Source organism: Anser anser (genome assembly GCF_964211835.1).
Source record: "Anser anser genome assembly, chromosome: 3".
NCBI classification, from domain to species: Eukaryota; Metazoa; Chordata; class Aves; order Anseriformes; family Anatidae; genus Anser; species Anser anser.
This window is the reverse complement of record NC_139722.1, coordinates 17,637,335-17,781,513: the sequence shown is the minus strand read 5'-3', so window position 1 is coordinate 17,781,513 and position 144,179 is coordinate 17,637,335. Positions and strand designations below refer to the sequence as shown.

Below are 144,179 nucleotides of genomic sequence, written 5' to 3'. Positions count from 1 at the left end.
CTTTTATGCTTTTCATAAGAATCAATGATTTAAAAACTAATATTGTTCAGTTTTGATTGCTTTGAAGCTTAAAAGATTCTCCCTACATTCATCTTGATGTATGGAAGTAGTAAGCTGTACCACTGCAAGCAAAGATGAAATGTCAACAGTAAGAATTAAACCTGGGACCTCTGGATCCAAACACATATTTCTACTGACAGAGCAGAGGGGCCCTGCTCCACAGAAAGGGGCTGTGGCAAGGTCATCAGCTTCTCTCTGCACAAAAGACGGATACAATACTGCCTTCAAAGGGTGAAAAAAGGTTCACTGTTTTCTGCTGAAATGCACTTATTTTGATCTCATTTCATAGAAATGAACAAAATATGTGACTATTTTAAGAGTATTACAACAAATGTTTTATATAAGCGATCAGTGAAGTTGTACTGAGTTCAGGAATTTTCTTTGTAACTATATTGATTTAAATTACAGTGGGATGCATAGTAAACTAATTAGGAAGCAACACTTGGCTTCCCAGAAAAAATACTTAGGCAAACCCTTCAAAGATAATGGGCAAAATTATTAACCTCAAGGACATGTCTTCTAATAATATGTATGTTTAATTTTCCAAGCTCAGAACTTGAAAATGTAAAGGCTAATGAGTAGTTAAAAGTCTCCTGAGAAGAAGGGATTGTATGCTTCTCAGAATATGGCTAGGGAAACAGACTGAAGGGCTAAGGTGAGGGAGGGACAGAAAGAAATAGATTCTGTAGAAAGTCTAAAATATTGGTGCCTATCCAGAGCAAGGGTGTAACAAGCTGTATGGGAAAGCTTTGTTTGAATATATGTTGGTTTAAAGCATGAATTTGAATATATGTTGGTTTAAAGCATGTTCTCTTTAATTCTTTCCTTCTAAATAATACATACCTTGAGAAGTCTATCAGTCATTTATTACCTTGGCATGGCTATGGGGAAGTGGGAATTGCAAAGTCTGGCCCTATCTGAGGCCCAGACTTCAAGTGGAAGAAATGCAAGCTGCAGGACAAAGACCCAAAAGGGACAGCATTCATTCAGACTACAGAAGCCACAGGACAGAATCATAGAATCATTAAGGTTGGAAAAGATCATCTGGTCCAACCATCCCTCTACTACCAATATCCACTAAACTATGTCCCTAAGCACCACGTCCAACCTTTTCTTAAACACCCCCAGGAACGGTGACACCATCACCTTCATGTGCAACCTGTTCCAATGCCTGACCACTCTCTGAGAAGAAATTTCTCCTAATTTCCAACCTAAACATCCCCATGAGCAACCTGAGACCATTCCCTTTGTCCTGTCACTAGTTACCTGTGAGAAGAGCCTGACCCCCAGCTCCCCACAGCTTCCTTTCAGGTAGCTGTAGAGAGCAATAAGGTCTCCCCTGAGCCTCCTCTTCTCCAGACTGAACAATCCCAGCTCCCTCAGCTGCTCCTCACAGGACTTGTGTTCCAGGCCCTTCACCAGCTTCGTAGCCCCTCTCTGGACATGTTCCAGGGCCTCGATGTCCTTCTTGTAGTGAGGGGCCCAAAACTGAACACAGTACTTGAGGTGTGGCCTCACCAAAGCAGAATACAAGGGCCCTGCTGGCTACATTATTCCTGATACAAGCCAGGATACCATTGGCCTTCTTGGGCACCTGGGCACACTGCTGGCTCACGTTCAGGCGAACATCAATCATCACCCCCAGATCCTTTTCCTCTGCACAGCTTTGGAGCCACTCTCCCCCAAGCCTGCAGCGCTGCATGAGGTTGTTGTGGCCAAAGTGCAGGACCCGGCACTTAGTCGTGTTGAACCTCATCCCATTGGCCTCTGCCTATTGTCCAGCCTGTCCCGGTGGCCTTCCTACCAAATTGACCCTTCCCCTCAACTTAGTGTCATCTGCAAATTTACTGAGGGTGCACTCAGTTCCCTCATCCAAATCATCAATAAAGATATTAAAGAGAATGGGCCCCAACACCGACCCCTGAGGAACAACACTTGTGACTGGTCACCAGCTGGATTTCACTCCATTCACCACTAATCTCTGGGCCTGTCCATACAGCCAGTTTTTAAGACAGCTAAACGTGTGCCTGTCCAAGCTATGGGCTGCCATTTTCTCCAGGAGAATGCTGTGGGAGACCATGTCAAAGACTTTGCTGAAGTCTGGGTAGACTACTTCAACAGCCTTTCCCTCATTCACCAAGCAGGTCACCCAGTCATAGAAGGAGATGGAGTTGGACAGGCAGGACTTGCCTTTCATGAACCCAGGCTGACTGGGCCTCATTCCCCGGTTATCCCACATATGCTCTGTGATTACATTCACAATGACCTGTTCCATCACCTTTCCTGGCACCAAGGTCAGGTTGACAGGCCTGTAGTTCCCTGAGTCCCCCTTATGACCCTTCTTATAGATGGACATCACATTAGCAAGTCTCCAGTCATTCTGGACCTCTCTGGATGACCATGACTGCTGATAGATTATGGAAAGCAGCCCAGCAATCACATCTGCCAACTCCCTCAGCATCCTCGGGTAGATCCCATCTGGTCCCATGGAATTGTGACAGTCCAGGTGGAGCAGCAGGTCTCTGACTCTTTCCACCTGAACTGTGGGAGGTTTCTTCTGCTCCCCATCCCAGACTTCCAGGTCGGGAGGCTGAGTATGCTGAGGATAAGTGGTCTGACTAGTAAGGACAGATGTAAAGAAGGCTTTAAGAACCCCAGCCTTTTCCTTATCCTCAGTAGTCCTGTTCCCCCCTGCATCCAGTAAAGAATGGAGATTTTCCTTGGCCCTTCTCGTACAATTAATATACTTGTAATATATTTTTTATCCTTAACCATAGTGGCCAGGTTGAGCTCGTGCTGGGCTTTAAACTTCCTGATTGTTTCTCTGCATATATTGGCAACTTCCTTGTACTCTTCCTGAGTTGTCTGTCCCTTCTTCCACCAGATATAGACTTTATCAAAATAAAGGGGGGGAAAGCAGAGCATTCCATTTCATCACATCTCACACCTTTGTTTTAACTCCTCTCTCTCACTCATGCTTAGTTATCTAGAGAGGATAATTTTCCCCTCAGTGAGAAGACTTCCTTTTCTGTGTACTATCTGGCTCTTCCTCTTGTGGATCACCTTAAACCTGCATTTTGACCTATGTTGGTCTGAGCAGAAATTGTGTTACTGTTATAAGATGCTATGTTTGGTGAGTCAGGATGTGACAGCTTTATAACATGGGTAATAGTCCAGTGAACAGGCACATTACGAAAAGGGCAATTACTGCAGATTTTGTGATGTTATTTACAGTACTTACTTTACTAACATGAAAAGCATTGTAAAAATACTAGTTGTTAACACTGCTAAAACGTAATGCCAGAGTTTTCTGCAGCAGAAGTGGCCGGTATGCTGACAATGACACTGCATGAAATGGTGGCCATGAAAAGCAAATTCACAGTGAATCATCCTCAGCACCAGATTGGAGTAAGAGCATCGCAAAGCTGATTTGTAGGCTGATGTTGCCATTTAATGTGGTTTCCGTCAAACTGTTCATAAAATTCATAGCTGCAGCTAACCTCCATTACTGTGTCCTTGTACATTCTTCTTGAAAATAACTTGCTTATGAAGCTTCAGCAGTATAGAAGGATACTGTATGATCTGAAGGAAATGGAGCAGTTTCATGTAAACATGAGTCCAAAGTAGTGGCCAAAAGGCACATTCCCTGTGTAGTCTTCAACTTCTTGCACATCGTGACTATGTACAACAATCTTTGTGATTATCTCTGCCATATATATGGAGACCTGCCTACAGGCAGATGAAGGTCCATAGTTCATAGATACCTAATTTATGAATCTTAGAGTTGAACTCTCCCCATTGTCACTCTGGTACATCTCCAGTATCCTTGCACACTGATGGCATGATCTTCAAGAAATATGAACGTTATTCAGGATCCATGGAGGGGCCTGGTACATTATCACCTTCAGCTCCTTGGAGAACCCCTGATTTAAACACCAGTACCAATTCACTTCTAAATTGACATCAAAACCATTTTCATGAAACAGTATTTATTTGCAAAGTGGTGATTTCATCTCATGTTTTCCCTTGTGTTAATACATCTCTCCAGTCTAATGGCCAATACTGTATAATTAAATGTTCCTCATCTCTAGTCATTTTACATGACTTTAATAAATGATGAGAAAACATCAATGTCATGTCTATAGAAGGCATGACAATAAAATAGAAAAGTATACTGTCTGTTCTGAGAAGGGAAATTTCATATTGCTTGTTTACAGTAATCACTTCCTTTTTTTCATAAAATCTTTCTTCCTCTTCCTCATCTTCTTCTCCTTCTCTCTCTCTTACTTTTTCTTTTTTTACTCTCTCTTTAAACTTTTGAATATACATAATTTATATATAAAATAATGTTCTTTTTCTTATACTAGGGCAAAAAAGATTCAAATTTATTTTTAAAATCTCACTGTAACAAAGTGAAGATATATATTTTTAGATGTCAGAATCAGGAAAATGTTTGTAAAACAGCCAAATACTGCTGAGGTGTGCACTTCACATGGTTTTTAAATCATGTTTCAAGTACAGATTTACACCATTAATATAGTCTGTGAAGGAAGAGTTTTTAATGGTCCCGTAGTAGCTTAACTCTTCCTCTGATTTTTCACAGAAAAAAGGCATCAAATCCTTTTCAGATCAGATTGTATGTCTTGTCTAAAGGAGAATCAACTGAAAAATAATAACTACCTTTCAGGTTAGTATGACTTTAATGAAGCAAGAAGCCCTTAAAAAACTGTGTCCACCGTGATATCTTGGACTATATATTATGGAGTTGGTAGAGTCTTCATAGAAGCTTACATTAGAGGATGAAGCAAGTATCTCTTTGAGCTCCATAAAACGTGAACTCTGAAAATCTCAGTGTTTTTTCCACACTGGGCAAAAGCAAAAATCAAATATTATTATTTGGAAATGTATAATTCAGTACTTAGAATTTATTATAATGTTGGAATTACCAGATATATTTATAAATATTCTAGGTTCAATTGCAAAGGAAAGTAATTGAAATGTATATATGAGATCCAAGCTTGCATTTCCCTGGATAAGCTGCTCAACCAAAAGGGAAAATACAAAGGGCAAGATTTTCACAACTGATTATGGAACTGAGAGACTCACTTTGTATTTCCTTGAAAGGGGAGTGATTTTCATAAAACACAGGGAAGCCTTGAACTGTATCAAGCTGAGCACCCCAAGCTAAAGCAGGTAAATTTACAATTAATTTTTATTCCAGTCTCTGTGGTACATTCAAATTCAGTTCCATTAATAAATAAATAAATAAATAAATAAATAAATAATGAAAATAATCAAAAAGACATTTGATCATGAGAATCAAGTCCTACTAACTTTAATTATTGATAAAATAGGTCAAACCCAGGAAGGATGCAACTGCTGCTGACATCTTTTGCTTTCATTCCTTGTTTGGGCTACCAAGGAAACTAGCTTGCAACATCATGTTGCATTCTGCAATTGAAAACAAACAGCCTCTGCACTGCAAAGTCCTCAGCCAGAGTAAGAACAACAATAGATAATTGGATTAAGAAATGGATTATGACACCCAGCATAGTCTGAATCAGTTAATTGGATTAAAATAGATTGCACTGGCCATTTGGATTAAGGCATAATCAAAATTCTCTGCAGACAAAAGATCTGAGTAGGACATTAAGAAATAAAATAAATTTAAAAATAAAAATAAAATTAAAGAGAGAGAAAGAGAAAAGAAAAAAAAAAGAAAAAAAAAGATAAGGGACAACAAATGTTTGCTGGGGGTGGGAGAGAGGTAGGGAGGGGATGGAGGGGGAGAACAACACTATGCTACCCTCCTCTTCCTAGCTATTTTTAATGAAGGGGACATTATCTCTTTGCTTAGCAGCTGAAATAACATTCTGTAATGGAAATGAGCTCAGCAAAAGGGCTGTAGTCATTATAAAAGATAAAAATCCCTAGAAATCTGTTTAAATTTTAATAAATAAAAAAGATAAAAGGAGAAACCAAACATTGTAATGCAATGCTACCCACTATGCAAAACTCCCCAGTCTGCATTCCCTCCCCTCCACATTATTGATTTTTAAATTACATTGTCTTTTTATTACTTTTCCCTAAATCTGTCACTGTAAGAACTGACGCAAAATCTAATCAAACCATAAGGAAACCATCAATTTTATCTAGTTATTCAGATGGTTGTTGAATAACATCACAGCCCCTGGTCCTGTTCACAGTAATGAAATCAAGCCCTGGCCTGTGCTTTCTGATTTTAAAGGTTTTGCTTTGGAAGAACTCCACATCTAAAGATAGCACCTGTTTTGAGATATCGGGGAGCAGTTAAGGATACAGACCATCACAAGCTATTGACTGAAACATTTCTATATTTCTAAATGAAAGATCTACATAGAGAACTGCTTTTGAATACTTTTTCATGTATTTGCCTTTTCCCCCATCAAACAAGCCCTACAAACATACTTATTTTCAGAGGTTTACAGAGAAATAGATACCATTTCTTTCAGTGTTATTTCACTGAACATCACAGGGGTGTGCACAAAATATTTAGTCTGTTCAAAGTGCCTTGGGCCCTTGTCATTTATATGGGCATCAAGCCAAGTCCTGCCACCCATTCCCATTCAGGGACTGCAGAAAGCCCACGGTTCAGGGACCTTCTGCTGAAGTTCTGGGCTCTCCAGAAGAGCCAAGGGCTTGCAGCAGCTCCAGCAGTGGTTGGAGATCTGCTTTATCATCCAGCTTCCTATTGTGGAACCGCTGCTAGCCTGGGCTGGTGGGATGAAGAGCTAGGGAAAGATGCAAGGGAGATGGACAAGGAAGATCACTAGGTTGACCACAGTGATGGTTGGACTCCTAATGTTCAGTCTCCCCTTGTAGTTCCCACGTACCATGCAAGCAGTAGGGAAGTGAGTTACTGCGATTGAAGCTTGTGCTTAGCTGCCAGGTTAGAGAGGAGAGATGTCTCCTTGCCCAGACCTCAATCACTCTGGCTTTTCTCAGGTGCATTGAGTGCACCCTTCAATAAACAAAAGTGGTGACAGGGTCTTGAAAACAGATTACACTTGAGGTCAGAGTAGGATTGAGTGTTATAGAAGTTCGGAACTATTTGAGCAATTTTCCTTGTTGCACAATTTACCAAAAAAGAAAAAAAAAAAAAAAAGTCTGTGTTCAGCAGCAATGGGGTGTGTGCTTGCTTAGTGTGAAAATCCTAACTTCAACCACAACATTTGCAGAAGCCCTATCATAACCCAAGCAACACTGCTGCATCATACATGACGTAAATGAATGTGTTAATGAAGGCAAGAAAAAACCTAATACTCTAGTCATAAGTCAGTGCATACTGTACTTTCTAATCACGATCTCTAAATCAGCTTTGTTCTGTCTAAATTTTGTTTTCCATCTTCTTTATCAAGAAATGAATATATGGGACTATTCAACAGGAAATAATAAAACCCTAGTTATTTATTAACATATGAACAAAAGTTGATACACTCATGGACAGACTCTCATTTCCTTCAATGGTTCATAAATTACATTTCTTGTGCTTGGTTTCCTTTGGTTTGGTTTCAATCAGAGACTGTATTACGGATATCTGCAAAATTAAGACAAGAACCTCACTTCATTTTCATATAGAAGACACCTGTACTAGCCTTTAAAGAATGAGGAAAGATCTTTTTTTTCTAGTGTTACAGAAGTATAAACAAAGAAATGTTGTATTCTGTACTCTGGATTTCAGAGCTTCCCTTTGAAAGCTATTTTTGCATACAAGCATCTTTCTCATATTTGTTTGAGCAGCCAGGCTGGCTCTTCCCACACAACTCAAGCAACATGTAAAGGAAGGCAGGCCCTTTTCAGAGAGTGGTGGAAGCTCTCTGCTTCATCATAAACCAGAACCAAGAGGTTTGGGGGCTTTAGGATCATTAAACTCATCTGTTGCTTACCATCACCTACGGAATTCTTTGTTTCCAGATAGAAGTCCCACTAACTATACATCCATACTAAAGCTTTCAGTTTGCTTAAGTGCTCAGTTGTTTTACTGGAATTCTGGGACTGGCTAAAGAGAAATGGCCTCTAAACCTCTGCCCCAGCTGTGCTCAACTCTGTTGGTCTGACTGGGTACACACAGGTACGCCACTGCAGATGAACTAAGTAGAGGATTAGCATTAGGCTGATTACCAGGCCAGCACCATAAGAAGTAATTCATAAAGCAGTATTGGCTTTGACCCACCCTCTCCTCCCTCTTCTCCCCTTCAGTGAACCCGCCTGTCAATCTGCAGCTTCAAGGTGTCAGAAATGAGCTTCTTCATGCTGAAGTAACCAATTAAGTTTTATTGCTTTATTGATGCCACAGATATAAAATGACTATGTAGAGCATCTGTCATAAAATGCTTGCTTAAGAATCTGTTGTTGGAGACATCAGTACTCCAGTATAAAGATGAAAGGAAGATTTAAAACGTATGATGTGGATATGTGTTAGAAGCTAATTACATGCAGTGGGAACAGATACAAGGATGGCTTGCCATCAGCTGTGGATTGCATCTAAGATGTGGTTATCAGTGCTAAAATGTTTTCATAAAACAATCTTATGTGCTGTCGAGCTAGTCATTTTTCTACCATGAATTGTTCCTTCTAGTGATTTTTTTTTTCAAGAATAAGAAAACTCTGTATTGGTTTGAGCACTTACATTGTATAAAGTAGAGATATTTTATAGGGAATTCACCAGAACACACAAAATATTAAATGCTGATCCTGAACAGGGAAGCCTATTGTCAGGAGCCATCTCTAATAGTAATGGCATTAATTTATAGAAATATAAAGAATAAATTCAGCATGAAGAATCTGTGACCATATAAATCTATCATGGATCAGTTCAAATGAACAGTGTTGAAAAGAACTGGACTGCTAGTATATTCATGTAACTGCCTGTGACAGAGAAAGTTTACAAAGGAAAAAAGAAATGCTAGCAATAAAAATGGAAAGGTGCTTTTTTCCAACCATAACCTTTCATCTTGATATATGCCCTGCTTCTGCATTTTTCATATGAAAGCTTAAGAGAGTATTGAAATTCTTTAAAAAAGAAAGCTAAAGGAGAGACAGAGTGTGTTGCCTATCAGATACAGTCATGGAGGCAGTAGGCTCAGATACACAGATTAGGAAATCTTTTATGCTTGGACAGCATTGGCCCTTGCATTGTTCTGCATAGCCCAGAGCAGTATTACCTTCTTAATTTGTTATTGTATAAATACTTTGAGCACTGAAACCCTTAAAAGGACCAGAATAAAATGAAGAGCCCAAACAGCACCACTATTGTGAGTTTTAAAATAACAAACTCAGATTCCTAGCAGGTTCCTTTGAAAAGGGAAATTGTGTATGAGGATCATGTGCATAGGGACACATTATCAATTCTGAACGATTTTCAAGATGCAGTCTCGCTGGCTGCTAACACATTATACAGTGCTGCAAATCGGATGTACCCTTAAGAAAGGTCAGAAGAAAGATATTTTAAATACCATGGGATTCTTCTTCTTTTTATATAAAAGGCCATGCTTTATTGAATAGGTTAGGAAATCTGGTATTGTAAAATCCACAGTGCAGAACAATTTTATGGCACTGAAATGGGAGGTAGATTATTTACTACATATGTAAATATTAAAGAACTGAAAACCTGTTCTAACTTAACATAAAAACACATTTTTCAGAGACCCAGGCATGTATCTAATAAATTCACCCTTTTATTCAGGAAAACAAGGAGCTAGAACTAAGTATTAAAATGCTCTATCAGACCAGCCTAGAGAAATTTTCACTGATGTTTTCCATTTCTTATTCCTTTTTCTTCCCTCATTTCCTTTCTTCCTCCTCTTCCTTTTTCTAGCTCTATAAATACTTATTTTTCAGGGTCAGGAAGGATGTTTTGTGGCAAGAGGAGGAAAGAATCCTCTTTTTTTATTATTGTTATTTTACCATTTGTTTCATTCATATACCAAGACAGAAATAATTAGTTTAAAATACTCCCTAAGTGTTGAAATTAAAAAGCATTAGATACTTTCAGTCTTTTTGCCTTGATATGTTATGACATGATCAGCTTTCATTGCAGTCCTTCCAATGCATTCAGCACTTCACTCAGTAAGCTTATGGCTAGAAGATTGATGAGAAAATATTTGTTTTGCTGTCTTATGTTATTATTTTAATAATAAAATATTCTATCTTTATTGTTATATTTGATTGTGCCCTATAACTCATTGTGAGATTAAAAACTGCATTGCATTCATTTATTGGTCTTGACACAAAAGCCCTCTTTTATTGATGCAACAATCTCTGTAACCATTCCTCATCTTCTAAAGTGAGAAGGAGGAAACAAGAGGAACTGCTTCTTTATAAAATTTATTTCTTGTCTTGACATTTCAAAAGGGGTAACTGCAGATGCCAAATACTGCAGGTAATATGGTTTTCCCCTATCACGTCAAATAAGATCAGGTAAATCGCGATGCTCCAGGACCAGTCTTTGCAGTCATAATGGGGAAAAAACAGCTCAGAAACAAAAACCAAACAAAACCAAAACAAAACAAAAAACAATACCACCACCACCAAAAACAAACAAACAAATGAAAAACGGTTAATTGGTTAATGAAAGTAAACAGGAAGGCTACAATGGACTTATCTTTGCAACTCTGTCCACCAAGACAGTATCAGTCACCATTATCAGACAAGTATCTGTGTGCACTTTTTCTCTACTTCCATTTATTTGGAGAGTTACATATACTTAGTTACATATGAACTTCCTGAAAACTCCTCTGTGTTGAAATATCCAATTGTCTTGAAAGTTACTAAACAAACTGCAAATTTGGATATTATTTAAATTGACTCATACAAATACACAGTCTTCTTTCATTAGTGCTTTTCACTACATAAATCACAAAATTAAAGTCACAGCAGAGCAATAGAGTGCATAGTATACACACTACAGCTACAGAATCCCTGGTCCTGATATAGATTTTATCCAGACAGGATAAAACATGGACTTACCTTGCCATTAAAACACTTTAGGCAGTTAGCATACAGGTAGGATGAATTCCTGGATCAATCAGAGCAGGCACTAGAAACATGAATTAAAAATAAAATAAAATAAAATAAAATAAAATACAACATGAAAACATGTTAAAAACATGAAAAAATGATTGCCTGTCCCAAAAGTGTACAGGAAGTACAAATCTATATATCTATATTATTGATGGCTGTGCAAACTTGGATATTACAGTGATGAGGAAGATAGTAAGAGTAAGAGCTCTTTCTATCATTACATTTTCTTGACTTCCTTCCTTCCTTCCTTTTTTTTTTTTTCTCCTTTTTCTCAATATTCCTTAGTCCCAGCACCCTCTTGGAATTCCTACAAATAAAATACTCCTGAAATACTCCTGCACCTCATCTTGCCTCTTTGCTTGCATGAATACTCTGGTTCACTACGACTTACTGGGCAGGGCTGGAATCAGCCACGGCATGGGCTGGGGTCGGGCTGTAAAACTATGAAACTGGGAGCATTATCACATGGTTTTAATGGGGATCAACCACCTCCTGAACCCTTCCTGTAACGGCAGTCTATCTTAAGATATGCATTAGTGAGGAAAATCAATTAAATTACCACCACTTAATGAGCTATTGCTTGTCAACTGAGTCAGGGTACCTGACTGCGTTTATCATGATTCAAATATGTGGCATAAAGGGGATTAAGTAGATGTGTTTCATTTGTTTCATTTCTGAATGAGGCAGGCTGGGATTCCACGCATATTCAAATAGCAGTGAAGAGTATTGATTGGTTTTGCTTGAATTCAGTCTTCCCCTCTGTACAAACTGGAGATCACAAACTACAACCAAACTGGTAGTCACAAATTACAACCAAACCCCTTTGATATCTCCCTGTGGTAGACTAGACCTAACTTTCTACTTGTGTTCTTTCTCTCCCTAAACTATATATCTTACTTTGGACTACACCTGAGTAGGAAATTATTGACAAAATGTTTAAGAAAAGGAAGGAAATCACTGCAGCATGGTTATGCATGCAGGTACAGTCAAATGTTCATTTAGCTCCAGTTAAGCTACGTAGCATCTTTCTTAAATCATTAAGGATTAGAGAGTGTTTTTACACTGGTGCAAACCTTTTAGTGTGAAAACTTCTGAACTTTTAACTTTACAATGCCTAGTAGGTCTAAGGCCTCGAGCACTAAGAATTTTGTGATCATGCAGTTGCCAGTAGCTCACATTACAAAGTCAGCAATAAGTGTCTTGCACGGCTCTGCACGGGAAATGGCCATAAATGATCTGGACTAAATTTCCCCTTTTCCCTCGAGAGGTCAGAGTTGAGGTCATTAACAGGACAGTGTGAGGAAACTCACACTGTAGCTATCTCTGGTGTTTGCAGCTCATGGATAAACAACGGACTTCACTCTAAAATGTTTCAGTCCATTAATCTTCATAAACACAAATATTTATAATGCAGAAAGAATGTATTAGCCTGTACACAGCGCCTGCTTGGTTTGCTTCTCTTTGTGCAGTTCATTAACTGTTTTAATACAGGCTCCAGTTGCAAGGTGAGCTGTGTCCACTCTTCATCCATCTCCTCATGTAAATCATACACAGAGTATCTGAGAACATAGGGGCCATCTTCCTGATCTTCTTGTTTGTGGATTTTGTCATGACATTAAGGAGAACTTAATGGTTCCACCTGTATCCTTTCCCTCTGAGGCTGATAAGGCCATGAGAAAGAAGGCACTTTCTCCAGTTGCTTTGAAAATCTTGGGAACACCTTCACAGAGTACCAAAAAAAAAAAAAAAAAAAAAAGCAACACATGAAAGCTTTTTCTGCACTATCTTCCTGAATTGTGCCAAGCACTTAAAAAAAAAAAAAAAAAGTGCAGGTCCAGAAGAATAGTATTTTCAGAACAGGCTTTTATTTATTTATTTATTCCTTTATTTTTCTTTCTCCTCCAATTATTTTAATATGAACTTAAAAAAAAAAAAAAGAAAGAAAAAAAAAAAAGCCTTATTCCATTCATTCCATTCCACCAATACAAATATGTGTCAATAGAACACTGAACTTACCACCCTCTAACTGAGATCCATATTTTGTCCACTGTGCTTACCTTTCAAACATAGATTCAGCAGGCACAGCCGCAAGGAAAGATTTTTCATAACACAGAGCAGTAATAACGATGCTGTTTCCCTTGTAGAGCTACTATAACCAACATAATATCATATCTAATGGGCCACTGTCAACAATGAACCGTCCATGAAAGAGCACATTCAGTGCTGTCACTTTCTAGGTAATTAGTTTCACCATTTAAATTATTACATTTCCAGTAACATTACGGCAGTGACATATGCACATCAAGGAAAAACTCTATTCTGGCAATTCTTCACCCATGTTAATTGCTTGCAGAGCCATGGCAAAGAAGATAGAAGGGAAAAAAAAAAAAAAAGAGGGGGCAGGGAGGAGGGGTGCAAAACAACCCTGTCAAGTTATGAGTCCCTGATGGAAATGACTCAACATTAGTAGTGTGTTAAATGTTTATCAAATTGTAGATACATAGATGTTCCTTGAATCTCTTTTACAAATATTTGCATAGTTAGATTGCTGATTTCATAACATTAGCCAACGGATCAAAATAATTTTGTATACCTTTTTTTTTTTTTTTGGAAGATTTCAAACACAGAGAGGTATTTCTACTTCCTTGTTCAGCTTGCTAACAGAAACCAGCCTTTCCTCTATGTGTAATTAGGATTTTGCCTTTCGCTGTGTACAGTCACCAGTGCAGATCAGCAGCACTATACAGCTTACAATTTAGTGCAGGATTTTCTAATAAAAAGAAAGATTTCTGCTCCAGCCACTTCTGTCAACTGGGGGAAACACAAGTGTACTCTGGCACCATCTAGCAAAAACACAAGGCAACTCTCATTCCACTCATTTCTGAGTACAGAATAAAACAAGGACTTGCAATAACGAAGCTGGGAGAGAATTCAAAATATTGGCATACTTTCGAACACCCTGGGCCTCTTTTTTGACACAGGTGAAAAAGTACTTTAAGGTTCATTGGGAAACACGTACCCACTGCTCAAATTTGTTTTTGTACTGTAATGGCAGAAACTAGCTGCTTCTATTTCAACACCAGTGGAAGAGAATATGTAATATACAACAATGATTTATGCCTTTGCAAAAGGGGATTAAAAAGCAAACTCAAATTTCTTAAGCGTAGGCTTCTGCTTTCATCTTCCTGAAACCACCAACCAAGGCAAACATGGATTGTCTCCTGCGGAAAGGAGTGACTGACAGTGATTTGTTCTCTGGCCATGGACTCAGGTTTGCAGTGTTTCCATATGCACAGTGAGAAAATGAAATATACTTTACAGGACTACAATGACAATAAGTTCTTGTACATTTGCTAGTTATGGTGAAAGCATAAATTCCATTACCAATCTCAAGCAACTATTTCCCTTGCTATTCATACTCTAATTAGGCAACTTTCACTCAGAAGCTTAAACTTTTAAAAGGGAAATGTGCAATCAAACCATTCAGATGAGAAAGAAAACCATGTCACGGTATTGGAAAGAGTAACAGTGCTGTTTGTGCTTTACCTCAGACATGGAGGGTGAGCTCCTCAGCTGGTATAAATTGCACTCCTTCCAGCTGGCTTCAAATGATACCAGTTTACATTGACTGAAGGTCTGGCCTATGTTTTCTAGCAACTCTGACCTTAGAAATCCCTTTGTTTGAAGACATTTTATGGAAACCTTGCCTTAAAAACATTTATTTTTGAAAGACAGAGACAGTCAGAGAAGTTTTTTTTTTCATCAAATAACAAATAATTGCTAGCTTCTCTAAATAGGGCTTTGGAAAAGTTAAACACAATTAGTCTGACTTTATAAATCCTATTGTTTGGGCTCATGTTTTAATTTTCTTCTCATCAAATGACTTGTTCCATAAATACTTGCTTTTCTTTCATCTCAGCACTGCCATTTTGCTTGCAATTTCGGATAGCTGTTCGGGACGGTTTATACAGAGCTGGGGTTCCTTAGTGCTGAAAACTTATCCAGACATTTCAAAGTATCTGCAAACTTTGGGAAAATCAGGAGGAAAAGCTGTTTAGCAAGAGGTATATATTTGAAAATAGTAAGCTGTGTAAGTCATGTAAGTCATTTGGGACATAAATCAATGACTGAAATGTTCAGGTATTTGTAAGCATGAAGTTTGTTTTACATGTTTATCTATGGATTTTTTTCTTGTCTTCCTCTATTTACCTCAATGAAGAGATATATTTAAAACATTGTTTAAGCCTCACCTGTCTTTTTTTTTTCTTTTCATTGTATTAATGCCATCATATCCGATTAAAAAAGAAAAAAAAAAAGCTAACAGAAAATCTGCTCTGGAACTTGAATGCACTCAAATTCTTGTTGATAATTCATTAATTAATTCATACACCATTATATAATATCTACAAAATATGTTCAGGAAAGAGGACATTTCTGATTTTCCTGTTTTTCTACAGGGGTGAAGGCAGTTTCCAATTTGAGGGATTTTCTCTTCCTGGCTTCTCTTAGTCCCTGTGGTGCATATTCAGGCTACAAAGAGCTAACTGCTTCCATCTGTGGGGTGTAACCTCAAGATATGTTATATACCTCTCAGCTGTTTTCTGGGCCAACACATAGCTTGATAGAGACATATGTGAGCATGCAGGATTATCAGAAAGGAATGTGCATCCGTACATTAGCTCCTATGGACTACATAGATGTATCAGTCCCTGGCAAAGAGACTTTTAGCAGGGCTCCTTTCAATGTGAGGCTCATCTCATGGGTGGGATATCCCCACAGTTCCTGCCTCTCCCAGGGGTCCTGAGTCCTAGTTCCAGGTCATGTTGCAGCACCGAAGGTACCACATGGAGACTGTGGCCAAAAACCACGCTAACAAATTGCAGCAGAAAGGGGAAAAAGTAACACATAGGACTGGCCTGTGCTCCTGCCACCATTTTATGGACTGGTGCGAGGACTCAGCCTAGGATCTCACAGAGCTGCCTAGTTCACCATATCAGCTGATTATAGGTGCAAAACCTTTACACAAATACATTTTTAAGAACAACAATAGGAAATATTTTTAAATCTGATCACGTATGTTATTTATTCACCTGCATTGGCTATTCCATATTAAAAGGCAAATTTTTCTTGGCTTTTTGAAATGAGTTTAAAATATTGTTGTGAATGTAGCTATGTGGGAAATGATTTGAAACTGGACCTTCCTCCATTCTGCTGGAACAATCCCTATGGCTTCAGGGTAAACCAAATGGAAGGCATTTTATTTAAGGTTTGGCATGTCTCCACACTCCAATTTTTCACAAAGTCATGATATACATATGCTGAAAAAGTTGACGTATCTGAAGTCTTTACGCAGCACAAATGTCATAGCAATAAAAAAATAAATGGGCTATGGTTTAGGCCTGGGCTTTTTGTACCATGCCAAATTCCCCTGTAGGATGAACACCAGAGAAATTATCTCTGGAAAAACAGGCTGATTTACTTAGCTGCATCAATAAGCTCTTGGTGTATCCCTCTAAAACATCCACATATGCAAATACTGGCCTTCATATATTTAGATTTTCCTCTATCACCCCAAGACTGTCCTAGCTCACTGCAGCTGTGTCCTCTCCAAGCTGTCAGACTTGCATATTAACTGATATTTCATCAATTTGGCCTGAGCTGCATTTGTAACCGAGCCTCAAGGGGAAAAGCTAATGCATTAAACACAGAACATTAGCCTCCTGGAAGTCGTATTTCCTTCAGAACGAACGAAACCTTCCTCAGTCGAGCCATACAATCCAGAAGCACCAAGATGGCGTGGAGAAACTCATATCATTCCTCGTGAATATTTCATGACTGTTTCTGTCTATGCATCTCTAGCATCCAGCCATGCTTTACTGACCTTTACTTATCCTTATCCCTGCAGTAGGGATGGGAAAGATAAAAAGGATCAGGTCCTCTATATTTTGGGGGATATTTGATATACAAGGAAAACAGAGATGCTTGTTTTCTGTTTAAAATGAGACGAGGATATCGCAAGGAGTATTTGGAGCTGGGGGTGGAAATCAGGATGGATGGATGTTAGTTTGCTAGTCTATAGCCCAATGTCTACAGAATCATGCAGTGCCGGAGGTAGTTAGTTTGTAGCTGCACAGATGGTCATGGATGATAAGATTTGCCTCAGGCAGGAGAGCTGTTCTTGCTTATTCTACTGAAATGCAGCCTTAGATATCTGTAGCTAAATTGCTTTGATTTTTTTTTTTATTGTAAACTCCTCAAGTTAAAAGGGTAAAGCTCAATTTACGAACAAGATGTCAGAAGGCGAAGTATAAAATGCAAGCATCCCTTAACCTAGCTTAAATACAAATTTCAGAAACAATTTCATTTGAAATACATTTAACTTGCAAGCTTACCAATCGCATCATTTCCCATACAGTTCAAATCAAGACTCGGCAGAACTTTCTCATTAATGCATCAAATAATGCAGATGTCCTTTTTTTGCCCCCTTTGAAGTGACATATGCTTCAATTTATTTTTAATCTTCTAAGTGATGTTGTAAGTAAAGCCGCCCTGTGTGACATATGAAGTTACTATTTTCTTCATTGCTATGAATCTGGAGAACCCAGGCAGTAGTGGCTAAACCCAGATTGAATCAGGCTGTTTAACCTAAACGCCAAGGAATGAAAGCCAGCATTTAATTGTGAGGACATACACAAAGGCAAATGCAATGAATTTGCCCCTTGCACTAAGACACAAAATACACTAAACACTTAAAACCCCACATCTGCACTTTTCTTTTACAAGGCACATTTTCACTGCCAGATGAAGCCTTTCAGCTGTAGCTGTGTGGAACAACAGTGTCATCCAGTGGTTAGTTGGCTAACCACATACTTCTATTCCCTCTAGATTTTCCAAAGTGCATCACAAGCTTGCTGCATTGCTTGAGAGATGACAGCCTGAAAATGAGCTGGCATGAACAACTTGCCCTCTTCATCACATCTTTAAGCAATATTTCACATAGGAGAGTTGTGTTCTGCAGATTCAGTGATGAGGGACTGAGAATGGGCTCCATAGGGAGCTTGCTGGTTCTTTGCCTTTTGGGGACGAGGTACACAAGCAACTATTCTGCTTCTGGCTAATGCAAACAAGGAGAATATGCAGTTCTTAAAAAGTTGTTTCTCAAAGAGCTCAAGGCCATTTCAGTGGGTAGTTTTCAGATTTGACTCTGGAAAGCACTTTAAGAAGACTGCCCAGAGAGACCCCGAGTGTGTCCCACAAAACCATCAGGTTCTGCTGCCCTCACAGCAGGTTGGGGGTCCTGTGTCTTCCCCTGGGGGGAGAAAGAGTGCAGGAGAGCTGGGCTGGAGAGTCAGTGAGGGCATAGGATACTCTAGTCTTCACTGTGCAGGTGATGAGGACAACCCAGGACTGAGCAGATACCACCCAGACACAGCTCCCAGCTCTGCTTGGGCTGCTGATGTGCTGCTGAACCAGGAGCTATAAAGGATTCCCAGAAAACCTTGTGCCTGGTAACATAAGAATATACAGCAGCTGTGCTGGGCCATAGCAGAAGTCTGGCTAGCACAAGGAAGGTACAGAGAAGGAGGCTGTCATACTGCTACACTTTGCTAACCCCCCACCAGCCTCCAGCATTTACACCTCATGAGCTTCCTGACCCAGAGCACAGCACATCTGTGTTCAGCAGCCCAGCCGTTGATCTTCATTCACCCCGTAGTTTGTCCAGTTACTCAGAAAGTCAAGATAAAAGGAGCAGTGGTTTTAAACTGAAAGAAGGTTGATTTAGATAAGATATAAGGAAGAAATCTTTCACAATGTGGGTGGCGAGACACTGGGACAGCTGCCCAAAGTTGCAGATGCCCCACCATTGGAAGTGTTCAAGGCCAGGTTGGATGGGGATTTGGGCAACCTGGTCTAGTGGGTGGCATCCCTGCCCATGGCAGGGGACTTGGACTACATGCTCTTTAAGGTCCCTTCCAACCCAAATCATTCCATGATTCTACAATAAAGTTTTGATTCACATGCCTTCTGCTGCAAGGAGCCTCATGGCTTGTATGTGCCTATGTACATAACCAGCCTCTCTCATCTGTTTTGACTCCATCACTGGTCCTTACTCTGAACAAGGAAATGAATCATCTGTTCAATGCACTTTCTAGCCCATCATGGTGCCAGATCTGCCCTCATCCACCTCTTCCCAGCTGCCAGACTTGCGTTTGATCCCAGGAACCACACCAAAACTTTGAGCTTTATTGACCTTCTCTGTGCCATGACCAGTTGTACAATATCCTTTTGGAGACAGACAGACATGACTGCAGATAGTATTCAAAATTAAAGATGGCATTTTTGGCAAAGCTGGAACTTTCAATAAAAGCACATCAAAATTAATAACACAGCTTTGTTTGTTTAAACAACATAAAGATCTTTACTAGTATTAAAATAAATTGATTTGGTTTTATTGTTTTCATGCATTTTCCTCTGACCTAAGGATTAAATATTAATGTTACTCTCTGTATAACATATCTAGAGTATTTAATATTTAATACTGTGATTTGCCATGGCCTGAATGATTTTTTTTAATATTGCTGAACTGAAACCTTCTGACATTCTCAAAACAAAATGGAAAAAATGTTCTGACATTTCCAAATTTAGTGACATAATAAAAACAAACAAACAAACAGACAACAACAAAAAAGAATCTCGTCTTTCATAAAATTCAAAATTTCCATTTTAGCTTGGCATAAGATGTTTTAAAAAAATCATGGGAAAACAGTTCTATCTTCTCAAGGCTAGTTACAAGAGTTTTCCAGATGGGAAATGATGCAGCTTCTCATGGGAATATAATGCTTTCCATATATTTTCTTAAAGGAGTGCATATGATCACTTTAGAAAAGATATGTTAATCTAAAGACTTATGCTTTGTTTGCAAGGAAAAAAAAAAAAAAAAAAAGATACTGCCAGGGAAAAATAAAACCTAAAGGACAACCTACAAGAACCCACCCTTATGACTATAGATTTTTTCTTTTTTTTTTTTTTTTTTTGTGAGAGATACCATCCTTTTTCAAGGCTTAATTTCTCTTTCAGTTGAATGGAGTCTTTAAAAGAAATTCAACAATCTCAGGGTCTAAGACCCCTCTCTCTCCTTTTGTGTTTTACTACAGGAGGGCACTGGAGATAAGGAATTTTATAAAAGAACATAAGCGATTTAGGCACAATTAGATATGTGCTCTTAAATCTGCTAGGTGCATTTAGAAGTCTCCCAGACAGGTTATGACCATTTATATCCTCATTTATATGGCCTGCCAGGACTACTTCTTTAAATTAGCTTGAAGCAGGCCAGATAAACCTAGAAGGAAGTCAGTTGTCTTTTCTTTTGGCTTATGGATAGCCATTGCTTTTGCTTTCAAGGCTAACAACAAACAAGATGAGGGGAGAGATAAAGAGGACAAAGACTAAACTATCTTTTTCCTTAAGAGCTCACCATGCAAGCAGCAAAATGTCAAGACGAATTGGATGAAATAGTAGAGTAAACTCCAATACGAACAATACATCTTTTGAAAAGAAAGGCTGCCAGATAGCCTGAAAATGTTCCTTGGCTAGATTACCTCTTCCCCAGAAAAACTCATGAAATCATCACACTAAGCAATCACAGATAAAAATGATAGGGTAATTATGAAGGTTTGAGCCATAATACTTGAACTTGGCAAAAAAGCAAGATAAAAGCTCCCCGTTCATTAGTGTTATTAGGTTTCAGTTTGTGCTGAAAATCTATGATATTTTAAGTAGGCTGGAAGCATAACTCAGCTTATAGAGCAATTTCTGCAGGAGCATACAATGGCAAAAGAGAAGAGTGTGTGATAGCTTCTCTGCCAGTCTAACTGGAGCTGGGTGCTGGGGGTGGGAGTGGGCTAGAAGAGGTATTATAACCTCAGCGTTGCTAAGAATGTTTTGGGGAATGTGTCCTGAGAATCTGGAGAAAGAAAGCAAGTTTTATATGAAGGTGACCTTCAGAAATATGTAAACAGAATATTATCACTGACCTCTGCCTACAGAAGCCAGAGAGAGCTGTGCTCCTGGGGGAAGGGAGAAGGGTCACAGCTACAGACCCAGGTGCTGCCCATATGTCTTTGTATTCTGATTTTAGTGAAACTGTATAACATTGATGCCTTTTTTTAACCCCCTGTGTTTTGCTTGGTTGTTTTGTTCTTGTTACCATTTTTTTAATGTCATTTTGGTTTGGTCGATTGGTTTGGTTATATTTTTGCAAGGGTTTTCCCAGGTGTGTATAGCTGTAGCTGTCACCCAGCAGAGCATATGGACACACACATGTATTCTGGTTGCAAATGAAATAAGTTTTCCAGCCTCCCAGGTGGAAGATTCAGGAGCAGGGGAACTTCATACAGTAGTCTTTTGTCATCTGAACAGTAGTGCACCAAAAGCTTAATGTTACAAGATGGGGAGAGGAAAAGTTCATTCACAAAAGAGGCTGAAACATGCAAAATGCAACCTCAGCTGCAAGATACCTTTAAAAACTATTGGCAGTATACAGATAATATCAATGTGGGCACATGCAGGGTTAAACCCAACACCCAGAGCTATATAATGAATTTAACATCCTGTTCCTAAAACAAAGGGTCTCTAGGCATCACTCCTTCTGTAGCTGGAAACCAGTCCTTTGTAGGAGAGCAACCTGCAGGTTGGTGGGGTGGGGGTCCCCTAACTTGCCTGGGTTTACAAAACCCTAGAAGACACCTCCACTGTGCCAAGGGGTTACAGACACATCTTCTCCCTAATCTCTCCACCCTACTCAGGACAATTCAATAATGCCATGCCTCAGAGGGCAGCAGAGAGGCGGCAGGATGATAATACTCCTGCCCTGTACTGCAGCAAGTGAAATTCTCCAGACCCTCACAATTGAGGCTGTAATTCCATTGAGGGTTTCTGGTGACATTAGCCAACCCCTCAAGTCTTTCCCTTGATGGAATTAGAGACCTGCTACGATCTGTGGGATAGACATCGATGCTGATGTCATTAGCATCAGCTCTGGTTCTGCCTGAAAAGGCTGAAGCACTGAAAAGCAGCTTCTAAAACTAAGAGCTATTTGAAATAATGTTTTAATGGGAAGCCAAAGAGCTTGTGTAACATAGCTGAGCCATAGCTTTCAAAACAGCAGTAGCTGAAAGATATAACAATATGCCGAGAAATCTGTTCTGTTGTTTACTTTGTATGTTACAACCTGCAACCCTCCCGCTTTTCACCTTGCTTGCACCAATAACTAAAGGAACCTCACCGAAGGCAGTGGAATGACACTAAATAAACCCAGCTGATGTGAAGTCAAGATAGACCTTTAAATATATTATTTAAATTACTTAATATATAGCTTAAAGATATTACTATTCATAGGGCAGCTACCAGACAAGGGTGGAAGTCACTGTTACCCAAGGGGAGGCTCTGTGCTTGGAGCTGTGTTTGCACACAGCTTTGCCTTCCACAGAAGGCTGCCTAACTGGTTTCTGCACTTTGTCATCTTAAGTGGCCTAAAAATATGCTGACAATAAAAGCTTTTTTTGACAGTTGTGTAGAGGCCTCTAGTGGGGAGATAAACAGAGGGTGGAGGTTGTCCAACCCCTCCTCCTCTACCCAGCGCAATACTCCACCCAAGCCAGCAGAGCCAAAAATGTGTCCACTGCAGAACCTTTCCCTTATTTTTGAAAGTTAATCTCCTCCAGAACTGGATTACCACTAGCTAATCCTTTTAACCACAGGCACATAATGTTGGAAATGGATAACTTGCTTAGAAACCTGCTCTGAGCACACACATTTAAGGTACATACACGGCCTTTAGGCTGCTCGGCATCACGCCTGTCAGAGCAAACACTGCCTGCTACTATTTGCTGGCTCCTGCCTTGCTTAAGAGGCCTGTCATACCCTTCCTATACTTATTATAGAGGTCTTTTTACGGAGCTGTTGTGTGTTACCCTCCACATTACACTGGAGCTGTGCTATTCCACCTCCTGCCTGCTTGGAATGTGCTGTATGTTTTAGTTGGAGGGCTGTAGCAAAGGTTTTACACGAGCGGTTTCTGCTCATTACACAGGCCTGCCGCCCTATTAAACAGATAGACGCTGCATTTTGCACTGCGCTGGGGTCTTCTGCAGCAGTCTGTCTGCTGTGTCCCACATGACGCTGCCTTTTATTTACACTTCAAAACACCTGTCTAGTGTCATGCATGCTGCACAAAAAATAAAATTACAGCCTAGCACCAGAAATATGCTAAATATTTCTGCCTTGCTGGTACTGCACAGAAATGAGTATGAGGGAGAAGGGAGAAAAAGCATTATTATTTCATTTAGGAAGTATACAGAGAATCAGAGCTTTTTGATTAGTACAGTGAAGCATAAAGGTGAGTTATGGGACAGGAGTAATAATGTATCTTGGCTGTTGAGTCAGCACTGAGCAGGGGGGCATCTACACTGCTTTTTATTCTGAGCATCACCAGTGTTTGTTCCACAGTCAGACAGTATCTGGGATATTGATGAAGTATAGGTAGCAATACTAGTTATAGTCTAATCATGGAGCTGGAAGGCAGCTTCTGAACAGATAATTACTTTTACAGAAAATCATCCATGCTCTCTGTTAAATTATCATATAAAAAGGAATATTATTAATATTCTGTAATAGCATGGAGAGCAGGGTGATGATGAAATAGTATATCCCGGTCCTCACATTAAAGACTAATCTCAGGCTGCATTGTGATTCAGGAGGTGAAGTCAGAGGCAGTTAAAGGCAATCCTACCCACCTCAAAACCATGGAAGTTGAAACTTGCTTGATGTAGGATGGAAGGGGCCTTTTAATTCTTCAGCAGAAGTAAACCTCAAATTCACAGATTCTTCTTGTGGAATGGCTATTGCATTTGCCTGCAGAGTCCCCACAGTACCAAATTCTAATCAAATAACTATTTTTAGTATCTATGATGCCTAGAAAATCATTCTGAGTTATCTATAATGACTGTAATGTTTGGAGCTGGTACACAAAGATTTCTTGTCATAATAGGGAATCAGCCCCTGTCTAAAAATCACTAATAATGTAGAGCAAACACGTATTTCTTTTTGTTATTTTAATATTGACCAGAGCTGGCTTAATCAATTAGGAAGTGTTGTTAGATTCACAGCTTTCTATGACGTTAGAAATACAGAAGTGACAGTATGCCAGTATGCCATATGTGCATCACTTCTGTCTCCAAGGCATAACAAGGAAACAATTTATCACTATAGTGCACCCAACATGTCCCCATCTATCAGCCAGCCCCTTTATCATATGTTTGTTCCTCCATTTCAACAGCAGGTATGAAATGACATATTTGTATTTACTACTGCATGGTTCTGCTGAAGCAGCTTCTCGAAACCCTTTGTACCATGAAACCCAATCTTTCATGAGAAACGACTTAAAAAATGCAAAAAGGCTGTGCCAAAGTAGAGGTCAGCCTCAGATTGGCTGCTGTCAGCAGAAAACCAAGGCCTAGGTAAACTGTTTTGGAAACAGTTCAGATGCTCGGCAACGTCTAGCCTACAACCAGTGTGTGAGCCTCGCCTGCTGCCATGAGATTTCCAAGGAGACAGCTGGTGAGTGAGGAAGTCCAACAGCCTGCAGAGGCTTGGAGATGTTGATGCTGCCCTTCTGTGCACATCAGCCAGAGCACCCTGAGTCTGGTCCCTGTCTTGGGATGGCTAACTACATGTAGCAGTGACGTTGTTTTAGTCCTGTCAAACTGAGAAGTATTCTCCATGCTGAAGATTTGTTGTTTTACTTATGATGCTGTAATGCCTTACTGTCATGAAATGGCACGATATGGGCTGTAGACTCATTGGAGCAGAGAACAGAAGTTATCTTCACTTATTAAGATAAAGGCTTAAAGTATTGCTAATTCCTTAAAATAGTTCTTAACGAGGGTAACTGAATCTCTCCAAGACATTCTCTTCCAGTCTTTGAAACGGGGCTAAATCTCAGTGCTGTAAAGACTAGAAAATAGTCAGATCTCTCTGATGACAGAAAGTGCATAGATGTTTCAAATTAATCATGTAGAGAATCTTCTACATGTTTTAAATCTGCCCCCTCTCCATTTCCTATGAAATTCAAGTGTGTTTTCAGTAACTGAAAGACTTGACAGTGATGTCAGATTTATAAATCCAGATTTTAAATTAGACAAATTAGCTTGCCTGGGATAATACAAAGCACATTCTTAGTCTGCCTGGCACAGGATGTGTGGACACCCACCCTTTGTGTCCCAAAGTGCTGAATTCAGATCTCTTTCATAGGCCTCTTGGGATTAAACCTTGGGGCAGAGAGTACTACCAAAGAATATAATTCAGGTCTCGACTATACCTGCATGTTCAGCTGACACCAGACAACCTATGCAGTGTCCTGGCAATGTTGAAAGAACTAATACTGATGTCTCCGAGTCTAGGTGTGTACTCAATTTCCACAATGAGAATGGATGACTCAAGAAGCTGTGAGTCCCAGTGTACCTCTCCAGAAACCAGTATCTGTCATTTGCAACCAGCAACTCACAGGCTTTGCAAAGGTTCCTACACCATAGCTGTTTGCTTGAGATACCAAAAGACATAGACAGCTCTTATTTAAACGACAGCAGCGCCTGGATGAAGTCACTGCCTCAGCTCCTTCAGCAGCTGTGTGTGCTCACTGCAAGCTGGGCTGAACATGCATGGAGGGCCAAAATCTCTTGTACGAAGTTTCTCCTGGAGAAGCGCTGCTTACCTATGCACAAACAATTTTCCTTTCTCAACTACAAATGATAGCACTATATTACCCTTTTGAGGAGCTATTGAACCCAAACGTGATGTCGTCTTGCATTTAGCTTCATAATACATGAAAAATGAAGTGAAAGATTCATCACAAGCTTTTTTAGTACAAGTGTGGTGGTTTTACCCAGCTGGGCAGCTGAGCTCCACCACAACCGCTCTCTCACTCCCCCTCCTCAAAGGGAAAGGGGCAGAAAATATGATGAAAAGAGCTCAAGGGTTGAGATAAGGATAGGGAGATCACTCAACAATTATCATCACAGGCAAAACAGACTCAGCAGAGGGAGATTAGAGAAATTTATTACCTATTACTAACAAGCTAGAGAAGTGAGAAGCAAAGAAAACAAAATAAAAACATCCACCCTTTTTCACCTCCTCCCCCCAAGCAGCGCAGGGGAATGAGGAATGGGGGCTGCGGTCAGTCCCTGATGCTTTATCTCTGCCGCGCCTTCACGGTCACTCTCTGCCCCTGCTCCACATGAGGTCCCTCCCACGGGATGCCGTCCTTCCCGAACTGAGCCTGCGGGGGCTGCCCACAGGCAGCAGCTCTTCAAGGACTGCTCCCACACGGCTCCGTACCACGGGGTCCATCCCCCAGGAGCAAACTGCTCCAGCACGGGTCCCCCACGGGCGGCAGCTCCCCCCAGACCCCCTGCTCCTGCGTGGGCTCCTCTCCACGGGCTGCAGCTCCGGCCCGGGGCCTGCTCCTGCGGGGGCTCTCCATGGGCCGCAGCCTCCTCCAGGCCACATCCACCTGCTCCACCGGGGGCTCCTCCACGGGCTGCAGCGTGGAGATCTGCTCCGTGTGGGACCCGTGGGCTGCAGGGGGACAGCCTGCTCCACCAGGGGCCTCTCCACAGGCCGCAGGGGAACTTGTGCTGTGTGCCTGGAGCACCTCCTGCCCTCCTGCTGCACTGACCTGGGGGTCTGCAGGGCTGGTTCTCACTCCTCTCTCTCCCAGCTGCAGCTGCACAGCAGTTTTTTTTCCTTTTCTTCACTCTGCTGCCCTAGAGGCCCACCCAGCTTTGTTCTCTGGTTCAGCTCTGGGCAGTGGCCTGGATCTGTTTTGGAGCCGGCTGAAACTGGCCCTTATCGAACATCGGGCAGCTTCTGGGCTCCTCACAGAGGCCATCCTTTGCCCCCCTGCTACCAAAACCTTGCTACATAAACCCACTACAACAAGGAGTTCATGGTTTTAAATTCATGAATTGCAAATAAGCAGACCTGGAATTCCTGCTGAGTTTGTATGACCATTATATTCTCACCGTAACAGATCAAAATTATTTAAAATTACCATGGTGGCACAAGGAACAGCTGATTGTGGAAAGTAGGACACCACTGCCTAAGAGAAGTATATACCTTGCAAAAGTCTTAGGCTTTTGACACGGTCCCACACAACATCCTAATCTCTAAATTGGAAAGATATGGATTTTAAAGGTGTGCTGCATCCAAGTATGGGACCCCAGAACAAGAAAGATGTGGACCTTTTAGAGCAAGTCCAGAGGAGGGCCACAAAAATGATCAGAGGGCTGGAGCACCTCTCCCATGAAGAAAGGCTGAGAGCTGGGGATGTTCACCCTGGAGAAGGGAAGGCTCCAGGGAGACCTCATTGCAGCTTTTCAGTACTTAAAGGGGTCTTATAAAAAGGATGGAGAAGAGCTCTTTACTTGGATAGATGATAGGGCAAGGGGAAATGATCTTAAACTAAATGAATATGTTTAAATTAGACATTAGGAAGAAATTCTTCACTGTAAGGGTAGAGAGGCACTGGGACAGGTTGCCCAGAGAAGCTGCAGATTCCCCATCCTTGGAGGTGTTCAAGGCCAGGCTGGATGGGGCCCTGGGCAACCTGATCTAGTGGATGGCATCCCTGCCTATGGCAGGGGGGAGTGGAAACATGATCTCTAAGGTCCCTCTCAACCCAAGCCATTCTATGATTCCATGATTCTATGAATTCTTGTCTCATTCACTTATTTTGGCCGTCAGTTGTTTCTGTGATGGAGCAGAAGACTGCCCAATTGAGAAAATGGCTTTTTAAAAACAAACAAAAAAATGTAAACGTTTTATTTAGAATATTTGATCATGCAGTCAGAGAGTGCATTGAAGGGAGCACACCGTTGAGCATTTAAATGAAGTCAACCTGGCCAATCCAACCTTTTTTATTTTATTTTTTATTTTTTGCTTTTCAGTGAGACAAGTGAAAGAATATACAAGCACAAGAGCAGCAGGATGAGAACGTGCACTTTTTCTCTCTCAGGGCTTCCAGAATACACTCACACCAGAGAGTACTGGGGCTTTGTGATTAATTGCGCATTGACACATCAAACTGCTTGTTTCAGTAAGTTTGTAACAAAGGGACATTTCAGTTCTCAGGCCACTCCAGCCTGAACATTTCTCAAATGTGAATTTCCTTGGGGCCAAATTGTGGTGCAACTTCCATAGCCACATAAGGGAACAACGGGAGTCAGACACCCCATAAAATTATACTGTGAGTAGCTGCTAGAGCAGGGCATTTGGTGACTCAGCTTGCCTTGCAGTCTGCTGCTGGGGCAATGTAACATTATCCAGCCCTTTGCATGGGTCTCACAGCAAAGCCACAGTTTAGCCTTCAAAGAATAAATCTCCATCGTTATATTATGCCTGAACTGTCAGCATTAACATGCTGATGGTTAGTTTTAGAAGTTACGTGGTGTTGCTGGTTAATATAATGGCCAAGCATGGGTAAGGTGGGAATTCAGCATACTGCAGCAGGATATTTATAACTTAACATAGTCTTTCAAGGCTTCTCAGCCATATGGGCAAAACTCAGTGTTGCTGGTGGTGGCAGAGTGGTGGCAGAGCCTGGGGTGGGGTGGGGGAGAGGAGAAATGGAAAAGGGGCCAAGAAGTTTGAAGGGAGAGAAGTTCCCATGAAGCTTAGCTAAGACGGTGTTGAAGAAAAAAGGGTACAAGAAAAGGGGAGATATAAAAGAGCTAGAGATGGAAATGCTTTCTTTTTCTGCTACCGCTGAGATGGGAATGGGGGCAGTAATTCTCTCTGGGTGGGAGCAGCACATGCCTTGAAGTAGTAACCATCCCATATCCTTCTGCATGAAGTCTGGGCTTGAGGCAATTTTAATATGCTCTGCTTCATATTTCTAGCTGTCCCAAACAGCTTGAGCTTGGAGTGCCACCTCTTCCCTTTCCTCTGCCAGCCCCAGCAGCAAGAAGGGCAAAGGCACATTCCGTATGCAACACAGTGCCAATGGGAATGGCCACTTAGGTTTCAATCCATGTGTTGGTTGCAAAATCTCCATCTTGCTTAATGGCTGTGCTCACCACCGCACAGCATTTGCTCTGTGTGTGAGCCTGCAAAGCTGTGCAGCATTCCAGCAGGAACAAGGAAGGGTTAACAGTCTGACTGGGGTGTATGCGCAGTTGCAGGTTCAAACGAACCCTTGCAGACATTGTATTCCACTGTTTGCACAGGGCTCATTTTCCACTGCACTCATACCCCTGCTCACACATGCACAAGCATACATCTACACACACAAGGACTCCTCTAAGAAGATTACAGTAACCAGCAGTTATAATTTTACTTAAGCTTTTATGACATTTTTAATTAAAAAGGCTTTAGTGCTTTTCTAGCATGACATTTGATTGCACTTGAGATAATGCACCCTTGCCGGTTCTGGCAGCAAACAAGCTTTTAGAAAATATATGAAATATTTTTATAAGGAATTTTGCCTGATCTGTCTTCAATGAAAGATATAATGATTTCAAACCATATGTATTATTTGGAGTAAAACAACAACATATGCCAGAGCAAGATATCTGAAGAAAATCGCCCTGTCCAAACTACTGTCCATTCGAAACTGTGTTTTCATTCACATTGTCTAAGTTCAGGCTTAGGTTTCCTATGGGAATTTACTCAAATATATTGCACCATTTTAAGATACTGATTCAAATAAAACCTGCTCCAAGCTGCTTCTTGCCTGAGGAAAAACCCGTGTCTGATGCGTTTGTTGTCTGTACCATTTTAATTTCTTTGAATTAATCCTGATTTTCAACTCAAGCAGAATCACAGATCAGCACTCCAAAGAAGCTGTCAGGTTATGCTTTATTATTACTTGTATCAGTATTAATATTTGTATTCCTTTGATTTATTTGCATGTAGTCCGCTATCCAATTTGGTCAGCAATAATCACACTTTGCTTAAACGTGGTACCTTGGTAATCTGTTACACTGAGCTCTCTTGCTACGCTCATCTCAAGACTTATGCAAATCTGAAAGCAGAACTGCTGTTACTAAGGACCATACACACTTTGATAAGGCAGATGCATTTTCAAGATCAAAGAACAAAATTCTAGCCCCATTGAAGTCATTTGGAGGTAGCCATGGACAACAGCTCCCAGATCTTCCTCAAACTAAGAGATCTCTTAGACAATTAATTGATTTTTTTCCCAATCAGTCAAAGTTTGTAGCATTTCAAACTGTTACTACTCCAACTGAAACTGATTTCTACTTTTCAGAATTGAATCTGAAGGAGAAAAACAAACAACAAAAAAACACCTTATTAGATCAAGCCAAGATGCCCATTTTGATTAAATTAAAGCCATTTTTTCAGTTTTAAAAAAATAAAAAATAAAAAATAAATCTGTATATATTGTGCTGAAAGACATTGACAGAGTTTTTCTTTTATTGTCTTTTTCAAAGTAAAGTTTCAGCAGAACATTCCTGCAGAAATCTTCAGTCTTGGGAAACAATCCCATCAATTTAAGAACAAATTTGTCAGTGGCTCCATCAGGATAGCATGCAAGTTCTTCCCAAATGGATTTTTCCTGATAACATCCTTACGAAATAAATAGCTCTCACTGTTCTCCTTCTATGGATGATGGCACAAATATTCACATCAAAACTTTCTACTCATTTGTCAAACCCCAATTTGAAATGCCAAGCCCCATTTTTTTTTGTTTTGTTAGACAATGTTGTTTAACAACACTTTATTTTTCATAGGGCACTTTATTTTTTCTGAACATAATTCTCAGTGACTCCAGTTGTCACCATGAAAGCCCAGTGCTGCTGCAGACCAGACACCAGGTGCCTCCTGGTAGGCACTACAGTGAGGAGCATGCACACTTAGTTTCCACCTGGGGGAGAAAAAAAAAAAAAAAGTGATTTATGCTTACTTACTGAAGGATTTAGGGTGACCTGACCCTGAAGGAGCCCTGCGGCTTGGCTGGACCTGTCCCTGCCTTGGCCCATCTGCCTGTGTAAAGGAAATGATGGAGAAGATGCGTAAAAATTTGTTCTTTAGTGGATGCAGAAGGAGTCTGAAGTAACAAAAAAGAGGTGCCAGAGGACAAGCGTTGTGTCACAGCACAGAGGTGGCTCCTCAGGGGACATCTCTGACATCTAAGCTTTATCCAGGCAGATTGCTCTGAATTTGGTATCTACTTGGAAAAAAAATAGGTCCCATGTCACATCTGCTGTTTCTTTGCAAGGGCTGGGGAGAGAATGTTTATCCTCCATCCAGGATTTGCAGTCAGAGGGCAAGATTGGGCATAATTTCCTCCTTTAACAACCCGACCAACCTTCCCATGGCTGCAAGCCCTGCTTTCATTTTTTTTATTTTTTTTTATATTGAGGCAAGGGTCCTTTTCAATGAGGTTTGCTAAAACCCCATCTAGATACATTTTAAGAATACCATTATCTTGTGTTGTGTGTGAGGCAGGTATGCAGAGAAGTGTTTCCTTGGACTGAACGTGGTGAGTCCTGTCTCATTCACCAATAGCTTGGGCCTCCAGCAACAAAGAGCTCTTTCCCTTCGCTCCATACAGAGCCTGGCAACAGCCAAAAGTGGTCCTCCATTGTGCGCATTTGAGTACATAGCTCCTTGATTTTGATCCTTACACCGGTATCATGGAGCTTTTCTTTTCACCACACAGTGACCCTGTTGGTGAGCTCTGCTCAGCTTCATCAGACCATGCTTACCATAGAATCATAGAAAGATTTAGGTTGGAAAAGAGTTCTAGGATCATCAAGTCCAACCGTTAACCTAACACTGCCAATTCTACCACTAAACTATGTCCCTAAACACCACGTCACCACTTTTTAAAATACCCCCAGGGATGGTGACTCACCTATTTCCCCAGGCAGCCTGTTCCAGTACTGCACAGTCCTTTCAGTGGAGAAATTTCTTCCCAATATCCAACCTAAACCTCCCCTGGTGAAACTTGAGGCCATTTTCTCTTGTCCTATCATTTGTTGCTTGGAAGAGACCAGCCCCCACCTCTCTACCTCTACTACCTCTAAAGGAGGCTTTGAGGTAACTGTAGAGAGCGATAAGGTCTCCCCAAGCCTCCTTTCCTGTAGGCTAAACAATTCCAGCTCCCTCAGAAGCTTCTCATAAGGCTTGTTCTCTAGACCTTTAAGCAGCTTTGTTGTCCTTCTTTGTAAAAGCATCGGGGACTTTTAGCACACCTCCCCTGATCTGCAGTGAATCGAAAGGCTCCACTAACTTAGAAAGAAGGAGAAAGGCTTATGATCTATCCAGATGTTGATAGCTTTTGATTAGTGAAAGATAAGGCATGTTTCTGACATCTGGCCAAGCATGGCCAATGGCTCAGGTTTCCATTGTGTTGCAAATCATGGAGATGCTGCAGTCCTTTAAAAAAATGGTGGCTGAAAATTTATAAGAAGGGGGAAGCAGCCTGCCTTTTCCTGCATGCCATGATAGGGTATCAGCACACTATTTTCTCAGTGGAGCAGTGGTTTACCTGGATGCTTTGTTAACACATTTCCGGAACCATTCACCCTGACGCAAGCACTCTGCAGAGGATACTCAAGTCAGGAACATTGTCGAGGTTATGAGAAACTAAAAATGGAGTCTTGGCAGAATTCAGGCAGTTTTTCTATAACTATTGCTACTTATGCTGTTTAGAAGAGGCATGGACCTACACAGTAGGTGCATTTTTTGAGGCATCACAACCAATTTTTCAACAGTAAATTTTTCCCCTCAAATCAAAATTCAGTATAACAGCGCGTGGCACTAACACATTACCTCCACAATGCATTTTTCTGTAATTTCTTTAGCACTATTAATTCATATGACTCCTTCCATTACTTGTGGCCTGAAATATATCAGGAGAAGAAGGGGGAGGAATTCCTACTGACTTGAAAGAGATTTTTAGAACCAGCATATTATGGAGTGCAGTCCCCTTTTTCTTAATGGCCCAATTTGGTTCAAAGAATGCTTCAAGGCATTTAAAAATGCTTTAAAAGCAGCAGGTTCTCAACTACATACGTCAAGTTGCAGCCAAGAGTGAAATTTTATAGCCCATTGAAAAATAAGATTGTATTATGGAAAAATCTGGCACACCCTTAATTATTGCAGCCTGAACAGACCCATTACAATAAAGCAAACTGATAAAATTCGGGAGGCACTGAAGATACTTCTGTAATAGGAAGCTGGATCAATGTGGTGTCTGCATTGCTGCAGAGCTCTGGGAATCTTGACTTTTTAATCAGAATCCCTGGCTTATAACCTTGGTGGCACCCTTTCTGTAGAGCTGCATGGGAAACCAGCCCAGGATATATTTGATCAAAAAATAGCACCGTTAAAAATAATAATAATAATAAATCAACAGTTATTTTATTCGAGTTATAACAAAGACAGTGAACTCCAGGTACTTTCAGCACAGAAGCTTCTTACCCTCTTTAGTAGATTGAACATCTTCAGTTTCTCTTTGAGAGAAATAAGTTGCAATGCATCTATTTCAGATGTATAGAGCGATTGGGGCATAAGGGAAATAGGACGATGGTATTATTTAGATATTTCATTCTGCAGTTTTCATCAGTATTGGTTACATAATTATCTCTGAGGATCTGGTTTTAGTGCCCACAGCTGCCCAAGAGAATAGCGATAGAAAAGGCAAACTTTGCTTCAGCAGTGCTGTTGTAAGGATGTATTGTGTTTCTATCCCGTACAACTGACGGTCTTCTTAATCACTTTATTTAATATTCCCTTTTTACTTTTCTCCTAGAGGGGTAGCAGAAAGGTACACGTAAAAGCCACATCTTTGTGCCATTTGGCAGCTTAGACAGTTTAGCCAGTGTTCTCTATAAAAAGAAATCAAGAATTGAAAATATATATATATAACCACGTGTATCAAAATGGCTTTAAGCTGTCTTTTTGTTTTCCACATTTTAACACAGCCGCATACCTTCTGAGCTAAATCCCCCTGTTCTTGTTCTTTACGCTTCACGCGTTTATGTCACCCGAATGCTGACCGTGCTTACCCGGAGGTGTAACCTCCCCTTACATCCCAAATCGCTTTATTTAGTGCTCTCGCTCCCTCTCGTGGCTGTATGTTACCTATACGCCGCCTCTAAAGGGTAGGTTGCGGGACAACTGCAAACGACAGCAGAAGAGACAGCATTCCTCTAACGCGCTGCAGATTTCCCTTTATACGTGAGCATCTGATACACTGGATTAATAGAAGAAGTAAAAGAAAAGAAACTTAAAAGAAAAGGAGCTGGCATCTCAGCAGCTTTAGGCATACGAACAGAGCAAGGCGGTTGGGTCAGAGCCGGCCTCCTGATCTGCAGCACTTCTCCCTTTGATGGAATTTCTGGCACGGTTCATTGTGAAATCAGCCTGCCTGCATCCCGCATGCTAGATCTGCTCCCTATGTGGGAAAATCTGGGCAAGCATCAGGAAGTTCTGCGAGGTTCCCTCAAGGCAGCTTCCAGCAGATTGTTTTGTCAGATGTTGGCCACCCTGCAGATAAGGCACCAGGGCCTCCAGATCTCTAAGGGAGGCTGCCAAAAAAAAATGGAGTCACCTCCCCTGAGTCACTGGGGCTCTGCTTTGCCTTCCCACCCCCGGTGCACTGGGGGCACCCGGCTCCTGCATCTCCCTTTGGAACCCCAAAGAGATTTCATGATACAGGAGGCTGTCTCGGGTGAAATTCACTTCAAAAATTCACACTAAAAATATTTTTTCCAGAGGTCAAAAAAAGAGGATCTTAATGTCAAGAGACATAACTCCTTTCTGTACGAGACTCTGCAGAGAGCACCAGGGACATCAATAGGTCATGTACGTGGGCAGACAGCACTTGGTGGAAAAAAATGTGCAACTCGAGATCCCTGCTTCTGTCTGGGATGGGCAAGCAGCCCCTACAAAAGAAAATGTTTCACAGAATAAATGAGATTTGTCTAAGGTAAATGCTGCTCCTTCCATGCCCTTTTATGCTCTGACACAGATTATAAGGACAGGGAGATCTTTTGAAGTTCCTCCAAATAATTCACATACAACAGTGCTGCTTTAGATATTTGATTCTTCTTACAGAAGCGCATGAAAATAATTATATCTGGAGGCTGTAAACCTCTTTCACCTCCTGAAGCAGGGTGAGCTACTTTTTCACCTCCGACCAACGTACAGGCCTTGCTGCTCTGTACCTCAGGGTGCGTGCGGCTCCTGTGAAAGAGCAGGGGCTCAGTGCACAGGCTCTCCACAGCAGAATATTAGATTCCAAATCCACCATGTGGCTCCCATTAATCCCATGCTGAGAAAGAATAGCAAAGCTTGGAGTGGTAATCTGTAGTGGGCCTAAACCGAAATCCCCAGCTGAGGCTGCCACGAGCTCTGAAGGAGTTCAGACTCAGTTCCAGGCTTCTGTGACTTACCCCAGTGCTGGATACTGTGCACGCAGCACTGATGCCATCTGCACCCCAGAGGATGAAAGCAAACCACAAAGTTGCTGATGCACCAGCTGTGATGGATTTACTGAGGCTGGATTCAGGGCATTCCCTATTGCTGTCGGCCATAACAACGGCATGGTTGGATGCAACAGGCGTTATTTGATTTTCTCCCACCATGTGCAAGTATGTTCCTGCCTATTTTCTCCCTGATACTGTAAACCAAAGCAAAGTAAGGCTTGATATTTACTAAGAAGCTGTTTCTGTGTGAGGTGGGAACTAGAACTCAGAGTTCATGCTGGCCTCCTTCATGCTGGCCATGTCTTTAGTCCCTCTTATGTCAATACCTCCAATTCTGCTGGTATTTTCTGCTCCTTAACCCGGTACTAAAATCACTCATCCCTTCAATTTTCCTTGTAGGATATGAACCAACACCATCTGCAATATACTCATTTCTCTCTCGATAAATACAGCTGCTGAGGAAGAGAACAAAACAAAAACAAACCCTCAAACAGAGAGGTGAAACAATGGTGAGAACAAGTCACCCACAAAGATTTCAAGACTGCTGTGGTTTTATGGATCCAGACCCCTCTGAGCGAGTGGATACACAGTTTTATGGATACTGACCCCTTCTGATCCCCTCAGAACTTCACCCTTTGTAGCCCTGGGTGAAGGCAGAGTGAAGCATATATGCACGAGAAGTTGAGCTTGAGAAGCTTCTTGGACAGTTTCTTGGGCTTCTAGAAGGCTTGGTGTAAGTGTTTTAATCATGTCCAAAACACCTCTCCCATCCCTACTGATGATGTTTTCTAAAAATTGATCAATGCAGCATGTTTTGCTATCTGTTTGCCACAGATGGAGTAAGAACTCTGAATGAGGTTCTTGCGTTTTGCATGCACAGCATAAACTTCGATCAAGGAACTCGTTACAGCAGTTATGCACAGCTTTAGGGTTGCCAGAAGCACCAAAATGGAAAGACTGAGCAGAAGGCCCATGTCAAATCCTGCTCCAGATCAGATGCATTATTTGCATCTGCCCAGGAGCACAACCTTATCTCAGCAGTACCCTTCCAGTGAAAAGACTGGCCAGGGCTCATGCACAGGACAGAAATGCTCTTCCTTCATACAACAGACTGATAAATGCAATTCAAGAAGACGTAACTAGGGTTCGGGTCTTTATTCTACCTTAAAAGGTTCAATCCCTTTTCTCTTTTCCCAGGAAAGAGTCAGACTAAAATTGCTTTGGGAATAAGAGTGTTCTTGCTGTTGTAGCCCTGTGGGGAGAAGATTAAGAAATCAGCACATTTCTCTTTCCTGTGTGAGAGAAGTCACGCTCTGCTAAGGAATCACAGTGCATACTGAGTAACATATGCAGTGGTTTTAGAAGTACGTTAAATGGCACTCAGATCTAGGGAAGTAACACACATGTGGAGCATTGCACCCGCTGAAGTTTCCCTTGCACGGATCAGGTTAGGCTTGTTCATTCACTTAACGCACCGGTGAGCTACACAGGCAGCTTGGGGGAGCTTCTGGGATATGCTGAACCACAGGTGCTGTCCCTTAGGGATACATATGAAATTTCCATGCGGGAGGCATTTGAAAAACATTCCTGTTATTGAAATAAGCCATGGATTCAGAGACAGATTTAATTCCCTTCACCATCCCCCGGCATGGGTGTGCACACACAGACACACACAAACACACAGAGGTACCCTTCAGGATGGTGTGCATCCAGCCCCAAATCCTTGCATCCTTGCACCACTGCAATCTTGCATCTCTGTCACTCTATTATAGATCAGTTTTTGAAACAGAAATGCCTCTACCCTTTGTATTTATTTATTTATGTATTTATACAGTATTTACTGTGCTTTTTGTGCTTCTGGTGGTATGACCTTTCAGGAGGGAAATGTGTGTGCCTGCCTTTTGTCTGAACATCCCTCATTTTTCCTGTCTCTTTCTTTATTATGGCATGGGCTGAGCACAGCCCTCACTGATTCCTCCCTGACTCATGCTTCCCTGCTTCCTGGTGAGTTGCAAATCCAGAGCAGCTCCCGGGTTTGGTTTGCATTGGAAGACTTCTGCTGTCTTCCTCTACCCTACCCCAGGGGCTTTCTGCAGCCTCCTGGCTTTGTGTTTGATCAGGCTTCTGAGGCATGTGCAGCATCCCAGGGCTGTGCTCGGGGTGAACCAGGGACTGTTGCAGCTGGTGAATTTGAAGATTCAAGCAGCTGCACATAATTCTGCTCCCCTTCTCCAGGACAGTACTTCAGCTGCTCTTTTATTTTTCCCTGAAAAGAACTGCCTGAAGAACTTCTTTGGAACAGATGAGGGTAGCAGGCACGGTCCCACACATGGTCCCTTCTGAACGTTGTGAAGTCATCCTGAAAAAAGACCCCACAGAAACCCAGGCAATGCCTCTGGAGGTTTATGTGAACGACAGGTTTTAACCCAGCAGACTCAGATTTATAGGAAAAACGTTGTCAAATGCCAAGCAATTTCTTTTTAAGATCAAACACTTTGGGAAAGCGAGTCTATTTTGGGTGATCGCTGGCAATACAACATATAGGTGCTTCCTCTGTTTTGCAGCTGCAGATAAACAAGTTTTAATTTCCTATGCAGAGCCCACATTCAGATCATTTCCTAGCTGCCTGCTTAGTGAAACTCACGCACATAAAAAGGAGAGGCTGTTTACAGCACCTTGAGAGCAGTTTGTTGCCCAGATGATACATCCTCCAAGGGAGGCAGCTGTGACTGTAAAGCAGATGAACTCTGGAGCTGAACTCCTCGCTGTGTTACAGGCGTCATATGGGAATGCTGCTGGGAGCTGAGGAGCTGTGCTGCTACAGGGAGGCTGAGTCAGACCCAGCTAAAGGTCTCTGATCCCAAACACCACAGTTACACCCAATGGCACTGTAGAAGCTGAGAACTGCAAATTAAAGCTAACTGCAAAAGTGCTTTCCCCTTGCTAAAATAGCTTGTATTCCACTTACCAAACAAATCTTTTGTGGATAACGTAAAAGCAGAGCAAAACACCTATTGTTTGGGCAATAAAGAGAAAAATAATACATGAACTACATTATTAAGGGATGTCTATATTGCTCTTATGAGGACAGACGCACACATAATCAGCCCCAGTAAAATATTACTGTAGAGGGAGAAAGCTCAGATGAAAATATTAGCACAGAGACATTTCCACCAACTTGGCACAAAAGCATTTCATAACATTTCTTTATTCTGAGGGTAGTGAGGCACTGGCACAGGCTGCCCAGAGAAGCTGTGGGGGCCCCATCCCTGGAGGTGTTCAAGGCCAGGTTGGATGGGGCTTTGGGCAACCTGGTCTGGTGGGAGGTGTCCCTGCCCATGGCAGGGGGGTTGGAATTAGGTGATCTTTAAGGTCCCTTCCAACCCAAAACATTCTATGATTGCATGATTCTATGATTGTAGAGTGAAAACTAAAAACAACCTTAAGGTGTTTGAGCATTTTTTTTTTGGAGGGGCAAGAGGGATATCAGGGGTGTCTGAAGCTTGTGTTGTGTCTCTTATGCCAGCACTTTGGACTGTGTGAGGGAATGGGAGACTTCTGGGAGCTGCAGTCAGGGACTGAAGCATTTACCCTGAAAGCTTACAGCCTGGGAATGAGGGATACATGCAGCTGGATACAGACCAAGCTGCAGAGACAGCAGCAGCACGGTGTTTTCTGTGTATCGATACATCAAGATCTCTTTGAGGTGAGGTTCATTAATGTGATGCGTGGTTACTCAGCACTCCGACCTAACGACAGCCTGACAAATAACATTAGAGTCAAGAAAGCCTTGTATTTGGAACTGCTCCTGTAGGAGAGTATTGTATCGCTAACAAAAGCCTCAGAGTCACTGGCCCAGAAGAATTCCAGCTGTGGGAGGAGGTCTAGGTCCTCTGCAGAAGTTCTACCTTTTGTCCTCTCAAGAAAAGATATGCCCGCTTGATCACAGCATCTCTCACAAAAAAAAAAAAAAAAAAAAAAATGAAGCAGATGTGCAGGCTGCACTAACTTGCATGGCACAGCTGGCCCTGAGCAGGGACAGGGCTGCAGGAGGACTAAATGACCCTGCTGGAGTTCATCCTGTACCTGCTGCGTGCTTAAATAAGGGTTTTATCTAGCTGTCACTTTTCATAAGCAATGAGTTTGCGGACGCGGGAACATTTTTCTTCATATTTCCCCTGCTTCGGAGTACATGACATGCACTGTCTCTGTGGCTGAATGGAAGGTCACAACTGACCAGCTGGTAATACAGAATGCTGGTTTACACTAATGACAGGGTATTCTAGCTTTTGTTTCACATTACAATGACTGCATATTTACATAAACCCTACATCTGTTTAGTTAAATTAAGCCAGAGGGTGATGATCTTTGTCTTTACAAAAGGGCTGATTTAATTTTATTGAACATAGTTTTCCATTTAAAAGATCAAAGTCAGCGCAGCCCCCTGCAGCAACAACTCCGTCTTGTGCGCTTTTTCAAATATTCAGATTAAGAAAATAGGAGAGCTGGGACTGAGAAAGCTAATGAATTTTAACAGGCATCTAGAGATGTTTCATTTCTTTAAAAAAAAAAAAAAAAGAAAAGAAAAAAAAAGTCTTTGAGGCCTTTGTTTATCCTGGAGTTGAAGACAGACATTTTTCCTTCCATCAAAGTCCCCTGGACCATGCTGACTCTCCTGCCTCCATCCTGCCTCCAGGAATTGATAGTGGAGGTGACATGCTTATTTTTAGGCAAATTTCTAGAAGCTGGTAATGAAATGGAGAGAACACACAAAATACGGAACAGAGAAGAAAGCCTAGTGAAGAACTGGCCTCACATCTCATGGTTACCACCTGCAGGAAACAGAAGAATACGGACCATGCTACAGCACATTCAAAGTTAGCCCTCAATCTGGAGACTGAGGGAACAGGACCCAAACTCTGCTTTGGCTCCTAGGAAACCTATCTGCTCCACTTGTAACATTGAAAAGATGCATGTTGCATCTACATTGCATCTACATAATGCCTCTATGTTAGCATTTCAGCTTGGATCGGGAACCTGCATTTGAAGTGTTTTTCCTGATCACCCCTTCTCACCACACTTAGCTTCATGCCATGTAAGAGTCCTGGTTGTCTATGAACTAGGCTCCATCCAGACAAAGCTAAACCAAAAGATCTGGTGCAGGAATATACTTACAACAGCTCCTAATGTGAGATCGGACCAGATTAGAGCTGTTCTGAAATAAATCTCTGAAATGCTTGTAGGGCACACACTGGATTTTCTGCACCAGCTCCTCCCCTACTTGTTCCATGCCACCTGCGCAGCCCAAACAGGCTGCATCGCCGCTTTCTAACCCTCACACTGCTTAAAAGGGTGAATAGTGCCATTTTAGGCACCATATGGTATCCCTGCAGGCCTCCAGCTGTCACTCTACAGATGAACAGCTCACCCTAGTGTCTTGTGTCTTATCTGGCAGCCCTCTACAGATATCTCAGATACCTTAGGGAGACTAAACTGGCCCCGGATGTCTATGTTTAGGTAACTGAGTATCATTTTATGTATGTATTTGATCGTCCCTAGACAGAAAAGAAAAAAAAAAAAGTCAATGAGATTAAAGATGAAAAAAGGTACTTGAAATACTATAGTGAGTTCTACACAGCACAATACAATGTCTTGCAAAATTCTCTCATATAACACTCTTGGAGATTTTTTAATAACTAAGAAACACAAAAAGTTTAAGTTGGGTCAATGAAAGTATTGTTTTGTACTTCAGGAAACACCTGCACTTTGCAAATAGAGTTTATTTTTCAGTAAGAGCAGGATTCACTGACTTTAAAGCACTACTGAGTAGCCTGAAATTAAGTTTGTGTGTGTGTGCTTTACAGGTCCAACACCCCAGATGCTCTCAGGTCTGTAGTATCGAGATATTTTTCCGTATCATGTCCTAAATCTGGGTCTATACTAGTAAATTACCAAATTGTTAAATTTACTAGTAATAAAACAAACACACCTCCCTAGCTCTAAGGATCACAATCTTCTGTACTCAGAAATGCCTGGCCTCCAGAACTGTTTGGCCACAGGTAAATGGGGATGCTCGAGGGTGACAGAACAGGGGCCAGGACTATGTCATCGGCTGATATCCCAGTCTTACACAGATCACACTCCAAAGATGCAGAAAAACAATTTTATCTATGAAGACTTAGCCTAAATTCCTTGTTCTTCATGGAATTATTTGGAGCCTTAGATCTTTAAGCACTGAAACCAAACTCCTGATCTCTCGTGGCCATTAAACTTCCCAGCAAAGCAGTTTGTTACTCATGAAGCAGATGAAACTCTTGCTTGGCATGATTGTCACGTTAAAGGGGACTTAGGGTCAAACACCTGCCTGTTTCAGAACCCTGCTATGGGCTATCACCAAGACAGTTTCACAAAATTGAAAGCATCTGCAGTCCAACACTTGTCTGTTTCAGAGCCCTGCTAAGGACTTTCACTGAGATGGTTTCACAAAGTCGAACATATTTAATAAGGTGACAGACATAACAGATTTGGAACTGTCATTGGTAAGTACGCTTACTGCAATAGCACCAATATATGATAACAGTGCTAGCAAAATGCCATCGTGGGTATTCCTCACCAAAGGGTGAGGGCACAGAGCTTACCAAGAAGGTGTCCCTGGCTTGGTGAAGGAGAAGGAGCACAGCCTGTCAATTGCCTCCTCTAGGTTTCAAATTACTTTTTTCTTCCCCCCAGCTCTTCTATTTTCCTCACACTATTTTTTTTTTTTGCTAACACTAACTTTTTTTTTTTCTTCTTTTTTTTACACTAACTCCTAACACTCTTTTATATCCTAACCTTATCTATTCCCTTCCTGAGGTGACATTTAGTATGATAGGGTGAAGAGTCGAGTACTATAGTCATATATGTTTAGCATGTACTTCATTAAGTTCATTATCATATTCAGAGTGTTAATTTTTATATTCATTTTATACTTAATGAAGCAAAGGTTTTACTCAAGCACCATGGCCCTTGAGATTCTGTTCTGCCACCAAAACACGGCCATCCAGCCAACACAAGACTCCCTCCTTCAGCAGCCTCTCACACCAAGCCTGCAGACTTCCATCCACAAACTTTGTGTCAGAGATAAACAAGAACAAGCTGCCCAGCTCCCCTTTGCCCAAGGCTGGTGGTTATCAGTAAGGCTAAAAAGCCCAACTCCTCTCCACAATGCTATGCTTGGCATTCCTCAGGCCAAGTGATCTCTTATCTGGAAAAGCTAGGGCTACAAAATGTTTAGGGCATATTATTGGTACACTAGTCATCCATGTGTAGTGATACCCTCTAGACGTGGATTTCCTTTATCCAGAACTGAATACCTATATGCTTCATAATATTTCTAAAATAAGTGTATCACCTACAACTATGTATTTCTAGCTAGCAAGAGCAGAAAATCCCAAGGCTACACAAATAACACACCAAATGCAGCAGTATATATTAGCAGTATGTAGAAATTTATATTAGCATCATATACTCACAAATATCAAACAGTGCATGAATAAAATATATTTAAATTAAGAGCATTCTGTTTTTAAGATTTTCTTTGTACCATTTTCCATATAGAGATTGGATATAGTGAATGCAATACTGAGTTCAGTTTTATTTACAAGATGAATTAATTGATAATTGCACTTGCTTAACACAGGAAAGTAAGCATAAACAGAGTTTCAAATCAAATTGCATTTTAGTTGTGTTCTTTCTGGAACTGCAGTTTATTTCTGACCTCCCAAAGGCTTATCCATATGTATTGTTTTATACTTAGGAGCAATAGTGAAACAAATGAATATAAAAATAAGCCTTTGCAGATCTGAAGTCTTGCTGGTATCCTGCATTCACATTCAACGTGGGGAGAACAAAAAAAAAAAAAAACAACACAGAGTGAAAAGGCACAATTGTTCTCATAGCTCCAATTCTCTACGGTTTTTCATTTAACATTCCCTCAAAAGAACAAAAACTCACCTTAATAAACCTATTAATAGGATAGAGAAACTGTTTTTTGAAAAAATATTTAAACAATCATTTATAAAATATATTTAATCTCTGTTTCTAACATGTCAGAATGCTTTTTCCCTCTGAAAAGAATTGGCATTTCCTTTGCATATGTTGACAAGCTTGGACTTTATTTCTTTGAGTCCTAGATACTTAGAAGCCCTTATTTATGAGAAATTTTTTCCAGGATGCCCATCACAGCAGCAGGTGCTCATCTGCTAGTCCAGTAAGCAACACTGGAATGATCCTAAAAGTTGTGATCATTTTATTGCTTTACTGCTGGATTACCTTTCAGCTTCTTCTTGCACTTCTAATGCTCCTGCTGCAATCCAATGAATCCTGGTGTGTGGCGAAGGCAGGAGCAGGTTCTCATCATGATGATGATGCAAACCAATAGCATCTTGAAAAGTCAGTGTCAGAAAGCCCTCTCATGTACTTCCTACGAGACCATTTGTGGCTTTACCGAGATTGTTTAACAATGTGTGAGTGCTATTTTGCTTTATAGAGAAAAGTACAGTACATATCAGTGAAAGAGAGAATCTCCCCAGATTACTGTAGACAGAAGAAATAAAAGGTTCTTCTGTGGAACAAAATATATCACAGTGCCTTTTCAGCTATCAGATGCAGAGGGGCAATAAAAAGTATCTTTTAGGTGCTAGGGGAGAAAAGTTACTTTCACAAGGCACAGTGTTTTTTAATTAGTTGCAGCACTGTTTTAAGAACCTCTTCCTTTGAGGGGCTGGCATCGACCTCTTGGCACGCAGGATTCATCATCCTTCTGTACGACTCTTCAATTCTAAAAACAAAACAGGAGAAATAAAACTACAAATTGCAGGGATTAGTCATGAGTCTCAGAAGAAAGAGTCAGCACTGAAGAGACATGGGAAAAAAAAAAAAAAAAGTGAAGCTAAGAATGAAATCTACTGCAAAGAGCAATAAACCATTAGCAGCTATTACAATAGGAACCCCAAAGTGTAAATTTTCTTTGACAGTGATCAGACCCCTATTGATATTCATATGGCATGGCATTAAAGTATTTCTTTCTTTATGGCTTAGCACTGGAAACTATCCACTATCACAGTACAGTGGGCAGCCTGCTTCTAACCCCTGAGTTAATTTATTTGGAGCCCACTAAGGCGTCTCTGAACTATATGGCATTGCACTGTGTACACGTGCTCACTGACTGATCTCAGCTTTGAGTCACTGGAGGACAGGAGACAGATTACAGGGTTCACACATCATTTAACACTTTACTCTGATTAACTTTGCTAACCAGATGAATACTGGGATGAAATACAGGATGGAAACCTCCTTGCTTAGACTAGAGGCCTTCTCATAATGCAGCACTCTTCCACTTTTAGTCTGAGGATGTGAATGAGGATATGAATATCATTTTCTCTGTTCCCAGAAGAATTAATAATGTCAAACATTCAGGCTGTAAGTTGCAAGACAAATCAAGCAAGACTCTGAATGTTCCCACATCCAGGTTGACATAATTAACAAAAAGAAATAACCAAAGGCTTTCTGGAGGGAATAAGCAACAGAATTAAAACGTGAAAGATCCTTAAATGTCAACATGTTCACTTAGTTCACCCAACCTTATGCAGGTCCTACTGTGTGAACTGAATGTCTGAACAGAGCTTCTGTCAAAATGAAGCCATAGATTTTTATTAAATATATCAACACCAGAAATGTTGAAGCCCTAGAGGTAGGGCTCAGCTTTGAGATTTGTAGATATGGACACCTATATTCAAGTGTTTATATGGAGGTATTTACATGAGCACTAGGTATTCAAGCTCCCACTGTAAACTATGGTGATCTCATTGATATATTTGGTGGTGCCTAGACAGCAATTCAACTCACTCTGAAGGCGGACACCTAGGGCACCATTCAGATGCCTAAACACATGTACTGAATACTGCTTGAGATGACCTGGCCTTTGTCATTTAGCTTCCAGTTGCTGGTCCAGAAAGGGTCCACAGGTGGTGTGTCATACGTGTTAGCCTCATGAAGATGCCTCAGAGTATCAAATGGCTCTAGATATTTATGCTTAGATCACTGGGCACCTAGCAGGTGCTCAGCTGAATCACTCTGATGGTTGCATTAACTGTGTTGGCTATACTGGGACCCGAGACACTTAGCACAACTACAGATACCTACAAAAGTAGATCTAGATTTTGTTCTTTTAGTCTACAGCTGAATTCCAGACTTTTCTGGGTTATACTGATTTCTTGTTTCTCAGTTCTAAAACTTTTACGTCTCCATCCTTCATGACATGGGTGAGAAAGGCACTACAATACAAGCAAGTAGCAAGTATTTGACTCTGATCTCCTTTGCAAAATGAAATTATTCACATATAGCTTTCAAATACTTTCAATCAGAAATGACAAACTTTACCCTCCTTGTCAGCCATGAATCTTTTCCAAAAAAAAAAAAAAAAGTTAAACATATGGGAATCCTTGCCACAGTAATGTAAGCAGAACATTTTGCTGCTGATTCCACAGGAACCAAGGGTGCCTCCATCCTCTTATTCCTCGCGAAAGTATACCTTTGGCGAAACAAGCTGTTAGCTTCCATCTCAGCCTCCTCCTTTGTTTTCTCCAGCCCTCGACACTCAAGTCTCCGGGCTCGCTCCTCAGGGCTGACAGTCAGCAGAAGAACAAGATCAGGCTTAAGCAGATCTTCAGGCCACTGGTACACCCCATCTTGAGCTGGTGGAAGATTTTGGACATCCCCATTTATTTCAGTGGCTATTGTATAAGCAGCTGTGCTGTGCCAGTATCTGTCAAGAAAATACAGAATGGAGAGACATTTTAGAAAGCACACTAATTCTTCAGTAATGTAGAAGGAAGGTGGCAATATAATCACAAGTGCAAAAGGGACTAGGTAGGTGAAACTATGAGTTGAAGGCTATTGCAAGGACCAATTCTGTGCCAGCTATTATTTCTTAAAATAGCATTACTACTTAATAATAGTCAGACTTACTGTGAATTAAGATTTAAAAGGTATGGTAGAACTTACACATTAGGCAAAGTGCTCCAGATACTCCCTTCAAAAGAAAGTCTTCTCATATAATGAGAGAGACCAAAAGGGCAGTCACATTATACATCCAAATCCAGTACTCAGAGTCCCCTTGTTTGTAGTTCCCATCCCACTTTATGCAACAAATTTAGCAGAGAGCATGCAGTCTTCAACCACACGTGAATGAAGACATGTTTTATTAATGGTTATGTATTTCACATGCAATTAACGTTCCTGCCACTACAAGGCACTGTATTATATACACTGTAGTGGTTTTGAAGTGGGCTAAAAATAGCGTTCACAGATACACAAACAAATTCTCTGTGTGTGCATGGGGTAGAGAGGTTATAGTACATCTACTGAAACAAGCCTGGAGTTTCAAAGTACATCTAGATATTCCTTATTAAGAGTAATACTGAAAGCTGTGTACACAGTGAACACAAGAATAGACACAAATAAAACAAAAAAGGGGGAAGCAGACTTCTGGCTTTACATCCACAAAAAGTAAGTCAACTTAAAATTTGGTCACTCTGAACCACTCAGACAAGATCAGCAGCCCTCAAAGCCCTGCTGCGGTGCAGGTTGCACGGGCCATGCCTCCATTCCTGACTGAATATACACTTGTCATATGTGCCAAAACCAGTTATGAGAATTGGGGTCCACAATATAAAAATTTTGTAAAGATACTCAAAAGTGTCCAGAGGAGGACAACAAAGCTGGTAACAGGGCTGGAAGGCATGTCCTGTGAGGAGAGGCTGAGGACACTTGGAGGGTCTGGAGAAGAGGAGGCTGAGAGGTGGCCTCACTGCTCTCTGCAACTACCTGAGGAGGGGAAGCTCAGAGGGAGATGCTGGTGTCTGTTCTCTGGGAACCGATGACAGGATGCACGGAAATGGCACAGAGCTGTGCCAGGGGAGGGTCAGACAAGGTATTAAGCAAAAAATATTTACCATGAGGGTGGTCAAACACTGGAACAGGCTTCCTAGAGAGGTGGTTGATGCCCCATGCCTGTCAGTTTTCACAAGGCATTTGGACTATGACCTCATTAATATGCTTTAACTTTTGGGTAGCCCGGAAGTGGTCAGGCAGTTGGACTTGATGGTTTTTGGAGGTTCCTTCCAACTGAAATATCGTATTGTATTGTATTGTATTTTATTCTATGCCATGCCATGCCATTCCTTCCCATTCCTTTCCATTCCATTCTATTCCATTCTATTCCATTCTATTCCACTGACATAAATTCCTCACCTGACTTATTATACATATTACTCTTCAGAAGACTTAATGTTTATACAATTAATTAAAAAAAAAAAGATATAAGAGGTCTTCTTAAATATACAAACCTGTCTACAATCACAGGTGCCTGAGTGGATGCTTTTGCTATTTCTGAAGCAAGGATGTAGTTGCCCGCAGCATAAAATGCCCTTCTAATGGGTGTTGGCTCATCATCAAATATCGTCCTCCACTGGCTGATGCAAGCTGGTGGAGACCTTAACAGAATGGCATCCAGGGCATCCTTAACAGCCTGGGTTACAGTGGTTTTGCCTGCATTTCATTTACAGGAGGAAACATTTGTTATATTACACATTAGATACAACTGGCTTTTAAAAACTGAAAAGTGATCTGATTTTTTCACTTGAAGTACATGTTCTGACCCCCAGCCATGAAACCTGAGTATCTCGTGATAAGGTTTTCAGTGGAAAATGATTATGAGGCTGGTTCAAAGATTATGACTCCACTTCCTACTCTGGGTCTTCCTCCCCTCCCTCCTTTAAATGAGTTATGAATGGCAATCTCTCTATATATCCTTTTACAGTATTTTTCTAGGAGATGTTGCCAATACTTGCTTTTTAAAAGGGATTTTCAGTTCTCTTTAACTGAAAATGCAGAAAACAAAGTTATTCAGAGACAACTCATATTTCTCTCGGAGACAAACTGCTGCCACTTTCCCCAACTGCCATTATTTTAGTTCCACCAGTTTAGTTTACTCACCAGTAAAAACATGCTTTATAATCTGCACAAGAAATAAATCTACTTTCCAGTACGCCACACTTTGTGTTTTTTTATTACATATATGAGGAATTCAACCACTGAATGAAAATTTGTGTGGACTGCTAGATACTTCACAAGTAAGAGAAGACAGGTATCTATAACAGCTAAGTACAGATGTCACGAGTTTCCAGCACTTCTTGACATTTTAAGCATTGGGGGGGGGGTGACAGTCACAGCGGTTGCTCTTCCCACCAACTTCTCACCTACAGCTCTTCCCCTCCCGCTGCTCTCCTACCTGTGGCATCCAGCCCTTCAAAAACCACGACGGGGAAATGTCCCTTGCGCTGCTGCTCGGTGCACTTCTCCAGGATGGCGAGCACCTCTCTGGCCTCCGGGATCCGCGCTGCGCACTGCAAGGAGAGACCAAAACCTTGGCACCCATACACCCATACGCCGTGCCGGCTGCTCTAGCAGATCCCTGTGAAAGCCGGGGGCCCCCCACAACCCCGCAGCCCCCCCGGTGGGCGCTCACCTCCTGCAGGCGGTCACAGACAGCAGGGACAGCGGCAGGCAGGGCACGGCGGAGGGGGTCCTGTGGCCCCCGGGCGCAGCTCCGCAGCATCGCCGCTCGCAGCCTGGGAGCAGAGCCAACCTGTTTCAGAGGAGGCAGAGAGAAACGAGAATCGAAACTTACCGCACCAACCGGGAAGGCACGTGTCATTGGGGAAAAGCAAACACTGAGGCTCAAGGAGGCTGGTCCTACACTGCTCCCTCCCCCCGAGGTTGGAGAGTCACCGGAGCGCTCCCCGTGGGAAATCGCTCTGTGCAGGCTGGCTGTGGACGGGGTGGAAATGAAAGGAAAATAAATAAATAAATAAATAAATAAATAAATAAATAAATAAATAAATAAGATGGCGACAAATAGTTGTTTGTACATTTTGTGACAGCTGCCGTGAGTGACGCAGTCCAAAATGTGGATTTCACATTTTGCAAATGTGTAACTGGAAAAGGAGGATAAACTGCAGCTCTGCAGAATCCCACTTCTCCCTTTCAATAGCTGGAAAACTGCCACCCATGTGATAACTAACCTTAAGCTTCTCATGCATCTCCTGAAAGAATATAGAAGAGATGCTCACTCTGCAAGAGAGTCCTCAAAAACTCAACGTCTTCCTCTGGTCAGCTCGAAGCACGTTGCACAAATATTTGTTTAGCAGCTCTGCAGGGGGAAGGCTGGGCCAGAGGAGGAACTGGGAATACAGCTCCAGAGGCTCTTCAGCTGTAGCAGCAGGTGCCCAAACTGGCTCTTGGCAAGGTGAAACGTGCCCTTTTCACATAAGCAAACTCCTGTGTTGTTCCACGTCACTCAGATACACGGAAGCTGCTGGGCGCAGATGCCAAAAGACACAGGGCAATGTAATAAACCAAAAGATGATAATTTTAATAACATAACAATACGCACTACTGAGTCAGATTAGTGCTTGCTCTAGCCCAGTATTTTGTCTCCAGCACCAGTAGAATGACATGCTGTACATAACCCTGGCTTCTCTGTGGTGTCTTAGTCCTCATGCTACTCTAGCATCCACAGTCACCAGATGAGGAATGTTAGACAGCAAATCTTCACTTCTTCCTTTTTAGCACCAATTTATGGACCCTCGCTCTATAAATCTGTCTAAATACGTTTCTGACACCACAACAGAGTCCACCTCCACAAAACCCTGTGGTGTCCAGTTTCAGCAGTGTATATCCCGTGGTGAAAAAACAACTTTCTCTGATCTGTTTAAAACTCATATCCTACTTATTTCAGCAAGTGTCCCCTTCTGATGAAATTGCTGGCTTTGGTAAATAACAGTTCAACACTCAGGTCAACAGTTCAAACACCTTCATGATTTTGTAAGGCTCACTCAGATGTCCCCTTCAGCTTTAGCATGTCTGAAGTGAGAGCCCCCTCAGCTGCTCCATTACCTTGATCATTTTGGTTACAATGATAACTTCTTTAACACCCTGAGGTCCTGCTGAGATGTGGAGACCTGAACTGTACCACTGCTCAAGTTATAGCTGATATATGTGCAAAGTTTTCACAGAACACTGAAGTAAGGCCATCTCTCTTGTTCTCAGTACTTTTCTAGATAGTACTAAGTTTTTGTTGACTTTTTGAGCTGCTGCCTTCCACAGAGCAAATGGTTTCAGAAGGGTAACTGCAGCGACTCTGAGATCTCTTTCTGGAAATCTAAGTGCCACTACTGAGCTCAGCACTATGTAAATATGGTTTTGATTAGTTTTTCTTGCATGCACTGTGTTACGTTTCTCTGCACAGAAGATTATCTGCCCCAGTTTTGTTAATTCAGTTTTATGAGGGCTAGTTGGCTTGCAGCCAAGTTTCAGTTGAAAAGCTGACCTTATTACTCACTGACCTATCAGTTTTATTATTCCTCTGTTTTCCTGGTTTCCAGATGCCACTGTTGCCTTTCCCTGATGACTAAATGAGAAATGTTTACTATCATTTTCTGTTTTCCACTCCCACTGCCTTGATCTGCTCCTGTTTACAGGCATTCCTGAACCAAGTAGCTGGAATTTCTTTTCCTATTCATAGCATGCTTATGAGATCACCTATAATAGGTGTGACTTCTGCCCTACTGGCTATTTACTTAAAACATTACTTTGTGAAAGATTCTAGGCATTTCCCACCAAATTATGCAGAAACAGTTCAGGTAAAAATAGAGGAGGGCTGAGCTGCCTTTCATCTGCAAGACAGATCTTTGTATTAAAAAACTGTATAAAGTATAAATCTGTTCTGAAATTAACTTATTAAGTATTTTTTGGTTTCTTCAAGAGGACTTTTATCATTTTTGTCCTTCTGTATAATAGGAAATGAAATACCTAAGTGCATAGTTCTGTAATGTAAATAAATGGTTGAGATACAAGGCAGGAAATAAGGGGTATTTCTTAATTTGAAGGCCCATAAGTGCATAAGTACATAAAATACATGACTAAAATATAGCTGTTTTCATGTAGAATAAAGGGCTTCAGTGAAGGGCCCTTCAGTAAAAGTAAAAGTCTGGGCATAAGATCTCAAGAGCACAGAAGTTAGTATAGTGTTAGGCCAGAGACCCTGCTCTCCTGCCCATGACAATGGCCAGGCCCAGATGTTCAGAGAAGAGTATAGAAAGGACACAGAAGGATCCTTCTTCCAGCTTCTTTTGCCACTGTTTGAAGTCATCTGTTCTTGTACTTTCTGAGCTCCAGATCACGTACAGACCACGTTGTATTAAGGGCCTGTGGTGGACCTCTTACAAATGTTCCTGATCTGTACCTATAATTATATGGTGTGTTTGATAACTTGATTGCATGTGGGTTATAACTTCTATTTGGTAATTTCAGTGGGAACCCCTCAGCTTCATGTGTCCCAGGGAGGGATGAGTCACTCCAAGTACTAGTCCTTGACCAAATCCCATTTATGGTTACGGCAGATGCAACGGGGAGATCATTTCCACCTGGGAGTGGAGCAGCAAGCAAAACAGTTACTGAGTGCTAAAAACTCCAGATGCCATTGCATGACTTGCCTGCTTGTCCTTGGATTATTTCTGGTCATGTCATGCCTCACAGGTGACGTGGTAATGGCTCCTCCTTACATCAGGTGGAGAAGTCACATATTAAAAATATTATTTATATTACTGCTTCATGTTGGCAATTTGCTTTCCCTGGGAAGATACTGTTTTGCTAGAACTGTGAACTAGCCACAATGGAGAAAGCAATTTCTGTGTTTGATTAAGTAAAATAAAAATAAAAAATAATTAAAAAAGATAAATAATAGATTATTATTTTAAATTTTTGCTTTTGCTTTTCTAGCAAGTAGGGACTACTGCTGCATTATTCATGTTTATCCAGATGGATCCTTCTATGCCAGTTGTGTGTCTATCTACCATCCAGTTTACCACTAATACCAATATTCGATCATTTCTGCAAACTTATATGTATGTTGAAAACATTTTTTTGATGTAAATTAAATGAACTGAAACATATTGAGTACCAGCATGCCAACCTCCCATGCCCCACAGGGGGCATGTCCAGGTTTGGGTTTAGTTTGCAGTAACAATCAGACATGGGCTTTACAGGTAGTGCAGAGAGTGTAATCTGAAAACATACTCAGCTGAGGCAAAAATAGAGAGAGCTTTTATAATTGCCATTGACTAAGAATGCACAGAGAAAATTATGAAGAACAGGAAGTCTTAAGTATGTTTTAGTGGTAAGCTCTCCATACTCAGCTGAGGCAAAAATAGAGAGAGCTTTTATAATTGCCATTGACTAAGAATGCACAGAGAAAATTATGAAGAACAGGAAGTCTTAAGTATGTTTTAGTGGTAAGCTCTCCATACTCAGCTGAGGCAAAAATAGAGAGAGCTTTTATAATTGCCATTGACTAAGAATGCACAGAGAAAATTATGAAGAACAGGAAGTCTTAAGTATGTTTTAGTGATAAGCTCTCCATACTCAGCTGAGGCAAAAATAGAGAGCTTTTATAATTGCCATTGACTAAGAATGCATAGAGAAAATTATGAAGAACAGGAAGTCTTAAGTATGTTTGAGTGGTAAGCTCTCCACACTTTTTGTTCCTTGAAACAGAGATCCTCTCTTTCAAAAAACCACAGTTCAAAGATGGTAACCTGTTGGTGTACTGATTCATTGAGCAACACTGTTCTGACATACTCTTGGAGTCATTTTGTATCAGGTGTAAGTCTTGTGTTGAGCCAAACTGGTAATCAGCAAGGACTTTAACAGATTTTGGAAATGAAATATCTTGAAGTTTGTAAGTTTATTTGCCTATCCAGCTGAGGCAGTAGGCAACAAGCCCAGGAGAAAGGCTGCAGTAGGTCTAAGTCACTCTGCCAGCTTCATGGCTATCCAGTCAATATTCTGTGCAGAAGGCCAAGTCAATATTCAAACGTGCAGAAGACCAAGGAAGTTTCTGAGACAAGTGATAATTTGTCACCTGCAATGAGATCTCTATGCAAAGCTAAACACAGAGATTGTGAACTTGGTGGCATACGTGTACAGATACACACACACACACACGTATACACACAGACACGACACACAGAGTATTTCCTGAGAGTTTCCTGAGTATTTCCACAAGTGGAAGTCTTGAGATTGTCTTCAAGATCTTATACCTACCACAAGTATTCTCAGTAAAAGATTTTCAACTCAAAGGAGAGAGAAAATTATACTCCCTATTAGCTGTGTTGGCTCAACATGACATGAACAAAAGTTAGAAATGAGCTAAGAGAGGAATTTGAATTGGGGACAGAGAAGATACAAAATGGGAGAAAGTTCCTAACATGAAGCAGAAGGGATATATGAGTGATAGGGGAGCAGAGGGTACCAGAAAAGTCTGCTTTCATCCTTAAGCTCGTGCCTTACACAAACCTGAAGGAACTTGAAAGGCACATTTCTCCTGTAGGTAACTCATTGAATTAGTCTCTACTGATAAACTCTGAGACAATTTTGGAAAGTCTCAGGAGCTGAGATATTTTCCATCATGCTGCAACCATCCATTTGCGAGGTGGCATTATTAAGGCTAGATACAGCAAGAAGCCTCCCTCACTGGCATGAATTGTTTCCAGCAAGGATCAGCTGATAGAGAAACTGAATACTGGCTGAATGGGAAAACCTGAATCCATATTATGGTCCAGACATTAATGGGATGGTAGATCAGCTCTAGGAAAGCAAAGGAAAGGTGATGGAAAATTATGGATAGTGTGTAAGAGTACTCATTAACATACAGGAAACATTTTTATTCATAAGTAAGTATTGTTTCCCATTAGAAATAGCGAACAAGATTAACCTAGTTCTTCAACCCCTTTCTCAAGAGGACAAAAAAAAAGTCAACATAAGTACAAGACTGTCCCACTATGTTAGTCGTTCTGGCAGGAAAATGTGTAGGGGATTGAAGCTCTAATTTTTTGCTAGACCCATCATGCAGCTGGTAAGTGCTGGAATTCAAGTGTCAATCAAGTGGGATTCAAGTGTACCTTGGCAGAACTGGTGACACTAAACTGGCCACGCAAAAACGAGGACAGCGTGACTGAGGGAGGCACAGCGCGTGTGGTGTAGGTGCTGTGCTGTAGGATGCTGTTACATATAGGTGCTGTGATGTAGGTTGCTCCCGTCTTGGTAATTAGCTGTTGTGCCACCAAGGACTCAAAGAAGATAGGAATTGTCTGCTTGGCCCTGCTCTCTCCTGATCCTATCAATTTGGGGCACTTATTTGCCCCTACACTGTGCTACCCCAGGCAGCTGCCACATTTTCTGCTATTAAAGCTAACCTATATTCAACTTGGTGCAGTAGCTTTGCTGGAGGTGTTTTAGGCAGTATAGGAGACCAAGATTTTAGACACATTCCGGTATTTTCTTTTCACGACTCTGCAGAAGTCACTGGGCTCCCAAACCTTGACTGCTCTGCACTGCAAACCTCTTTAAGCCTCCCAGAGCTCACGGCCCTGGGCTGAGAAGGATGTGACACAGTTCAGCAAGCACAGCTTTCACCCTGCTTCCCAAGCCTCGCATCCTGACCCGCTGGAAGAGCACAGTGCCACTGAGACCACTCACATCAGGGGGTCCTCGGGCGCTGGAAGTGCCCCAGCCTCCAACGGGGGGGCAGCGGCCACACCAGGGCAGGAGGTGTTTCTGGTGAAGCGGCTCTGGGCGGAGAGTCCGTGGGCTGGAAGAAGCAAAGCAAGAGAGCAGAAGTGGCTCGGCGCCAAGTTTCCGTTCAGCGAGAAAGGAAAGCGAAACCCAGCGCTTCCCCGCGGCATGGCACGGCACAGCGCAGCGGGGCGGGACGGGATGGGGCTTTTAAGAGAGGAGCTCCGGGCTCCTCTCTGCAGCGTGCGAGCCGAGCCGAACCGGGTCGAACCGAGCCTGATCGAGCCGAGCTGAGCCGTGCTGAACCTACCCCAGCCCAGCCGAGCCGAGCCGAGCCGAGCCGAGCCGAGCCATGCATCTGGGCGTGCTGCTCCGCCTGCCGCTGGCGCTGTCGCGGGCAGTGCTGGCGGCGCTGCGAGGACGGCTGGGCGCCCTGTGTTGGAGCCTGGCGCCTCTGTACCTGTCTCTGTCCCTGCCCTTGTCCCTGTCCCTGCCCGGCTGGCGACGGGGACCGGTCCCCAGCCCCGCCGCCCCTCCGCCCCCCCGCCGGCAGCGGGAGCAGCGGGACGAGGCGGCCCCGACGCCCACCAGCGTCAACTACCACTTCACCCGGCAGTGCAACTACAAGTGCGGCTTCTGCTTCCACACCGCCAAGACCTCCTTCGTGCTGCCCCTGGAGGAGGCTAAGCGGGGGCTGGAGATGCTCAAGGAGGCGGGTGAGCCCGGGGGGACACCTGGGACGGCTGGGGAGGGATGCGCAGTCGCCGTAATCAGGACCAAGTGGTGTCCAAGAAGTTATCCCTGTAACTGTCATGCTCGGGGTTCCCTCTTAATATCGGGCACCGTATTGGAGGGGAGCGCTCCATAGGCAGTCAGGCTCACAGCAGCTTTCTTTGGTCCTTTTCTAGGAATGGAGAAAATTAATTTCTCGGGAGGAGAACCGTTTCTTCAGGACAGAGGCGAATTTGTAGGCCAACTTGTCCAGTTCTGCAAAGAGGAGCTGAAGCTGCCAAGTGTCAGCATCGTTAGCAATGGCAGCCTGATTAGAGAGCGGTGGTTCAAGAAGTACGGTAAGAGAAAATCACTGCACAGGAGTGCTGGTGTGGTATGGGAGCCTTGTTGGGGTAGCCTCATGGAAAGATGGGAGTCTTGCTGTCACTGCAAGCGGGAGATGGTTTGTTTGGAGTTCATTGACAGTACCTGCAAACCAAGAGTAACTACCCATGAAATATTGTTAATTACATGATCTGAACAGATTCAGTCTGTTATATTGCCTCTCTGGTATAATAGTGTAATAAAATAATAGCTCAGAACATCACCATAAGGCTAGAAAGGAGAGGGCATGCATTTTGAAGATGCCACTGCTGTGGCTTTTGTGGTTCATGTGATGACTCCACAGAACTGTACTTGGGTGGCACTTCGTGACAGATCACAAGGAAGTGAAAATGGGCAGACTCCTGACAACTTTCAATTAAAGAACTGACTACTAATCAACTTTTAAAACTTGTTTTCAGGTAAATATTTGGACATTCTGGCAATTTCATGTGATAGTTTTAATGAGGAGGTCAACGTTTTAATCGGCCGTGGTCAAGGAAAGAAGAACCATGTGGAAAATCTTCATAAACTGAGACAGTGGTGCCGCGAGTATGCTGTTGCTTTCAAAATAAATTCCGTGATCAACAGATTTAATGTTGAGGAAGATATGAATGAGCAGATCATGGCACTCAATCCTGTGCGCTGGAAGGTAAGAAAGTAGCGTGTAGTGTAGGTTTCATGTTCAGTGAAAGATAAGGATGAAGTGAATTTCTGGAGTTCTCTGCACCTCTAATAACCTCAGGCAGATCTCCAGCTCCAGCTTGGGGTGGTGTTAGTGGACTTCTCAGTATTACATGGTGTTGCAATGGGTTGTCACTCTTTCTGAACTTAAATGGGGCCCAATATATCAAGAATATTTTCTGTTGTGACATTTATACTTAGTTTCCTGGGCTTTCAGAGCATGTTGATGGAAAAGGCACATTTTTTTCTCCAAAGTCTCGTCTGTATGATTTGTCATGTAGAAGGAAGCCATTCAGTAGACAAACTGTTTCGTTTCTGGGGAGTCTTCTCTATATTTTCTGCAGTTATCTGATGATAGCTGAATTTACAGTCCCTAATCAAGTTAAAGTCATAAAGGATACAGATTGACTTGATAGTCTGCAAGGCACATAGTACTTATGACATTTATAATATAGCCATACTAATTTAGGTTCAATCAGAAGTTTGTTTGGGCTTTGATTATCAGTGCCCTTATTAAGAACAAAGCAGTTAAGATTTCTGTGGAAATCTGGTTAGGAGCCATGACTGTGTAATTACATTTAGAACTATGCAATGGTCATTTGCTAAAAATAAATCTGCACTGTATCCTTTGCATAGGATTCACTTAATCACAGTTTCTATCAGTGTGGCTGCAGTTACAGAAAAATGAAAGACATTGATACTGAGACAACTGATGGTATTTGTAATAATGGAATAGAATCTGTTATTCTCAAGACAAGTAAAGTCCTAAAATCTTACCAAGGTACCCTTTGTCTTCAGGTGTTCCAGTGCCTGCTCATTGAAGGGGAGAACAGTGGTGATGATGCCCTGAGAGAAGCAGAGAAATTTGTTATCAGTGATGAAGACTTTGAGCAATTCCTGGATCGCCACAAAGATATCTCCTGTTTGGTGCCAGAATCTAATCAGAAGGTAAAATTGAGACAGTCCTTTCATAACTTTATTTTGTGGTTAGCTAGAAAGATGACAAAGACCTAGAAGCTTCCATGGAAATTAACACTTTTCCTATTTGTATTGGGTTAGAAGAGGTACAGTACAATGTAGCACCTGGTTTTGTTACAGTGGAAGCCAAGATTTTTTATTTCCTTTAAGATTTTTTATTGAGCATGATGTTACTAATAGAAGAGTAAAAACTCACTGATCCCAGTCCTGTGGAAGCCAATGAAAATTCTGTCACAGTGTCTTGTGGCCCTCTGAGTTAGCTGGATGTAGAAAGTATCAGCACAAAAAGAGTAGAAACTTTATTTTCCACAACTGAGTTGTGAACTCTAAACAATAGTTAAAACCTCTGGAATTGGATAGGTCTTCCCCACCAGGGCACGTGAGTCTGATAAGGTTGAATATCAATTTAAACACACTTTGTACCATGCGCACAATTTCCTAATAGAGTTTCATCATGACGTTATGCAGTGTCATTGACCCACATGAAGTAAAGAGATCATCCCATTCAGTGCTATATTGGGTACTGAGGAACGAGAACTGGTATTTTTGCCTGACATATCTTACTAGTAACTCTTCCCTAAAGCTGTATTTTTAACATTGTCTATCTGAACTCCTTTGGATTGCATTTTCAGGCAATTTCCTTATTCACAAGGAAACTCCTTGTGCTACTGCATTGCTCAGCATTCAGCTTGCTGAGCTGCCATTTAAGTTAAATTAGCTGCAGTAAAAGACTTCAATGCCTAAGAGTGGAGCCCAGGACCTTTTTTAGATGTCTACAGACCCTACAGAAGGCAGGAGGAAAGTTAAAAATTCACTGTTCCAAAGGTTTATGAACTGAATAAATAGTAAGTTTAGCCAACTTAAGGAATGCCTTAAGTCTACCATCTCTTTCCTTTTCCTCTCCAAAGATTAAGACTCTTCATACACAGCTTACTTCCTCATGTATAGAGAGCTCTCAAGTGAACAGTTTGGGTTGTCTTACTACGTTACACCCTTGTGGCTTTCCTTTCAGAGGAAAGACATCTCTGCTGACCTTAGCCTCAGTGAATAACTCGAGCAGTAAGAAGGTGTCTGAACTGTAAGACTTCAGGCTATCATGGGATACTTCTCCAGTCTTCCTGGTGAAGTTGTGCCACTCAGCTGCAAAAAGTTCCAGATTAGTTGATTAGTCATAGAAGGGAAAAGTAACAGAGAACTGGGGAAGGAGGACGTGTTCAGATGAGAACCTAGAACTTTCTGCTTTCAAATTTATTTTCCATTTAAGAAGTCCTACAAAGAAAAAGTAGACATCCTTCAATAAGTTTGGCTCTCTTTTCATGTAGTAGAAGATTTCGTGCTTCTCATTTCCATCAATCCTGTGTAGAAGATGGACACCAAATTGATCAAACAGATTTCTTGCCTTGCACAGCAGCAAATGCCACTAACTCAGAGAGTATTTTTTTCTTGGGGAGGTAGGGGGAGCAAGTAGGAGATGACCAGTTAGCTGAGCAAATATGTTAGATTTCTGCTCTTTGTCTATTTCATGGTGCAAACCTGAGAGCTTTTTGATCTGGGAGATTACCACTAATACACCTTTGTGTGCTGGGTTGATAAATAAACACCCTCGCTAAAATAGTCATGTCATTTGTTTGGCAAATAACTTAATCATTCCAGTATGCAAAATAATGTAATTACTGCTGACATTGAGGTTAATAGCAAACTTGAACATTATTTAGAACAGCTTTATCTAGTTGGGCACCCACATTGAATTTGATGTTTAAGACGTCATATTCAAACAATTGCTGTTTTGTTCCTGTACTGAGACATGATAGTAATCCTGTCACTTATTCTTGTAAATTTGATCCAAGCTCACTGAAGTCAGTGGGAAGACACAACCTGGTTCAAAGAAGATTTGTATCAGGCTTTGAAAGAGTAATTGTTTGTCTTGTCCTTGACTTTCTCAAGAGTGGAATTTTCATTTGTATATTAATCTGTTCTTATTTTGATCTATTACAGATGAGGGATTCATACCTCATTTTGGACGAATACGTAAGTCTTTGTTTGATACTTGGTATTTGCATGCTGATACATGCCCATGGTTAACTACAGTTATAACCAACTTAATTTCCTCTGCATTCCGTAAAATAATGTTTACCATGTAGTACAAAGAATACATGTCATTTCTTCCCACAAATATATTGAGAACTGAATATAAGTCTGACCTAAGGAGGAGTTGCCATCAGGTTGCATGCATAATCTTGTGAATCTTAAAGTATAGATGTGTCATTGCTGCTTTTCTGTAATTTAAAAATATTGAATTTGTCCTGAAAGTTAAGTTTCAAAGAGCTTACTTATTTTACACGTAACTGAAGAACAAGCATTTAATCTTCAGGGTTTTTGGTGTGGCTTTGTTTCTGCTAAGGTGTGTCAGTGTGTCTAACCATGAGCCTCTGAGCCATCTAAGGAGTGTTAATACGTTCACATTGGCTTTTGAGGGATTGCAGTGCAAGTTGTTTAATTCTGTAGAAAAATTAAGCTCGTACAGATTAACTTTCTAACGTCTTACCTATTGATTTTCCAGATGCGTTTTTTAAACTGCAGAAACGGACGGAAAGAGCCTTCCAACTCTATCCTGGATGTTGGTGTAGAAGCAGCTATAAAATTCAGTGGATTTGATGAAAAGATGTTCCTAAAACGAGGAGGAAAGTATGTGTGGAGTAAAGCAGACATGAAATTGGACTGGTAACTCAATATAATGAGTTGTGACAAGTCCATTCTGTAACGAAAATGTGTGTGTACATGTGTATATGTGTATATGTATATATGTATATAATGTTATTAAGTACAATATGGTATACTATACAGACTGATGTTCAGTGCAATCCTATATTTGAAAGTGTTAAATGTTTTTAGGATGTAGATTATGTTATTATCTGTTGTTGGGTTGAACATTATCAACTACCTACAGTGTTTTCATATAAATAGATCTCTGAAATCTACTTACTGTTCCGTTGTATGAAGGACTTAAGGGCAAACTGTTAAGATACTGACACACAGGAAGCAGTGTTAAGATAATAGATAAGGTCTGCTGGCAGGAAAACAAACCAAAATTAAAACATAAAAAAAAAATAAAAAATAAAAATCTGCAATTCATTATAAACAGCTGTAATGAGTGGTAAGTGGAAACCCCTATCTGGAAATGTTTTCTGCATAGGTCGTTATGGACAGGTTGTTGCAGTTCCTCAGTAGCTCACAAGAGGGCCAACTGGCAGGCCTTTGGAAGCAGCCCTTGTCTTTTTCAGAAGTAATAGAAGGTCAGAATCTAGTTATAATTTCTATAATAAACAATATATTTAAAAGAAATCAAGATTAAAAAAAGACAGTTTTCGTGCTTAAAGACTGAACTGTAAAAACATCTGTTGTTTTTCTCCCTCTCCTCCATATACACATATGTTTTTTGCAAAAATGTTGGGAGATGTAATTTTCTCTGAAAATATTTTTTTTTTAGTCACGAGAGATTATTACATTTTTCCTAAAACATGAAAGTGAATTTTACTCGATAACAAGAAACTTCTTATTTCACATTGGCAATGACCTTACTTCTAACAAATATTTACAGGGGAAAGAATGTTTGCATTTTATTCATAACTTCCTCCATTTTCCTTTTATCTGCAAATATTGATTTATTATTCTTTATCAGCCTCATACATACAGTTCTGTTGAAGACCTCCTCTGAAATGAATGAATAATATGTAACGTACTTCAGATGCATCTTCTCTTGAATACTGGCACTATTACTCTCATGCTTTTTATTTTGCTAGGGCATGGTGTTACAAACAACTTATATCATGTACCTTTCTTTTAAAGGTTACTTGCTTTTCACTTTTGGCTTGATTGCCAACACACAGATGTTAAGTGAACCTAATTGGGCTTTGTGATAGCTGTCTGTGATTTGAAGAGATGGCAGCACCAACATAAAATAGAAAATAGTTTAAAAAACCTACACAGGCAATAATTAAATATGCTGCCTGATTTCTTGGTCTTCTGACAATTTTATAGCTTTATAATTACAGTTTTTCAAATGTAACTTGTCCCACCCTTCTAGATCTCTGTATGAAGGGCACAGGGATGAACATTGCACAAAAGAGAAGTGAGCTGGCACTACTCATTCTTACTGTCTGCTGAACTTGATACCTAGATTCATGTGTTTAAATATTTGCAGTTCAGCATGCATTTAATGTACAGTGTAGAGAAAATTACACCTTCTTTCCTTTTCCTGATTGTGTTGGTATTTTTAAACGGTTTTTCAAGAGAAATGTTTTGCATTCACCTAATACACCTTCAAAGTTGAAAGGGAAAACACTTAAAATAGGAGCTGCTACTTCTGAGTAGAAAATGGTGCAATCTCTGAAAACACAGTGAAAATGTTTCAGTTTATAATTCCTTCAGTTTCTGTTTTTACTGTCCTGACTGTAAATATACTGTCTCAATGATGCTCTTTTGTCTTTTTTGCATTTCACAAAATAATCACAACACTTCCAATACATTTCAGTATTTTTTTTCTTGTATTAATACTAAGTGACATTTTAAATGTGGCCCACACACATTAACCCCACAGTCTTTTGGCAGCTGTTTCGCTGACCTCAGTTGGAGGTTTGCCTGGGTAGCAACTACAGGCAGCGCAAATTTGTGTAACTGTGGTGGTTGACTTCCTCTGTGTTCCCATTGCTCAAACGTTAAGTCTAGCATCTTCCTCAGCACTGACGCTGCATGATAGAAAAGAAGTATTTTCCTTTGCTGCTGGCTCAGTCCCAGCCTGAGGAAAGATTTAGTGCATCAATGTAGCACTAAATCTACCAGCTTGCTGCTTCTGCAGAAAATGCCAGCTGTATCGCAGCACACAGATGCGAGGCGCACAAACTCCCATTCAGAGCCAGAAATCCTGCCATTCTTCCCCGTGCATTTTTCTCTGTAAATGGCTATTGTTGTGCTGCAAGAGATCCTCTGTGCCTGAGGAGGAAGCTGCAAAATAAACAGAAGGTAGCTGAAAACGTGAAAATGCATTAAATAGTTTAAATGTTAAGACACTGAAGATGGCTTTTGTCATAAGGCTCCCATTTCTTATTTCTTAAAATTTTAAGGATTTTACATTGCATCTTGCTACCATACATAATTAAGGAAGTGTGTCTGCTCTGTATGATACTCTTTTCCAAAGAAAAATGCCAGTTGTGTACATTGCAAATGAAGAATTTGACTAAAACAATTTGACAACACATTGAAGTTAATAAATAGCTATTGGTATTTTAATATGCAAAATTTGTTTTTGTGTGAAAATAATAACAAAAAAGTTGGCTGCATCTCGATTAACCTGTATATATATACATATTTGAATCTGTAAACATAGTTCATGTTGGACTAAAAAATGGATTTGAGGCTTTTATTTTGTACTTGGGCCTAACTTCAGCATGGAACTAGAGGAATAATACTGAATTCAATAGGGGTACTCCCAGACTGAAAGATTACATGCGCATTGTGACCCGGAAGAGTCAGGATTTAAATTTAAGTCCTGTAAACACAGATATGCTTGATTGTATTTTCATGTGTAATCCAGTAGTACTGCAGCTGAGCACTTGCTAAAAATGCTGGATCAGGCAGTAACTTACATTGCCGTTTACTAGCATTATGCAGCTGTTCATATTTTAAAAATTTGTAGAGATGAAAGTTTGGGAGAATGAATTGATTCAGTAAAGAAGTGAATGTACGCATGAATATACCTTGAGTAATGAATAAAACTGTCATTTAAGATGCATTTTACAGTGCCCTCTTTTTCAATGTGAAAGAAGCTTAATGTATTTGAATGCTGAGATGAAGTTTTGAATGGTACTGCCACATAACTTGAGCTAGGTATTTTATATGAATATGTTGCACATTGCAATAAATGTTTCTGTTTTCTTAAGTTTGTCTGTAATTTCTTTCTTATAAAACAAAACAAAACAAAACAAAAACAGAGCCGCAATAGCTGAATGTATGACTGCATTCACAAGAGAGCTGTAATTCAGGATGAAGCCTCTATTTAGCACCGGGGTCTGCTTGCGCGGCGCCAATGGCAGCATCTAGGCCGCAGTGGAGAACAATGGTGGTGATTCTCCTCGTGATGAAAAGCATTCGTTATATGCCTGAGTGGACTGTGCCGTGCTGGGGGAAGAGAAAATACATTGTGCTGTTCAGATGACAGCCATTGCAAAAGTCACAACCGTCCATAAATATCCCGGGAGAAACAGATTGTCTTCTCTCATGGTAAATAAGAGAGAAACCTCGTCAGGTTGGAGGAGGAGTAAAGACAAGAGGCTTCTCGGGCTCATCTCCTTGTCTTCGGGCTGTGCTATGAACTGTTTCATGTACCAGGCAACCCAAAAAGGCACTTTCAGCAGTAATTTATTGTGTGTGTGTTGGAAGCTTAGCATTTTTTCCATCTTGCTTTTGCCTTTTTTCTCCACATTCTAGTGTCGGGCAGGTGCCTGGGCGTAGAGCCACAGCGAGACGCTGTTCCCTACCCCAATCCCCAGCCCCAGGGGTGCAGTACTGCCCTCACCCCTCACTCAGGGCAGGGCAAAGGCTGCGTGGCAGTAAATCAGCCAGACACCTGCAGACCATCTCAGTGCTTTTCCTTTGTGTCTCCCTGCGTTACAGAAGAAAACCATGCTAAGGGCATAAACCAACAACAGGAAAGCATCTGTTTATTTATTTATTTATTTAGGTAAATAATGCTTGCAAAACAGCAGCTTGCCAACCAGGCGTGACCATCATGGTTTCCTTCCTTTTCTCACAAGCAAGGCTGAAAACCCTTCCTTTGTAAACCCCACAAAGGTTTGTACATCTCTCCCTGGCACGAGCTGGGACGACCTAAGCCGCGACCAAAGGGGGCATGAAGGAAGGGCAGCAGCTCGGCACGGTTCGGCTCGGCTCGGAACACCTCCGGGAACTCTCCGCCGGCTGCCAACCGGGGAAACCCCCGGTATCCCCGCGGCCTCCGTGCCGGGAGGCGCCTCCCGGGGCCGCCAGGGGTCGCCGCAGCGGGGCGGCCGCTTCAAAGCGGGCGGGCGGCAGCAAATGGCGCCCGCCCCCGCCCCACCCCGCTCCACCTCACGCCGGAGAAAAGCCCGGGAGCGGCGCTCGCCTCACGCGCCGAGGGGGAGACCATGCCTCGGGTGGCGGCGGCGGAGGAGGAGGTGGCGGCGGCTCTGGTGGCGGCGCCCGGCCGCGGCTCCACGGGATAGCGTCGCGCACCTCGCCACCCTTCCCGGCCGAGGCTGCAGCGGCGCGGTAAGGGCGAGGCGGGGGTGCTGCGGGGTGCCCTGTGTGGGGTCGGTGTGTGGGGTCGGTGTGGGGGGTCCCCGCTCTCCCCACGTCCCCCAGATCCCTTTTTATCAAGGGATCTGCTCGATCCTCCTCCGCGGCCTCCTCCGAGGGGGCGACGGGGCGCGGCGTCGCGGCCCTGCCCGGGTGCCCCGGTGTCGCCGGGGGCTGGCTGTGGGACGAGCGCTCCGATCCGGAGGTGACAGCCGCCGGCCGGGTAGTCGCGATAAATCGCGGGCTGCGACAGAGCGAGGGCTGCCGGCAGCGGTGCGGCTTCCAGGTAGCGAAAGCAGTTCCTTGCACTTGCCTGTTTTCTGTTCTGCGATTTACAGAAATGAGCTAAACCTCCGTGGGGCAGCCCAGTGCCCTTGGGACGCGACGGCTGCTCTGGGAGAGGGTTTAAAAAAAAAAAAAAAAGCACCCCAAAACCACCCAAACAAAGCGGCACGTGGATTGACATCCCCATCTTATGTTCTCAGGAGGCAAAGTGTGCCGTTCGGGGGGAAATTGTGTTGTTTGGGTCTCCGGGGTGAAAAAGTAGTAGTTGGAGATCTCTTTTCTGGCTTGTAATTCTTCCTTCATTCACTGCAATTAAGAGAGGCTGCCATTGATATAAATATATATTTTTCAGGTGTCAGAAGAAACAATATGCATGATAAGGGTGCTGTCCTTCCAGCCAGTCCCCCAGTGTCCCTTGAAACCAAGATTATCTTCATGAAATATCAGGCCCTGTATCACTTTCTTTTTATGTCTTCTAAAGAAGTGGAACAGGGAGTGTCAGGGGGGCAGGCTGGTGGGAGAAGATGCAAGCTGCTTGCATTTCCCCTGTGTTCTTGGAAATGCTCTTGTTCCTCCCCTAGAACAAATTATTCTGTGTTCTACAATAAGGGTGATTTATAAATAGATCCGTTTGTTTGTATTGTTTGTGGTGTAGCCAAACAACTGTTTATGTTGTGAAATGGGATTGCTTCATTGTACATTAGTTTATCAGTGCTGACCCAGAAGTGGCTGCAGCTGAAGTTGCAATGTTCTTGGGCAGAGTGCTACTGGAAATTACATCAGTTTCAGTTGTCTGGCGATAAAACTTGTGGTTGCTGCCCTTTTTTTTTTTTTGCCTCTGTGTGTTTTCTTTGTGGACCTGAGATCTAGTGAAGGGTGGGGTGGGGAGAAGGACGGAGTGTGGGGATGCTCAGGGCAGATTTGTGCCTTTAAAGAAAGTGCTTTGTTGGTACCTCGAAGGATCTTTACAGCATAGGAGAATTTGGATGACTATCTCGTGATAATGTTAGGCAGTCAGTCAAACTGGCCTGACTTGAAGTTTGTTACATACAGAACAGAAGCAAGATTAAATGAAAAGAGTAGGGAGGGGAAAAAATTCCTTTTGTTTAGGAGCTAGTTGAATAAGACATTATTTTTTTTTCCCCCTTGGGATGAAGTTCTGTTCCTTCACTCCTCCTTTCCCTGGCCATCGTGTCTCATTATCCTCTTGTGCAATTGGAATATTGGTCATGATGGGGAGAAACCATCTGTGCTTGAAATAAGAATACGATGTTTCAGTCTGATTTAACTTCTTTGATTGAGACGTCCTTTAGGTAAAACAGAGTTGATTTTTGTCCTTCCTGAATCACCCTGATTCCTATTCTAGGAGCTGCTAGACCAAATCATGTGTTTATTGTGTACAAGCTATTGTAGACTTTTGCCCTTGAAGCATAGTCTAGTTTTGGGTAGTCTTCATTACAGTCTGGATTTCACATATTTTGGCATTTTAAAGTGCTAAATGGGGGGGGGAAGGGGAAAGGAAGAGATGTCTTTAACTGTTTTTGTTTTTAACACTTTTTTCAAGAAATAGATTCCAAGTCTTTGTTACATTTTGTGTGTTTTTTTTTTTTAATTTTATTTTTCAAATAACTTCTGACAACTTTCCTTTCAGTTAAGCCAAAGGACAAGACTGCTGACTTAACCATGAGTTTTGGCTGCAGTGCCATACTGAGGGTATGAATGGCTTCAGTGTATCTGCTGTATTTACAAGAATGCTCTCATAGGCTGGCAGAAAACTGTTGTTTGCCCTTCCTGTGCTGATTCAGGGTAAAATAACAACTCCAGTCGTCCTGTAGCTTGGTCTACGTGTGTAGACCCTTTCTGCCCCAGAGGGCTGGTGTAGCAGGGGAGTTAGAACATGTTAGTTTCTTGTCGTGTTTCCTGTGGAGTTGTATTGATAGGCAGCTGTAAGTAGTCTGTGGTTTGATTACCAGACTTGCTTTTAACTGCATGTCTTTTCTTATATCTTGAGTTACAAAAAGGAAATGCAAAACTGTTACAAAGAAACTCACCACTCAGTTTGGTTTGGTAATTCTGCTATGCACAGCTTAAGCCGTGGTCAGCTCTCCTTTTTATAAGACATGATCCCTTCCTATTTGCCCCTGCAGAAAGGAGCTCATAACGTTCATCTTTCATTTTCCTTTTGAAGGAGGTGAGACAAGAAGATCATAAAGATATATATTTTTTCCTAGTTCTGATGCCTGTGCTGTGCAGAGCTGTTGGAAATACTCTTGCTTCTCTGGCTGCAAAGTAATGGGAATGATTTTCTATTTTATGATCTACATGCTTCACATCATATCAGAAATGCTTTCAGTTCTTACACATGTGCAGTCATTGGATGCTGGAGCTGACTGCTTTTAAAAGTTGGTTTTCAAATAGCTTGATTGTGTGCTGATGGTGATATTTCAGGGTGGTACTGTAAGTGGGCTTCCTCAAAAAACTGAAGAAAATGAGGAACAGAGAAAGTGAAACAATATCTGGTACTTCCTATTTACTGTGAGAAAGAAAGTCTTAATCAGATGGTTCTAGTCTTGCCAAGACAATAGTATTTCTTTTCTGTAGGATCACTTCCAGTGTTTCAAAGAATAGCAAGCAGTAGCTTGTTACATTGCAAGACTTGGCTATGTTATCTTCCAGGTACCACTATGTGAGTTTAATGAAGCTACGTCCTGTTCATATTGAATGGAAACAATTTAAGGTGGAAGAGGTGGACTAAAGCTTACCTCATACTACCTTTTTCCACCACATAATATCCAAAGGATCATCTGAAATACTTGAGGATGAAGATGGGTCTTGCAGGTCGTCTGGACAATAAGATGCAGATTTTGTATGTTCAGGCATGAGTTTATTGCTGTATACAAGTGCTCAGTTTTGTTTGCACTGATCACAGCTTTGCTGTTGAGCACCTGGGTTTGGAATCTTCGCATTTGCTTTTGAATTTCACTTGAGAAATTCTGCTGATGATCCAGTTTCTGGAGTGTATGTATGTGTGTGAATATATATGTGTATTTATATAAACTTTTCCCCTGGAATTTCTCTAAACAGTGTCTGGAAGGGGGCTGATCTGGCAGAGCTGTCAACAGCAACTGAATACTGTCCCACCCCCGCTACCTTTCCCAAAGCACTGCTTATCCTGATCTCTCTGGTGCCTTTCTCTTTTGCAGCACGTTGCCCTTGAGGTACGTCCCCTCCAGATTTGGATATGCTGATCACAAAGCTTCAGTTTTGCTGACCAGTGCAGGCTGGGAGCAGCCTCCTCCTGTGGCTGTTGTTGGTACGTGCAAACCGTGACAGCCCCCTGGTCCTGATGGGGTGGCAGACATGGCGAGGTCAGCGAGGCTGTGCAGAGCATCTCTACCTACCCAAATGCCTCCTTATTCTGGGGTGACAGACGGGGTCACGAGGAGAGTGGGTGCCTCAGCAGGGTGGTGAGTGGAGATGTCATTGTCTATTTCATAGCTACCCCAATGTAGCTGCCAGGGCAGGAAACTGAACTCTACCTAAGCCAGCACACCTTTGAGCTTGTTTGTATATAGTTTTTAGGAACTGATGAAACAAATGCAATACAGTACTCTGTGAACTTGGTTACGCTACTATGAAGGTGTTCACATCACAATTGCCTTAAGAAATATGGGCCTGATGTCATAGGCAATGTTCATGTCCTCTTGGGAGGAAAATAAATGTTATTTTAATCTGTTTTTCTTCTACTGCTACTTAAAGAAGGAGTTTTCTCTTAATTTCTCTAAACTGATGTTGAGAAATTCATGTATCCAGACAGAATCAGAGCAAAGCCCTGTGATTTGAGTGGCTAGGTTTACATTTTCAGTAACGGCAATGAAAATTCAAGACCAAGCTATTTGCAGTCAGTGCATATATTATTAGCCTGGCTTTCTAAGAAAATAGAGATTATGTACAACTCCCTCTGTGAATGTCTGTCTTTCACTGTAGCTCTTAATAACTTTTAAACCTTTTGACTAATTCCAGTTACATTTGCAAGAGGGGTAGAAGCTTATCTCCAGTGAACCCACCAGTTGTCTGACAGTAGGCAGCCTGAGCAGATGGAGAGATCGCTGTAGAAGGAGCTGCTGCAGCCTGAACTCTTCCTACCACCCTGACATACGTGCCTAGGAAACTGGATTTTGCTGTCTCAGTTCCTTAGAAAATAACTTATGTTATACTGCTATTTTAATTTTTTTGACCTTACCTCAAATCAAACTATTACTTCCTCCTTGGATATTTTAAATATGGAGGAAGAGCAGGTATTTAATTTTAGTGTTTAGCCCCAGATTACTTTATAATACTGCAGAAAGTGCATGATGGGGGGCATGGGACTAGAACCCCAAGTTTTCCTTAATTGTATTATAATGTACTTCAGATATTGTGCTTCTCATAATGTTAATTCCATTTTGTTAAAATAGCTATTTTAACTTGCTTCCTCCTTTTGTTAGTGTTTTCTTGCAGTAATGATTCATTAGAGACCCAGAAGCTTCAAGGATTTTTGTAGCTGTCTTTTATAAGGACTGTTCCCTGAATGGAGCATGTCGTGTGACAGGACACAAACTGATACACTTCAGTTTTATTTCCTTATTTCTCATTTGTATTTGTTTTGTGTAAATACAGTCTGGTTTGCTTGTCTCTTTTGCTCACCAATACCTGTTAAATACACTTTCTTGTCTTCTGTTTCTTTCTTCATGGTAGTTTGATTAATGTTATGTCATCATCTTCCTTCACATACAATGTATTTCTTGTCATGTGTTTGGAACCTAGAACACCCACTTTCTTCAGATTAATAATATGTTACTTTTACCTTTGTGTCCTGTCCTTTCTTAATTTTGTGGGGAAAAGTGCTGACCAAAAGTACACATTGAGGATATGTTTAAGATGTGTATGATTTTGTGAAGAGGCAATAATCCATATTCAGTTTTTGGAGAGTGGGGAAAACAAACATGCATAGATGCAAAAAATGCAACCCCCCTTTTAATAAACCTTCTCATTTTTTTATTCCTTATGCTCTTTGTATTTCTGCTATTTGTTGACATCTTAGATCTTGAAGTTTGCAGGTGACACTTCTCTCTACTGTAAATTAGTAGGTCACGTTTGCGTCAGCGATTGTTCCGTATTTGTGTGTGTAGCTTTCTAGCAAAGATGTAGTGGGAACATCCACCAGGTTTTACTCGCTGCAGCTGGAAAGCTGGGAGTGGTGGGACGGCCATGGTCACTGCTGCAGGATGCTTGTGCCAGCTCTGAAGAGGTGTTTGTGCTCACAGCATCCCGAGGCCTGGCCTGGGCTGATCATCAGGACCAGACTTGCCATCTGTGCAGTCAGGCGTGCTTGCAGGGCTGCCTGGGAAGGTACGGGAGGGCTCCTGATGGATCAGGGTGACACCAAGCAGCTTAGCCATGTGTATGCGGAGTAAGCGGGTAAGCCTGCTGGGCTCTGGCTTGCTCCTGAGGCCACTGCCGCAGTCAGCCTTCATGCCACAGGTAGGCTGCAGGTGGAACAGAGTTTGCAACTCTTCTTGCTGACTGCTGGGAGGTAAAACCTCTGAAAGCCATTAAGCACAGTATGATGGTGACCTTTGTAGTTACTGCGTACTGACACTAACCACTTCCTAAGGGTGCGGCATGCGTTATCTCATCTGCAGCTCAGATTGTAAACAGTTACAAGCCCAGAAGTTCATGCTCTTCATCTGCTCGTGTTCACCTGTAGAGTGTAAGTTTATCTCAGGGCTTCAAGCTAGCTTGTTTATCTTTCAAGTGACATGACAATCAGTGGCCTTGGGGAATGTTATGCTGGGCGTGTTTGTGCTGTGTGTCTTGCACTAGGCAGTGCTGCTGAGTCTGGCAACTGTCCATGCTGTTGTTGGCTCCAGTACGTTTGTTTGGTCCTGCCCTGTACTTTGGAGCTGTATGACTGAGAGGGAGCCCATCTCCACTATGTGATTTTATCCTTCCCTCTGCTGCAGTTTCTCATCTTTGCTGCTTGCCTGAGCAAAAGCCACCAGGACTTGGCTGGCATCAAATGGCTTCCCTTACTGAGCATCAGACTTGGTGGTATTCTGAGTACATAGTGCCCCACACTTATCTCCTTTCTTCCACGATGTGATATCCTGTGGGAACAGAAGTCTCAGACATGGGCTTTGTATAGATTTGTCTGAAAATCCATTCCCAAGTACTTCAATGGCTGTTATTTAGGGTGAAGTATGTAATTCTTGCTTGTTTTCCTGTGCCCTCTGCATCTGTGAAGAGGCACGTTAGTAGGATGATAACCCACTTTTCTTTCATCTTTTGTTTCAGGTTGACATTGTTTGAAAAATCTAACTTGAGAGGGAGCAAAATCTAGTTCTAGCTTCAGTTCACGTTGGATATTTAGTTTAAAATCAGGTTATGACAAATCCTTAGACGACTCATAAATCCGAAAAGTGTGATAGTCTTTTTAGCAAACTGTCAGTTAGCGCTAAATATTTTCACCAGTCATTTCACATTTCCATTAGCTCCTTAAACAGCTGAGGTTCACAGATTTGAATGGAATATAATGTTTATGGCTGTGTTCCCTGCCTTTCAATTTAGACTACTGCTTTGAAGCTTTATTGTAGTTAGAGGTAGATGTGTTTTCAAAGAGTTGATCGTGCGTTTGATTTCTGTTGTCTGAAAGATCTGCGTGGCTTATCTTTTCCCTTGTCCCCCTCCATGATTCTACTATACTGGTCTCCAGACCAACACTGGCCTGTTTGTTATCTTTCTTTGATGGAAATTGTTGCATTTGAATGGATGGGTTGGTGTAGCTGTAAGCAAGGGAACAGGAATCAAAGAATCATGGAATATCCTGAGTTGGAAGGGACTCTAAGGATCATTGAGTCCAACTCCTGGGTCAGCACAGGACCACCCCAAAATCAGACCTTATGTGTGAATTCATTGTCCAAATGCTTCTTAAACTCTGGCAGGCTTGGTGCCGTGACTACTGCCCTGGGGAGCCTGTCCCAGTGCCCGACCACTCTCTGGGTGCAGAACCTTTCCCTAACACCCAGCACCTCCCTAACACCCAACACCCTCCCCTGTCCCAGCTCCATGCCGTTCCCTCGGGTCCTGTCGCTGTCCCCAGAGAGCAGAGCTCAGCGCCTGCCCCTCCGCTCCCCTCGTGAGGGAGCTGCAGGCCGCCATGAGGCCTCCCCTCAGCCTGCTCTGCTCTGGGCTGAGCAAACCAAGGGACCTCAGCCACTCCTCATGCGTCTTCCCCTCTAGACCCTTCAAAGGATGCTCTCTAATAGCTTTATGTCCCTCTGATACTGTGGGGCCCAGAACTACACACAGTGCTCGAGGTGAGACCGCAGCAGCGCAGAGTGGGAGAGTGGAGGCTGAGGGAGGGTTGACCCATCACGTCCCCTCATCGTGCCAATAAAAGCGTTATACTTTTTCTGGCAAGCAAACCTACAGCTTCAGGAGGGATCGCTGGAAGGCAGCAGGGACACTTGGGATTCCTGCATTTTTCCTCTCACCTTTTCTCATATAACTTCAGTTCTCACCCCTTGAGGCTGATGTGCTCTTTTCATTGAAATAACTGGGTATTTTTCACTGTGATACCATCAAATTCTAATCTTCAAGTGTGAAAGAAGGACAAAGATGGTGCTCTTCTCTCTTCTTTTTGAGTAACAGCTTTTGTGCTGCCCTAGACAGTGTTAACTAAAACTATAACTCAGAGAGGGCCAGAGTAAACCAGTATGTGGATGTGCACATCTGTATGTACCATCAAAGTCACCTTAATGGACATGAAAATCCACTTGCCTTCTAAATATGTAGGGAGCTTTCATATGTGACTCTAATATGTGTGACATGGGAATTGTCGAGTACTGCTGTTTGATGGTTTTGAAGAACTTGGAATATCTAGAGTTTGATGTGAAAGACGAAATCCTTGTTCTGTCTCAAATTCTTTGCAGTGAAAGTAACTTAGGGGAAGCAGGCTTAGAAGAACGATGCACATTCCTGCCTATGCTTTCTTAAATGAGGACATGAGATATAGGCACATCATATTTTAATGCATGTAAAAATGTTTAAGAGGGCTTCAATAGCTCTGTCTTCTGTGGTGCATCATTATATGCTTAGGGATTCTAAGTGTGTCAAATTGACTTTTTCTTTAATTTAGGTGGCTTATGCCATTTACAATTAATATAGAGCTACGGTGTTCAGAACTCTGCAGGGATCAGAGAATGTTTTGTGATTTGCCTGAGGTTTTTTCAAAATACAATGTTCTCATATTTCTCTAAAACCTTCTCTAAGTTTGTTTTTAATAATAGTAATAATAATTTAAAAAAAAAAACAACTTCAATTTCTTTTTCTATTCAGCACTCATTCAGTACATTGAAACAGATAAAAAGAGGATATATTTTAAATACGGATGGTTTGCATGAATTATTTCCTGAAAGAAGTACTTGTTGGTTTTTAATGTTGCTATTTCCTATGGACGTTAACGGTTAACTAATTTAATGGAACTGTCAAAGAAAACAAGATGTGAGCTGCTCAGAAAAGAAGAATGCAAATACAGTTAAATGAAGTGGTTCTCCTCTGAATGCAGTATGCTTAGGCAGGTGTAATCTATTCTGGGTATGTACCACATATGCAAAGCACATAAACACAAAGAGTGGCTTCAGGGCAGCCTGTCTCAAAATAAACGACTGTTGGGCATCTGGTGGTGCACATTAAAAGTTCATATACTTGAAGATGTAAAGACTTGAGTATATGTAAATGAGTGAGCAGTGCTGTACGGCAGGGAAGACTGGAGTTAGTTCAGAGCCTTCTTGGAGGATCGTCTGGTGTTAGCAGTGGAGGCAGTCAGCCTGAATGAGGGCCTTTATTGCCATGGCGTTATGAATTACAGCATTGCATACCATGCTCTAAATGAGTAACAGCGTACACAGAGAAGGGGTTGTGTACTCTGTGTACAGCGCTGTATTTTCCTTACCATGGTTCTTGTTCAGATCATTGCCATCTTCTTTTACACCCTCCCTTTCCCTGTGTTCTTGAGTATTTGTCTGTGTAGGGGATTTGTTTTGGTTTTTGTTTGCTTGTTTTGAGGCTAAATATTAAATTTGAGGCAGAAAATTAGAAGATAAATTCCCTATGTAACTCCCTTTACCATCAGAGGACCATTGTTCTCTCAACAGTGCCTCTGGTAAGTGTACTGATACAGTACACTTAGACCAGACAACACCAGACATGGGAAGAGCAATGACAGTCACTGTACAGTTTCCATCCTACAGGTGTGGGGAGAGTACCCCCAACAAAATACCACTGCTATAGGAAGTGTGCATTTTGGGATAGCACTGTTCTACCAACTTCTCCTTGCCTTCTTTGTTTTGGCAGTGCAGCTTCACTACCAGCCCAATTCTGTCTATATAGCTATAGGCTACATGAAATGCAGTTGTACTCCTGTTAAAATCCCATAGTATGTGAACAGCTTGTGGTCCAAAAGAAATTACTCCATATATTTCTGTTCACCTAGTCAGTTTCGTGTGCTCAAGTTTCAAGACAGAATGTAAGTGCTTCAGGGCTGCAGAAATAAGAATCTATAGTATTTAAAAATTTCCTTCATAAAGTATCCTACTGAAGAACAGTAGTATTTTGTTATATATTTCAAAGTGTCTGAAATGAGTAGCAGTCTCTCTGTGACTGATTGTTGAAATGAGGTTAGGTTAAATCTGTGCAGAATTTTAGGTCAGCTTGAAGCTGCCCTTAAACAGTGGTTTAAGTGAATAATAACTTTGAGGAGTATTTGCAAATGGAGGAAGAAAAAAATTGCTTTATGTTCTCATACGTGTCTGAAGGATGGCTAGAAATTTTCCAAAATTCAGCCTTTTTCTTTTTTTACTTTATACTGCTTGGCACTTCCATCCAAATCATAGTCAAATTATTTTAATATTTCTCCTTAAAAAGCTAGACTACCAAGCCATATGGGAAATGCAAGTTTTTCCCCACATTGTATTCCAAATGTTTAAAGTGACATGCCTGCATCTTCCTTTTTATAGGAATCTATACAATATCTCTTCAACTTAACTAAATTTAAAGAGCATTTGGAGGGATTACAAAACCTTCTATGGTACAATAAATATGCAACGCTGATTTCATTATGTTAACAGGAGCTTTTGAATGTTTGTTCTTCACTGGAGGGAAAAATAAATATAGGGAAGACACCTTCCGTTCCAACTTTTTAGTGAGCAGGTGTGCGGGGGGAGTTGCCTTCTCATGAAGGCTTAATTGTGTGTGCTTTCCTATTACACATATGGTAAACCTGGTAGTTAAATACAAGTTAAGACCACCTCTTCTTATGAATCTAAAATGACAAGGCTTCTTTTGTAAGTGCATCCAGGAGTTAGCTGAGTAGTAATAGCTGTCAGGTTCAAAGTAGACCTGGTAATTAAATCTTCTGGTCTATCATGTTGGAAACTTATTACTCTTCCCTGTTTTCAGCACACAGTATCTCATGTATTGGTGTGAACAGATCTATTAAAGCAGCTTCTCTCACTACTTTGAGCACTTCCATCTTCATGAAATTACATAGCTGCTTTCTGGAAGAAGCTTCCTAAAAGCTTCCCACGTGGGCTCTGATAAGAAAGCATCTTATTGTCATGAATCAGCTAGATGAATAACTGTTCAGCTGTGGTAGCCTGAGTAATATTTGCCAAGAGAGAATGATGTGGAATATGTATGGGGTAAAACAGAAGGGAAGAAAGGGAGGATTGTAGCAGGTGGGTAGCTTCAGACTCTGCTCCTGGGAGGCCATGGGAATTTCGCTTCTTGACTTGAAGGACGCACTGACACTGAAAACTCCTATAATTTTTTTCTGTGTATTAAATAGTACAGTTGCATCCTGTTTACGTGTTTCAAGATGTAACTCCTCTAGCACAGGGATCACAGGACTTGGGTTTGATTGTGGCACTGTGCACAGCCGTGGTCACACCCTGTGACCAATGCATTGTGCCCCAGCTCCTCCGCTGCCTAAGGGGGTGATTGCTGCCAGGGGGTCTCATCTTCACCCTGCAATTCTTACCTTATTGGCAGGATATGGCTGCCCAAATGCTGCCTCCTGACAACATCAAGGAAGCCAGTGAGGTTATTATGTTTTGCATAATCACACATTGTCCCCACCATAAGTAAAAGTGAGAATCCAAAGCTGAAATTGTGCATATAAACTGTCACATTTCATACTCTTTCCCATGTGTCCCTAAACTTTTGTCCTTGGACCCTGTGGCTACTGGGCCATGAGCTGTATCATCAGCTCTGACAGAGTGGAGTGGAGGGAGATGAGTTTCACGGCCGTTCATGCCTCCTGGCTACTCTTGGCTGACACAAAAAACAGATGAACCATGGGCTGTCACACAAATATAGAGCAGATCCCACAGCCTTTCTTTCCGCATCTGTCACTGGTCCTGTGCTGAGCCTGACACAGGTTTTCTAATTCTGCCTGTCAGCTTGTGGCTTTGTACAATGGAGCTTTCTTGTTGAGAGAGGCATTACAGCATGTCAGCAAAAACACAGTGGGTGAATGGAGCAGCAGCTGACTGGGAAATATTAACAAGTAGATGTCTGTGGGAAATAAACTGGGAATGAAGATGCTCCAGAAGGACTGGGCCTAGACCAGACAGCATTTCACAATTTCATTTTCTTAAGAAGAAGCCAATTATGCTGATTACCAGTCTGTCGTTCCCAGATTTCAAAGATAACTAAGCAGCCACAGAAACAGATTTATTTTTAATGAGTGAAACTGAATGTAGGTACGCAGGATGTTGCTGAATGCAGTCAAATTTCTTAGTGAAAAGTTTTCTGGACATCCATAGTACAGGAGACAGACGCTTGGAAGGCAGGAGCTCTGCAAAGATTCAAGGGAACGTACTGGATATAGAACTTCATTTAAGGTACCATTGTTAGGAGGAGTGCAGAGAGGGCCAGGGATTAAATTATCCTTGGCTGGGATTTGTAAAACAAATAATTTTCTCTTTGCACAGCATTAATGACAGTAATACACAAATTCTGCATCTGGTCCTAGTATTCACATCTTTAAAAGTTCTTTTTAAAACTCGTAGGAGGGATAGAAAAAGAGCCACAAAGATTAGTGCTGAAACAACTCCTGGTAATGATTTAATGGGGAAAGGATGAATTATTAACACCTTTTATTTACCCCTGCTTTTGTCTTTTATGGATCCTTGTCCAGGTAGTTTTTGACAGGCTTCCTGTCATCCAAAGACAGATGCCTGAAATAGGTCAGATGGGTCGCTGTGTCAGGTGCATCCCTGTGCAATAGGGTGTCCTCCAGCACCAACAGAGCAATGTCATGGGGAGGGCTGATCAGAAATAGGCAGCTGGTTCTTCAAACATTACTGAAAAATGATGAGAAGAAAATGGGCTGAGAAGATGATTGAAATTGCAAAGGAGTTTTTATTGTTGTTTTTTGAGCAAATTAAACACAGTAAAAAAGGGATTAAGGGGGTAAGGTGGCATGCAAGGAATATGATCATTTCTTTAGAAATACTTCTTAAAATCATATTTCATTGGTTGAAGCCCAAGAAAAGGAGGAAGATTTTGAGTGTCTGAGTAAGTATTTTGGTCGTCTGACTGATCAGAAAGAAAAGACTGTATTTTATGTATATTTATCCATGTTCTTTTTGCACGATCTAGGGAGGCTGGATCTCATTGCATACAATGCTCAGCCCACAGGCTGGGTGACTGGCAGGATGCTGGCTAATCAAGGAAGAGCCTCTTGGGAAAGCCTTGTGTGGGAGGGGAGATAAGAGCTTTGTCTTTCTCTGTGTAGAGATTAACCTAGTAGCTGGATATCTTCAGGAAAATGCCAGAGAGGAAGACTGAAATTTCTCCGTGGATACAGAGAGAGAGGCCTGCAATAGGAGGTAAATCCATGAGATCCCTCTGTAGAGAGGCTAGCTGAATTTTTGGGGCTGTAAGAAACAGGAGAGCACTGACAAAAGGAAATTGTTTCCTCGGGTTGCTCCTCCCTTTGAAAGACAAATGAGAGGACGTCCCAGGGAGGCAATATTGGTAGAGCAGTTCGTGGTGATAGTGGTAAGTGGTAAATAAGGTGCTGGCAAGGGGAAGGTTTTGAGAAGAGAGAGGGTCAGGAGACACCTGAGTCAGACTAAGCTGACTGATGCAATGGCTGAGAGTGCTGGTTAGGACAGGTTTTGTGAGAAGGAAAAACAAGGGCTGACAGGAGTGGAGCTGGAAAGCATGTGGGCAGGAGCTGTAGGAAGGGAGCTCACAGGCATCCCTCACCCAACTATCAGGAGACTGAGCACCGTAGTGCTGCCTTGACTAAGAAACTATCTTGTATTAACTTTTCTCCTACCTTCTTTTTTCCTCTTTCATTTTTCCCCTTCTTCCCATTTAGAGAGAAATATAACTTGAGTCACTGACTGAAGCTGAAGTAACTCTAAATGAAAAGAAGCTATAGCTCCCCAAACCAGTAAATTGCTCTTCTCACCATTAGAGAAAGCAGTAGATCTCTTGAAATGTCCAGACCTAGGCAGGTCACGTGCCCTGGAAGTATTTGTTAGCTATGTACAAGTTGCCTCACTTGCTTTTGGACTAGCTGGGAAATGGATAACCTGCAAAATTCATGTCAACAAGCTAATGCATCCAGTGGGCCTTCCGACCTTCAAATCCAGGAAGCCACTTTCCTATTTTATAAGCAGACATACCACAATAAAAATAGATATGTTTGAAACTTTTTTTTTCCCTCCTAAAATGTCAGGAGAATGTGGGAAGAGGGCAATAATGTGTTTTTGTCATATTTGCTAATTTTCAAGCAAAACTTGAGGCAAAGCAGCAAGTAGGAGGGAAAGGTTAAAAAAGTGAGGAGAATGTGCAGGAACGGAGGAGGGAACCTCCTCTTGGTGGCATAATGGTTGTTTGAACAGCATGCTGGATGGCTCTAAAATGTTATAATGCGTATATACACACACATGCATATATAAAAGCTTGTTGAAATAAGCTCCTTGTTGCCTGAGCTCTCAGGTTGTTCCTTTAGCTGCTGCTGTTTTTTTTTCCCTTTTTTTCCTATAAGTAAGGTGGAAAGTTTTCCATATCACATCTGTCTCTAAGTGGAAAACTGTGGAAGATGAGAATATTTCAGAAGTGAAATGCTCGTTTTCAGAAGTTCCAAATGTTAACCCACACCTTGATAACTGCAACTATTTTTAAATAGCATATTGTTTAAAACTGTTATGATTTTGAAATTAACGCAGACCACAATCTTGTGTTTGACTATAAATTAATTTCCCAAAGCTGCATTTAAAAAAAAAAAATTATGAAGGATGTTTTTTATGTTTAAAATTTACTCTACTCTGAGCATATAGAATAACATTGGGATAAATCTGAAAATGGGAAATAGCTTGAAGTGGAGCTAGAACTCTTGCCAGCTGCTGTGTTCTGAATTCCTCCTCTTCCCTTGAATCTCATCATATTTACTAAAATGCTCTGCCTACAGTCCATTTTTGCTCGAAGTAGTGGGCTTTGCTTGTGGTTTTGTATGTGTATGCTGTCCTGGTACTGTTTCTTGGAGTGCTTTGCTAAACGTGTGAAAAAATGTCTTATTTTGTACACTATGAAGTGTGTGAATCTATTGCTGGATGCAGTCTGTGATCCTTCAGAGTATGTTTTCATGAAGTTATGATCATGAGTACTTAAGCTATGTGAGGTGTCATAAAATGTATTTTTCCCCTTGAGGTTTAAAAATGCATTGTATTGAAAATCTCTCTCATATCAGTTTGAGACTAATCCCATCCCATATACTTATTGAGCCAGAAAGAGTTAAGAGGTGTATTTCTTCGCTAAGATCGCTTGTGCCACTGCATGCTTTTAAAAGCTCATTGACAGAACAGAGCTGTTAGTTCCGGTTTTATACAGTCAATCTAAATAAAATCTGACCCTTATTTTTGTTTTTCAGGCTTGTCTAACTCTACCTTGAGCCAAATTCCTAGACTGGTTGGTGCTTTCTCATGGGATCCCTGTGACTGACAAAGGAGAGCTTGTTGTGGTAGGCGTTTGCATTTAACTGTCTTGACAACACTTGGCCTGGGCACAGACAGATGCAGTTTCCAATGCAGCCACTCTTTCATAGGCCTCTTAAGCCAACAAGAGCTGGAAAAAAGCTCCTGAGAGAGGGGTTTTTGGAGTCTCTGGATTTGTTGATGTGTTTCCCCCATAAACATCGAAACCATGTAGCCCAAACTGCTACAGAGGACTGAATTTGTCAAAGCTTGCTTTTAGTTATGGAGCTCTAGAATAAAATGAGCTGGTTTATTTACAAAATTAAATGTAGGAAAACAACAAAAATCTGCATTCCTATTTACCTTCTAGAGAAGTGCAGGGCATAGAGAGAAACTTGTTTTGGTGCAGTTCTATAGCATAGTTCAAAGCATAGTTTTACTGTACTACTTTGAATAGTCTCATTAGGTTTTTATTTTTATATTGAGCTCTACAGCAGAGCCTTATTTCACAGAATCACAGAATCGTCTAGGTTGGAAGAGACCTCCAAGATCACCTAGTCCAACCTCTGACCTAACACTAACAAGTCCTCCACTAAACCATATCACTAAGCTCAACATCTAAATGTCTTTTAAAGACCTCCAGGGATGGTGACTCAACCACTTCCCTGGGCAGCCCATTCCAATGCCTAACAACCCTTTCGGTAAATTTGCTTTCATATGTGTTCCTTGATTTATTAGCTTAGTGTTCCACAATACTACACTTTCAATTTTAATGGGCAGTAATACTCTAAATAAGGAAACAGGGTAATAAAAAAGTGATTTCCTTTTAGAGATGGCTAAAATTTTATAGATGACAAATCTATATGTACTGATATCATGGCAAACTGTTGATTTATTTGATAAATGCATTTCCAATCAGTCAAAAAAAAAGATGTAGCACACATGCTTATCTTCCCTACTAGAAGGCAATAAAAATTCTGTTTCAATAATGAGTGTCCATTTTTTTCTGGTAGTGGATTGAAAAAAATCATCTTGTAAATATCACCAGTTCTATAAGTGCTGCATTATGCTTACCCTAGTATGTTGCTATATGTGGAAATTAATGACACTTTTAGATTCTTCATTTCTCTGAACTTGTAGTTAGCTGTTAGTAACTTTCCATTTTCCTGAGCAATGCCACTTCTGCTTGCATGCATCTCTTGGAAATAGTATTTAACAGTCATATACTTACAGGCTGGCAGACTTCTTTCTTTTTTTTTTTTTTCCCTTTGAAACTCATGTTCTTGGCTTAATCCTCGAACTGTAATAATGTTCTTGCATGACTTTTTCTGAGCACAAGAAGAACCTAGTGTGAAGAAAACATAACCATTTCCGCATTGGCTTGAGTTTAGCTATTGAGTTTTTATATAACAAGATGAGTGTTCAGCTTGAGTAACATGTTTTAGTTCGAAGAAATACTGTTTAAATGTAAAGCTTGCTGAAATATTTCACCTGGTGTTTTTTCCAGCTCACTTTTTGAGTACTAATTGGAAAAAGCTTTTTTTTTGTTTACCTTTTTACTAGCAGAAAAACAAAATGGGAAAAAAGCAGAGAAATTTAATTTGAAACCAGAATGTATCATTGTTTTCTGTACCTCTTAAAAAAAAAAAAGTTGAACAATTCTTCGACTTCATTGCTTGGTATCTTAAAGATTTCTTTTAAAATTTCAATGCAGAGAACTGGAAATAATTTCTTGTGTCCCCTGCAATTTGGACTGTAGATTGTGTAACTTCATAAACTTTCATCTCACAAGTAATCACTATTTCTGTTCCCCCTGCTTCTTTTGGAAGGCAGTAATAGAAGCATTTGGTGCATCTCTACCACTCTAGGAACTTTCTTCATGTTTTTATAATAAATGTATAATGACAAGTTTATACGTGTAAGTTGTTGTGGTCAATGATGAATTTTAGTTTGGATAATTCCTTTCCTACTTTGTTATGCAGGGAGACCGTGTTTCTTCTTGATCCCCACATGCAAAGCTAAATAAGCCAAGGTCCCTTAGCCTCCTTCCTTGAGGTCAGCTCTCCATCCTTCTCCTGTGAGAGTCCCAATATTTCATACATGTTGGTCTGCCTATGCATTAATTCCACATCACATTCTTATAAGCAGTTCAGCTTGTTCTGTTTATTTAATTTTCAGCTGAGGTCTTTCTGAAGACCCTTATAGCTCTCCAGGCATCTTACTGCCTTTTCTGAAATATAAGGGGCAAGTTTTCTCGAAGTACTCTCAGGATCTGTGTCCAATCTCTTGGAAAAAACATGCAGAAAAGGGCTATTATTAATATTTTAAAGGAGTAGAAACTACATTTTAGTGTCATTGTTCTACCAAATGTGAAACAATTGAACTTCAACAATCTCCTTTAGGCTTCTGTGATCAGTCTGAGCAGCTCAGATCCATTGTGTTCTTCCATAGCTGAAGTGCGATTTGATTTTGCATCTTTCTGCTCCCTGCCAACCCCGTTTGCACGGAAATGGCTCTGAAGGATTACTGAAATGGAGCATATTCTGGCAGAAGTCTGTATTGGAAAATATTTGTGGCATACGGATGATCATGAGGTATTTGTGTAATGAACAAGAACATACCATACATAGTTCAAGCTATTAATATGAAGCAGAGGAGTGCTGCCATCTGATTTTTCTTGTCTAGCAGGCAAAAGCTCACTGCTCTGTCAGTATGATAGTAAATGTATCGACAGAACCCACTGATCTTCTCTAAGTATTGATCTTCCTCCCTAGACATCTAGAGAAAAGCTGTATATTTTGTCTTTGGAGATGCTTTCATAGATGGAGCTTTGTAGCTTGCTTCTGCTCATTAGTGGGGGGGGGGGGGGGGGGAAGGGAACAGATGGGGAAAATTAGTTTGCCAGTAAAAGGCGAAAGTCTTCCCTAATGATCTGGTGTTGGCTTGAAGTTGTGGAGCTTTCTTATGCAGTTGTTTATTTCAGTCTCATTGTTTATAGCCTTAAAATAGCTGTTTTATTTTACTGTGGAAGGAAGCAATCACAATATTTTGGCGTTGCCTCAGATGTCACAGCAAAGGTAAGATTTCCTTACTAGTTGTCTGTACCCCTTGTGGTATCTGAGACCTCTGTGCTGAGTGTACCATCATTTATTGGTGGGTGCAAAGTGTGGATGATCCAGCTCCAGTGACACATGCATAATTTGCATTATTATTTGCATCTTGTAGCCAAGTGGTGTATTTGGGTAGTGCTGAATCCAGCTTGGAAATTTTGATAGGTAAAATGAAAGTTAGTGAAGATGTGACTGTAAAATGCCTACAAAAGTAAAGTAGTGGTTTTTCAGCCTGTGACAGGAAGAAAGAACTGCACTGCAGAGGTGACAAACCCATTCTGTGGCAGCAGCCACAAGGGTTTTTGAATTATAGTTCATGAAACAGGATGCAAAGGAAAATCCTTTTTTTGGCCTTAGTCCACAGAAAATCTCCTCTGATAGCAAAGAAAGGTTTGAAAGTGATAAATGACTTATTTTGGTATGCAAAATTTTAGGAAGTATACCAGATCATTTTAGAGCCATCTGTGTTTCTTTGTTTGCCTGGTTGTTTATATGTACAGGGCTGCAGTTTGTGCAAAGTGACAAGGCATGGTCCTAACCAGGCCGGGAGTGTAGTCTTCAAAATTAAAAAAAAAAAAAAAGGGGGGGGGGGGGGGAAACAAACTTAGTTCTCATTATCACTATTACCACAAAAGAACTTACAGCTACTGATTTCAATAGGATGCTAAGTTGCATCTCTGAGGCTTCATTTCAGATACCGGAGGTGTTTTTTCCCCTCTTCTTTGTTGCTGTTTTTTGAAAACATTGTACTGGTTTATAGATGATGCAGATTGAATAGGCTGTTTTGGGGGTTCTACTGTATGCTAATAAATAAATGGGAGTTTTTTCTCCCCTTCTTTTGCATTCTCTAGAACTGAAATCCATCTGCAAATGCTTGCTTTTGAACAGATGCTGTATATGTGTGAAACTGTCTCTCTGAATAGTCTGTTCCAGGTTAAGTGGCCACTTCTCTACTAAGAATGGATTGGAAGAGTTGGTGGGGTCAGGGATAGTCCACTTTTTTTTTTCCCCTGATAGTGAGTGAGAAGGGAGTAGGGGACACTGACTGCTGCAGACACACAAAGTAACCAGGAAAGCAGTAGGATTCCAATACTTAAATGTGATGGAATGTACTGGCAGTGCGTGAAGTGGAGAAGGAGGCACAAGTCAAGACACTTGTCTGTTGTTGTGTATTTTGACCTTCATAGGGAAGAGTTAAGCAACCACTGCATACCAGTCCTTGTAGCAATCGACTGTCTTATGCAGAAGGGTCTTGTTGCTCGTAACAAAGTCAATTCCTGAGCTTTCATAAGCAGAACTACCATTTTTTTCTCATTTTAAATGAGATTCACTACAGCTGTGCTTGAGAAACTTTCTTGCCCCTTCTTAGATTCAGGGGTTACTCTAGATCATCTAACTTTCTCTTACCAGTTTTTCATTCTCCTGTTAGTGCATTGTTCCCATCTTTTTCCAAGTAAAACCAGTTCAAAAGCTCTGTTTTCTCTCAGCATTACTGAATTTTCCCCCCATCCTGAATAGCTAGAAATTTTCTTCCTTTATCTTCAGTTGAGGCTTGCTTTTTGCTTGACTCCATCCAGCTTCACTTCTCTATAAAATCTGAAGGTTGGGTTGAAACAATCCTGCAGGGTAAGAACTGCCCAGTGGGGAAGAAGCTGCTGAAGGGCTTCTGCATCTCAGAGAGAAAGGATCTGTCAGCTTCATCCCTTTCCTTTGCCACTAAGGTAAAAGGCTGATTTACAGCTTGCCAAACAACTTTTATATTATTCAGTGGTCCTTTTAATGTCTCTGTCTTATTGAGGTGTTGGTTCCCAGTTCTATAAAGGCTGGAATCCAAGGCAGAGGAAGCAGCAGATTGGTGTCTGGGTCTGTCACAGGAGCAAGCTGAGCTGTGCAAGATAAGGAGCTTTCTCAGGGGCTGTGGAAGAAACTTGTCCATGAACTTGGAGTCCTCTCAAACCTCGCCACTTGCTGTTCCAAACACAGTACTCACTTTTCAACCATGCTTTCTTGAAACAAAACACAAAGCCAATCTCCTCAGAACAAAACATTTCGAGTATTAGTAGAGAAGGCAGAAGAGTACAAACTGACTGCGATACAGGATAATTATCTTCCCTTAGGTACTACATACCACTTCGCCTGCTTTTTCCATCTGCTAAGCCTCTAAATGCTGCTGGTGTTCCAGCATCCCAGGCCTCCTGGTTATTTCAGGTCATTAGCAGGTATTGGTGCAGTCTCCATCAACACAGCTCTTCTAACTGTAGATTTGAATTAAGTTCAATTTGTCTCTATGTCCAAGAGTTGTGACCAGTGACTGGGGGGAAAGAGGTCTCTGCCCCTCAGCCTGAATTCTGGTTTCACCACACTCTAGTACCCTTATTTTGCATCCATATTTTTTAATATATTATATATTCTTTTTTTTAACTTATGTCATTGTTATCTAGCATTTTATACATGGCTAGTTAATTCCATTCATTTGATAACTGCCACTCCGTCAGAAGCTGCACGTGGTCAGTTTATGCTTTAAATGCCTTTTAAATCTTGTTATTTGGATGGCTCCTGGTCTGCATATCCTTCTCTCTTCATTGTTATCTTCTGTAAGGTTTTGCTAGCAGGGTTTAGATTTTTTTTGTTGTTCTTGTAGAGTACGGATTAGACTACAAATATGCCTGTAGTTAATCAGTTCTGACCTAGTTGCTTTGACAGTCACATTCTCAGACAACCCATTAATTCAACTGCATGACTTTAGCTATTAGACCTCAGGTGTTTAAAGCTTATGTAGCAGTCCCTTGGCTTACGGCTGTTGTAGTAAGTCTGTTGCAAACACAGACGTGCTCTCCATTTAGAGCAGTGCTTGGTATGGATGAAAGGAGCTCTGGGTTTCCCATCTTCTGTTGTGCTGTGGTCTTCCTATGCTGGTCTGCTCAGGTCTTCATGCTTGAACGAGTTCTGAAACCCTCCGAGCACCTCTGTTTGAGTTATGATGCTCTTGCTCCCATTTGTGCTGACTGCTGTAAGGGAGATGCACTGCCCTTCTCTCCCTCCACTTTTGAGACAAATGATTGTTCCAGCTTCTTTTGGAGAAACAGCAGCCAGGTACTCTATTCCTCCCTCTTTACTTGATTTTAAAATAGCATTGTGTTGCTCTTGAATTTGTTTAACTGATTTCCTGATGGAAAGAAACTAAAGAGCTATCTTCCCCAGTTAAATGGGGGCAAAATACTGTATTAGTAGTCAATGAAGGTTAACTAGGAATTTCATAAAATTAAATAAGTGATGCCTTTGAGACAGTTGTTCTTTTCACGAAATATAAAAATAGGAATTCAAAGACATCTTAGTGTTCAGTTCCTTCCTTCTAACAGCTTTTTTCCTTCCTCTCTAGTTTTAATATGGACAAACAATTTAATCCTAAAAGCATGTAGAGCTTTTAACTTCTAGCCAAGTACTTATTGTCCTTTGTGGGAGGGGGGTGGGTGGGAAGAAGACAAAAACCTAGAGAATAATTTCAAGCCTGTGACAAAGCTTACTCATTTAATAAGCTATCTTTAGGAACATTAATAGCCATATTTTTAAATGAAATTTCTATTATCGGTCTCCTAGATTGCTCTCTCTTGGTTGACTTTATTGTACCTAGCAATCAGATTGAATTTGCTACTAGGAATATCTAAAAACAAACCACAAAAGCTAATTTTAAACAGTGGGTTGCAACTCGTGTTGTTTGGTTTAGAACCTCTGGAGCAATTCCTCTCCAAATGCTTCTATTTTAAACTTGGTATGTCAGACAAATGTGGCTGCTCTTTCACCATCTCCTTAACATAAAAATGCTATGGTGACCATTAAAGTAAATAGGAAAAAGCAACAATTACAGAACTTACCAAAAAAAGATTTGTCTTAGTACAGTGGATTTTCTTTAAATAGGGGATTATGTCTTGAGCTGGGTGGGTGGCGTGTGACTGTGTGCATACCACGGTACTCGGCTTAGACCATAGTGAACGACCTCATCTGTGATCTTCCCAGAATCTGAAAAGAGGGCAGGCTTGTGTGTTTTTTTCTCTTGTTTGGTTTGGGAAAGCATGAGTTGAACTTGGAAAGCTTCCTACTATCTAAAATGCTCAACACGTGGCATCTGGAAAGCGTAAAATATCTTTAAATACCACTTTTGAATTCAGCATTTTTTTCCAGTGAAATTTTGCTTTACTAAGTTTTTTGCTTTAATTTTTAATATTAAAATATTAAGTGTTTGACATGATCACTTGCCTTTTTTAATGCTGCATACAAAAGGAAAAACTACAAGAGTAAAACTGCGCAGATAAATTCTGTTTCTAAGAAGTTTCCTGACACCCAAATGGGTCTAGAAAAAGCAATTGCCCACTAAATTCAACTACTCATCCAGATTTTGAGGCAGTGAATATAGTATCAAGGGTATTAATTAGTTGAATTGTTTCATAACTTTATATTGTTTTTAACTTCGGAAACCTGTGGTCCACTGTAGCATACACTGTGCAAACATAAAACTAAAATATTTTCTTCCCCACAGAGCAGTGTGCAGTTTGAGCACAATAATGTCTGTATTCTGGCTATCCTGCAGTGTGGAGAAAGCTGACCTAGTGTTTAAGGTAGCTTGATTCCTGTTAGAACACTGTTTGTCAGAGTGCAGAGCAACCATCTATCAGTTAAAATCCTTTTTAGAAGGATATCTTTCAGACATAAGTTATGTTCAAGGTAAGAAGCTTGAGGTGGATGTTTTGCATAGGGAAGGGAATGTCTCTAAAGAGCTATTAGCTGTTTCATGGGTGTTGTTTTCATGCAACAAAATTCTGTGACCTTTCAGATAATGAACTGATCACTTGGATGTGTAGGAGGAGCTCATTTTTATAAAGGGGCTTGGGGAATGTATTTTTTATGGATATCAATGTTTCTTTTTTTTGAAATTAAAGAAGTTAACATGAACAGAATTAAGTCATTTAAAAAAAACAAACAACACAACATCAAAACTCCCCTAAGAAAGCTCTTCATCTGTTTGGTTGGTTTTAAAGCTCTTGTTTATAAACCCCTGAAATGATAAGCACAAGCATAAGCTGCCCTAGAAATATTTTTTCCTTCTTGTCAGAATAAATCTTATCAAATTTCCCTTGATTTATGCTGCATGCCAGATCTCTCTAAGAATAAGTATGTTTTCTATCACTGCACCCAGCGTACAGTCTGACAGTAAGCAGGTAAGCACTGCAACCTATAAGAAGGCTGCAGCAAGGGTGGCATTTTGGTGCTCTTCTTGCCCAGAACCACGAGTGGCATGCACAGAGCCAAAACCCAACACTCCTGTTGTGAATATGCAGTGCGTGATACACCTAACACGCCAGAACTGAGTCTCACAGGATGGTTTAGGTTGGAAGTACCTGTTCCAAAGTGTGTGTGAATTTGGAGAAGGGGCTGATACGTCCTAGGAGGAAGGGACTAATATGTTCTAGGAGATCTAACAGATATCACAAAACACTTGCAGGTAATTCCCATCTTTTGAGTAGGCTGTCATCTTTACTAAATATCAAGCTTAGAGTATAGTGAGTACTCTGCTCACATCAGGTGTTTTCACATGTATTAATTGTAACCCGAGATGTTCCCTTGCAAGCAGATGAATTGTGTGGTATGTGGATAGTGGAAGGGACTGACTTAAGTCCCTTCAGATTTCCCTTTCCAACAATGCAGTCACGTGTAAGGCAACGTACCTCTTTTTCTTTTTTCTTTTACTACAATTCAAACTGATTATGGGATTCAGTTTGATTATTCTGACATATCAGAAAAGTCCAACACCTACTGATTTTTAAGAGCTGTGCTCAAGTTTACAAAGCATCGTTGGAAAAAAGCCCAGTAGCATTCCTCTACGCATGTTCTATAAATCAAAGGTTTGTTGTAACTTGTCAATGCTTCTTGTCTAGACAAATCTAGCTTGGGGAGCCCTGAAGAGAGCACTTCTGCTGTGGTGAAGCTGCGGTCTTTCGTTTCTCCCTGTATGTTTTTGGCTGTCCCAATATGCCACTACTTCAATCTCCTGGTCTTTCTGCTTTTGCTGTCATTTTTGCAGTTGTCATGCGTAGTTTCTGCTCTGTGCAGATGGGGTGCTACAGTGCTTCTGATGTCTGCAGTAAACAGGTGCATGTGTTATGCTGTAAAAATTGTTAAATGTAGGGAGGAGGGAAATGGGTGGGGTGGGGGGGGAACTCAACCAAACAGCAAAGCAGGAAGAATTACTATATAACAGCAATATTACTGTGAAGGAGTAGATCTGGGGCTGATGTTGTGAGGCTGATGCATTGCTCCTCTGAAAAGACAGCAAATGCTGATTCTAATTCTGCAGAGGGAGTAGAGAATGGAAAATATGCTCATAGGCAGCTAGTGCACTGCTCATCCAACCCACAAGACTACATGATGTGGTAGGTACTAGCTCACACATCTGCCTGCAATATAAGTAAACTGAGCTGCTCAGTTCTGCAGTAAGTTTGGGGCAGAAGGGGTTATCAGTAGCTTCGTATTCAAGTAATGTTCTAGTAATCACTAGTTCATCCTGTTTTTGTGTGTAATGTTAGTGGTTCACACTGGTTATAAGAACTTTATCTTGATTGTGTTTGTTGAAGGTCTTCCACAGCCTGTGCTAAATGACTTGACTATCAGTAAGAAGGTAAGAGATTACCAAATTAAAGATCTGCCCTTAATCAGTATTATTGCATAATAAGGATCTATCTATAGGTTCCATAGCTGTGCTGTCAGGGGCAATGTGAGTGACAGGTCTGTGTCCACCCATGTGCAGGCTGAGTGTTACATCAGGACATGATTAGGAGAAATGAGTTGGAAGATACAATTCTGTAATGTGCAAATGTGATATTAAATGGACACAATCTCCCTCTGAAGGCCTTCAAAATTACCTACTTAGACAATGAAAGGCAAGTTATGTAGGCAGTTATTTTGGAAAACCTGCTTCCTTGGGCACCAACAATGAAGTGACTGTCTTAGACTGAGTCTCATCCTCCTCACACTTAAGCCTGGTGTGTCACACTGACACAATAAGAGTTATGTATGCCGTAACATCCAATTCAAATCCACTGCATTCTCTATCATGTGATGACTGAAAGTGCAATTCTGGGACAATGTGATATGGTACAGTGGAAGCTGTTAGTTCTACGAAGAAGCTGTCCAACTTCTAGCTGTGTTTGATGCTTTTAGATGTGGTTTTGAAAAAAAAAGTAACTTTCCAGATAGCATTAAGTAATTATTGTATTGAATGTTTCCATGAAAATTACCTCTTTCTATGAAGAATCATTCTCTTTTTTTTGTATTTCAGCCATGTTTTCATATTAGCCCCATTGACTGTACGTGCTCTGTTGGGTTTTCTGCCAGTTAATATTAGTGGAGATGAGCTCTTCACAATATAGGAAAGCGCCACGCTAATCTCTAAGGGGCAGAACTGAGTCATGAGTCTGGGAACTTGCTGTCAGCACTGGGAGCTCTGGAAATGCTGTATCTTATAAATATCTATCTGGAACTTGGTTATTATTCAGTCAGAAAAAAAAAGTTAGTTGTAGGTAAGTTAACCAGACTTCATTCCACTCTGAATGCAGTTTTCACTACAGGCTTATCTGCTTTAAAGCACAATTGTAGCGTATGTGGGGATGGTACTTTGTATGTGTTGTCTTACAGCTAGGATGTGAGCTGTTGTTAAAACCTGAGTTCCACTGTTAATATAGACGTGACAGACAATAAGAGTGTTTTCAGTGTTCTTTTTTTCATTTCCAAGTAATTTTTCTTCATCTGAGACTTGTGCAGCACTGGGCAGTGCACCAAGCGTGCATTTTGTCATAGTTACAAGAAAGAAGACAAGTTTGATTTTCTTTTTTGGTGGAAACAAGAGAATTGCTCAGCCGGTCTCTCTGAGTGCCTCAACTAGGGCTCCACTCCCCTTGCTCATATTTGCATTTTCCCAGTAATTTCACACATCTTTAAATGTGGTTTCTAGCTTTAAGTTTCCAAGGCTTTTCTCTTCCCTTCCCTTCCAACCCCTGCCAACGGAGGAAAAAACCCACAGAGCTTAAGCTTGGTGTGATTTGGGTTTTGTGTAAACATAGCTGTTACTTTTCTAGGGGGAGTCGACTGTGGAGAAGAAAATCCTTGTGGTATGTTAAAGTTTCAAACTGCTTCTTGCTGATTTATTGTTATTGTGGAGACAGCTCAAAGAGAGCACTAATTCATCAGTTCCTTGTAAGCAGAAGAGAGAAAGAATAGGAGGAAGTGAGAAAAGGGGTGGAGGGGGAAAGAGTTGGGGGAACAGAAAAATGAAAACATGGGAAAATGCTGGGGGTGGAGGGAAGGCGAAGAGAAGCAGTTGGTTTTGATTGGGTGGTTTATGAGTTTCTGGAAAATAATAAAATGAGATGTAACCCTAGAAAGCAGTAGAATAGTCTGTACTCTTCTTATTACTGTTGCCTTCACAAGCTATAAAATAATTCAGATTTCTCACTGCCAGTTAGTGTCCTGAGGTTTTTGCAATTGTGAGTTGCATGCCTAGGTTACAATTGTCTTTGGTTAGAACTAGTCTTTTTTCTATTTTACCTTACTTCTAGATCTCTTGGAGGTGAAGTCCCATTGGTTTGCCCCAGGCTCCTTTCATTGTGGGTGAAGTTCAGCCCAGCAATAGGGCAAGGCCTATGGGTGAGAATTGGCCTAAGATTTAAAGCATTTTAAATTGCAGGTATCTACTGGGTTACCTTTACCTAGTAGTAGAGCTGTAGCCAGTACAGCCAGCAGCACTGCTAACATAAGTCAGCACAGCCAGAATTAGGCCCATGGCTATAATGGGAGCTTAGATAGCTGGAAAACATGCTAATATTTTCACTTCCATGTGTTAATATGGAACAGGTCTTAACTGCATACAGAGCTGCCTTTTGTGGCTGATGAGTGCTAGCTGCGTATACCTCCATGTACCCATGCATGAATTATGTTAACAAAGGTGGAGGCAACAAGATGCAGAATACTCTGTAAATCTGTAAATCTAAACTTAGTAACCATCTGCTTTCTTTCAGTATAAGCAAAATCTGTAAGCATTCAGTCAGGAAAATGAGTTTAACTGTTTCTGATTTTGTCTTCTGATAAGCAAAAAAAAGTCAACAGGATGTTGGTCTTTCACTCTGAAAAAAGATGTTGCCAGCATCTGTTGAAATGCTTATATATATCACAGTTCCTTTTAACAATGATACTGCTTTAATTCTAGTCAACTGTCAGTGGGGAGGGAGTTGTTTTTTTTCTGAATTCCCATGTTTCTTTGGTCATGATGCTTATAAATTGTTCCAATCTGTTTGATCTCAGTCAGACTACTGTATCAGTCCTGTAGCCTTAGTTCAAGTTCGAAACTCTGGGAGAAGGGGAACAGCAGTGTGTATAGTGCCACTCTTAATATGGAGAAAATATTTCTTATTTCCTAGATTGCCTGAACAGCAATTTGTCTAACCCTAAAATCATAGAATCATTGAGGTTGGAAAAGATCTCCAAGATCATCTGTCCCAACTATTCCCCTACCGCCACTATCACCCACTAAACCATGTCCTTAAGCACCACATCCAACCTTTCCTTAAACACCCCCAGGCACAATGACTCCACCACGTCCCTGGGCAACCCATTCCAGTGCCTAACCACTCTTTCTGAGAAGAAATTTCTCCTAATTTCCAATTTAAATACCAAATACTAAATTCAGGTAAATACTCAAAGAATTTAAGCACTTCAACTGTTAATGATTTAATGGCTGGTCTTCCATGCTTTTGATGTAAGACTTTGTTGTTGCCACAACAATTTATAGGTTGTAACTTGATCTTGGCTGTAGTATTCAAAGGCAGTGGCTCATTGCATTAAAGTGGTATTAGAAAACAGCTGGGAGCTCTTAATGAGGGCCTAATGGGTTCATGACTTAAAACAAACAAATGAGATGGCCAGGCTCATTTTCTCCAGAGCAAAATGTTTGTTGCCCATTTCAGATCCAGGTGATGTACCTGTGCTACTGTTTCAAGGCTTTTCCTTAATATTAGGGGGAAATTTTCCTCCTCAGGGTGGAGGAAGACACTTTTAAAATACACATTGTCTTTGATTAGCTGTTTCAAATGGTCTTGAGGCGTTGTCTCTGGTTCCTGAGATAGTGCCCTGAGCGGAGGGTGGTCTGTGACTTCCCTCCTGGGAGATGAGATGGTGCAAGGACATCCAAGCTCTGTCCTGAGGTGCTCTGCTGCCCCAGGCCTCCTATAATCTCTTGGATAGCAAACATCAGCAAGATAAATGAATTCTGAGCAGTGTTCCTTAATATTACGACCTCTCAGTCCTTTTGTTCATGTCATCTTTTTACAAAAGATGTTTGGGATATTCGGTGTTGGGGGCATATTACACTTCAGTTGTTATTGTAGCCTGTATGACAAAATACACTTCTGGGAACAGGGAGGAAAAAGATCCTTTTATCTGTGTTCCTGCTGTCTTTCTTCTCACCCCTTTTTTCTTTTCATAAAATACATTTTTTTCCACACCTTTGAATTTTCTAGCTCTTCCCCTTCTTTTCCCTGACCACAATTTCTTTCAGATGGAATCCAGTGTTTTTTTTTTCCTTTGAATTATTTTCACCACTGTGTATGGGGTCTGAATAACAGGCACACCCAGTTTATTTCAGGTTGCTGCTGCTTGGCAGTGCTTTGAGAAGCCACAGCAGCACCAGAGCTGGTGACAAACAGAGGAAGATGCAAGGTCAGAAAATTCTTTGCCTCTGTTACATTATGCAGAAGCTGTATTCTTCAAAATAGGTGTTAGGCTCTTGCACTCTGAGGCACTTCTGTGTCTCAGCTTGCATGTGACTATCTTTTAGACAGAAGGTGAGGTTCTGGGATGTCTATTTGTAATATTCTCTAGAAGTCAAAGCTTATAAAAATTTGTTTTCTTTGTTTGTCTTTATAATGTCTATTTCTCTACACCCACGCATGCATTTGATAGGCAATACTTGATATACATCTATAGATCTACAAGTCATCTGATACCTTTATAATACTTAAAACTTTTTACGGTCTGTGGCATAATCAAACCGAGTTGTTAAATTTTTCATTGTTTTATGCCTTACAATATGATATCTAATTAGTCAATAAAAGCAGGGGGATAAAAAAAAACAACAGTCAACTGGTTTTCAAAAAAAATAATCTTTGCTATTGCCCCCTAACTCAGTGGCCTTTTCCAGGAGTAGTTCAGTACAGTTTTGCATTCTTGGTGCTATTGTTCAGTAGTATTTTTCACTAGTGACAAGCATCCTGGCCTTTGTCATTTTTCTTGGACATTGGCATGTCTGAAATCTTTATTTTTGTATTTTATGTATATACTGTAGTATGCATATAGATATATATGTATGTAAAATATGTTTTATGTTTGTCAGAAAGGTAAAATAAACACACTCAGTTGCTATTTGTGAGGTGGACCCTAGAAAAGTTCACTTCAGTTACAACTCGACCCAGGAGGTTTCCCACATGCTCTGTTGGCTGGGAAACTGAAGTTGCCGACAGTGCTCTAAGCTTTTGCATAGTCTGTCTTTTCTGGGCTCAGGCCATAGCATAGCTTGAAGATAAGAATAGGGATGGTAAGCTTAAAGTTGGTAGGTAGCCAGTGTAAGGAATAGAGGCCATAAAATCATAGAATATCCTGAATTGGAAGGGACCCACAAGGATCATTGAGTCCAATTCCTGACTACACAGAGGACCACCCCAAAATCAGACTCTGTGTGAGAGCTTTGCGCAAACACTTCTTGAACTCTGGCAGGCTTGCTGCTGTGAATGCTGCCCTGGGAAGCCTGTTGCAGTGCACGATCACTCTCTCAGTGAAGAAACCTTTCCTAACATCCAGCTTGAATCTTCCATTGCAGCTCTATGCCGTTCCCTCAGGTCTTGTCGCCGTCCCCAGAGAGCAGAGCTCAGCGCCTGCCCCTCGTGAGGGAGCTGCAGGCCGCCATGAGGCCTCCCCTCAGCCTGATCTGCTCTGGGCTGAACAAACTGAGTGATTTCAGCTGCTCCTCATGTGTCTTGCCCTCTGGACCCTTCACCATCTTTGTAGCCCTTCTTTGAACACTCTCTAATAGTTTTCTTTCTTATATTGAGATAAAACCGTTCAGTGTGTCCAAAGGTCAGGTTTGAGGATTTCACAATACACTATGCATTGACAAGATGTTCTGTACAAGCTGGAGCTTCTTACGTGTTGAAAAGTTATGTCATAGTATGTCAATCAAAGGACAAATGATATCCACAGGACTTTTCTAGTAAATTGTGGATCAGATTTAAGAGTGACCTTTAAGAGTTAAGAAGGCATTTGGCAGGACATAAGAGTTTAAGGAATGTAGGCAGAAAACCTATGGAAGCTAGTCATCTCTAAACATCTCTGTAAGTCAGGTCTTCTGTGTGTTTGTTTGCCTGACATCTAGCAGAGAAAATTATTCTTCTCTACCTCCTGAGCAGTTTGTGAAGATTAAGATTTAGAGGCAGACAGTTAATGCAGTGGTAGACACCGGTAAGTAACTGGAATTAGTAAGAGCCACTAAGTTGGCCTGCTTATCTTTATTATTATAAAATCTACCTAGTGGGTGAACTTGGCCTTATCAGAAAGCCATTATTCAGTTTCATAACGTAACTGTCAACGTTAACAAAAAATACTTAGTCATTAGTTGATTCTGTCATGTAGGTTTCCTCCATATTTTCCTAGCTATATAATTCTACTGAGTATCCCTGGAAAAGCAAAGGAACAGAAAATATCATCAAGCTCAAACCCTGTTGGAAGGAAACAACTCCAGCTAGCAGGACCCTTGTTCAACACCCTCAGCCACCAACCTCACTCGTGAACTGGTTTCTGCTCCCTTGGAGATCTTGCAGACATCTATTGATTCATGGGCAGTGAGGTATAGTTGTGGCTACCTAGGGAGGCTCAGAATTGTTTAGGACCCAGAGTCAAAATATTCACTTAACAGATGTGGCATCAGTGCTGGTTCCAGACTGCTGTGTAATAGCCCTGCTACAGATGATTTCACTTCAGAAATGAGTATTTTTTTCCACAGAAGTAAAATATTCAGAGAAACTGTGCTATAGCTGATGTGCTTGGTTCCTCCTAGCAAGAAGTATAGCCTGGATTATGTTAACTGGCGTTATTTTGACAAAAAAGGGCAATAGGAATGAGATCCATTTTTAAATCCTATTTAAATCCTTTCCTTTGACTTCTAAAAGAGCTGTTTTTCATCATGCTGCCAGTAAATTCAGTTAAGATTAAGATAAAACCTAAAGGCAGGTGACTTTAAGTGTACATGACTAACTGTCTTAATTTAGAAATTAAACCCATCCCTGATCTAAAGCTTAAACTTAAATTCTGTTGAAAGCTCTATTTTGAGTCTTGCTAGGTGAAAAAGACCCACCAGCTAAAGCACACAGTGTATGACTATTTTATTCAACTGTATTCTCTAGTCACTTTTTTTCTCACCTAGCTGGTCATGTATCTGTGAAGTGTTAACTTGATGCAATTGCAACTTAACTCTACAGTGCCGTGAAATATTTGACTGAACAGTGCAATAAAAATCCATATGGCTTTATAACTTGTCAAATGACTTGCACAGAAGAAAATGTTGCATTTTCTTTGCTTTCACATATTTTTTCACAGAAATTTATACGTTACTTCTGTTTCATAGTTTTCATCAACTTTTTTACGCTTGGAAAGAAGGAATTATTCTGATCTTGGCTTATCAAAGATCAAATCTTCCAGTTGTTCTCACTTAACAATGCAGTATGTAGGTGGCCAAAACCTAAGGGATTTACAGATCAGGAATCCAGTTTATCTTCACTTAAGTCATTCATTATTTCTGCACAATAATTGTTTGTTTCCCTTCCATACCCATCTTACAGAAGGAACAACACCCACGCTTCAAATACAACTTAAATCTTGTTTCTGTAACACAATGTTTCCATGCATTTATGCAGTGGTTCCCCTTTCCTGTGGACGTGCACGTGGCTGCAGAATTACTCTCTCATTATTCAGGTTGCTGACTATTTATGAAAAGAAAGCTCTGAACAGAAGATTACATCAGCTGTTTCCTGTGATTCCTGTTCCCTGCTTTTTGGGATGCTGTCACAGAAAATGTGCTACATTACCATATTTTTTACAAATTCAGTTTTACCAGATATATACTTCATTCTGCAGAAATTTAAAAATGAGACTGACCATGGCTACAGTAGAGTTTGGAGTATGAACTGAAGACTCTGTTTTCTTTCTGCTCTTGTTTTCTAAGTTGATTAAGTCTGACTTAGTATATTTGTTACCAAGACCTGCGGAGTACTGATGTGTGTACTGAATTTGATAATCCACACTCATCTGTAATGACCTAAATATTAATTGGGGTAAAATTCGCTCAGGCGTGGGATTGGACTGTAGCTATACCTTTATTAGCTATATTTTCAAGGGCCTACTAGTAGATACTCAAAACTTTCTACTGGCTGGTGCTGAAACTGGTGTTCTTAAGCACGGGGGCACTCCAGTATATATTTTTCAATGTCTTGTTCCTCTACAGCTCCTTTCAGCTGCTCTCTCTTTCTCCTTGCTGTTACTTTACATCATTTTCCCTGAAACACTGCACATCACTAGAAAGCATGAGAATACAATCTAAAGCTATAAAAGACATGGCTATGGAACATTAGGAGTCCTTATCTGATTTTGACTGAAGATGATTTCTCTTCTGTGATTTTTTACCTAAAATATATAAATTATCCCTAATATATACATATATCTATATTAGTCATCATGATGTAAACACGGAAGCTTGTTAGTTAGTTACAATGGTAAGCCAGATGATCATGAAGCAAGGTAAAATCTCTTGCTTTGGAAAACTTCATTCTTGGTGTTCCTTTACAGGGATGCCCAGCAAAGATGCTCTCCTGGAACATGATAGCTTTCCATGTCTTTTCCAGTGCTAAGTGGCAGATCTCTTGACCCTCACTTTAATGTTACCAGTGACAATAACTTCCCCCTCCCCCCGGCCTTGCAAATGAATGTAAGATTTCATTATTAAAAGCAAAGACTATTTTTAATGTAGATTTAGCAGATCTAAAAGCCTGTGCTCTGCTTCTACTTGGTGCTGTGGTCAGGTTTTGTTATCACCATGGCTGAGTTCAAGTCATGGATTACATGCCAACTCTATCGGGTAGCCAATTTCTGCTGGCCTGCAGGACGCCACGTTGAAAGAAGTTGCACTTTGCTTCATTCTTGCCTTGCCAGAGAAGATAAAAGATAAATGTTTCCCATTGGGATATAATTGCCGTGTAGTCGTGCTGCAAAAAAATAAATTACCACAGTGATACCAGTAAGCTTCAAGTGTAAGACTTGGAGCCGAAAGGTTAATATTTTCCCCTGTATCATCGCTTAATTACAGATATTGAAAAAGCATAAGACTTCTTTTGGATGGATTTCATTGTATATTTGGCAAGCTTTTAGTCTGAATTGTGTTAGATTTTACATCTTTGCTGTAAAGATTGCTAGTAGTTTGGTCTGCCTGACACTTCTAAGTGCACCTGTAACTTACATTTATCTCTCTTCATTGTTCATCTGCTGGCTTCATCTGCTTGCTGCAATAAGCAACAGATGTGCAATAAACTGGGCAGGATGAGCAAAGGACACTCGAGCTAATAGAAAACAGTCAGGTTGGGTGTGTTTGATCATTGCTTCTCAAATACTTCATAAGTCTTTCTGTAAATGTCAGATATACCAGAGCTGGGAAGAATAAAAAATATAGCTGGTATTTTGTGTTAAATTAAAAAGTAGTGGGAATTGACAGTAAAGCAGCAGTCTAATAGCCTCCAAAAGCTTGGGCTTTAATTTGTATCATGTTGGACTTTCAGGTTAAAGTCTCAGAAAAGACAGCACAGCGCTATTCTTATTTTGTGACCTGGAGCCATTATCCGTGTGCTGTTCTGCCGGGCTATTTCATCTGTTTCCTTCAAAACTGGGGATTTTGCGTGGGGGTTTTCAGAGAAAGGGATCCAGAACATCCCTGGATATGGAGTTCTTTAATTTTTCATCTATTCCCCTTTCTCCTCTGATGGCTGCGCTAGAAAGAAATGCAATTAGGCTCTGATTTTCTGGTGTCCTGAAGTACTTTTTAAGGGGCATCTTCCAGTGGGTTAGACTGAATGGAGGACTACTGTAAAATCTCCACTTTGTTTCAGAGAATTTAGAGATCTTGGTAGAGTCATGTCCACAATGAATTAAATACCAAAGGCTCAGATTTCACAACACTTCTTTGAAATCTTCATGTGATTTGTTTGGGGACAAAAAGCTGTCTTCTCCTGAATATCTGCCTAAACCTCATCTATAAGACACAAGTCATATTTGCTGCAGTTCTGGAAGACTTAGGAACTTCACAGATAATAAGGCTTAGATATTGTAGTTCATGTCAGTGCGAAAGGTGGGGTTGGAGGGAAAGCTGTGATCATAGTTGGGGTGCTGTGACCTCCTGTGTGGGGAAAGGTAAGAAAACAGCCAGTTTGGGGAAAGGAGGTGGTGAGGTAAAGTGGACCTCCTAGCAGTCTGTGGATGTGAATTTCCCACTTCTGGAAGGTCAATGTCACTGTGACAATTACAATACTAGTAAATATCACATTAAGATTGGATATACTACATAAGTTACCCTAGTTGTTTGTGGAAGTGTTTTTTTTTTTGTTTGCTTTTTCTCTCCCATATGTGTAACTTATAAATTAGCTTTCTTCTTTGTGATAATACATTTGGTATGTGTGAGGTTATTTTCCTTCTCCTTAGTCATTTGACAACTCTCCATCTGGGCCCTGAACCCTAGGATAAAGATGCTCTGCTTAGTCCTATCCTATTGCTGTCTTGAGGGTGATATAAAAGTATTATAGCCTCTTTTTATAGCACATTTTTGTGTTATTTGTCCCAGTTGTTTGTTGCTGCAACAAAGCTGTGCTTTCGGCATAGAGCAAGCATTGAGAGAGGAATGCAGGCAAAGAAATGCTGAGGATGCTCAGAATATCCATCGTTCTTTCTAAAATTAACTTAGCAAACTGATCAATCTGTCATGCTCTTAGGAACAAAAATATCTGGCTCTGTGAGCTGCAATACCATCAGACTGGAAAAGGGTCATAACGGATCCTTGGCTTATGGAAGAGACCTAGCAAATCTTGCCTGGGTAGCTAGAGGGGGGGCGGTTAAGGAATTTGTTTTAAGTAATGGGTAACCAATGTCAGTGAAAGCAAGTTAATAACTAGAGCTGAAAATAACAAGAATTGGGTATGAGATTTTATGTATGTAATGTCAGAGACAAGTCTGTGACCTAAGGATGTGTCCTGATGTCTCTTGATATTTTGTCAGTGCATAGCACAGCTTTTTCCTTCTGCTTGCTGCATGTGTGCTCTGTTAGGCAGGAGATGTATAGCCTATTTTAAGTGCCAACACTGCCCAATTAACCATCGCTATTTATAATTTTTTTTTTTTTTTACCAAATAGCTAGCAACTGACAATGGGGTTTGCAGTGGCAGAAAAGTGCAAAGTATCAACATAAGGAACTGATGAAATATCTTGACTTTTGCTCTGTTTTTCAGACTGCTCTGCAATGACTACAGCAAGATATAGGCCTACCTGGGACTTGGTACTTGACCCACTAGTGTCCTGCAAGCTCTGCCTTGGTGAATATCCCGTGGAGCAGATGACAACAATAGCACAATGCCAATGCATCTTCTGTACCCTGGTGAGTTTGCTAATTTATTTATTTATTTATTAGGCATAGCAAACAATGCACAATTCTTAACTGCAGAAATTATATGGGTTTCTGCTGAGTCGGTTTCACCCAAAGTGTTGATGCTGCACTGGGCATGAATACTGTTGCTACCTGCTTGACATAAATACCAGCGAATAGACTTTTCTGTTTTCCTGTTTTTTTGCTTTTGTTTATTAAAAAAAAAAAAAAAAAGACTCAGCGATTTAGTGTACCGCTGTTTACAGCTATGTCCTTATGTGTTACTCACATTTCCTTTGCCCTTTTATCTGTCTGCAACTTGGATTTTTTCAAGCCATGAACTTGCTTGTTACTAGAAAAATATCTAATATACTATGATTTTAAATTCATTGCATATTATTATAATTTCATAACATTATTTTTTACTACTATGTTGCACAAGTGCATGCCTGGAAAAAATTGGCTTTTTTTCCAGGAATTGCCTGGAAAATCTTGGCTTTTGAGTAGAAAACAATGGTGAACACAAGGGTAATGTACACTAAGGATCGTCCTTATGGTAAATTGGTATTGCTAGCTTATGGACAGAGAAACAAAAGTAATAAGTAGCTTTATTTCCGCTCATATTAGTTTGGAATGAAAATGTTAGATCCTTTAATTTTGCAATGACCACAAGAACACCAAAAATCTTGTAATGATTCAACAGTGGAATGTAATTTCTAACAGAAATTTCTAACAGAACTTTTTTCTAATGTTGATGTAAGGATTTCTAAGTGATCTTTTTTTTTTCTTCTAGAAATATTACCTTGTTTAAAAATGTATTTATTCTGATGGTTATTGAGACGGTATAGGGGATTACCAACTAAACAGAGAGCCCCTTTTTGTTGCTGTGTGAATATAACAAAAAGAAGCAATTCAAACAGCTCAGTTTCTAATATATGTAATATTCCAAGAAGTTCAACTTGTCACAAACAACTTTAACGTTAATGTTCCAAGGGAAAAGATACAGTGAATACACAGGCAGGTAAATAGATAGTCTTGTTGCAAACACTATCTGTCCAATTAAAAAGTAAGTATTGCTTCATTATGCACTTCAAAAGGAGTGTTTACTCAAGCATGCACAAGCATATAAAATTCACAAAAAAAAACAGAATAGCAGACTTCATACTCTTTACTGCTCTTTACTGCACAATGGGTAGTTCTCAGAGCTGGGTTTTCTGCAACTCTCCATGTTGCCTGGATTGAGACAATATCTTAATTTCACTCTTTTAGTAACCCGTAAGCGATAGCTGAATGACTGCATTACCAGATGCCTCTTCTTCCCCACTTTGTTCCTTCAAATGTTCACTGCCATCCCTTACCTTCCATTTCTTCTTGGTGGAACATGCTTACTTACATCTTTCAAAATAGCACTAAGAGTAACCCGTTACAGATACTAAAGATGATGGTGTAAACTTCACTGTTAACCAGTTCTTAGGGCCAGTTATAAGTAAGATTATCATGGTGACAGTAGTTTCTTGTCTCCACCTCTGTTCAGCTGGCAGCATCAGTCCATTTTTTAACACCGATATTTGATTGTATTGAATAATTCATTCAGCTTTGACCTCCTTAAGAGAACCAACACATCTCTCTTGTCTCAGGATTTGTATGACATCTATGTTCAAGTGCCCTGAAAAACTTACATGCCCTGAAGTTTTCTTGTGAAGTAACAGGAAAGTAAAATTACCTTTGCTTTCACGGACTGGAGGTAGGGAAGGAAATGAGAATCAATCTCAATCATTTGAAGGGGTAAACTATAAATCTGTGGTAGCCTAGGAATTCAGCATGACTGAACCTTAAGTTCTCAATCTCTACCTTCTGGACAGGTTAATATAATAAATTGCCTAAGGAAATACTCACATAATGAGTCAGGCTAAAGACTGTTTAACCCATAGTGAAGGATGAGTTTGCTGGCTGTGCATGGATTCCTCCAGTGGTGGTCTTCCATGTTTTTGGAAACTTGATGTTTCTCGAAGTCATCATTGCAGTCTTCAGTATGAATGGTGTTTTGTAAACAGCTAAATTAGTTATAAAAGAAAAAAAAAACCCTTCTGACTTCAGACTTTGGATGGAATCTACATACAGTGGATTCAGTACATTATACTAAGACAAGTGGAAATACACTTGGGGAGAGATTTGACCTGCAGGGTTTTGGTCTTAGTGAATCAAATTATTTTATATAAATATATAAAACTTTGTTCTAACTTCTTGCTTTTTTGTAAAAGATTGGAGATAAATGGTGACCTCTGCAGTGATATGAGAGAGAAAAAGAAAAATGGATGTCAGTTAAAAGTATGAAAACTATTTTTGCTACAGCTCTTGCTCCTGGCTCTAGCCCTTCAGTGTAAATCTCAGCAAGCTGAGACAGCGTTAGTATGTATTACAAAGAGATCTTTCAAGTGAAATGCTACTGGTATGCAGGCAGAATTTAGATCACCTTGCAGATTTCTCAATCCTATAACATTTCTGTCTGCAAGTCTTCGCTCCTTTATAACCATAGAAGTACTGTGGTAAAGATCTCATGAAGGATTGTCTCTTCCCAACATTTATACAATAACACAAAATTGCTATTCAGAAAGATAGAATGGGGGCACTGTTTCCTTCTGCTGCCTGGCGGAGTTGTGCATGGATTGAATAGAGCTGACTGCCAGTCCTCTGCTGATCAGGCATAGAAGCTACAATTTCCCATCGTATTATTTTGCCAGTTGTGGCTATTAGTACAATACTCCATTATGGTTTTTATTGTTATGATTGTTAATGCATACACAATGCTGTGAGCTCTCTCAGGTTTTGTTCATCTCATCCATTAGGAATATATCTCTTGTTGGACTGCTCAATGTACCAGAAGAACGAAAGTCTAGAGAACAGAAAGGAAAACAAGCTATTTGCAGTTGTTTTTTGATTTTTTTCTGAGCATTGTCAAGGGACAAACTAATATCTCTGTCCTCTTGGATTCATGTCAACAAAAGGGGGAAATCTTAAGCATGCTTTTAAAATTTTGGTCCAAAATGCTTCAGTGTCTTGCTTTCTATTAAGCCACTTTTTCTTACTAAGAGTTAGCACACATTAGGTAGCCTTAAATTTCAATATAGTGTGTCTCTTGGTAGTTGGTTGCCCCAGGAGAAGTAATAGATTTTTGCAAGTTTTGCTCAGAAAGCTTTTCTGATGACACTCATCTCCTTATGTAAGGAAATGGAGAATAAAGCAAACAGAATCACTTCTTTCTTTTTGTTAGACTTGTATTAGTTCCTGCATCAAAATCCTTTAGTTATTAGGCCTCTGCCTGCTTTCTCGGGGGAAGCAAGAAGACAACAAGTTTAGTCCATTTGCTGCCTGAGGTTGTGACCATTTTATAATCTGATGAAATTCTCATGTCCTAAAGGACAGGATGTTCCCTTGGTGTGTTACAGATTGTATATGTGCTAATGTTACAACAGGTTTTTGTTCCATTTAATCAATTAGCTACTGGAGATCTGTTCAGTTTCCAGATTGTGTGTGTGCATATATTGTATACAATTTAAAAATAAAGCATACAGATAATGCTAAATGTGTTGCAAGTACAGTGATGCCACTACTTTCTCAAGCCAGGCTAAGGTCGTCTTACCTTGATGTCAGACTGTTCAGATTCATTCAAGACTTTATACCTTGCTGATAATTCTAGTACCAATGGTTTCATTGCTTTCCTTTTTTACATTAATAAATGAATGAAAATCAGTCAGGTAGGCAGTCCAGGGAAACAACTAGCTAAAAGAAATACGAAGTCTTTGAGAGAACTTACCTTTGTTGATAGAAAAATCTATTTTGATCACTCATGCAATTTACCTGGCTACCAATGGAAAGGAGGAGTGCTATTCAGATGTGAGATGAAGTCCTACAATTAGAAAATAAACCAGCAAAGCCTATGTTAAGACCTACCTTCTGCTGCCTGTTAATGACTTCTTTTTGGCCAGCTGTAGATATGTGTATTAGCTTTGCTGTATTAGGAATTAACATTGCTATGCAATTTTATCTGTTAGTAGATAACTAACACTCTTATCCACAGGCTCTGCCTTAAGCTGTTGAGACAGCTGGCTCATCTTCCCTCGTTCTTTAGGTGTCCCCCTGCATTTGGTTTAACTGATTTGAGTCTTTATCTAAGTGTATTCTATTTCAAGAAGCATGTCAGTGGGATAGTGATAGACCATCCTGCTGTCACCAGTCCCCTTTAACCAGGATTACTGTATCTGCTTAATCTCGACTCTACACATTTGCTTACTTCTAGTCATTTCTCAAACTAAGCTTCCACATAGGATGAAGACCTGAACGGAAGGGAAGACCTTACAATCAATAAGGCAAATGTTATTAACCTGTCTGTAACTGGCAGTAGGCTTTTTTTTTTTTTTTTTTGCTGCACTTGACTGGAAGCATACAGAGCTTTGCTGGAAAGACAATAAAAAGCAAGGTTTACTTAATGCTCTCCCTCACTCCAAAAGAGGCAGTTTCCCCTTTCCGCAGGGCAAGACAGACCAGGAGCAGAGTGGATGGGAGCTTGGCTGCCTTCCCTGTCCAGCCACCAAGAGCTGCACAACTCACTTTGAAACAGGAGGGAGGGGAAAAACAAATGGCTTGTGAGGTTTTTATAGAGCTTTGAGTAGTTTTCTAGCAGCTGTAATGCTTTCCTGTTTCCCACCAGTTTTTGGCAAAGCTTAGAGCTTACTGCTTGTTCTCACTTCCCCCAGACCTTAGCAGAGAATTGCTACCAATCTGGGCACATGGTGTCAGAGGCCTCGTGGTCAGAGGTCACTGGTCTTTGCATAGCAATTCACATGGCAGTCCAGGTTCTGACTCACAGGTGTTAGAGTGTCAAAACTCCCTGCTTTAATAATAAACTGGCCCATTTGCAGAGTAATTAATGTACAGTTGGGAACTGAAGAACCCTGAGTGTGAAAGCTGGGCTTGATCCAGAGCCTTCATCTCTCTGCTCTCCCATGTGTTGTTTACTAAATGAGAGAAACGTTAGTTGTCTTCATTCAGATGTGAGAATTATTTCTTTATTGTTTGGTTAATGTTTTGCATATGAAAGTCAAAGGTTCTTTGTGCTCCCACTCAAAAATATTCATTCTGTTCTGAAATTAAAAAATAACAAACAAAACCACAACTTTCCTCATACAACTATATAGGGAAAGACTTTTTTGTTGTGTTTATATGTTATATGTGTCTATGTATGTAAGCCCATTCAAAAAAAGCAGTTCAAAGCATAGGCCAGCTGTAAGTCTTCATTGCATTCCCTTTCTCAATTAAGAAATTCAGCTGGAAACACACACTTGAATTTTCGGTTTGTTTTGTTACTGTCGCTTGGTCCTGCTAGTGATCTTTCCCAGCCATCAATTTCTATGCCTCAAATAATATTAGCCTTATTCTAACATTTCTTGTGCTGAAGAAGTCAGTAGGGCTCCTCTTTAAGGAATATGTCTCACTGAAAATACCTACATCTTAATGATGCATACATTTTTTTTTTCTTACCTCACCTTTGTTTGTTGACTGATGGCCATATGGTGGCACATTCCTGTACTCAAACTGGCACAGTTGTACTCTGACACAGAGGGATGGTGCACCTGTTCCTAACATGAATAACCTTCTTTGAGTTGCTTGCATCAGCTGAGAAATGTGTTCAGTGAGTGCTGTGATATTGGAGTGAACAGTCAAAGTACTTGGATAGAGGCAGAGCCAAAGCAGCAAAGTCTGCCCCGCTGTCCACAGGAAAAATCAACAGCACTTACCACAGTGACATCTGTACCAGGGGAGTCTCTGCTCTGGGCTGCCTGTTTCCCAGCCTGAGATTCTGCCAGCTGATGGGAACACAAAGACTTTTCTAGCTGAGGGAAGGATGCTCAGATGGTTTGTCCAAAGATGTGGAAGCATCCAAGTTGTATGCATCTTCTACAGCTAAGCCACTGCTTGGCCAACATCCATTGTCAAGAAAAAGTGACTGGATTTACGCTGAGAATATAGGCTATAGCAGGGCTGCAGAGCAGCTGGGGTAGTCTTTGAAAGCTGAAAATGCTGAAGGAGGAACAGGTGTGTACCTTTTGCAATCTGAACAAAAAAATGTGTTTTAAAAGAGGCCAAGTGTGCAGCAAGTAGAGGCGGGAACCCTATCCTAAATGGAGATTTTCAAATTACTTTCTACTTTGGTGCCTGTGATGTTACCCACCCCTGGCCCTGGCCAAAGTCCTTTTCTCAGTGCATGCCTTCTTCCTCGCTGCATAGCAGGCCAAAGTTGAGCACTAGGTTTGCAGAGCTCTGGAGGGCCTTTGTAGGCTCCTGAGTGAATTTTTTGTGTGCCTGTGTAGCGTGATTTTTGCCACAGAAGAAAATGAAAGGATATAAAGAATAGCCCCATGTAAGAATACTGTTATTGCTTTCAGATAGTAGATTTGAAGTACTATATATCAAGATAAGTGACTGTTTTCTCATCTGATTTATTAAGGATGATGAGTCAGCTACAGGATTAATAAAAAATGGGATTTTGATAGTCAAGATTTCTTTGAAAGTAAATTCTTGCCTCTGAGAAAATGTCTAGGGAAGTGGTAATGATCTGTTGAAGTTCAAAGTAGAATCTCAAACATTAGACATCTGTCTAGTGTACATCTGTCTCAGATCTAGATAGTTTGTGAGGTTGTGTATAGTTTATGTTCTTGGATTTGGTCAGTAATAGCTGACAGTATATCTAATAAATAGGAAAAAAAAAAGACTCCAACCATTGTGTGCGTGCCTCAGATCTTTGTGATTTAGTGTGCGTAGATATCTTTCAGTAAATCACTTATCAACCAAATGGGATTAAGGTGGTACTAAAAAGCCAGATTGTAGATTTGCAGCGGAGAACTGTGCACAGGGGAACAACAGTGCAAGAGTATTTTGAAGCTGAGCCTGTGATTAAATAAGAATAGAGTTGAGCAGGATTATAACTACTGCTTTGCAGGAAAAAAAAGACTGCATAGTAGGTTGGGAAGAAGCTTAAAAGCTCTCCAAGAAACCTACCATTTTTTCTTCTCTCACATGTTTTCTTTTCTAAGTATACTACTGAAATTTGGCAAAGTGTTTTTCTCTTTCTATAAAACACTACGATTGAAAGCACCAGATAACCATTCCTGTTGCTTTTAGAAGGATGTATACAAATATTAAGGAAATTAGCATATAGCAGTAATACATGGCTACAGGAATTCCTACTCTTCAGGAATATGAAAGTCTTAGGCTCAAAAACCTTAAGCTATCATCCTTTCTTCCTCTCCAGAGACTATCCCAGCTGTAGACTGTTTATTTTAGAGGAGTTTTTCCTCTTGAAACTGTTCAGCTTTGCTTTCTAGAAAGACTCGATTTAGTCAATGTTTTCTTTGGGGTAAGGCTCACCAGTCCAGAGTGCATTTGCTGCTTGGGATAAAGGGAATGGCAGTGATACTCCAAGGGTATTGGCTTCCATCTGAGACATAGATACCCAAATTCATCTTGATGTTTCATTTGTAGCAAGAAATACTCACTCATACACATGCTAACCTTCCCTGTCCCCAGTAGAGGCTATTGCACACTGCATCTCTATTTACTAGTCTAGTCCAAAGCTAAAAACTTAGTGTTACATCACATTACCCTTGAAGACTTGTGCGGTGTCTGCCAATATAAATACCTGTTCACCAGACAGACTGCAGAATTAGCTTAGCAGAATTAGCACAGAGCAGTGGAATAACCTTGGTATTGTGCTATCTTCCAACAAGAAAAGAGATGGCCTTCTCTGTATTCATTTATGAACAACGTAAAGAAGAAATCCTGGAATGCAGAACATAAAAACGTTATTAAATGCTACCAAAAGTAGTCGTTGCAGTATATTTTCTCATATTTCTTATTCATCATTGTACCTTCATCACATGGATTTTTAATTTTGGTTTAGTAGATTTTTAGCACAAAAAGATTTGTAGCTACAAAACAGGGCTTCTCACTCAGTATTCTTTCACATTTCCTTCTTTCCTAGAATGTTAGGCAAAAAGGAATGATCACATTCATCTGGCCTGATGTCATTTGTAATGTAAACCATAAAATACCAGCCAGCGTTTCCTGTCTCTTCCTGTGGTTGAATGCAAGTTTATATAAATATATAAATGTGTGTGCATATATGTACATATATTTATAGAAGTTCATCTAATCCTGTTTTAGAGATGATAAACAATTTGCTAAACTCGTAGTAATTTTAGTAATTACTAACTCTACATGTTAATAATCATCTTGGAAACATTTTCTTGTTCAGAACAAACTTTCTTCCCTGTGTTATTTTCCATTTCCCGTCTTTGCATCGAAATTTAGGACAACTAATCTTAGAATCAGAATTTCTACTTTAAAAAAAAAAAATAATCTCCAGTGTTAGAGAAAGCATGTCAGCCCTTACTTGTGTCCCTGAAGTGGGATTGCAAAACTTAGTGATTGTCAGCCCAAGATGAAGGATTATTTTCCTGGCTAATATCTGTGCGAAATAGTAAGTGCTTTTATCCAACTTTAATATTAAACTTTTACCAAGTGCTTTGCAAGATTTTTTTTAAGGACATAGTGTACACTAGGTTTATTTCCTTTTATGTATTCCTTTCAATTTTATCAGTAGATCTTAATGTTTTTGTTGTTGTTGTTTTCTTTGTTTTTTAAAATGTGTTACCAATACCAGCATACAACAATTTTTGTGAAGTGCATGTTTCATTTTGGGATGGGTTGCGGCTTACTGCCAGCACTAAAATACATTTAAAGCTTTAAGAAATAAATCAAATGATATGGTGATAATATATTTGGCTCTGCAGTCCTGTCATGCTTTTTGGCCTTTCCAAATCCATTGACTTATTTATAAAATTTCCCATATGACTTGGCACTTACATCTGCAGCATTAGTGTAGTCAGAAATATGCATTTTGAGAAAATCCACCTAGCAGCTGTTAAGAAAATAATACAGCATAATCTTTTTGCCTGCCTAACTCTCAAATAAAAAATGACATCTCAAAAAGACATTGCTTGTTTCCTACGATATTAGCAATAACGTGTTCTTGATAGCAAACTTGTTACAACTTTTCAAGAAGGTATGCTCTTCTACGTCAAAAAAAATGAAATTCTTCACAAAAAATACCTTCAAATCTTTCTAATTTAGTGCATTCTGTATTGCAAACCAATGCCTTCTAAGTCAACGTGTTTTTTCTGCCAAAGTAGATGGTAGACAAATGTTGCCCTATGTGGAAAAAAACTGGAAGTAAGATTCCTTCTAATGAGTTATGGTGTCTTTTAGGGGTTTTTTTGTTTTTTTTTTTTTCTCTTTTGTGTCAGAAAAACAAGTCAAAGCATCGTCATCAGAAATAGGCACACTTGTTCAGGAATTCTCCAAAAAGAAAATGAAAATCCAGACATTTTAATTCTTTACATTGAGATTTTGCTATCTTCTGCACAGGTTTGTTAGAGTTAAATACAGCAGAGTAAGATTATTTGTTGAGGTTCGGAAGTTAGGCAAAAAGTAATGTTTTTGATTCTCATAGGGTGCTTTGATCTTTATAGCATTAGACAAAAAGATGTTCAGCTCTAAAGCAACAGCACATCAATCGTGATTGTTTCTTTCTGAGCAGTGTAGTCCTTGATGTACAAAGGTTATAAGGACAATTCATTGTGCATAGCTTTAAATATCAGGCTATATTGACAACTTTGGAAGGGAAGTTGTTCGATTAACCATCTATTGCTGAGGCGAATAAAAATAAGGAACACAAAAGGAGGGTGCAAGCACAGAGAAAAATACAGGTGTAATGCTCAGGGGAGCTAACCAGGCTGCTCTGACTGATCTTGAACTGTTTGGCAGCAACTGGGGCATGAGACAGCTGTTGATGTGCAAATATGTTGTGCAGTGGCTTGCTTTCTTTTGCCTAAGGGATATTGCAAAAGTTATATGGTAATGTAATGATAATATTTTCATGATAGTTTATTACTGTATTATAGCAGGGTTCCCCAGGGCTCCATTTTAGGGGAAATTCTCTTAGAATGATAGAATCATTTAGGTTGCAAAAGAGTTCCAAGATCATTTGGTCCAACCTTTAACCTAGCACTGCCAAGTCCACCATTAATCCAAGCATTAAAGCTAAGCACTACATTTACACAGTTTTTGAAGACCTCAGAAGATAGGTAGACTCAACTACTTCCCTGGGCAGCCTGTTCCAGTACTTCACAACCCTTTCAGTGAAGAATTTTTTTTCTAATATCCATCTAAATGTCTCCTAGTGCAATTTAAGGCCATTTTCTCTTGTCACGTCTCATCACTTGGTGCTTGGGAGAAGAGACTGATCCCCACCTTGCTACAACCTCCTTTAAGGTAATTGTAGAGTGAGAAAACATCCTCAGTGTTTTCCTAAATGACTTGAGTGTAGGACTAGAAGGTGTTTTGAGTAAGTTTGCAGATGATACTAAATTGGGAGGAGCTGTTAACTCCATCAAGGGTGGAGAGGCTTTGCAGAGAGATCAAGACAAATCAGAGAGCTGGGCAACCACCAACAATTTGAAGTTTAGCAAGAGCAAGTGCTGGATTCTGCACCTGAAACAGGGCAACCCTGGCTGTAAGTTCAGAATGGGGGATGAGAGGCCAGAGATCAGCCCCACAGAAAGGGATCCGGGAGTTCTGGTTGACAGCAAGTTGAACATGAATCAGCAGTGTGCCCTGGCAGCCAGGAGAGCCAGCTGTACCCTGGTGTACATCAGGCACAGCATTGCTAGCGTGTCCATTAAAGAAAGGCTAAAGATGTATATTAGGTTTATAAGAGTTTTCTATTAGGATATTTTCTCCTAATATGGGACCACTAAAAGCAGTGTGGAAAATGAACAACAGTTTATTTGTCACCGTCCTATACAAGATCTTTGTGTTTTAAAGAATTTTGCATTGTGTAACTGAGCACCTAATCCTACTGTGGCGTTTTACTTGCATACTGGTACATTTCTGGTACTGCAGCCAGTTTAAAATTTTTGCTGCAAGCGGAACATCTTGTGTCCACTCTCAAGCCATGGGTAGCCTTCAGACTTCCTGCAACCGTTCTGGATTACTGCTTTTCCACCCGAAAAATCTCTGTAGTGGGAAAGTCTAGAGTGGACAGAATGCTTAATCCTCTACCTAATTTACAATGTTATTTCATGGGCTCAAGACAGCATCTGTATTCCCAGAAAGCATATAATCAGAAGTGCACTTTAGCTGGGTTTATTTTAAGGATACAAGGGCCAGTGCCACGTCAGTGGAAAGGGAAGGTATTGAGCGCTGCTTGTGGCAGGGATGAACTGTATCATTCCTTGGAAGACTTGAGGAAAGAGAAACAAATCGAATGAGCTTTGGCAATGCTCCCAAACAGGCCGAGGAAGAGAATTAACCACATTAATGATTAATGATAGCAAAGCTCATTCAGCTTGAAAAGTACTTTCTATAAGTGCTAAGTGCTGGCATTAAAAATGCATGCACTTTCACTTTAATCTACACTTGGCTTGAAAATGGAGGGGAAAGGGAAGAGCCAGCAGTGTCATTATGGCAGTGCTAATAACCTTGCTACAGCTGAAATCACAGCCTGCCAAGGCACGCAACCTCTGGCCTAGTTCTTACAGAGCTCAGCCTGCTGTCGTTGCTGCTACCCATCCTCTTGAACCGCTCCACCACCCACCCTGCAGGGCTCTAAGGGACAGGTTGGAAACCTTCTGCAAGACGAGCATCTGCTAAGTGAACTGTTATCTTTGTTAAATTCTTGCTGGTAAAGAAGATGTATCCCATAATCCATCACATAGGGATTTTTTTATGCATACAAAACATTTAAAGGTACCGGTTATCCAGTCTATTTTTCTTTTCCAAGAAATAGACCTGTCCTCTCTGGTGAGAGGGAGATGCGGGGAAGGGGAATCTGACAGAAATGATTAGGAGGCTATCAAGGCAGTGGCACGTTGTCACCAGCAAAGCTGTGTACCACAGCAGCAGAAATTATGCAGGTAGGAAGTGAAGTTTTTGCTGCAATCAAGCTGTGAGAGGTAACATCCAAAATAGAGCATTAAGGTACGTTAGAGCATTAAGGTTCTCTGAAAGAAGCAGAAAAGATGTAGTGAGAGGCAGAACCGAAGATAAAGAGAATGAGTGAGCAGAGTGAAAGTCTGGACCATGGCAACTGCAAGCCACCTGCAAAGGGTTAGGCTGGAAGTGTGCTTGTTGGCAGGCCTGGTTGGTGGCGTGGTTGGAGAAAGAGGTGACTTTGTGCTCTGAACTCTGGTGAGGCACACTGGACTCAGCGAGGATGAAGCAGTCCTTTGACTTCCCAGGCTGATAGCAGGCTGGTGGCTGCATTCCTTTTAAAAGAGTAGTCTGGAGACGCTATTTGAAGTCCCCGTTCTTCCTGCTTGCTGCAAATGTGCAATTCCTCTCGCCTCCCACCCATCTGTATGCTGAGCTTGTTTTGTATCTTCATTTTGCTTTGCTGTTGGTCTATCTTCAGTGCATGTTCCACAAATCTGGTAACAGAGTTGGGGATCTGCTTTCTATATTTGTCCGTAGTTTGCCATTGCCAGCTGAGCTCGTGAGATCTCCAACACAGGGCAGCCCACCCGGTGGGAGCAGACCCTCATTTGCTCTTTCTGTGTAATGTCAGGCTGGTCGAAGTTGTGGGGCATCTGCAGAGGAAAGCATTTATTTCTGTACATCTTTCCCCTTTCCTCCGCAGCAGACACCTGCGTGGTAGCTCTCAACTTGATGTGGGAAGTATGGAGGTGGAGAGGGGTGGTGGTAATTCTTCAGGACTATTTTTCTAAAATATCCACTTGCCCTCTCTCTTGTCAACATTCATGCTGTGTGCCACTGTGTCAAGATGCCACGTTTTCACTTACTAGGTGAAATGCTGTGGTTGCTAGGAGAGAAAAGTATTAGTATTACCAATATTTATTATTCAGTCCCCATGGAAACTGTAGTTCTTCTGGGAGTCCTAATTCTCACATTCCTGTTTCCTATGGAAAAGATACATCTTTAACCATGAAGTTTAGATAGTTATTTTCTAGAAATAGCAAGATACGCTCCCTTTTGCTCTCTGGTGTTCTTGACAGATGTCTGTCTCTGGGTAGTTACTGCTTACTAAGCTGTGTTGTGGTTTCCAGTCACATGAAGACTTACAGAATGTGGTTTTTCCTTTTTTTCCTAGATCCCTCTTTTATTTGTCCCTTTTATTATTATTGCTATTGTTCTTTTATGTACTGCATATTTAAATTGAGGAAGAGTTATCTGATGAGGAAATGAACTTGTTATTTTCTGCTTGAGAGTATAACCATAGCACAGTCTGTGCACACAGACCATGGTAGTAAAAGGGGCACAGCAGTATGTTTTTCAAAGAAGTTTGAGTTCTTCAGATTTTCAGAGGAAAAGTGTTAAAACATTGAGTGGTTTATTCTTGATGGAATAGTTAAGTCAGTCTTTGGCTCTCCTACAGTGCCTAAAACAGTACGTGGAACTTTTGATCAAAGAAGGTCTAGAAACAGCAATCAGCTGCCCTGATGCTGCTTGCCCAAAGCGAGGTCATCTGCAAGAAAATGAGGTATGTTTTTACTGCAAATTGTTCATTTTTTATTTTCCTTTCCATAGTGTTTAAATGTGTCTTGCTCTGTATGTTACAAATGTCATTGTTGCCATCGTGCCTTTTTAATAATTCTCTAAAGGTCAAACATTTTGTCTCCATTTGTTGAAAATACCCTTGCTGTTCTTAATTGGAAATTTGTCTTTTCCTTTCTTCAACAGATTGAGTGCATGGTTGCATCAGAAATAATGCAGAGGTATAAGAAGCTACAGTTTGAAAGAGGTAACATATGTAACACTATCTACTGCAAGGCAGTGGGAATGGTGTCACTCCTCAGTGATCCCAGAATCTGGTTCTGTGCAAGTTCATGCAGTGGTATTGTGCATTAATTGGTAATCAGAAAACATAAATAAATAAATAAATAGTTTCTGCTTTCGTTGGCACGATACCCATTGCAACATTCTGGGAATAAACTAAGGAAAGAAAATTACTATGTATTATATTGCCCTATAACTAAGGGAGGGAGTAACTTCTATTTAGGGCATTACTGTCTGCGTTAACTCTCAGTACTGTAGGGGCTGGCAAGGCAGAGTGGCCCTTTTTATTGAGCAACCAGCATCTCTTGTGCTAGAATCTGGTGCAGAATTATTAGGCAGTTGTGTATGTAATAATAACGTGAACCTTATTTTTTATGAGCATGTAAGCTGACTGGGTGCCTCTGGTTGTATGAAACTGCATGGTTTTGTAAAGAAGGTACAGTACGTGTGGCCATAGAGAACTTAGAGTAAGGCTTTTGCTGAAGGAAGGACCCAGCCAAGAGACCACTAAAGTCAGTGGTAGGTTTCTGTTGACTTTGGTGGACTTTGAAATATGAATTGACTTACCAGTAAGCAGTCTCCAAGAGAGGGATGAAACTGGGTAACAGTTTAACACTATTGGTAATCATGTGGTTGCACTAGCGCAGAGATCACCTTGAAATATAGTCCTACTGGGCAAGGCACTGAAGAAAAATGCCACGTCTCATTCTCAGAATGAGTTTAGCTCAGTGAATGAAAGTGAATAATGAATCCAGACGCTATAAACTCACTTTACTTTGGTTCCTGTTTGCAAAGCAGGCCAGGTTTATGTCTAAGTGGGTAGTATAAATTAAAAGGGTTCCTTTGGAAATGTGCGTCTTCAAATGCCCTGCCAGTCAACCTCAGCTAGAATACATTGTTATGGAAGGTTGGTCTTGTAACTGCCTTTGAATGTTGTTCTTTTATATCCCTTTATAGAAGTGCTTTTGGATCCGTGTCGGACTTGGTGTCCATCCTCTACTTGCCAGGCAGTTTGCCAGCTCCAGGAATCAAGCCCACAGGACCCCCAGCTGGTCCAGTGCAAAGCCTGTGACATTGAGTTCTGCTCTGCTTGCAAATCTAATTGGCATCCAGGTCAAGGCTGTCAGGAGAACATGCCAATCTCTTTTCTTCCAGGAGAAACAAGGTAGAGTATTTCAAAACATCAAGTATTTAGAAACAAAACACTGAATATTTGAACAAATACAAATATGAATAGTAAAGAAGCACTTTCCAGACACTTTGTTTTTAAGCAGTTTCCTTCACCTAATCATTCTCCTTCTTTTAATGCTGTATTCCAAAAATGGATAGCCCTCAGCAGCCTCACCCCCTTGTCACCATTCCCAGCAAAGCACAAAATAGCTGCTGCAGCCTCTATCAGCAGTTCTTTTGCCCTAGCGGGAAAAATTTGATATCTACCTAGCTCGTGATCTTCACAGTTCTCATTGCTGCTGCTATTCTCAACAGCAATGATTGTTGGTAACATCATGCCAGACACTGACTTTTAGAATACCCTGTCAATCATCTGAATTGGCATACATCAGGACAGTGATCTTAAGTTCTTTTTAAGGCCACAACAAGAAAACTATGAGCCGTTTCCACCAGCATACTGCAGAAAGGCCATTGTGCAGATGTTCTACCTAATGTTTGGTCTTCACCAAAGATTGTATAGCAGTTCAAGGTATCATTAAAGCCCTGGCCAACCTTGGACTTATCAGTTCATTTCAACTTTTGTTGTAACAGATGACTAGCTAGGATGCTATCATTATGAGTTCCCAATTAAATATTTTAACTTTTGTATGTGCATTTTGTGTGTGCTTGATCGAAACTGAAGCTAACTGAACTACATGGAAAGATAGAAGACCTGATCTATTTTCGTTAGTGTTTTCTTTGCTTTTAGTTCATGCTTCAGTTTTTACTCTATTGAGGAGGGTTTTCCCTAGTATTTTGGAGCAAAATGTTCTAGTAGCAGTTTGTGCTGCATGCATTTGGAGTTTCATTTACGGTTTATGTATTCAAAGCATTTTTCTGTGATTTGGTTTCCCCTAGTGTGACTAACAAGAGAATGTCCTTTTATCCAGCCATCGGGTAAACATGGTAATCAATCAAGGGTCAGTCCTGTTTTTCAGCAAATTGTTGATACCCTACCAGTCACTCTTGTATCTCCCGCTGGCAGTGGCTGCAGGAAGCAGCACATTTTAGTTGTTGCCATGCATAAAGGCTCCGCAGGTTAGAAGGACACTGAAGGGAAATAAATGTTTTTCCACTGTTTCCTCTGTGTTTTGTCCACTGTTTGAAGGGACATCCTACAGTTTTGCATAGTGGTACAAGACAACAAGAGGTGGTGCTGACCCTAACTCATTAACTGTGATTCATTAGGGCAGTGTTAGAGACGAAGAGATCAGCTTTGAAACAACAGCATGTCTCAAAAACCTCATGTTTCTTTCTCAAGAAAGCAGAGACATGAGATCTCAAGGTTTTTTGAAACGCCTTTTATACTTAAAGAGGGGTTATAAAAACTATGGAGACTGACTTTGTACGTGGGCAGATAGTGATAGGACAAGGGGTAGTGTTTTTAAACTAAAAGAGGAGGGATTTAGATTAAATGTTAGGAGGAAATTCTTTACCCAGAGGGTGGTGATGCCCCATCCCTGGAAGTGTTCAAAGCCAGGCTGGATGGGGCTTTGAGCAACTTGATCTAGTGAAAGGTATCCGTGCCCATGGCAGGGTTATTATTAAGGTCACTTCCAACTGAAACCATTCTATGATATGAATGAAAAAGTAGGCTTAATTTGTCATCACAGTTTTTAGAAATTCTTCTCTAAACTGACATGGCCGCACATCCTGTTAATTCTCCACTCTCTCCCACAGTTCAGTTTTTAAGATGGAAGAAGACGATGCTCCAATCAAGCGCTGTCCAAAGTGTAAAGTTTACATTGAACGAGATGAAGGCTGTGCCCAAATGATGTGTAAGAACTGCAAGCATGCCTTTTGCTGGTACTGTCTGGAATCTCTCGATGTGAGTAAATGCAGTACACTGGTTTTCAGAAGTTTAGAAGTTCATGGTTTTGCGATCCAACTGTCTCATCAATTAATACTAGGATTTGTATATTCCATTTTATTTGGCCTGTGTGATCTTAGCGTTTTTACCTACATGAGCCAGAAAATAATTATTATAAAGCAAAATTTTGTGAAAACATTTTGTTTTCAGTCTTATATAGCATCTATCATGGTGTTTTATTTTGCTTTTTATTTTTTAATAATACCTATTTAGTACTGACTTTTCAATGTTTCCCTTCTTGAAGGAGTTACAGGATGAGTATAGCAATGTTCTCAGTTCTGTGGAAGTTTGAGACAAAAACTAGATTTGGTGCATCACCATGCAGGGGGCTAACAGTCAGATTTTTTACTACTCATTGTTTCTATGGGACAAGAAATAGATCTTACGTATCAAAAAGAATGCAATGTTTTCATAACACCAGAAATTTGTCAGTCTATAAGCCACAATTGTCATGTGTTTATGATTTTTTAAATCAGCCTGTTATTGTGCTCAAGGATCAGAGTATATACAATATATAACATCTGTTTCCATGTCATCCGTTTTATTTTGTAGCATTGTTAACAATAACAAAGGAAATGTTTTAGGTTCCCCAAAGCTACTCAGAGTATTCAAATCCTGTGGTTGTCCCATTTGAATGCTTTACCAGCAATCCTAAAGTTACAGGCTTCTCGCGTGCTCAGCTATAAGGGAGTGTTCCCTTGGTACATGGCCTGCTATCTTGGCTGTTTTTTTTTTTTTCTTTTTTTTTTTTTGGAGGATGGCAGGACAGACTGGGGAACGATTTCTCAAAAATCTATATTAACCTTACTTTTATTTTTCAACTAATAAAATGAACCAAGTTTGGAAAGCCTGTGATAGAAATATTATCCTTTGCTCTTTCTATTTGTGTGTGTAGTATATGCTGTGGGCGGCTTATCTTCCTGGATCCTCTTGCTCACCTGCATGCTACCATTTAAATATTCATGTTCAGAGCCTTTGAGATAAGAGATTCCATATAGACACATAACACTTCTTAAACAAACCTGTTTGTGAAGACACTTAACTGTAAACAAAGCACTTTGGAAAGGTTGGATCTGGCCATATGCACTTTACCAAGCTTTTGTCTTCCTGGTTGTAAGTTTTTACTTCTCTTTATTGTCTACCTTTCCATTTAATATTTTGTAGGATGACTTTCTCCTCATACATTATGACAAAGGACCTTGTCGAAATAAGCTGGGACACTCCAGGGCATCTGTTATCTGGCACAGAACACAGGTAAAGCTCAGATCTCTAAAAGCTCTGTGTGAGTCTACAGAGAAACAATACTGTGATAATGCCTTTCTTTGCCTTACTCATTTTAACAATGATTAAAGTTTTGTGCTGTATGGTAGCTAATGTCCATAGCAGGTTTAAAGAGGACCGTAGCTTGGACAAAAAGTTTTGGAGTGAGAAGACTCACTCATGTGGGTCTGGACAAACAGGCAAAATGAAGTGAAATTAGAAGGATCATAGCCCTCTCCCTCCCTCACCCTTGGATGCCTCTGCTGTGGGCTCGATGTTGCTTGGCTTAGGCAAAGGTATGGTAGAAAGCGTATGGGTACATAAGCTTTCTTTATATACCTGTAATAAGAGAGGATTCATCTGATATTTGAAATCTGTTCTTGGCCACAGTAGTTGGTACAAATACGTTTGATAGACAAGAATGCATGATGTTCTGGTCATTGCTGAGAAAGAAAGTGGTAATTCTCTTTCAACAAGGATATAGTTCTGCTAAACTTACTAAAGCTAATTCAACATTCATTTTCTTAAGTTAAATTTTTGAGTATTTATGCAAGGCAAGTTGATTTTGGGATTGTTTGGAGATTAAATATATATAAAATATTATATATTTTATATAATAATTAGATATTATTTATATTTGTTTGGGCCAGAAGGAATGGCTTGATGCTGCGTAGAGCTGCAACTTCTTCAGAAACAACTAAACTAAGTGGAAAATGAGTAACATTCAGCAAACAACCTACTTTTAAAATAAACAAACAACAAAAAGACCACAAAACAAACCAAAAAAGTAAAGTGAAACCTAGTTAAGTCTTTAATGCCATTTTGAGGCTGAAATTGAAGGTGTAAATAGGCATCTTATAAATGTTAGCAGTTGCCAGTCCAGTCCACTGAATTGGCATCTTCCAGTTTGACTTTGCCTCACCTGCTGTGCACTTTTTGCCTGGGCTGTAAAGAGGTAGGCAAGAGCGTACTGTCTCCAAAGAGCAGTATGGGGACAGTTACAGCTCACAGTTTGTAAAAGAGATGAGAATTCAGTTTCATTTTATGTCTATAGCAAATGAATGCAGAGATTAGTAAGTGGAAGTTGCATCAGATTGTCAGCACCTCCAAAAGAAGAATGAGTAATGAAACGTGCATGCCACTGAAGCTGGAAAAGAAATTGCTCTTGGCAAGAGATAAAGTTGTTAGGGCAAGGAAGTTTGACCTCTTTATCCCTAGACAGCCAAAAGCCGAAAGAAAAAATTTAGCGTAACTGAGGCAGTCTGAAGGCAAGAGCTTCCCTCTTCGCTGTGACCGCTGTCCCACAGCGCCATCTCCTGCAGCCAGCGCTTCATGTCAGGTCCCCTCTCCAAAAATCCTTGGCTAGTGGAATTGCAAAAGAAGAAATACGTGGTAATCACAAAGAGAAATGGTCCGTGGCAGACAAAAGTACTCGTAAATCATTCCTTCTATTCCAAGGCAAATTACTCATTTGCCAGCTAGTTGAAGCGGCATATCTAGCACTGGCTAGAAGAATTCTTAATGAGTGCTGCACTCTAATTTCATTTTGCCTTCTGTAGTGAGGTTTTGCTGGCAGATTAGCATTCCACTCCTGCATCCATTATTCAAAATTATTCACAGACACTCTTACGTGAATAAATCTAAGTGATTTTTTCAAATAATTTGCAGACATATTATTACGATATTACTGTTACAGCTGCCTATGGCGAACAGGAAAACTTCTTCAGGCAATGACCCTCAACTTGAATTTTTGTAAACAATTTTCCAAATTAAACCCTGTAGAAACTAACAGTTTGGCAAACTAACAGTTTGGCACACTAACAGGACGGGTAGATCTGAGGTTCTCTGCCCCTTCTGGAAGGAGGGTGATCAACAAATGTAGGTGAAAAAACAAATGCTTTTAGATAGAGTTAGGTCATATCCCCTTAAACAACAGGATTAGCTCAAGTCTGAATGCAAAAAAAAATAAAAAAATAAAAAAGAAATCGCTATATGCAAAGTTTTTCTTTAGTCCGTAGTTTTTGTAATCTCTGGCTGAGATTCCCAAGCTTCTGTTTTTGTTGGTGGAAGAAGACTGTGGGAGTCTTCCTGGGTTCTCCATGAACAATGCCAGAACATGGGCGGCTGCTTTTTTGGAGCTTTCTCCAGCAAAAAGGAAAGCACCTGAAGTGGGAGTCTGTCTTGTAGCCTTGATCCTGATATTTTATTTAATATTTAGGTTTGATCAAGAAAAAAGTACCTAGTGAACTGTTTCATTAGTCGTTCCAGATACAACAAAACTCAAAACGGCAATAGCCATCTGCCTTATGTTGTATGATGGAACTGAGTTGTACAGCACAGTTCTGATTAGAGCAATGAAACAAGAACATTTCCTCACTGATCTCACTCATGCTTGCTGATTTTGGCAGTTGACTGTAGCATATGCACAGGGGGAAGTCCTGGCTCTGGTGAGGCCAGTGGCAGTTGCTGAGATCCTTTTGAAGGACACTGATGATGTGCTGATGTCAGCAGGATCTAGACAAGTGTTTTTGCTAACAGTTCTATTCCTTTCTCTTTCAGGTGGTAGGAATTTTTGCAGGATTTGGTCTTCTGCTTTTGGTGGCCTCCCCCTTCCTTCTACTTGCTACACCATTTGTTCTGTGCTGCAAGTGCAAATGTAATAAAGGAGATGATGACCCTCTACCTACCTAGACCGAGAGAAGACTGGGCTCATCACAACACGTGTTTTGATTTTATTATTGCTGTTGATGTTTCCCTCTTGCACTTACGTTGCTGTAGCCTTACTTGCCCCGTTCTGCTTTTCGTTTACTCACAGTCTTGGTTCCAGGAACTGTTGCATAGATCAAATGATAATAGACAAGGAGGGTAATGGAAGGCAAGTTCGGTGCTTCAGGGAGACCATGGACCCAGACAGCTATCTGAAATGAAAAAGTGATACTGCTAAAAGTAATACAAAAGGTTTCTCCAGCCCTGCTGGTGGACTGGGAACTGTGCTGAATGACATGAGCAACACAAGCTAAAAATGCACACAAATCTAAAGTTTCTGCACACTTGTTTGCTTCAGAATTCAGTGTCTTATTCCTGTATATTTTTAAGTTGCCTGTCATTTAAATCAGTTAGTCAGTTTTGTTTGACTTTACCATGTTTATTACTCATGTTTTTGTTAATGCCATCACATCTTTTTTAATGTGTATTTTTCCAAGTATAACAAAGTCAATAAGGTGCATATAGGCCATCCTATGCCTTTCTTGAAATTTAAGGAGGGACAGAGGGACAATGTTGGTCCTGTTGCCTTCCAGGAATTTTTTGAAGTCTTATTAGAAATTTGATTGAAAGTACATTTTTAAAACAAATTGATGAATCTGTAAGGTTGAGTGGTGACTCAAACCTGCTATCTAATCAAGGTTCTTTTAAAAATGCATTGATGGTATTGATTACTGCTGGACCACTAGTTTCTCTGAGTTGTTGTTTTTTGCTGTTGTTTAGGGTTCTGCTACACTTACAGGGCTACATAACTTCTAATCCAGGTATCTTAATCTCTTTATATATATATATATAACCCTATTTAAACCAAATGTGTAAATAGCTGTGCTATTGAAATATTTTGGAAGTTCAGAATAGCTTGCTTACGTCTTTAGGGCGCTTATTAAAAAATACAGGATTAATTTTACTATTTAGCAGATGCTTGGGTTATCAGTGAATCTTTCCTTCTAAGTATAAAAGTACATCAAGATCATCATTGTAGTTAATAATAAAAAAATGCCTGGAATATTTGTGGACATTGTACTTAACATTTAAACTACTTAGGCCATTTTCAGAGTTAATATATGGTGTATGCTGTTAATAACAATACTGTGATGAAACAAGTTTTCATTTGACAAGTAATCACTGACTTGATATGATAGTTTTGCAGAATTCAGTGCTGTGTTTCTCCAGGGTAGTAAGGTGTGCTAGTCAACATACTGTTAATCATTGTAGTTTCTCTTTAGTAATATTTTGTTGGAAATCATTTTGCTCTGATTTTAAAGCTGGCAGAAATTTGACTAATAACATCTCTCCACAAAATATGAAGCACCTGAATCAATGTGTATGTCTGTGTGTAATACCGGAGGAAAACCTTCTGAATGGCAGGTAGACGGAAGTTTGACTGCATTTTTATCATCATTTATTTCTGTACTTTATCAAGGTACTGAGGTTGATGAATACATTGAAGCGAGGATAACTTTGCACTGAAAATGCATTAAGACCTTCAAATGCAACTGTTTCTGGCTGCTGTTACAGGCTGGGAATTTGTTTTCATATCTCAAGCATAAGGAAATTACTACTTTTTTCATTATCTTTTATTTTACAATGTCCATCTGTTAAATAAAAAGACTGTAGGGTATAATTCTGAAACAGGCCACTGTCTTTTTATGAAACTACACTTGAATTTCTTCTCCCTTTCTTCCAAGTTTAATGGTATCCAAATTCAAACTATATCTAAGCACAGATCTTAGCTGCAGGAGCTGGAGATCACCTGCAATGCACTTATTTGGCTTGATTTTAATGAGTTCAGCCATTATATTGTGAAGGAAAAGGATAGCGGGTTACCAGCAAGTCTGAACTCCTTGGGATGTGTTCAGATTGTTTATGGCAATGGTTCAAATCTTTACTTGTAATATCTACTTTTTGTTATCATAGTATTTTGAGTATGTCTTCGTTATTAAAAATTGCATAGCTGTTCCAAAATATCTGTAGGAAAGTCTGGGTAATGCATTCGATCATTGGTTGCAAAGTATTGTGTAAGCCTGGGCTGCCCCAAGTCCCACCTTCCATCCGTTGCAGAAGCAATGGAACAAATGTCCTTCTGTGAAGGAGAGCTTCCTGCAGGTAAGCTCACAAGACAGGGTGGGAAAACTTGACTTACAGTCTTTGATCCTTGGTCCTATAATTCTAATTAAATGCAGAAAATGAAATGGGCGAAGGGACGTAAGATTTCCTAGGTTGTTTAAGTTCTCTAATTGGGAGCACTAAAGAATTTCTCTGTATGTGGCAGTGGCTCTAATGACCAGTTCTACTGGGATGATAGGAAACAGCTGAGGTGCAGCAGCCTGCTAGCAGTACTTGGAGTGTCCTGGTTTGAGGTTTGTTTTCTACTGTGCCTTTCTTAGAGACAGCCTCTCTGTGGCAATATAGCAAGGCTGAAGATTTCCACAGTATTGTGTGGCCAGTTAATAATCAATGTCAAAAATAATGCATTTCCAGATTTAAAAAAGGGAAAGACAAAAATGTGGACATTTAAAGTTGTATATAATTGATGCTTGCAGTTAACATAATGTGTAATCAGAAAACTGTATTTCTGTTAGCATCTCTCTGACTCTGATCTCAACATACTTGAATTGCTGGAGATTTTCATGATATATCTTTTGATTCATCATATCCTGTCTATTGGGATAGACTATATGCCTACATATATTTACCAAATACCTAAACTTTTCAGGTATGCTAAATATTATTCCGTCTGTTTTCTCGGGGATTTTTTTTTAATGTTGTTTTGTTTCCAAAGTAGCATACTTCTGTCGGTGATGCATTGAGTTTGGGGTGTTTTTATGTTACAGCTTCTGTTGACAGTGTGACATTTAATACCCTGAAGTTGAATTGTAAATACATTATTATAAACTCTGACATTTAAACCCCCTGACATGGAGAAGTGAATGTTTGTTTGCTTTTCAGCTGAAACTCTGTTACAACAGCTTTGTCTTTTTAGATTTACACCTGAAAAATAAGATTTACTGCATGATTTCTGTTGCATTTTTATAGCTATATGCTATTGTTTAGTTTGTTTGCATTGTCTTAAATGCTGTTTTTAATGTAGTTTGTGACAGTACATCATTTGCACGTTCTGTTGGGGTGAAATAGTGTCTTGTTTAGTGAGCTTGGGACTGAGTGTGGAGTCCAGACTCCAGAGACTTCTCATCTCCCAGACTTACCATTAGTTGGGCTGAAGTCAGTTCAGAGAGAGATCAGCAGCACAGCCCTCACCGACTTCAATGGCAGTAGCATTGGGTCTTCCCTACGTGACATTGGGCAGGTCACTTATCTCTTTTTTTCTCAGTTTAATCATCCTTTAAATGGATGGACCGATGTTCACCTACCTCACAGGAGGGTTGTGAGGACTAATTCATTGGTTTTGAGAGTCTTAAAAGATTCTCTGATGAAAGACTATATTTAAATGCTTACAGTAGCTTTATGTTAATATTTCAATTTTATTCACATTGGCTTTAATTCTAAAACCTCCTACTACTGACCTTAGCATGCCAAGAATTTGGGATGCTTTTCCCCCACATACCAAGCAGCATGATCTTTCCTCAAATACTCTGGCTTATGAATTAGGCAAAATCCCAAATAAGTACTGAATGATACAGCTCTCAATTTACAATTGATGTCCTGACATGCAGGAAACACAATCAAAATTAGAGAAAAGCTCTTTTGTTTGTGGACAAAATAAAAACATTCATATATCAGAAAAAAAGATGAAGAACTTTCAATTGTTATGGGCAGGAAAATAGAAGTGAAGTTTTATGCATTTCATCTGTAGTGTTTTTACTGTAGAGGGATAAATGTTTAATACTGGCAGTTTTCATCCCAGTAAGGTGCAGCATGCATAAAGCTTTGTGCAGGTTTGTTTTTTAAAACCAAAGTTCAGACATTTCAGATAAAATCTGCAGTCCTGAGGAAAACAGGTAGAATGTGGTGGTTGTTGATGACAGTAATATTAAGAACGTCAAAAAAGCCTGCATCAGTGCTTAATTGCTAATGCACTTATACTAAGTAAGGCATGCTGTTTGTGTTTAGAGCCCCGTGGTTTTCATTATTGCTTTGATTTGTGTATCTCTCTTATAAAAATTCCAGGAACATTAGGTACAGGTACGTGGTACAAAACTGAACCTTTCTTGATCATTTTATCATGGATGTATTTTAAACACGCATAGGGTAAGCATGAAGGAGTCATGCGTATGTATAAATAATGTATTCGACCAGTGTAAAAATAGTTCTGTTGATGTATTGAAATGTAAGTACATTTTGTGCCACTAACACTGTGATGTATAAAAGAGCTGTTGAATGCCTTTTAATGTTGTTTTGTACTTTGAATCATATTGAAGAGTTTAATTTGTAATTTGAATAGATATTTTAAATGAATGTGTCTCCTGTGATTCTTCATAGTGACTTTTCAGTGTTACATGTCCACTAAAGAAAAGTGCTTTTATTATGGCAGGACTGTTTATGCCTACCTGCCTCTCCTTCCTTCAGAGCAAGCACAGCTTTGGAGACCTCCTACCTTACTTCTGCACAAAACTGAGGTTTCTGACACGTAGTCTCACACATTAGCCAAGAGAATGAATCTGGGTATCTCTAGAGCTAACTTAAACCACAGCCAGGTCTTCCTTTGGTCCAGCTCCTGTTGCAGGGAGTTAATATAGGCTCTACCTGGGTGAATTTCACAGAATCACAATATGGTTTGGGTTGGAAGGGACCTTAAAGATCATCTAATTTGACACCCCCCTGCCATGGGCAGGGACTAGACCACTAGACCAGGTTGTTCAAAGTCCCATCCAGCCTGGCCTTGAACACTTCCAGGGATGGGGCATCTACAGCTTCTCTGGGCAGCCTGTGCCAGTGCCTCTCATAAAGAATTTCTTCCCTGTATCTAATCTAAACCTACCCTCTTTTAGTTTAAAGCCATTACCCTTTGTCTTATCACTATGCTCCCTGACAAAGAGTCCTTCCCCAGATTTCCTGTAGCCCGCTTTAGGTACTGGAAGGCCGCTGTAAGGTCTACCCGGAGCCTTCTGTTCTTCAGGCTGAACAACCCCAACTCCCTCAGCCTGTCTTCATAAGAGAGGTGCTTCAACGCCTTGATCATTTTTGTGGCCCTCCTCTGGACTCATATATCCACATCCTTCTTGTGCTGGGGGCCCCAGAGCTGAACGCAGCACTCCAGGTGGGGTCTCACAAGAGCAGAGTAGAGGGGGAGAATCACCCCCCCTCGACCTACTGGCCATGCTGCTTTTCATACAGTCCTGGATATGGTTGGCTTTCTGGGTTGCAAGTACACATTGACTGCTCATGTTGAGCTTCTCATCAACCAACACCCCCAGGACCTTCTCATCAGGGCTGCTCTCAATCCATTCTCTGTCCAGCCTGTGTTTGTGCTTAGGATTGTTCTGGCCCAGATGCAGGACCTTGCACTTGGCCTTGTAGAACTTCAGGTTTCACATAGGCTCACCTCTCAGGCCTGTCCAGCTCCCTCTGGATGGCATCCCTTCCCTCCAGCATGTCGATCACACCACACAGCTTGGTGTCACCAGCAAACTTGTTGAGGGTGTGCTCGATCCTACTGTCTACATCACTGACAAATGTTAAACAGCGCTGGTCCCAATACTGACCCCTGAGGATCACCACTCGTTACTGTTCTCCACTTGGACTTGGACCTATTGATACAACTCTTTGAGTGCAACCATCCAGCCAATTCCTTACCCACCAAATGGTTCATCCATCAGATCCATGTTTTTCAAATTTAGAGACAAGGATATCATGGGGGACATTGTGAAATGCTTTGCACAAGTCCAGGTAGACGATGTCAGTTGCTCTTTTCCTATCCACCGATGCTGTAACCCCATCATAGAAGGCCACCAGAGTTGTCAGGCACAATCTACCCTTAGTGAAGCCATGTTGGCTGTCACCAATCACCTCCTTGTTTTCCCTGTGCCTTAGCATAGTTTCCAGAAGGATCTGCTCCATGATCTTGCTAGGCACAGAGGTGAGACTGGCTGGCCTGTAGTTCCCTGGGTCTTCCTTTTTCCCCTTTTTAAAAATGAGGGTTATGTTTCCCCTCTTCCAGTCAGCGGGAACTTTAGCTGGTCTTGAACTTGATCTTCTCCTACAGTGGGCAGTTCATCATTCTTCCAGTCCCTGTCTTTGCCTTCTGGGGCCTGGACCATGTGGCTGGAGCTCTTGTTGATGAAGGCTGAGGCAAAATAATCATTAAGTACCTCAGCCTTCTCCATATCCAGGTCTCCCGTTTCCTTCATGAGAGGGACCAAAATTTCCCTAGATTTGCTGCTCTGAAGATCACTCTGAGCCACAGGTATGTTCTTGAACCAGAGGTTTGGGTCTGATGGAGGTGGCTGTAAGAAGTCTTTCCACAATGAGTAACTTATATTCCCTTCAGTTCGGTGGTGTTGAGGTGAAGCTTTTAAAGGCAAAGCCAAACCTCTTGAACAACAGAGCATACTTAACTCTGCAACAGTGGGAATTTGTCCTTGTGTTCTTGGTTCTTGGTGTGACAGTCACTTTGTGTTTTGCCTGAACTGCAGTTTAGGATGCAGTCATTTCTTTGGTCCCTATAGTTTCTTTCTCACTTGCTAAGAAACACATTGTCCCATTAAAATAAAGAAATAAATAAATAAGGCACAATTTCTTACAAAAAATAAAAATAAATAATGGTGTGCATAGCTAATATACATGTGTGTGCTTAATCCCTGATAATTTAAGGAAAATCAAGGGCACTTAATAGCTGCTACTCACTTATTCCTTTCTTCCCTTTTCATTGAGTGTAATGATTTTTCAGTTGAGATATTTTGTTCAATTAATTGGGCAGAAAGCAGTCTATAGATGCCAGGGCTTTTTGATCTATTCTAGGAGCACGTATTATTAACAAAGCAGGCTTTCTACTTTCTTCCTCTGTTCCCACAGCCTTGCTTCCAATTAGAGTTTGTTTTGCTTTGCAATTTTCTTGTAGAGGGGAGAGTTAGTTTTCAGTCACTTGCAATTTTCTTTCAGTTTGGTAATGTTCAGCCTCTCCAGCATGTCCTCAGTCTCTCTGCAAGGTTCAGCTTACCTTGCCATACCAGGATTTTCTGACCCAAGCCTTCAGCTATGTGAATGGGTTTCTGTACAAAAGGTCCATAATCAGAGAAACAAGCACTGTAGAAACTGTATGTGGTGTAACAGACGTCAGGGCTTCAGCTGTCTAAAAATTAGAGCATTTAGATTGGATTTTTTGGGGGCAAACTTCTAACCTACATGTGTTTTAGTAAATAGAGTTTCCATGTTTGTGCTATCACCCTGAAGCCAGCTGGCTTGCATTGACCCACATCCATAGCAAGAATCTCAGTTAGGAGTGGCCCCAGCCCCACAATAATTCATGAGCTGTACCTGGGCACTGGGTAGGAGAGTTTGGGTCAAAATCATGCCAGTAGCTGCCTTCTAGGAACTGAACGATTTGGACTATCAAATGCCACAGCACAAGAACTTGGCACTGTTAAAATGGTACATGTAGAGATGTAACTGTAGGAATTGCACATAAAATTCATATGGTTAAAACTGAGCGAAGCACCTTTCACTCTTAGAGAGCCTTACTGCAAGTGCTGCTTTCAGATATCAGGAAAGAATTTGCTCATACAAATTAGAACCAGGTCAGTCTGCTCCCATATGGCATTCACAGATGAATGTGTGTGTGATGGCTGTAATTCAGATATGGCATATATACAAAACATTTCAATGGTATAAATCATACAAACCAAGTCACACGTGCAAACAACAGAAATGCACTAGAGAGACTGAATAGATGGTGAATAGCTGGTGGATGTCTTTTTTCTTTTTTCTTTTCTTTTTTTTTTTTAAAGCCAAAATTGAAATAAATGCTATAATCAGTGCATGAATGCTAAATTTAAACCTCATTCCCAAAGAAGAGAGCCCCTGGGAGTAAACTTTAGGTGTCCTAACTCAGTGCTGTTTTCTAAATTCTGAATGTAAATATGTGTGTCTAGACAACGTGTGGTACTTTATTTTTATGCACAGCATGTTCTTAAATGTCAAATGTGTCTTCTAGTTAGTGTAGCATATCTACGTCTCCAGGAAGAAGAAATTCTCCTGCATAAATTTGTAGAACAAGAAATCTGTTCCTGGAGCAATGCAGGTTGCCCATACTAAATAGACTGATAAAGGCTCTGGGATATTTTTGGCAGCTTTAAGTGGAAGAAAGTGTATTAGGAACAGAATTTAATCATTTCTTCCTTCAAAACACTGTTTTTTCCCCCCAAGTAGTTGGAAAAATAAAAATAAATGCCTACAAGTGTTAAGTGGTACTCCATGTGTGATATGAATTGGGTTCTCAGAGCACATTAACACGAATTATTCTTCACATTACTTTTAGTGGGTTTGCATTTTCATTTGAGGTGAGCAATGGGCTCTTCTTTGTAGTCCTATTCACCTTCCTGTGAAAGAAAGCATGTGCAACAGGGAGCTGTGTTTATCTGGCAGGGTTTTCTCTGCCAGTGACTTGCTTCAATTGTCATGATGTGTTTTGTGTGACAGGATATGAGACTGATCTCAGCTGTGGACTAAAAAAAGTTGCACATCATTAAAAGAGAGTGAACATAACACATTAATTTGGCAGATTCTGGGGGACTGACCTACTCATAACAGCCTAAATTAAAGTCAGTGGACTCAGATGTTCCTGAAATCTGCACTGCTCTGTTTTATTCTTGAGAATGACTAAAAACAAACACACATCTTATTTTTCATCTTCACTCTCTTGAGATGATGTTTTGGGTTTGGTAGGTGGCAGAAATGCTGCCTTAAAAGCCTAAGGTCTCCTATTTTGTGGGATTACTTGCAGGAGAAATACATAAAGATTGTGCAAAATTTCATCTTAAAATTGGCATGCTAGAAGATGATGATGCAGCATTTATTTCCTCATATTCATACTTCAGCAATAATTAGCATACTCATTTCACTGGTGTATCATGTAACTTCTGTTGTGGGTATAGGTTGAATGAGGGATACTGAACTGGAATATTAATAGACTTACTTCTCTTTAGTGCATTTTGAAAAGCACACTAAAAGAGGATTTCAAGCCCTCGTGCTGCTGCAAGCCAGCAGGGTGCAGTCTCTGAACACCATTGCAGGCAAGAAGGAATAGCAGTCTGAGAGTGCTGCACAGAAATCCATATGAACAAGATTTCTATCTCGAGCCTTTAAAGTCTGTGTTTCAAAACCTGCACAGAGTTAATTGTGATGATATCATGGCTAAAAATAATGATGTTGTGTTGGGCCTGCACACTCTGCTGGGGCTGCTCTAGTCTCTAGATATTAACATATGTTATTGCTCCTCTTCTCTGAGCGTATATAAACCTTTTCTGAAAGTTAAAAAGCCTAAGCATTTGAACTTTCAGGAAACTGATCTAAGCACAGAGATGTTTCAATCCATAAATCTAAAATAAGAGGTGTAAACCAGAAGTTTCTTTCAAAATGCCATGTTCAGAGAGTAACGATTAGTCATACTGAGAAAATGAGGGGGTAACACTAAAAATCAGTTGGTTCCAAACATATTATGCATTGGCTAGTAACATTGCATCTTCTTTATATTTTATAATTGACGGATGTTGTAACTGAGCCAAATTATTCTCTTCTCCCTTCCTACCCACGCCTGCTGTCGTATCTGTGTTCCTCAATACAGATGTTCAGCAGAAACAATGCAACTGGCCAAACAATAACTCCAACCATCCGTTCAGCAGTCAACATGTTTGGCAGAGGAGACGAGCTGCAATGGGTGTTTGCTGCAAGTCCTTCTGCCTTTAGCTCACTTTATTTATACATGGCCAAATGTTTGTGTGTCTTCTTCCCCACCTCACAAATAACCGAGTAAAGTGAAGTGAAAAGTTAGCTTCTTGCATTTGTTGTGGCCTGGAGGTGTGCTTCGGGATCCTGCCAACACGAACACAAACCCTTACTTTTAGAGAATATATGAATGTGGTGTCCTGGCTGCCATCATCTTCCTGCTAAACTTGCAGGTATTCCTGGGAAATGTACAGTTCATGCCAGTTCCAGACTGTTTGGGATGTGTTTGGAGCATGGCTTTCAGCTGTATACATTTTTCCTTTGCAAGACCTCACAAATATCTTATGCAAAGCAGTTCAGTTGGAGGATTGGTGTAGCTTAGCGTGTTTTACCAGACTGATAGCACTTTGCTCCCACCACGTCACTGCATGGGGTTCAACAGATTTCCACAGCCTTCAGCACTGGTTGGGTGATTACAGACTGAGGACCTCCTCAAACGCTGGACAACTGCAGCCTTTTGGTGCTGCTTGCAGCTGTCACTGACTTCAGGGTGTGCTTTCTGGGTGCGGAGCAGTATTGTGTGTTGAAGAACAGCCCTTGGAAGATGCATGTCTACAGGGGCTGTCTCACTGCTTCCCACAGTGGGAAACAGAAAGCTAAGAGACCCTGAGCAGAAGAAGGGAGAGGCACTGGGGAAAAGCACCTTTCTATCTGTCACCTCTAGCTAATAGGTGACAGATAGATAGAAAGTTTGGTACTTAGTTCACCCTTACCAGCAGTTTTTGTCCTTTCTTGTATGATCTGAGGATGTGCTGCACTGCAGGCTCTGCAGGCCATCAATGGCATCTCCTTACAACTAGGGGTTGATGAGGGAAGCAGAGGTTGTGACTGGGTTAAAATGTGAGAGGCAAGCCTCTGAGTCTGCTTCTCCTCTGGACTAAAACCAAGCCTGTTAACCCAGATATTACCTCTTCCAATTGTCTGTGGAAACAAAATGAATGCAAAAACCAAAGTGAATGCAAAAACCTTCAGTACCTTCAAGCAGTATCCTTGGTCCTCCTAGAGACAACCCAGGGCTCCCTTTAAACCCAAACAGCTCTTGGGCGCAACCATCTCCCTTTGCTAGCTGCTACCATTACAGCCTGAAAAACCTCCTCTGAGCCACAGAGCTTGGCCAGAGGCCCTGGCTGTGAGGCAAAGGAAATGGAGAAATGCCTGAGGTTCCAGCTACGTCTGCTTTAAATCACAGGATACCTTAATGACCCTTCAGGACACTTAGTACTTATGGTCTTTAAAGCTTTTGACGGCAACCTCAAATGCACAACTTGTCAGCACAATTCAATAAGATTATAACACTTCTTTTGGCTGGACAGACTATGGCTTGCCTTACTCCAGCTCGAATACAAAATCCACAAACTCCAGCTGCTATCCAGCACTAGCAAAGCATCTGGGAGCTGCCTGCCCGCCCCTTCCCTGCAGATCCCAGCTCTGGGGAGCACTCAGTAGAAATGCCCATGATCATCTCTGCTCATGGGTGATAATCTCCAAATACGTGGTTGGCAGCACTCCCCTGGAGGTAGCTTTGGTGTTGCTGGTATCTCGCTTCAAGCAACAGTTATCAGTCTCAGTTGGGAGGCTGTGTTACACAGGATTTGCCAATAAAACCACTAATGATGCTTCATTAGAAGGGTCTTATAGGGCTTTATGTTTCTGAGACTTCATCATCGACATGTGTGAAACACTGTGAACTATAAAACCCCCTGGAAACAAGGGGTGTTCAGCATCTTGTTAGCAGAAGGAAAACATTTTCTATTTACAATAAAATTAACATAATCTCTTTCAAGTCCATAAAACATGAGGTCCCAGAAAATCTCCCCTGCTCTTTAGTGTGCCCTATATGTCCTTTATATAAAACAAGCATTTTCTCCCTGAAGAACTTAATCTCTCCTAGCATCTCTAAAGAGCTACTGAAGACTCGGTACAAGATTTGTGTGCTGGGTGTGTGGGTTGCATGCTGCACTCTGGCTGATTGCTGCTCCTGAGGCGGCTGGGAGTGGGTGGCTGCAGAGGAATATTAAGCGAGGGTAGTCCACAAAAATTAGAAAAGGTGATAATCACTTGGTTTTGCCAGGAGGAGGATCAGGCAAGCTAAGCAAACATTTCTGAGTCATTATTATTATTATTTCCTTAAATGAGACAGATTTCAAAAGATATCTGGCCTCCACCTCTCCTCTCCCACTATATGGAGGAAAAACCTGTCTGGTGCTACTGCTTACTTTTGTTTCACTATCATGGAATTTTCTTGCTCTTTTAAACATAAGAAGAAACAAAATTCCTACAAGCTTTTGAGTGGTGCACAATGCCTGGCTTATTTCTTTTCATGCCTGGTGTCATGGCAACAGGAAGAATGCAAAATTAATTATAATCCAGGAAAGATGGCCTCTACTCATAATAGACATTGGTTTGAGCCTGGCCTTGTGATTTATTTCTGCCAAAATAAGATCAATGACATTCTTCGCTACTATGGACTTTTCTTTCTCTGCTGAATAAATCTTGTGGTCACTAATTTGAACACGTAGCAAGCTGTAAATGAAAATTATGATTTTGAATTAACATGAAGATACGAGACAAAACAAGATTCAAAGGGAAAAGCAGAAAAAGGCGGTAAATCACAGAATCATAGAATATCCCGAGTTGGAAGGGACCCATAAGGATCATCTAGTCCAACTCTTGGCACCGCACAGGTCTGCCCAAAGTTTAGACCATGTGACTAAGTGCACAGTCCAATCGCTTCTTAAATTCAGACAGGCTTGGTGCAGGGACTGCTTCACTGGGGAGCCTGTTCCAGTGTGCAACCACCCTTTCGGTGAAGAACCTCTTCCTGATGTCCAGCCTAAACTTCCCCCGCCTCAGCTTAACACCGTTCCCGCGGGTCCTGTCACTGGTGATAACAGAGAATAGGTCACCTGCCTCTCCACTCCCCCTCGCGAGGAAGTTGTAGACTGCGATGAGGTCCCCCCTCAGCCTCCTCTTCTCCAGGCTGAACAGGCCCAGTGACCTCAGCCGCTCCTCATATGCCTTCCCCTCTAGGCCCTTCACCATCTTCGTCGCCCTCCTCTGGACACTCTCCAACAGTTTAATGTCCTTTTTGTACTGTGGTGCCCAGAACTGCACACAGTACTCGAGGTGAGGCTGCACCAGCGCAGAGTAGAGCAGGACAATCACTTCCCTCGACCGACTAGCAATGCTGTGGTTTATGCATCCCAGGATACGGTTGGCCCTCCTGGCTGCCAGGGCACACTGTTGGCTCATATTCGACTTGCTGTCAACCACAACCCCCAGATACCTCTCTGCGGGGCTGCTCTCCAGCGTCTCGTTGCCCAGCCTGTACGTATAGCCAGGGTTGCCCTGTCCCAGGTGCAGGACCCAGCACTTGCCTTTGTTAAACTTCATGTGGTTGGTGATCGCCCAGCTCTCCAATCTGTCCAGATCTCTCTGCAAGGCCTTTCCACCCTCATCAGAGTCCACAACTCCTCCAAGTTTGGTGTCAGCAAATTTGCTCAAAACACCTTCTAGTCCTACATCCAAATCATTTATAAAAACATTGGAGAGGACTGGCCCTAAAATGGAGCCTTGAGGGACCCCACTAGTGACCATCCGCCAGCCAGATGTGGCCCCATTAACGACAATCCTTTGAGCCCTGCCCAATAAATGATCAAGGGAAACAGATCTTGTTAAACTTTAGCAAACCCTGTGGGTAAAACAAAGCTTGCTTTTTATAATAGGAACAGCTCAATGAATGTTAACAATTTCTCTAAAAATATTTGATTTATGGGCTTAGTAATCAGATATGGGAATGTGTTTCATCTGAGAAATATTCCGTACCTGCCCTGATATGGTGATGCTTTAGCCTTAAAAACACTTTGATGGTACACAGAGAGAACTCAATGAAAATTCAATGAGGTCTTCCAGTCTAACAGGTGTTTCACTTGCTCATTCATATACAATGTCCCAACTTCTTAATTTATCTCTTCTGCTCTGCATTGCTGAGAGTCATATATCGCATACATTTTCCAATGTAAAGGACTAGATTTAAGATTTTTAACCATTAGGTAGCATTCTTATGCCTAGAAAGCCAGCTCTGCAAATCTGTACCAGTAAGGCTATTTTGCACTTTTATCTGCAGACATACCATGCATCTTGTGAAGGGACAAGAGCTGCCAGGAGAGCTTGCAAAGGCTGAGATTTCCCTCAAGCAGATTTCACAGCCTCTGTTCTGTGTAACACAGAAATAAGCCTTATGTAGTGAACGAAAGGCCCATTTATGAGACAGCTTCCCAAAAATCATGAGAAATGTACAAATTTTTTATGTCCATCTATTTTTCTTTGAACCATGAGCATCTATATCTTCCTCTGTATGAAGAGCAGAATGATGTGTTTGAATAAAAAAACAACAAAAGCGAATAAACAAAATCTAAAACTGAAAGATCTGAGATTCAGCACAAGCTCCAAAAGCAGGCTTTGTAAATAAATCTTAAATCCAGCCCCCCAGATACTAAGTGTGATGCTGTGGGGTACAAGCACCTGGAGCAGGTTTCCCAGAGAGGCTGTGAACTTGCTGTCATGGGGAACATCCAAAACTCACTGGATGAGGTGCTGCACAACCTGCCTCCCGTGGACCTGCCACGGGAATACAGATCTAGTTTTAGTGATCAATTAATAAAGTACTCTGTAAGCAGCAGAACAATTGAAACTCACAACCCAATGTCCTTGTGCCTCATGGCTAGATCCTCTGAAAACAAATGAGATGAGATAAATATTGTTCTAGTGTCTGGAGACTCACAGACTCTTTTTGTCATTCCCTCCCCTCCCCCAATGGCTTTTCTAACATGAGTCCATCTTATATTGAAGCCCCTCTTGCATTAGAAACATTAATAGACCTCTCTTACTTCCTCAGAACCTACACCTGTAGGGCATTCATCTCCTTCAGACTGCTACTCCATAGACAAATTTGGTTAGATTTGGTGTGGCAGTTAAAAAAATTATTAGGGTGATATGCTAAGAAGCATGCACAAGAACACACACAGAGTATAAACACTAAAGTGGAATTCCTTCAAAATACATTAATGTAATTTACTCAGGATTTGTTATTCGCCAGGAGGTTTCTCTGAATATTTTGCCAAAGCTCACTAATCAGGTACTTCCTTGCTTCTGCCTCTTTGAGCCTTGATTCAACTTGAAAGGATGGTGACCGGACGACCCACCGTCATGACAGAGTCCAGGCAAGGAGGGCTGTCACTCGCCTCCTTATTCTGTACAGGACTGGGAACAAAGGAGAAAATCAAACTGTTTTGCTGCACAATGTAGCTAAATTTAATCCGTGTGTAGTTACTGCAAGAGGATTTTTTTTTTCTTCCCCATTGTCGTCAGATTGCAATTCATGTGTTTTGTGGATGCAGGCCTGTGTGTATTGATGGCACGGAATGATCCTGGGTGTTGAAATACTTAGCAAAAAATTCCCCTGAATGTCTAATACTTTAAAATATGGGTACAATGAGGGTTTAATTCCAGGGTTCATGTTATTTTGACGCAGTTCTTTGACCTACATTGTCACTGAAACTGGTTAGCTTTAAAATGTCAGACACAAAATCCTTACTTATAGTGTCTTTCTTACTTCCAGCTGAAGTAGATGAGCAAAGTTTGGGAGTAAAGTGGCAACCTGACTTCTGTGTAGACACTTCTGTTGCAGACAAGCCATGAAGATTTGCTAAATATTCAATGAAGCTTTCTCTGGAAAGCTTTAGATAGTATTATTTTGTAGCCAGTCAACCTGTTGTTTGATTTTTAAGTATTGTATGAAAATTATTTCAATGTGCCCACTGAAAAGTAGAACTTACACACAGCTTGTTGTTGGGTAGTTTTCTCTCCTTTTATCATTTTTTTTGTTTGTTTGTTTGATTTGGGGGTGGGAGAAGTGGCACATGTGTTCTAAATTACTTTCAAGACAGTTAGCCCTATGTGGAACAAAAAGAGTCTTGCACAATCTTGTTTACAGAAGTTTGATTTTGAAAGTGTTGGACATGGTGTCTGCTGTGGTTTTTTTTTTATTTATTTTTTCTTTCTTTTTAATTAAATAGACATATTTTAATCTGAATTCTGTACACTTTGAATTTTTGAACTCAAATTCATTATATTATATTTCAAATATCACTTTTAGCTTTGATTTTGAGCTGGGCCCAGAACACTAAAACTGTGTTCTTGTTCTGTTGAGGTAAAAGCTGACACTGGCAAATCTGGGTGGGATTCACCGTGTCTATACCCACATTAATTATCTTGTCCTACTTCATTATCTTCCAAGAGAAGTAGCTCCTTTTAGGACCTGACTTACATGACCAGGTCAGGATATCTATAGATTTGGATACAATGGGCCACCAAATTACCAGGATGATAAAAATGTCCTAAATCATGAGCTTTACAGTTTTAATAATCAGGAGACAATGAGCCCCACCACAGTGGGGCATTACCACCACAGTAAGGGCATTTCATAACACTGCAGTGTTGCTGAGGCCAAAGAGTACACCAAGAAAGTCTTTGCTTAATTCAAACACATAATCTGTATGAGATTCCATTCTCTACCTGTTTCTATTATCTGTGTATAAACAGCTTAGGGGGGATCTACCTTCCATTTTGATGGACATCACAGGAAAGCCTGAGCTACTGTGTACCATAGTTACGTACCAGATTTTTGACATAAGTCAAAACGGCAGTGAGATGTTCAAATCAGCCATGAAGTATTCTAATAATTTGTGAGCTAAGGGTTATGAATAACTAAAATTAGCAACTCACCTTTATTTAATGGCAAGATGCATAGCCAGTTAGGGGAAAAAAAGCATCTATATCCAGGTGCTACTTCACATTTATTTCTTGACTAAATGAAGGCAGCAAGAGAAGACTTTGTACTAAATTACAATACCTCAGGAGTTAGGCACCAGGCAGTTCTGAAGACTTGCAAACATCACTATTATTCAAGCCTTTGCATGCAGTCTGTGTTACGTGAAGGGCACTTTAACCCTAAGTCTCTCCATTCTTATTTGTCTGTACAGAAATTCTAGAAGAGCTTGCACAAGATTTTCTGATGACAGTAGAACTTCCAGAAGATAATGCCATGCAAGACATGATACACAAAGTTGGCATTAGGTATTACACATGGTATTCAATGGTATTACACAACTATTTTCTGGACAATGTGACTACATCCTACCTCAGAACAGCTACAGTCCGCAACAATTGACTAAGAACATGTGGGAAAAGTAGCAACGAGCACTGAACAGTATATTAGTGCATGTCCTCCAGGCAGAGTGCTGGAGAACTGGTCCACTTACCAGATGTATGGGAGAAGTCCAGGCACCTTTCCCAATTCCTCGTCTCCACATGTGGAACAAAAAGAGACAAACAAAGACTCTTATAGATTTGTTTTTGAAGGAGGAAAGTTACTCACCCAGTTCTTCAATAGAAATATTTAACAAGTGTAGATACAACCCCAAGATGGAGAATGAAGCCATTCTGAAGTTTTTTTCTGTATCAGACTTTGTGGATAGCCTAAGGATGCTGGGAATAATAATAATAATAATAATAATAATAATAATAATAATAAAATCATAATTGCCTTCATAGACTGGATAGATTCTGTAAGATTAGCTTTCTGAAGAAACCTGTGACACTAAAGGAGAGCAAGCAAAAGACAAGGAAGCAACCCAGTGTGTTTTCTATCTGTACTGCCCATAGTCAGCACTGTTTATAGCCACAATGATAGAGGAAGGTTTATAGCATCTGAATTGCTCTAGAGTGTTTTCAGATAGTTCCACAAATGAGTATTGTCATTTATTTTGGATATTGTTTCCAATGACATTTTTTTATTGCATGAAAATAATAAGACCCAGGTGGTTTTTTTTGGTTTTTTTTTTTTTCCATATGGAATGGCCAGCAAGCAGTGATCGAGAGCAGTGACATGCACCAATAAGCCCTCTCTGCCAGGAGCATGCTCCTAAACTGCCACATCTGCAATTCTGAAAATCCTGCTCCCAGTTAGCAAAAACAGTGAGACTACACAGGCAGCTGAAGAGAGTCTGTATGTTTAATTCACAGTCAAACAGGAGAGGGAAAGCAGTAGTTACCCAGTATCTTCTTGGGTATGAGCAATGCCATGTCAGCTGAAAACTTGACATGGTGGTTTCATAAAAGGAGCAAGGACAAAACGTGAGACAAAGAGCTAGGGGAAAGGTACCCTGTAGAGTACAAAAGGACACTGTATTTATTAAAATAAATAAATAAATAAAATAAATAAAATAAAATAAAAAGAAAAATCCACAAATATCAGTATAATAAAAAAAAGCATGCATGCAAATACAAGTGAAAGGAAAAAGAAGCACCAAATGCAAATCAAACAGGTGTAAAATGTTTATGTGAAAAGCCATACATATGGTATTTCATACAACACCTGTATAAAATACTATTCTTAACGTGTTTGATAAACCGTCTATGTAGAAAAGTGCATATCGAGGTTACTTTGCACCCACTATGCAAATCTGCTGAAATGAGGACTGCCAGCAGGACATTTTCCCTCAGTGACAGCAGTATTCCTGCCCAGCTGAACCCAAATAGATTTGACTTCATTCAGTGCTCAGCCAGGGTCTATGAAGGGTGGGCATTTGCATTCAGAGACAGGGCAAGTTCAAGAACCAGGCCGTGTGATCTCATAATTTTGGTATCTCATTGCTGAACATTCATTAAGAGTTATAAAGTTGTAAAGAATGATGAAGAAGTTCCAAAGCTGCCCATGGTAAGCTCTTCTCAACCACAGGGGCTAAAATTGAATTAAATGAATTTGGAAATAGAGAAGAGCCTAACTTTGACAGAAGGTGGTCTGAAATAAGGGACTGGCATCCTTTCAAAGATGTCATGCTAGTCAGTATTTTTGTTTCCCCAAATTAGAGGTTAAGCATGCTAGTATGAAGTTAACAGGAGCCAGAGGTGCTGCTTCTCAGCCAGACAATGTGCCACTGATGAGAGGTTCAAAGCCCTCAGCAGACAGGGCTGGGAACTGCTTCCTCCTGTAGGAGGCTGGGCAGTCCCAGCCACTTCTGTCCCCGCTGATAGGGTCCTGATGTCTTTCCAATAAAGTATGGCTGCATATCACTTTTCTGAAATCTCTAACCCTGACTTTCACTTATTTGTTTTCTATTTTGTTATATTAAGTTTTAGAAGCAAAAACTAAGACAATTAGAGATATGGACCCAAAAGTCAATCACAAAATGTCTTCTCATAGGAAATCGAAATCACTTGACAAGCAGACAAATCCTTAAATATCTTGGAGAAATTTCAGAGACAGAATAAATAAATAAATAAACAAATAAATAAACTGCACAAAGCAGCAGTGAGGATTTTAGTACTGGTCAAATAACAATACCTTTCAGTAACAGAGCAAGCTCCCAACCCACATCATTCTTGACACTGGGATGCAGACAGCGACATTGAACAGGTGTCTAAAACTAACTGAGTTTTGCAAGAGAGCTTTATTTCTTCAATTTTTTTCTCTCCCTCTCACACACAGAGAGACTCACAATATTTATGTTTGGTGTGTTTCGTTTCCACTGCTCAGTAGTCGTTCATTTGTTCCTTTTGCACAGCTGTGCTGAGGAGCTTTTCCCCCTGATTTTCTCCCTATTTTATCTCACCCAAAGTGGATGTCTACAAATCAGACAAACAGACAGCAAAGTTACATTCCATTACATCCAATGGAAAGAAATAGAACCTCCAGAGCAGGCTTACTTCACAAGTGAGGTGAGATTTAGACTTGTCTCTAAATTAGGTGTCTAAAAGGGATGAGATGGGATGTACTGCTCACTGCTTCAGTCCACTGCTGATGAAGGAGCTTCAGGCTGGCTTCCCAGTAGCCTAAGTCAGATGGACTGCAGGCTGATATGGACGTTTACTCAAAAAGTCAGTTGTTTTTTACCTTCCCTGACACTGAAGATGGAGCTTGTGGAACCCCTCTGTGATCTTTTTCTGCATGCTGATTTAACAGGACATTATTGTGGTCATAAACTGTAATTTAGTCCAATGTGTCCCCAGGTCCAGTGAAAATGAGAGAAAAAATGCAAAGACAGAAGCACAGCAGCCAGTGGATGGAACAGTGAAGTTACTGTAAAATTGTAGTCTGAGATGAATAACTTTTGTATGCTTGAATTTGGTGAGATTATATATTTATTTGTTTGTTTGTTTATGTTGGGACTAGTTAGAGGGCTCCTCATTATTTATTATGGCGGTTACTTCCCATTCTGGTTTTTGAGCTGACAGGATAAACTTGTTGTTTTCAAGTGTTATTTCTGTGAAATAATTGTAATAGTAATAATAATATTAATAATAGTAGTAATAATAATAGTAATAATAGTAATAATAATAATAAAATAAAAGTCTAGAAAACTTTTGGAGAAATTAAAATGGAGTCTGGCACACACTATTTCAGCAGCTGAATTTCTAAAGGAGGTACCCAAGACTGGGAAAGCGTATAAACAAAGTTGATACAGTTGAAACACAAAGTGAGTTTGATTAAGAGTAAAAACAGCAAACGGTTGAGCCTTTGTGTCTTATTTTCTTAACTCTGATTAGAAGCAGTCTGAAGCTCCCTGTGCAGCAAACTTGCCTTAACTCATCTTTGCCATCTTCGTAACTCTTCTATTTACTGTTGTTTATACCCATCAGGTATGCAGGTGTACATTTTACCAGTTCACCATTTCATATATCCAGATGTAGACTGTACATAAGAAGGTCCATTTCAGGACATTCACAACTTAAATTGGTATCACTTTAGGAACGTCACAATATTCCTTCTTTGCATTCTTTTCTAGTTGCTGTGTTTCTCTTCCAGCTTAACCACACATCACTGATGTAAGAACCCATATGTCTTCACGTTGAGTATTCCTAAGTAGTCTATAATCCCCTTGGTTTTATTTTTTCTGATTAATCTTTCTTTTTAGAGCAATTCATCATTTTAAAAATAGATGGGTATGTTACAATCAAAAATCCCCAAGAGGATGAATGTTCTGATATTTTTTCTTATTCAAAAAATGCTAAATAATAATTATTTATATGGTATGACTTTCTAGGACTGGCTTAAAACAAGTATTTATTTGTTTCTGAGCAATTTAATGGGCCTAAGTAGTATTTTATTAATGGAACAGAGAGTTAAAAAAAATGCAAGTCAAAATAAATTCTCTTATTTTTTTCATTAATGTATTTTTGGCAAACCTTACCTCTCTAATATATTTTGGATAAATTCAAGGCTCATACTTCCATCTTAGATTCACTTTTGTTTGAAAGTGTCTAAATCTGAAGACCATGACCAAAAAATATTATTTCTGGAATAGTAAGGCCTAAGTTGAAACACCTATTCTTTTTTCTTTCTTTTGTTGTTGTTGCTATTCTGAAGTCTAAATCCCTTTCTAACCCAATGTGACAGGGTTCTGAGAAACAGAATGAAAATAAAAATTGCTTATTTTTGAGTCATATGAGTGATTTTGGGATTCTGCAATTTGCAGCCTACCAGGCTGCTGAAGTATATGTTGCCGTTGAGGAAGGTTATTGCAACCCTCTGCAGCAGAAGCTGAGTTCTGTAAATGAGACCATCTCTAGAGGATGCCCCAGCTCCTGGATGCTGGGTGTGCTGTAGCCTGTAATCCC

The 144,179-nt window shown here is 40.7% G+C and overlaps 3 protein-coding genes and 1 long non-coding RNA gene across 9 annotated transcripts; 2 read left to right on the top strand and 2 right to left on the bottom strand.

The window, feature by feature from the left end:
• Positions 1–7,506: 7,506 nt before the first annotated feature.
• LOC310898061 lies at positions 7,507–14,773 on the bottom strand. The gene is made up of 3 exons (XR_014582933.1): positions 14,668–14,773; positions 11,068–12,841; positions 7,507–7,636 (listed from the first exon to the last, which is right to left on the bottom strand). It is a non-coding gene; the product is annotated as an uncharacterized lncRNA (long non-coding RNA).
• Positions 14,774–43,104: 28,331 nt separating this feature from the next.
• On the bottom strand, positions 43,105–49,792 carry CMPK2 (cytidine/uridine monophosphate kinase 2). Its single transcript, XM_083831792.1, has 7 exons — positions 49,760–49,792; positions 49,467–49,505; positions 49,204–49,323; positions 48,967–49,081; positions 48,023–48,224; positions 46,207–46,440; positions 43,105–44,454 (listed from the first exon to the last, which is right to left on the bottom strand). The coding sequence occupies exons 1-7, from the start codon at positions 49,775–49,777 to the stop codon at positions 44,334–44,336; spliced, it is 849 nt and encodes a 282-aa protein (XP_083687918.1). The 5' UTR covers positions 49,778–49,792; the 3' UTR covers positions 43,105–44,333.
• Positions 49,793–55,363: 5,571 nt separating this feature from the next.
• RSAD2 (radical S-adenosyl methionine domain containing 2) lies at positions 55,364–63,999 on the top strand. The gene is made up of 6 exons (XM_083831791.1): positions 55,364–56,026; positions 56,219–56,380; positions 56,825–57,054; positions 57,885–58,034; positions 60,060–60,092; positions 60,625–63,999. The coding sequence occupies exons 1-6, from the start codon at positions 55,663–55,665 to the stop codon at positions 60,787–60,789; spliced, it is 1,104 nt and encodes a 367-aa protein (XP_083687917.1). The 5' UTR covers positions 55,364–55,662; the 3' UTR covers positions 60,790–63,999.
• Positions 64,000–64,880: 881 nt separating this feature from the next.
• On the top strand, positions 64,881–127,016 carry RNF144A (ring finger protein 144A). Of its 6 annotated transcripts, none has more exons than XM_083831280.1 (9): positions 64,893–65,366; positions 80,668–80,757; positions 101,454–101,599; positions 115,098–115,202; positions 115,403–115,463; positions 116,456–116,663; positions 118,388–118,535; positions 119,742–119,831; positions 122,397–127,016. In XM_083831280.1, exons 3-9 carry the CDS (start codon positions 101,465–101,467, stop codon positions 122,526–122,528), a joined length of 879 nt encoding a protein of 292 aa, XP_083687406.1. In that variant the 5' UTR covers positions 64,893–65,366; positions 80,668–80,757; positions 101,454–101,464; the 3' UTR covers positions 122,529–127,016. The 6 variants fall into 6 exon arrangements, with proteins under 6 accessions (XP_083687408.1, XP_083687406.1, XP_083687410.1 ...); XM_083831281.1 differs by lacking the exon at positions 64,893–65,366 and adding an exon at positions 65,555–65,679; XM_083831279.1 differs by lacking the exon at positions 64,893–65,366 and adding an exon at positions 77,875–78,613.
• Positions 127,017–144,179: the final 17,163 nt, after the last annotated feature.

Excerpts from the sequence above, each read along its gene's own strand:
- RSAD2 (XM_083831791.1), top strand. The coding sequence starts at position 55,663 with ATGCATCTGGGCGTGCTGCTCCGCCTGCCGCTGGCGCTGTCGCGGGCA. Across the intron at positions 56,381-56,824 it reads GCGGTGGTTCAAGAAGTACG|GTAAATATTTGGACATTCTG; the intron begins GTAAGAGAAAAT and ends ACTTGTTTTCAG. Across the intron at positions 60,093-60,624 it reads ACCTCATTTTGGACGAATAC|ATGCGTTTTTTAAACTGCAG; the intron begins GTAAGTCTTTGT and ends TTGATTTTCCAG.
- CMPK2 (XM_083831792.1), bottom strand. Across the intron at positions 49,324-49,466 it reads TTCCCACGGGGAGCGCTCCG|GTTGGCTCTGCTCCCAGGCT; the intron begins GTGACTCTCCAA and ends CCTCTGAAACAG. Across the intron at positions 48,225-48,966 it reads TGAAGGGCTGGATGCCACAG|GCAAAACCACTGTAACCCAG; the intron begins GTAGGAGAGCAG and ends AATGAAATGCAG.
- RNF144A (XM_083831282.1), top strand. The coding sequence starts at position 101,465 with ATGACTACAGCAAGATATAGGCCTACCTGGGACTTGGTACTTGACCCA. Across the intron at positions 101,600-115,097 it reads AATGCATCTTCTGTACCCTG|TGCCTAAAACAGTACGTGGA; the intron begins GTGAGTTTGCTA and ends GCTCTCCTACAG. Across the intron at positions 118,536-119,741 it reads ACTGTCTGGAATCTCTCGAT|GATGACTTTCTCCTCATACA; the intron begins GTGAGTAAATGC and ends AATATTTTGTAG.